Below are 144,179 nucleotides of genomic sequence, written 5' to 3'. Positions count from 1 at the left end.
CGCGTTTTCTTCAAGCACTATGCAAAACAAGTGCACGAAGTTAAGCATTTCTTGGTAGCCGCAGATAGTGTTATGAAACCTGCTGTTTAACTTTGCATAGAAGTGAGTTACTTGGGACTTTAACTCTACGGGTGCCTGTGTTGACCCTTTTTGTGATACATAGTGATTTCATAGACACTTAGTGTTTCTAATAGACTGTTCTTACCAAGGTGAAATGTCATAGACTTTACATGAGTGCCACATGCCCTAGGGCATGATGTGTTTTCCTTGCAGAAGACTGACGTTCCTCTGGAACTTGTGTTTCTAAAAAGTAAATCCCTGAAAGTAAATTTTCTTTTCAGATTCAAGATTGAAGTCTTTATTTTCTATGTACATTATTCTTTTATTGTAGATAAAATCTATATTCATCATTGTAATTACTACCATAATGATCTGCAATCTTTGAAATAAAATGTCTATTTTATTCCATGTGCGTCTCTCTCCGCTCCTATTCTTTATCAAGAAATATACAATTGTTATAGTTTCATTTACCCCCTTTTGTCTCTAAATAATGAGAAGAATAATATATATAATTATGTTATATACTCACTCATGCCTTGATAATATTCCTATTCGAATATTAACCTTTGTCCTGCCTCCGAGACCAGATTGATCTCTCCTCCTGGGAGAGTAGTAAATGTTATGTACTTACCTATGCTTGATAATATTCCTACCCGAATATTAACCTTAGTCTTGTCTACGAGTCCAGCACGAACTCTCCGCAGGGTGAGTAGCTCTTCAATGATCGCTTCGAGATGTTCCTATTGTCCACCAGGACTTCTCTGCCAGGGGGGCAGGAAGCTAGTTCTTCATAGAATCTCTGGTAAGGAGATGTTCTATACCTCTATTCGAAGCCCTTGGCACTTGCATTAAAAAGGGGAAAAATTCCACGATACATTAATTCTCTGGTACACTTCCATCAGGACGTCATGGCTTGAGCCCAAAAAACGGATTTTGAGCGAAGCGAAAAATCTATTTTTGGGTGAGATAGCAATGACATCCTGATGGACCCTCCCGTCTATTCTTGCTCAGCCTTTCAGGCCCCGCCCTGACCTGCTGTATCATGGAGATTAGCAGAAGCTGGGCTCAGGATGAGGACGGACGTAACGTCATTTAGCAATGGCACCCGTTTGTTTACGTCTCAAGTACCAAAAGCAGCCACGGATGAGTGTAACTGTGGAACGGCTCCTCAGTTACTCAACCACCTTTCCATATCGAAGTGTTAACTCTATATGGGGTGCAGATAGCTATGTGGCGTGTTAATACATGCGTCCCCTGTTGATATACGATATCCTAGAGGGAAACCTTTAGGGTACTCGCACCAGAAGTTAGAATTCTGTGATAACCTTTAGTTTAATTCTCTGGGAATATCCACTGTAGTTAAATATACCCAAGGAAGCTACTGAAGAAACCTTCCATCAGGACGTCATGGCCATCTCACCCAAAAATAGATTTTTCGCTTCGCTCAAAATCCGTTATTTACGGTGGGAGTAAAATGGATTTTTTTTTGTAATACTTTGTAACTAATTTAATAGTGGCCATTGACAATAGAATGAGGTTCGAAATAATGTCTTTATAGAAGTTCATTCGATATGAGTTCCAATGATCTAAATAATATACTACAGTATACTTTAAATATATTACAGGATACCCTACTAATGTCTGGCAATTTCTTCTAAGACACTTGGTATAATAACCCAACTTAATTCTTTAGTTTCTTTCCAAATAGGCCTCAATAATCCACATCTTTTCAAACCTCTTTTATATTTAAAAGGTTACGGAGACTCTTTAATAAATTGAGATCATAAGGTTGTTGAAAAAATGAGGGAATGCGGTAAACCTGCAAAATAGTTGTGCATTTGTTCCTACATGTGATACAAACCTTTGATATTTAATAGGAGTATGATTTCAACATAGCTGGAACTGGCCTTTAAGCCTTTAATGGGTGTAAACACAGCTGGCTGCTGGGTGGCAGGAAATTCCACCTACTCTCCAGGTAGCATAACCTTCTCTTTGACTTTGCCCGCCTATGAGTACTGACATTCCATTTTGCGTCTGCACCTGGTTGTTTTAATCCCTTGTTTTTTCTTTCAGTTTGAATATCGCTCTTGCAGTGTGTCCAAGGGATATTGGCATCTTTGGTCTACACAACTTCAAATCTTATTCTCTTTTGGGAGTGATAGGGAAGCAGTGTGTGCTGATGATATCAGTACGCTCTGCTACTGCTGTCGGACTTGACGTTGTTGTGGTTCCATAACATTGAATTTTTAGATGTGACGCTGTTGCAGAGTTCCAAGACAAAAATTAAATCTCTGGAGGTAGCGCCTACAGAGGAATGAATTACCGAAGCACAGGACGACCTATCAGTCTAAAATCTTTGTAGCTTGTGTAGTACCTTGCATTGTACCAAAACCTTCCTAAGGGGAGTGTCAAGATTCAAGGCACAAAGGTTCTAACCCTTGCCTCAAGGGCAAATCTTTCATGAGACCTGTCACAAGCGCTACAGGTCAGGACAACGAGCTACACTCTAGTTCCTCTTCTGGCAGGGACACTACTCGAATGATTAGGTGACCACCTCTTCATGCACATGAACTCCCCGACGACCACAAGCTACCCTGACCCGGATGACCATGAGGTGCTCTCACGAATTCTCCGGTGATGATTGTCTCCTTAGACCAGCATGACCACAATCTTCTCTATGCACATGAGAGTGGGCACGAACACGATTGTTTCCATCCGTAAGAGAGCCTGCACAAACATAATCCTCTCCATGCGCACGGTAGCCTAGTCCACACGAACACCATTACCCTCTCCTTGCGCACAGAAGCATTTATTAATACAAACATCTCCGACATGAAATTCCATATGTACGAACTTGAATGCACAAGTGTTTCACGTGCAGAAACTTGAATGCACAACACTTTCACGTGCACAAACCTAAAGGCACAAGACTTTCATGTTCATGAACTTCAATGCAAAAGAATTTCATGTGCATGATGATCTAAGTAACAATTGGCTACACCCATGATTGTCCCTCACTCTTTTCCAGGCTTGTGTGTGAAAAAAATTGTACCTACCAGGAACGTATTTGTTGGGTCCAGCTGAGTTATGAAAGCACCCTTGACTGAACGGTCTGCACATAGCCTACATTTGGAGTGACTGTAGGTAGGTACTCGGAACGTTATTCTTGGAAGAACGCCCATGTGTTCAGACTCGAATACTGTGCAAACCTTTGTTCATTAAAGGAGGGCTTAGGTTTGTATAGTTCCGGAATTACAAATTACTAAAGTTTTGTGATCCTTTTTTGTATTGTTGCCTTGCACGGGGCAAGAGGTTATGTATTGGCAATATTCTCTTGCCTGAAAATATGTTTAGGTATCCGGTTCTCGTTTCCTCTTGAGACTTTTGGGTCACAGAACGGTTTTCCCCTCCATTCTACCTTTTTTAGTACATAATACAAGTGAAATGAAACTGATGATTGATTTTGTAGTTTGTGGAAGTAAACACCTGCTTGCATGCAAGCTATGAAGGATGAATTTCCCTCTTGTTTTCCCATTGTGCTTAACAGGAACGTTGACCTTCGATGTCAGGATGCCAGAAAACTTCAAATCTATCAATCACAGGAATGTTACGACGATATCGTCTCCCTACAAGACATGTCTCATCGTGGGTTTTTCTTCAGATAAAGGATTTGATTGCGTCATCACATGACACACTTCACTACACTACCGGTCAATCTGTTAAGAGGATGTATCCCTCCACATTTGTTCCGCATACCCTTATAGTGCTTAGTGCTTGTGCCATGTGTTTTTTCCTTACTGTATTCATTGTCACTTGTGATAATACAGTGGTACCTCTTCATACGAATTTATTCCATTCCACAACCGACTTCGGATGTAGAAACGAATTTTCCCATAAGAATACATTGAAATAGGATTAATCCGTGGTTGAGCCCAAAAACCTATGATAACTCCTTAATAAACTACTACACATAATTTCCCATGAGAATAATGCACACTAAATTAGATAATAGACATGTACGTAAGAAGAATTATCAAAAAATGATAAATAAGAAACGGGTTTTTAGCGTCACTTTACCTTAAAAACTCCAGCACAGGTGTTGTTGGTCTTGCTACGCAGAGAGGAGACGGACGGGTGGCGAGGAGGTAGAAAGGTTAACTACGATAAACGTACACTACCGTAACTTATTCTAACTTACACTAAGTGAACTTTAACATAACTTAGCTTATTTTTTTTTTTTTTTTTTTATATTTTATATTTTTTTTACATTTTCTTTTTTTCTTTTTGATGATTAATTTTAATCACTTTCACACTTTACACTTAAAATTGATTGAATTTTTTCTCTTCACTCTTTGCTGTTTTCTTTGAACCACTTCCTTCCTCTTCATCACGAGTTTGCTTCGTAGTTTTTTATAGAAGCTATCGATAGAAAGTTGCTTGGTACAGCTTTTCAGAATGTTTCGAAAATAAGTTAGGAAAACATCATCAAACTGCGCAACTACATGACAAACCTGCAATTTCTTTGGATGGTATTTGTCGATGAAGTCGACCACGTCTTGATATTTTCCTAACACCTCTTTTATTTGCGCCGAACCTATTGCAAGTTCACTCATACGGACGTGGCGTCCGTATGAGTGAACTTGCAATAGGTTCGGCGCAAATGCTTTTCAATAATTCCTTGCTTTACTTCTAAAGAAAGCATTCCCTTATTCCTTTTCTCACCACTACCACTATCACTTGCGAAACTAAGCCTTTTAGGACTCATGATTTACGTAAAATACCGTAAAAGGATGAACGTAAAAAAATCACGATTAAAACACAGTTAATAGCAGAACGCACAGGGCACAACCACACAAGCCAACGAGAACAGAGGAATGTCCCAAGCCATGCTAATTGAGGGTCCCTCCGAGGTCGAAGTGCTGCCTTCTATCGGCGGAAATAAAAAACACATCAGGCGCTATGAGCACCGACTACGCATACGAGTATTGTTTACTTCGGGTGTCGAAAAAAAAATTCGGGTGTAGAGTAGGAACGTGTTCGAATTATACTTCGCGTGTCAAAAAATTCGGATACAACCGGTACGACGAAAATTGCCTACTTCGTGTGTCGAAATAAAATTCAGGTGTAGAGTAAAAAATTTGCTAGAATTTTACTTCGGATGTTGGAAAATTGGGATGTAGATACGTTCGTATGTAGAGGTTCCACTGTATCATTATCTGTGAGTTACGAGTCTGAATGCGCCACTGTTCCTATGCATGATGACGTTACCCCATGCACCGCCATTCCTACATGGGATGAAATTCATCCATGGGTTGATCAAGCCAACAAATCCACACGAGTTGTTATGGCCCCTTGTAATGACGTCACTCCATGCGGCGCCATTTTGACGCGTGAGGAAATGCCTCCGCTAAACAGCCAGGCTAACGTATGCCATGAGCGTGCTACCATTTTTCAAGCTCGTTTACAAAAGGCACACACTACGGGACGTCATCTCATTATTTTGAAGTTCCCCTGGAATTTTACAAACAACAGGCCAGGTCTAATAATCCTAAAGCCACAAGCTATTCAAGTAACAAACCGTTGCTTTACCTGGACAACCTCACACTAGTTCTTTGCCTAATGTTAATAATGCTTAACACGTTACGCTTTCTTCAGAACAGCAAGAATATTATCTTTCAGATGAATCTTCCTTTCAGGTACAAGGAGTGGAAAGGGCTCTGGAATCTTTTCTCCCTTTCTCACGATTTACATCCCCATCTGATGCTGATGACGTCACTTTTGTTAAGCGTTGTAGTTGCGACCTGTGTCTTAGACGTGATAAATGGCAGGCTGCATAAAAATTCATCTTCTCTTATAGATCAAGCTAGAGGTGAACATCCTTATAACTGAGATAACTGGACTCCTCCCATTCTTTCTCTGTCCCCTCTTCGTGCCACACTATGAATGCGGCAAGGGAAAGGAAGGACATTCAAGGAAGAGTTAGAATCAACCTATAACTGCCAAAGTTTACCAACCAGTTATCCTGATAGCGGAACCACTTACCCATGATATCACTATTAATGACTCTCCAGAGAACCTCGCTGTGCATGTGGGCACTAACTCGGCTGACGTAGCCCCCTTCGAGGTCCTGATGTCTAGTTCAGAAGCATCGCAATTTATTAAAATCGGGAAGCTCATCCTTTGTTTGGATATCTTAGATGAGCCTCCTCACGTGTAAACTGTTAACAAATGGAGTGCTATTGATTCTATTTTTTGTCAATCAACGAGTCCTAGACATAGGTTTGATGTGGCATTGTCTAGTCAAACTAAAGACATGCTAGATTTGTTTACCACCCAATTGGTCCGATACTCTATACAAACCATTTAGCTCTTTATAAGGAATATACTTTCAGCGAAGCTGGAAACTTGCTAAGACTTTTAGTGAGCTATAACTACCCACTACTAGTTAGTGGGGGCCTGTTAAGGGGTAGTAATGGCTACCCCACTCACACCCACACACGCCTGTGCTATATCGCCGCTTTTGCTTTTGGTTGTGAGGAGTGTGGACATTCTGTTCTCTCTTTCTCGTTAACAACTGGCTTTGACTTTTCTCGTTCAGTAATTCTTGGGTTATGGGCTCCCTCTTGCGGCTTGCTCTGCCTTGAAGGTCACCAATGCGGCATCTTTTGGCTTTTGAGACAGTCCTCCATTCCCTTTGTCCTGCATGCAGTCTATCTAGCTTGCAGGCCTCTCCTTGTATCAAGTGTTGGGAGTGACCATCCTCCCAGTGGATGAGATTTGTAGGCGGCAGAAGAGAAGTCTAAGACTGATTCTTTTCCTTTTAAGGGCACAGTTTGAGTGCAATTCTGCCTCCCCAAGGATTAACCACAGTTATCCTTTCCAAGAATCTGGAGGTAATGCATCAACAGTTTTCTCATGCTTTTGGGTGCAGCTCTCTTTGCATTACTACCTTCATTCTTTGTGCTCATGCATACAAACCAGAGTTGTTGTAATTGGTACTCCTTGGAGTTACCAGTCAGGGTTTTCTCCTTTGTTTCTCCTAATGCAGGAGTACAAGGGTAACCCAGAAGCTGCTTGAACAAAAGCAGTTTTTAAATATTTAACTTAGCCGGTGAATATATAATAGCTGCTGCTCAGCGGCTCGACAGAAAACACACACAAAAACTCGCGAGCGATCGCTATGAAGGTTGCGGGTGTGCCCACCAGCGCCAACTATCGGCCAGATACCACACATGCATGTAAACAAGCCTTCAATTCTTCTCTGTCGACCTTGACGACAAGACGTATCAATACTCGCTGTATAACCTGGAGTTTTCTCAACATATTTGGTGAAGTACTTCATTTTGGTTTGAGCTTTCGCAGTGCAGGTGTTTTTCCTCAACTTAAACTCTTGAACTCTTTATTGGACAGATTTAATTGTTGATGACTTGGATTGTTTTTTTGGACTTTCTTTGACTAATTCAAAATGGCTGACGCTTCACAAGCCCCTAGATTTCGTAAGTGTAATGCTAGGGACTGTAATAGGCGTCTTTCAAAGGCCTCTCTCGACCCACATACTGTGTGTTCTAATTGTCGGGGTAAAACCTGTCAATTAGGAGATCGGTGTGAGGAATGCGTGGGCCTTTCGGAATTCGATTGGCTCGAATACGATAAGTGTGCTCGTAGGCTAGAGAGAGATAGGGTAAGGAGGAGTTCCTCTAGGTCAGTAGATTTTTCCTCTCCACATGCCCCTGACTCTAATCCTTCCCCTGTAGTGGTTGTACCTAACCCCCCTTCTGGCACTCAGGAACCATCTATGCAAGACATGTTACGTGCTATTCATGCCTTGGGTGAAAGAGTTGAAGCGTTAGCAACTGATCGTAATCAACTCATGGCTGACGTTAAAGAGCTTAAGTGTCAGAGTGCCACAGCGGAAAATAGTGGGAAAGTGATTAGTGCGCAAAGTGTTGTGAACAGTGTTGCGACCGAGGGTTCGTCTGTTCGTGCCTGTCGTTCACCTAGTCCGAGACCTCTTGCAAGCTCCCAAGCCCAGGGGAGAAGTAATGTCGTACGACTTATGGGTTCGAGAGGCCTTGATCAGCGAACAGACGTTCCCTCTATGGTATCAGGCGTATCTCACCAAGATCGCCCCTACCATAAGACGAGAGAGCCCATTTTCTCCTCGTCATCCGAAGGCTTTTCGCATAAGAAACCGTGGAGCAAGATTTCTAGGCCCCTTAAGCGAAAGTCGGTCCCTTCAGGACAGGTCCAGCGTCCTGGATGTAGTCATTGGGACAGTTCTGACCCGTTGCAGTCATCGGATGACTGCTCGCCGCCTAAGCAACAACGTTACACAGGCTCAGAGAGTCTTGGTGTAGGCAAGGTTGTGCCGTCTCAGACGTTAACCCCGTCGTTTACCGCACCCATTCCCGTGGACCCTAAATGGGTTATACTGCAGGACATGCAGACTAAGCTCGCCTCCCTTATGGAAGACTATTCTGCCGATAAGGTTCACGTTGATCCTAGCCGTTTATCTCATCGAGATCCTGGCCTTCAGCCGCCCAAACGAACCTTTGTGCGTCCTGTTGACGTTGGCGTAGCTAAGTCACGTCAGTCACGATATGTAGAGCCTCACTCGATGCGGTCACGTGTTGACTTTCAGCCGCATTTGGACGTTAGGCCACTTCCTAATGCTCCTGTTGACGTTCAGGACGTTCGCCAACCAGCGGAGTTGACTTGTTTTGACGCTGAGCGTCAACCACCGCAGTCTAGAGTTGTTTTGACTGCTCAGACTAGGCAGTCAAAACAGTCTCGAGTGGACGCCGAGCGTCCTCCCGCACCTGTTGTTGTTGACAGTTCACAGACTGTTAAGCAGTTACATGACGTTGCGTCCTGGTCCGCTACTAATGCACCAGTGCGTGTGGACGCTGCGTGTCAAGCATTGCCAACCCCTTTGCTTGTTACTCAGCAGTTGTCAGATGAGGATCCTTCAGATGAGGACGTTGCTGACCCTCAGCATGATGATCATCCTTCGGATGTAGACGAACCCAGAACAGTTCCTCCATCAATGGACTTTAAGAAAGTCCTGTTAATTTTTAAGGAGTTGTTTCCCGATCACTTCGTCGCTGTTGCTCCTCGTTCGCCACCGTCTGAGTTTGCTCTAGGCTTACCTGCTAACATGCCAGCCTTTACAAAACTTGTGCTCTCTCGCTCTTCCAAGAGAGCTTTACGGCTTTTAGGCGACTGGTTGGAAACCAAGAGGAGTTTGGGGAAGACGGCCTTTGCCTTCCCTCCGTCTAAACTCTCGTCTAGATCGAGCGTCTGGTATGCCACGGGAGAAGTTCTCGGCTTGGGAGTCCCTGCCTCTGCCCAGGGTGACTTCTCAAGCCTTGTAGACTCTCCCCGCCGCCTAGCCATGAGACGCTCGAAGATTAGTTGGTCCTCCTCGGACCTTGACCATCTGCTGAAAGGCATTTACAGAGCCTTTGAAGTTTTCAACTTCCTTGACTGGTGTTTGGGAGCCTTAAGTAGGAAAATCTCATCGGCTGATAGAGATGTCTCCTTACTGATTATGTCCTGTATGGATAAAGCCATCCGCGATGGTTCCAATGAGCTCTCCTCCTCTTTTACGTCGGGAGTCTTAAAGAAGCGGGAGTCCCTTTGCTCTTTTCTTTCGGCAGGAGTTACTCCCTGTCAGAGATCTGAACTGCTCTTTGCTCCCTTATCAAAGTTTTTGTTCCCGCAACAATTGGTTAAGGACATAGCTTCTTCACTCGTGCAGAAGGACACCCATGACTTGGTGGCGTCCTCTGCTCGCAAAGGGACTCCTTCTACATCCTTTTCAGCTAGACCTAGGATAGACACTCCGGCATCCAGATTTATTCCGCCCTTTCGTGGCAGAGCTCCCAGCAGGGGAAGTACTCGTGCCGAGGGAAAGAGAGGAAAGAAGAGAGGAGCCAAGTCCTCACGTGGCAGAGTCTGACTGCCCACAGCCTCAGACAGCAGTAGGAGCCAGATTGAAGAACTTCTGGCAGGCCTGGGAGAAGAGGGGCGCAGACCAACAATCTGTGAGGTTGCTCAGAGAGGGGTACAAAATTCCATTTGTACGCAAACCTCCTCTAGCGACTTCCCCCATCGACCTCTCTCCCAGGTACCGAGAGAAGTCAAAGAGACAAGCCCTGAACCTAGAAGTGTCTCTATTGCTAGAGAAGGGAGCGGTGGTGAAAGTCTCGGACCTTCAATCACCGGGGTTTTACAACCGTCTCTTCCTAGTACCGAAGAAGACAGGAGGTTGGAGACCGGTGCTAGACGTCAGTGCACTCAACGTCTTTGTTACGAAGACAAAGTTCACCATGGAGACCACGAAATCAGTCTTAGCAGCGGTCAGAAAGGGAGACTGGATGGTCTCTCTCGACCTAAGAGACGCGTACTTCCACATCCCCATACACCCAGATTCCCAACCGTTTCTGAGGTTTGTTTTCAACAATGTGGTATACCAGTTTCGGGCCCTGTGCTTTGGCCTAAGTCCTGCTCCTCTCGTGTTTACGAGGCTTATGAGGAATGTTGCAAAATTCCTCCATTTATCGGGAATCGAGCCTCCCTTTACTTGGACGACTGGCTTCTCAGAGCCTCGTCCAGTCATCGCTGTCTGCAGGATCTTCATTGGACATTGGATCTGACCAAGGAATTGGGACTTTTAGTCAACCTCGAAAAGTCCCAGCTGATTCCATCCCAAACTATACTGTATTTAGGGATGGAGATTCGCAGTCCAGTTTTTCGGGCTTTTCCGTCTGCCACCCGAATAGAGCAAGCCCTGCTCAAAGTCCAACTGATGTTGAAGAGAGAACGGTGCTCAGTCAGGAATTGGATGAGTCTAGTAGGAACTCTATCATCCCTGGAGCAGTTTGTCTCGCTAGGAAGGCTACACCTTCGACCTCTCCAGTTCCATCTAGCCTTTCACTGGAAAAAGGACAAGACATTAGAGACGGTCTCAATCCCGGTCTCCGAACCAGTAAAGGCATGCCTGAATTGGTGGAACGACAATATCAGTCTGAGAGAGGGACTTTCCCTAGCAGTTCAGAACCCAAACCACGTACTATTCTCAGACGCGTCGGATATGGGTTGGGGTGCGACCCTGGACGGTCGGGAATGCTCAGGTCTGTGGACCTCAAGTCAGAGGAGCATGCACATCAACGGCAAGGAGCTTTTGGCAGTCCACCTGGCCTTGATGAAATTCGAGAGTCTCCTTCTAAACAAAGTGGTAGAGATCAACTCCGACAATACCACAGCCTTGGCATACATTTCCAAGCAAGGAGGCACCCACTCCCTGACGCTGTACGAGATCGCAAGGGACTTGCTCATTTGGTCAAGAGATGGAGGCATCTCCCTGTTAATGAGGTTTATCCAGGGCGACTTGAACGTCTTAGCAGACTGCCTCAGTCGGAGGGGTCAGGTAATTCCTACGGAATGGACCCTCCACAAGGACGTGTGCAAGAGTCTTTGGGCGACTTGGGGTCAACCCACCATAGACCTCTTTGCAACCTCGATGACCAAGAGACTTCCAATCTATTGCTCTCCAGTCCCAGACCCAGCAGCAATGCACATAGACGCATTTCTTCTAGATTATGTCTCATCTGGACCTATATGCATTCCCACCATTCAAGATTGCCAACAAGGTACTGCAGAAGTTCGTCTCTCACGAAGGGACAAGGTTGACGTTGGTTGCTCCCCTCTGCCCCGCGAGAGAATGGTTCACCGAGGTACTTCGATGGCTGGTAGACTTTCCAAGGAGTCTTCCTCTAAGGGTAGATCTGTTACGTCAGCCCCACGTAAAGAATGTACACCAAAGCCTCCCCGCTCTTCGTCTGACTGCCTTCAGACTATCGAAAGACTCTCTAGAGCTCGAGGCTTTTCGAAGGAGGCAGCCAGTGCGATTGCAAGAGCGAGGAGAGCTTCTACCATTAGAGTATACCAGTCGAAGTGGGAAGTCTTTCGAGACTGGTGCAAGTCAGCATCTGTGTCCTCGTCCAGTACCTCTGTAGCCCAAATCGCTGATTTTCTCCTACACCTGAGAAAAGTTCGCTCCCTTTCAGCTACCACGATCAAGGGCTACAGGAGCATGTTGGCTTCGGTCTTTCGGCATAGAGGCTTAGATCTTTCCAACAATAAAGACCTACAAGATCTCCTTAAGTCTTTTGAAACCTCTAAGGAACGTCGTTTGGCAACTCCTGGATGGAACTTGGACGTGGTCCTAAGGTTCCTCATGTCAGACAGGTTTGAGCCATTACATTCAGCCTCCCTGAAGGATCTCACTCTCAAGACACTTTTCCTAGTGTGCTTGGCATCGGCTAAAAGAGTCAGTGAACTGCATGCCTTCAGTAAGAACATCGGCTTTTCTACAGAAAAAGCCACTTGTTCTCTTCAACTTGGTTTCCTGGCCAAAAATGAACTGCCTTCTCGTCCTTGGCCTAAATCTTTTGATATTCCTTGCTTATCAGAGATCGTAGGCAACGAACTGGAAAGAGTGTTATGTCCTGTTAGAGCTCTTAAGTTCTATTTAGCTCTTACTAAGTCATTACGAGGTAAATCTGAGGCATTATGGTGCTCAGTCAAGAAACCATCATTGCCTATGTCAAAGAATGCTTTGTCATATTTTATCAGATTTTTAATACGAGAAGCTCATTCCCACTTGAATGAGAAAGACCGATGTTTGCTTAAGGTTAAGATGCACGAAGTTAGAGCTATAGCAACCTCCGTGGCCTTCAAGCAAAATAGATCTCTGCAAAGTATCATGGACGCGACTTTTTGGAGAAGCAAGTCAGTGTTCGCGTCATTTTACTTAAAAGATGTCCAGACTCTTTACGAGGACTGCTACACACTGGGTCCATTCGTTGCAGCGAGTGCAGTAGTGGATGAGGGTTCTACCACTACAATTCCCTAATTCCAATATCCTTTTTTAATCTGTCTCTTGAAATGTTTTTTAATATTGTTTTTTTTTGGGTTGTACGGAAGGCTAAGAAGCCTTTCGCATCCTGGTTGATTTGGCGGGTGGTCAAAGTCATTTCTTGAGAGCGCCCAGATTAGGGGTTTGATGAGGTCCTGTTGGTATGGGTTGCAACCCTTCATACTTCAGCTCCTGGGAGTCCTTCAGCATCCTAAGAGGATCGCTGGGCTTCGTGAGGAAGACAGACTTACAAGGCAGAGTAATCGTCTAAGTCAACTTCCTTACCAGGTACCTATATATTTGGGTTTTGTTATATTGATAACTGTCAAAAACTCTAAGCATATACGCTGTAAACTTAATTAACTCTGGTCTCTACCCACCGCCTTGGGTGTGAATCAGCTATTATATATTCACCGGCTAAGTTAAATATTTAAAAATGATATTTTAATTATAAAATAAATTTTTGAATATACTTACCCGGTGAATATATAAATTAAAGGCCCTCCCTTCCTCCCCAATAGAGACGCAGCGGGACGAGAAGAATTGAAGGCTTGTTTACATGCATGTGTGGTATCTGGCCGATAGTTGGCGCTGGTGGGCACACCCGCAACCTTCATAGCGATAGCTCGCGAGTTTTTGTGTGTGTTTTCTGTCGAGCCGCTGAGCAGCAGCTATTATATATTCACCGGGTAAGTATATTCAAAAATTTATTTTATAATTAAAATATCATTTTAATGGTGCCCCTCATATTTACCAGTTTGGATTTTCTCCCTCGTTCCTCCTAATGTTAGAGTACAAGGGTAACCCAGAAACTGGCTTCGATTATGTTTCACAGGCAGCTCTCAATGCCGACCTTCAAGTTGAGCTCAGTTTGTTGATGGGAAGCAGAAAGTGCTGCCTGGAGGTCCACCTCCACATGTTGAACAACTTCTTTCAAACCAGAGTTAACCTCCACCAGGTGTTGGGAAACTTTCCCTTCCGAGGGAGAGTTACCATCCACCAGCCACTGGTCAGCAATCTTCCCACTTGTGGGGAGAATTGTCGACAGTTGGGGTTGGTCGTCTTTCCCGCCCATGGGGCTAGACTAACTTCACCCAAGTGGTTTTCCCCTTGGCGGTTTCCTTGAGCGGAAATGGGCTTCCATGCCCCCATTCTTGTTCTTCGGAGCTTGGCAACATGCGAGTTAGGTGACTGCTTGCAGTTCCTGCTCATCACCACTGTACCCTCAGGGTACAAAACGAGTCTTGTGAGCTTTTTCCCTTTGAGATTCTTTGCTCCTGATGGTGATGCTTGCCGACTGCTGCCTCTCCCAACGACGAGTCTCACAGGCTTTAGCTACTAGAGGTTATTGCCGACATCATACCTTTGGATACACCAAAGCTCTTGGAGCTTTGTGAGGCCAGTCCCTTTGGGGCCTGTGCCTCATGGTTTCTACATCTTATGGGGAGAAACTACTCATAGGCTATAACTCTTTGGGCTTGTATTGGCTTTTTACCTAAATAATACCTCTTACAAAAAAGCATATGGAGCTTTGTGAGGCCAAGCCCTTTGGAACCTGCACCTCATGGCTTCAACCATTTATGAGGTAGAAACTGTTGCTCTTCAAGTCCAGCAGAGCCTTTTTCGTTCCCTTCTGAGGGGATGACATAAGGCTACTCACCAATCCAATGTGGGGGTAAGATAGACCCAATCTTGCGGAGTTATTGCTGCTGATATGAAAGCTTTCCAACCGCTTGTGGCCACCACTCCCGTCTGATGTGCGGAGAACTCCAAGCCTTGTTAGACAATGAGTCTCACGAGACATAATATCTGACTACTCCTCCCTACGGGATAGAGAACTCTTCAGAACACTTTTATGGTGCCGGCCTCCGATCCCTTGCGATCTCTGCCTCCTCCCGCCATGCCCTCGGGGCACAACGGTCTTGTGAGACATAACCCTTCGAGGTTATTCCGTGAACCATCCACAATACTCCTGATGGGAATGAATCGGCCTATGCTTATTTGTTCCGTAACCGAAATACAAACCACGCTATTTACATTGGGTTCAATTTCAGCGTAGCTGAAATGATGAGCCAATAGTTTTTAACGAGGGTTAACTACCCCCGCGCTAGTTAGCGGGGGTAGGGGAAGGGGTAGCTTGCTACCCCTCCCCCCCCCCACACACACACCGGTGATTTGCTTCACTTCACTTTTGGCCCCGGCGATGAACAGACGTGTCTGTCCATCGTCCTCGTTTGACAGCCTTAATCTTTTTTGCTTTTCCTCAGCTTGTGTGCGTTTGAAGTTGGCCTCACCCTTGGATATCCATCATGCGCAAGTGCCCTGGTATTGCCGGTCGCCCTTGCGGTACTTTCATGTCTGCGGTGGATACGGATCCTCACACCCTTTGCGTCAGGATGCCTGAAAACTCTAAATCAATCAATCAATCAATCACACCCTTTGCCCACAGTGTCGAGGCCGACGGTGTGACAGAGAAAATAATTGTAGTGAGTGCAGGGAGTGGTCTGCCTCCCAGTGGGAGAAGTTTGGCCGCTGGCGTAAGAAGTCCAAGAGAGACCGTTTTCCTTCTGGGGTTGCCTTGAAGGAGGAAGGCTCTCGGGACTCTTCTTTCGCCGCCCAAACCTCCTCCGAAGCTCCTCCTCGTCCGGCCCCTAAGGAGAGACCGCCGAGTGGGAGCGCAGGCCCTAGTTCTGTTTCCCGACCTTGGGTTGGGGGAGAGGGCGTCGCCTCCCATAGCAGGGCGGCTCCCCCTCCTCGGGGGGAGGTTATTGATAATGATTCGTTGTCTCATGATGATCTCTTTCAGCTTTGGGCTTCCTTGGGGCTGAAGGGTCTGCCCTCCAAGGAAGCCCTGTTTGACCTTGTCCAGTTGGGGGCCGCTGTTAAGCAGTCGCCGGTGATAGCAGAGGTAGATCCTCTGTCTATCGTCGACGTTGTGGTGACAGAGGCTTCCGACGGGTCGGGGCAAACCTCTGCGGTTCCTGATGAGGTTGACGTTGCTAAAGTCTCTCTTCCCCCTTCTGTACATCCTTCGAAAGGGGAGGGGAGTCCCACGGGCTCTTCTGCTGCCAAGCCTCCCTCTCGGGGGAGCGCATTGACTGAGACTCCCCTTTGGAGGACGGATGATCCTGACGACCCTCCTCCTGGCCGCCTTCGCCGTAAGGCTCACCGTCCGCTACGTCGTAAGGGCCTCCCGTCTCCCTATAAGGGTGCTAAGAGGCACCTTTTTGAATCTTCTCCTCCTTCCTCCGATGGGGACTCTCCTCGCCGTAAGCAGCCTGCAGCTCCTGCCTCCTTGGACCTCTCCGGGGATCGATCTCCAACGCCTTCCAGACCTTCTGCCCCTGGTGCAGATGGACAGCAGTCCTCGTCATCCGACGGGCAACGGTCCCTTCGGGGCAAAGGGTTGCCTCCCACGGTGTGGGTGCTTCCCTTGCGCGTCAGGGTTCCCCTGCGCGCCCTTCTGCAGTGTTAGCGCACAGGCGCTCTCCTGCTCGTCAGCGCTCTCCTGTTCGTCAGGGCTCTCCTGATGATCGTCGCCCCACTGCTCGCCAGCGCTCTCCTGAGTACTCCGAACATCCTGCTGTTCCTGTTGTTCGCCCTGCGCGCCATCGGTCTCCTGAGCGCCCTTCTGCAGTGTTAGCGCACAGGCGCTCTCCTGCTCGTCAGCGTTCTCCTGATCGCCAGCGCTCTCCTGAGTACTCCGAACATCCTGCTGTTCCTCTTGTGCGCCCTGCGCGCCATCTGTCTCCTGAGCGTTCTAGATCTCCTGCCCGTCAGAGTGCACCTGTGCTCCCAGTTCCTGACATGCGCCCTGTGCTCCCACGTTCGCCCGCGCGACCTGGAACTTAGGTTCAGGTCTTGGACAAGGACTCTTCTTCTCCTTGCCCTCGCGATCCTGCTCGTCAGCCTGTTCCAGCACAGCAACTCTCGCGGTTGCCTGCGCGTAGTTCTAAGGCTACTGTACGCCCTCGCGCCCACGCTCCTCCTGTTCCTGAGGCCGTTCGTGAACATTCGCCTTTGCGCAACGCGCCAGCAGCTCCCACACAGGATTCCACGCGTCGCCCTTCTGCTCGCCAGCGACCACAGACGCGACAACGTTCGCCTGCTTGTCAGCGATCTCCTGCGCGTCAACGATCCCCAGCGCGTCAACGATCCCCTGAACATCGGCGATCTCTTGACCACCCGCGTGATCTTTCGCCTGCGTGCAAGCGCTCTCCTACGCATCGGCGCCCAGAGGGTCTGGAGAGACATGGGTCTCCTTCCAGCTCGACCGTGCGCGGTCGCTCGCCTGCCCGTTCTACGCGCCATCGCTTGCCAACACGCCATCGCTCGCCAACACGCCATTGCTCGCCTACGCGCCATCGATCGCCTGCTCGCCATCGATCTCCCACGCGTTGCAGGTCCCCTGGACACCATCAACAGCGGTCGTTGGAGCAATCTCGTTCGCCCGCGCGCCAGCGCGTTCCCTCGCCGACACGCCAACGCGCTCACTCGCCAGCGCGTTCCCTCGCCGACACGCCAACGCGCTCACTCGCCAGCTCCCCCTCGCGCTCGCTCGCCAGCTCGCCCTCGTGCTTGCTCGCCCACGCGCACACGTGCTTACTCGCCCACACGCTCACGCGATCGTTCGCCCGCGCGCGGTCGCTCCCGCGCTCGATTGTCTCCGCGCGTTTGCGCACCCGCGCTTCAACAGCCTCTCGCGCGCGAATCCTTAGTGTCGCCTACGCACGAGCGTCAGCGCGACCCACATTCGCGTCGGGTTCCGCAGCTCGTGACAGCAGCAGAGACGCGTGTCGCCAGACCGCAATCAGGATCGCCCCCGCCTAAGCGCAGGTCTCTGTGTCAGGATAGGGAAGACCCATCAGATAGGTCAGAACAACTTTCTTCCCCTTTTTCTTCACAGGCAGGTCCAGTGGCGTCCACTCCGAAGGATCGCCCGATCCCCTTCCCTCCAGCGGGAATTTCGGACTCTGTGTCCGTGACTCGGCAGTCCTGGTTTGGTCCTCTGATGCGGGCGTTAGTGAAGGCTATGAAGCCGGCACTCGCCGATCAAGGACACAAGCCAACGACGGCCTCGCCCCCGCTGAAGAGAAGGAGAGGAGTGGACTTCGTGGTGACTTCTCCCAGGGAGAAGCTGGTTCCTAAGAGGTCCGTTAGGAAGGCTCCATCCCCTTCGCAGGCGCTTTCTCCTTCTCCTGAAGACGAGTCTTTTCCGTCGCAAGGAGAATCCAGTGAGGTAACAGTCTCCCCCTCGGCACCAAGGCGGGAGTCGTCTTGCATGGAAGGCACCTTCCAGACCTCTTTGTTGGGGTCGTGTATCCCGCCCAGGAGGGAACCTAAAGACTCCAAGACAATTCCGAAGTCTTCTTCGCGAATTCGTCAGGATCCAGCTGCACCCCGGGAAAACGTCCACGCATCTCCTCAGGAAGAGATTCCGGGGACGGGAGACTTAGCTGCCAGTCCGCAGGGAGGAGACCAGCAAGAGTCGGAGCACGCCTTCTGGCAAGTCCTGAGCCTGATGAGGCAACTCAACGGGTTCATGGATCTCGTGATCGCCCCCCGGGAAGGCAAGGACACGGTCCTGGATCAGGTGTACGGTACTCAGAAGCCCCCCAAGGCCAGCGCGGCTTTGCCGTGGTCCCAGGACCTGAAGAGTGCCAGAGCCAGGGCCAATGCTCAACTCGCGGTTCTCGCCTCCTCCAGTCGTTCCTCTGCCGGGAACAAACTCCTCCCACCTCCTCGTCTCCAGCAGAGGAGGTATTTTGAGATCATGGGGGAGTCTAGCCTCGCTCTTCCCCTCCGTCATTTGGTAGAGGAGCTCGCTAGGGGAGTTCCCCTTGAGAAGCTCTTCGCCCGGCAGGTGACGTTCTCGGCGTCGGAGATCCTGAGCCATGAGAAGGTCGCGAAGTGCGTCATGCAGGCCACTTCGTGGCTGGATATCTGGGTAGGTTCTCTGGGCATCCTATTGCGCTCCGAGGATATGTCTAAGGAGACCAATAGGAAGGCCCTGGAGACCTTCCTCCTCTCGGGCACTCACTCCATTGAGTTCCTGGCACATCAGGTTACCAACCTTTGGGCCAACTCGGTGTTGAAGCGTCGTGATGCGGTGTCCGAGAAGATTCACCCGAAGGTCCCCGCCGTGGATGTCTGCAGGCTCAGGCACGCTTCCCTCCTTGGGGGAATCTGTTCGAGCCGCGGGACATGGAACGCACAGCTGAGAGGTGGAGGCAGTCGAGCCAGGACTCCCTCCTCCAAAGGGCCCTTGCATCTCGGCCCTATAAGCCTCCAGCTCCGCAACAACCGCAGCAACAGCCTCGTAAGACACCAAAGCAGGCACCGGCACGGCAGCTAAGAAAGTCGTGTCTAAGCCCCAGCCCTTTCCAGCCAAGGTCAAGAGGGGCGCTTAGCACTCCAGGGGAGGCAAGACTCCTAGAGGGAGCGGCCGCGGCCGCAAACGCTAGGAGTGGCAGTCCCCCCGCGTGTCCGCCTGTGGGGGGATGCCTTCAAAGTTGCGTGCACAGGTGGCAGCAACAAGGGGCCGATGCTTGGACGGTCTCTGTGATCAGCCAAGGCTATCACGTCCCATTCGCGACATCTCTACCTCCCCTGACAGCGAATCCAGTGTCGTTGAGCTCCTATGCCATGGGATCGGTAAAGGGGCTAGCCCTTCAGGCAGAAGTCGAGACCATGCTCAAGAAGGATGCTCTCTAGGAGGTCGTCGATGGGTCCCCAGGCTTCTTCAGTCGACTCTTTCTTGTAAAGAAGGCGTCTGGAGGCTGGAGACCTGTCATCGACCTCTCAGCTCTGAACAAGTTAGTCAAGCAAACTCCGTTCAGCATGGAGACAGCGGACACGGTCAGACTTGCAGTGAGACCACAAGACTTCATGTGCACACTGGATTTAAAGGACGCGTACTTCCAGATCCCAATCCATCCGTCTCCCAGGAAGTACTTGAGATTCAGCCTAGACAGCAAGACCTACCAGTTCAAGGTGCTGTGCTTCGGTCTCTCCACAGCACCTCCGGTGTTCACCAGAGTGTTCACCCTGATTTCATCTTGGGCGCACAGGAACGGCATCCGTCTCCTTCGTTATCTGGACGACTGGCTGATCCTAGCAGATTCGGAGTCGACCCTTCTTTGACACCGAGACAGGCCTCTGGGACTTTGCCAGGATCTGGGGATCGTGGTAAATCTCGAGAAGTCCTCTCTGCAGCCGTCCCAACGACTGGTTTATCTAGGCATGTTGTTAGATATCAATCTCCACAAAGCCTTTCCATCAGACGACAGGATAGCAAGGCTGAGGAGGGTGGCGGAACCCTTCCTCAGGCGAGAAGAGCTTCCCGCCCAATCGTGGTTGCGTCTCTTAGGTCACCTGTCCTCCCTGGCTCGTCTGGTTCCAAACGGCCGTCTCAGGATAAGATCCCTGCAGTGGCGGCTCAAGTCCCGGTGGAATCAAGGATCCGATTCCCCGGACATGCAGGTCCCGATAGGACCTTCGGAACAGGCGGACCTGCGGTGGTGGCTGGTCGACGAGAACCTGCGAAAGGGAGTAGATCTTCTCGTTCTCCCCCCGGAGTTGACACAGTTTTCGGATGCGTCAAAAGAAGGGTGGGGGCGCACATTCTGAACCAGAGGACCTCAGGCCTTTGGTCAGAATCAGAAAAGTACCTGCACATCAACCTGCTAGAGATGAAGGCCGTCTTTCTGGATCTTCAACAGTTCCAACGGACCCTGGCGGGTCACTCCGTGGTGGTGATGAGCGACAACACCACGGTAGTGGCTTATATCAACAAGCAGGGAGGTACTTTTTCGCAGCAGCTATCCCATCTTGCAGTAGAGATTCTGAGGTGGACCGAAGTCCACTCGATAACACTATCAGCTCGCTTCATTCCTGGCAAGAGGAATGTGCTCGCCGACAGTCTGAGCAGGGCTTCGCAGATAGTGAGTACCGAGTGGTCTTTGGATCCTCAGATAGCCAACAAAGTCCTGACTTTGTGGGGTTCCCCGACCGTGAATCTGTTCGCGACAGCCTTGAATTTCAAGCTGCCCCTGTACTGCTCCCCAGTCCCGGACCCCAAGGCACTCTGGCAAGATGCTTTCCAACAAAAGTGGGACAACATCGACGTGTACGCCTTCCCACCGTTCTGTCTGACGAGAAGTGTGCTCAACAGGACCAGACTATCGGTCAACTGTTCGATGACTCTGATAGCTCCGCTATGGCATCACGCGGAATGGTTCCTGGACCTTCTGCAGCTCCTGACGGAGCTCCCGAGAGAACTTCCCCCACGACACGAGCTACTCAGACAACCACACTGCAACATCTTCCACAAGGCCGTAGCCTCGCTTCGGCTTCACGCCTGGAGACTGTCCAGCATCTCCTCACGGAGAAGGGCTTTTCGCAACAGGTTGCGGAGAGAATGTCTCGGCACCTGCGAAAGTCCTCTGAGGAAGTCTACCAGGCGAAGTGGAGAGTATTCTGTGGTTGGTGTCATGGGAGGGGCATCTCTCCACTCGATGCCACTATTCCAGCAATAGCAGAGTTTCTCGTTTATTTGCGGGAGGAAATGCGCCTTTCGGTCTCAGCGGTGAAAGGCTATCACTCAGCCTTGAGCTTGGCTTTTAGGCTGAAAGGAGTGGACATTTCTTCCTCGCTGGAACTCTCTCTACTCATACGTAGCTATAAGCTTACCTGCCCTCAGTCGGAAGTGAGACCTCCTCCATGGAACGTGGTTCGGGTTCTCAGGGCTCTTAAGAGACCTCCCTTCGAACCATTACGCCAGGCCTCTGATCGCCATCTGTCTTGGAAGACGGCTTTCCTGCTCGCGTTGGCTTCTGCCAAACGAGTTAGTGAACTTCATGGTCTCTCGTACGACTTCGCCCATTTAAGGGGATGGGGGAAGGTAACGTTCAGGTTCGTCCCTGAGTTTGGTGCCAAGACTCAGAACCCTGGAGTGCCGGACCCATGGTTCAACTCTTTCAGGGTCACGAGTCTTCGTTCTGTAACAAGCGACCCAGACCAGCTGCTATTATGCCCAGTGAGGAGTCTGAGGCGTTACTTGAAAAGAATAGCTGCAGTTCGTCCTCAGGTGCAAGTATTGTTTGTTAGCACAGGCAGGACGAAGAGGAGGGTCACCAAGAATACCATCTCGGCTTGGATTCGAAGGGTCATCCATCACGCCTTGAATCCGGACCCTCCTCCGTCATGTCGGCCGAGGGCGCACGACGTCAGCGGCATTGCTACGTCCCTGGCCTTCAAGAGAAACTTCTCTGTGACGCAGGTGCTTCAAGCTGGGGTCTGGAAGCGTCAGACGACCTTCACAGCCCACTACCTGCAGGACGTGACCCACAGGAGCCTCGATACTTTTCCTATCGGCACTGTGGTGGCTGCACTACGGCTGGTCTAACCTCAGGCTCCTTAATGGACAGGTAGCAGTAGGTTGAGGGCGTTGTTACCCGGTTTTAGTCTGTGTGAATGAAAGAGTATGTCTGGACCTTACTTCTTTCTTCATTCTCCCATCTCTTGGGGAAGCAGCATCCTGGTCTCCGCATAGCTGACCTCAACCTCTGCAGGTAAACCATGCTTCCTTGTGTCCCTATTATTAAGCTTAATACTGTTGCGTCCCCCATACCCTGACGAGGTGGTATTGGGAACGTCCTATCCTGGATTCCTATCTAAAGGACTCAAGGTCAACTTCTTAGGACGAGTCACGCTCTTTCCTCCATACACAACTTAAGTAGGCCACACGTTCTTTGCGGAGCAAGGAACTTGTGAGGTGCAGGAACTCCTTTTTTCGAGTGCTACTCACTTGGAATCGGAGTCCCCGGGTAAAGCCAAAGCCAGTAAGGCTGGGGACTTTCCACCCTTCCTAAGGGTTAAGTCACCCAATGTAAATAGCGTGGTTTGTATTTCGGTAACGGAACAAATGACAAATTCGGAGATAATTTGTATTTTTCCTAACCATACAAACCTTAGCTATTTACACATATTTGCCCGCCAGCCCTGTCCCCCAAGTCAAGTCCTACCTCTAAGTGAAGTGAAGCAAATCACCGGTGTGTGGGGGGGGAGGGGTAGCAAGCTACCCCTTCCCCTTCCCCCGCTAACTAGCGCGGGGTAGTTAACCCTCGTTAAAATCTATTGGCTCGTCAATTTCAGCTACGCCGAAAGTAAACCCAATGTAAATAGCTAAGGTTTGTATGGTTAGGAAAAATACAAATTATCTCCGAATTTGTCATTTCAGGTTTGTGCAATTACCTACAATCAGTAGGGAACTAGTTGGTTATTGTTGTTAAACTGACTGCAATAATTTTTCATGCTTTGAACATAATGAGGAACCAGAACCAGGATCCACAAGTGAAGCCTATTAAAGATGACACAAGTCATTAAACCGAATTCAGTACTGCTTACTGGCACGCCTCGAGTAATTTTACTGTGGTGTGCATCTTAGTATGCATGCAATTGACTGAAATACCTCCTGATTAGTGTCATGACATCAGAAAGGACATTTTTGTGTACATGTTTGTAGAAAAGTGCTGAACTGCAAACAAGTGCCTTATGAAAATACCATTGATTTTATGAAATCAGTGTACTGTAGGAACTTGACTGGATAATTTTATCCGTGGTCCTGTGATAACTACTCAACAAATCGTGTTGTAATCCTAGCTCCACATGGGACAAGAAGCATCTCGTCTAAGTTAGCAGTTGCAACACAAGTTTTGAAGGATAACTGAGATAATCTGGATGTTCTCTTCCTTATTCCCCTTTATTAAGGTGAAACAGTCCTTTTGTTATATGTAATATCAGATGCTAGATGGAGTCAAGCCTCATGACAGAGAAACATTTCTTTATAGGTAGTAGGATGGCCAGGGCACCAGCCACCCTTTTGATATACTACCACTAGTGTGTTATGGGTCCTTTGACTGGCCAGACAGTACTACACTGGATTCTTCTCTCTGGTGACGGCTCATTTTCCCTTTGCCTACACATACATCAAATAGTCTGGCATGTTCTTAACATATTCTCCTCTGTCCTCATACACATGACAACACTGAGATTACCAAACAATTCTTCTTTGCTCAAGGGGTTAACTATTGTACTCTAATTGTTTAGTGGCTACTTTCCTCTTAGTAAGGGTAGAAGAGATTCTTTAGCTATGGTGAGCAGCTCTTCTAAGTGGACATTCCAAAATCAAACCATTGTTCTCTAGTCTTGGGTAGTGCCATAGCCTCTGTACCATGGTCTTCCACTGTTTTGGGATAAAGATCTCTTGCTTGAGGGTACACTCTGGCACACTATTCTAGTTTATTCCTCTTCCTCTTGGTTTTTTCAGTTTTTATAGCTTATATTTGAAAAATCAAAAATTTTAAGTTATTTGTATTTTTCCCAAGAGTACTTCCCTCGAACTACTTTCTTAGGGGTATCTGGGATCTCCTCCCTACCGACCAGAATTTTGTGTAGTTTACCCTACTCCCGTTTTCTATGCGGGGTAACCTCTGACGCGCCCAGAGACGACCCGGGGTCAGAGAGCATGCTTGCTCAGGTCTCAATCTCCAGTAAGTTTTTGACAGATAGGTTTCTACTAACTCCTGTAAGACACTCAGGGTAGGATGGGCGGGCCATAACCCGAAAGTAGTTCGAGGTAAGTACTGTTAGGAAAAATACAAATTACTTAAAATTTGTGATTTGTTCCAACACGCAGTACTTACCTCGAACTACTTTCTTAGGAGATTTATACCTTAGGAGGTGGGAGTGTCCCACAAGTCCCAGAGACTGTGATGAGAGAAAAGGGGAACCTAGATAGGAGGCTAGGTTCTGCTGACCCCCCAAGAGAAAACACGAGAAATAGGGGAAACTACCCAAAAAACTATCTTAGTGTCTAAATAACTCACCTCTGTAAAAATCCTTGGAGACGTATTCATTCACTGACGATTTATCCCATGGCAGTTAAAGGATTTTAGGGTCATTTCAGGGAAGGTAATAGGGGAAAAGAGGAGGTAAGGAAGGAACCTGTGTCTCTTGGACTTACTGACCTTGGTTTTCCCTGGGGCTACACTTTTAAATCTTTTGAAGCGCGGAAATGACGGGACCGAGAGAGAATCCGTCCAGGAATCTTCTCGAACACTCCTTCAAGTAGTGAGCTGTGGAGGTTGACTGACTAGCCCATGTACCTGCCCTCAGGATTTGGCCGACTGCCATGTTCTTCTCAAAGGCCAACGAAGTACTAAGCCCTCTGATGTCGTGGTGTCTAGGCTTCCCCGGAAGAGGAACCCCTGCATTACTGTAGGCTCTCATGATCACCTGCCGTAGCCAGAAGGAGATCGTATCTTGGAGATTGGCTTCTTTACTAATCCTGAGGAGACGAACAGACTCTTGATTTCAGGTCAAAGTCTGGCTGTCCTCTCTTAGTACTTCCGTACCGCTTTGACAGGGCACAGGAGCAAGTCCCTCGGGTTGTTCGAACGAGGGATTGCCAGCACCGAAAATCCTTCAAACTTGGGGTCCCAGACTGCTGGATTCTGGGTCTTGGCCACGAAGGATGGTACGAACCTGAAGGTAGCTTCACGCTAACCCTTCGAGTTTGACACCTCGTACGACAGTCCATGAATCTCCCCTACCCGTTTTGCTGATGCCATTGCTAACAGAAAAACTGTCTTGAGGGTGAGCTCTCTGTCCAAGATGTCCTTCAGGGGTTCGATGGGAGGTTCTGACAGCATCTTCAGGACTCTAGCCACGTCCCACTGGGGCACCCTAACGGCCCGAGGGTTTCACGATTGCTCGAAGCTCTTGATGAGCATCGAGATGTGTCTGGAGGTACCCAGGTCGATGCCCTTCAGGAGGAAGACTTGTCCCAGGGCAGCCCGGACTCCTTTAATGGCAGGGATAGACATGTTCACCTCGTCCCTGAGATGGACTAGGAAGTCAGTTATCTCCAGGATGGAGACCTGCAACGGCTTGATGTTCTTCGAGACGCACCACTTTGTGAAGGTAGCCCATTTTGCCTGGTATACTGCGGCTGACGAACGTCTCAGGTACCCTGACATCCTTGTTGCCGTCTTCGCCGAATACTCTTCCTTCCTCAGGAGACGCTCGATAACCTCCACTCGTGAAGGCAGAGGGACCGAGGGTTTTCGTGGAACCTTTGAAAGTGCGGTTGCCAGAGAAGGTCTGGTCTGTCCGGAAGGGGCCAAGGTGGAAGGCGCGCCAGTTCCTTTAGATCCGCGAACCACTCTCTCTCCGGCCACCAGAGCGCTACCAAAGTCATCCACAGGTTGTCCGCTCGCCTCACCCTGTTGAGGACTTGCCTGAGCATTCCGAAGGGAGGGAAGGCGTAAACGTCGAGGTTGTCGCAAGGGTGTTGGAAGGCGTCCTCGAACGCCGCCCCCGGATTTGGCACAGATCAAAACACAGGGAACTGTGTGTTAAGTCTCGTGGCAAAGAGGTCTATCACTGGCGAACCCCACTTCTGAATGAGAGTCTTGGCCACTTCCGGGTGCAAGGACCACTCGGACCCTACCACTTGACCCATTCTGCTGAGGCCGTCGGCCAGGACGTTTCTATTCCCTGAAATGAATCTGGCCGCGATCTTGATCTGCTCCATTTCGGCCCATTCCAGAAACTCCGTGAGGTCGCACAGCTCCTTTGACTTCAGTCCTCCTTGCTTCTTTACCTAGGCCACCACCCTGGCGTTGTCGCACATCAGTGCCACGGTGTTTCCCCGAAGCCGATGAACGAACTCTAGGCACGCTCTTCGCACTGCCATCATTTCTAGTACGTTTATGTGCAGGTTCTTCTCTTCGGCTAACCATCTTCCTCTCGCTGTGCTGTCGAGGAGATGAGCACCCCAACCTTCCTTGGATGCATCCGTGAACAGGAGCATCTCCGGAGGGTCGGCTGCGAAGGGCATCCCCTTGAGGGTGTTCGATCTGTCGTGCCACCACTCTAGTTCCTTCGTCTCAGGGGACATCGGGACCACCTTGTGCGGGAAGTCTCTCTGGTTCCAGGTCTCCTTCAGGTTCCATTGTACTCCCCTGAGTTTGAGTCTCCCCTGTGGGACTAGCTTCTCTAACGACACGAGGTGGCCTATCAGTCTCTGCCTGTCCTTTGCTCTCCTGGGCTGGTCTGACAAGAAGGGCCGGAGGATCTGGTCGAAGTTGTCCAGTCTCTCCGCGAAAGGGAAGGCTCTCGCCAACCGGGAGTCCAGGACCATCCCGAGGTAGGTCATCCTGGTGGAGGGTATCAGTTGGGACTTCTCCAGGTTGATGATGATACCCAGGACGTTGCAGAACTGCAGGAGCTTCGCGCCTTGCTCCCTCAGTATTTCCCCTGAGGCTGAAAGCAACAACCAGTCGTCCGGGTACCAAATCAGGCGGATACCCTGTTCGTGTGCCCAGGCCGAGACTGTTGCAAAGACCCTCGTGGAGACCTTAGGGGCTGTGGACAGACCGAAGCAGAGGGTCTTGAACTGCAACGTTTGGGTACCCCATTTTACCTTTAGGTACTTCCTGCTGGAGAGGTGGAGAGGGATCTAGAAGTATGCGTCTTTGAGTTCTATGGACATCATGAAGTCTCCTTCCCTCAAGGCCGCTAGGACTGACTTCGGAGTGTCCATCTTGAAGTCGGTCTTGCACACGAACCTGTTGAGGGCTGAGAGGTCTATGACTGGTCTCCAGCCCCGTGTCGCTTTCTCCACCAGGAAGAGTCTGCTGTAGAACCCTAGACCCGGGTTCTTGACTGGTTCTATTGCCCCTTTCGCCAGCATTGCAGAGACCTCTTCTTATAGGGCCGTCCTTCTCAAGGGGTCTTTTGGTGCCAACCATTCCGCCTGCAGATCTGGTATCAGAGGTGGGGGGTTCGCCAGGAAAGGCAACCTGTACCCTTCTTTCAGAACTGTTACGGTCCACGGATCCGATCCGTGGTCTCGCCATGCTTGCCAAGAATGTTTGAGGCATCCCCCCACCCGAGGCATCGGCAGGAGTCCCTACTCCCCATCTCCTTCGAGAGGCGAGGCCTGAACAACCTCTTCCGGCGGCCGAATAGGAAGGCCTGAAGACTGACTGCGCAGCCGGCGTTCCTCTACGGGAGGGCTGCGAAGGTTGCTGCCAGGACGTAGTAGGGGCGTCTCTCCTAGGCTGGCTAGGTGAGGAGCAAGGAGGGAGAGAGACGTCAGAGGGTGTCCTTCTATGGGCAGGTCTTCTCGCTGGAGGGGGTCTGAGTTCTCCCGCGTCCTTTAACTTCCTGACCCTCTCTACCGTCTCTTCCACCGCCTTCAGGGGGAACACCGAGTCGTCCCACAGTGGCAGGCTCCTCAGGGACCTCGCTTCTCTGTCAGGGAGCCTCGTGACGAGCTTGTTGAGCTCAGTGTCCCTCTTCCACAGTATCCAATTGGCAGCCTGCGCGATGGATTGGTAGGAGAGGAACTTCAGGGCCTTACCTCCCAAGCTAATCAGCTCCTTCAGCAAGGCCTGATTTTCCGGGATTGCGAGGTCGTGCGAGGATTGGAACCCCATCAGCATGGAGGCCCACCAATCCAGCCACGATAACACGTGCACCAGGTCCTTGGCTAGCTCCTCCATCATGGCCGTTTCCGCAGGGGAGAACAAACAGGGGCAGTGGTAGCCCTCTCCTCTGCCGCTCCTTGTCCCAGGATGGCGACTGCTGGCTCCACCGTACAGGGACCCGCGCGGTGTCCTTCAGGAAGGTAGAACCGGTTCTGTGTCTAAAGGCCCTGGAGAAGTTTGCAGGCGCTCTGGCTCTTGGAGCTTCCGCGTGGTTCGCCACAATCTTGTCAACGTGCGCCATACCCAGCCTAACATCCCTAGCCAAAGGGAGTGCTAGCGAGGGCCTCTGTTGCACAGGTGCATCCACCAGCCTGCTGAGGCTTGAATGCCAGACTTCGTCAGTAGAGGGCTCCGGTTCGTCCAGCCTGTGGTGACGCCTAAAGAGGCCTATCACCCTCCTGTAGGCCGAAACTTCCGCTGCCGAACCTTCCACACCGTCCTCTACATTCTCCGTCGGGCGCTCCAGTGCTCGTGATGGAGGGCCTCCGACGGGGGGAGCCGCACGGGGAGGAGGCATCTTCCTGGAGTGGTCCAGTCTCTGCAGTTCAGGGTGTAGGACGGGCATCGCTGCAGGGACGGAGGCCTCCGTCCTGGATTTTTCTCTTCCAGCGGACCAGGGGTCTGCGGGCTTGCCGGTCGAGGGAAGGAGTCCCTCTCGTTCCAGACGATTCGTCGTAGATTTTGAGGCCGGGACGCGGCTGCCAGACCGAAGGGGCGACTCTCTACGCTGGGCAGATGGAGTCGGAACCTTCGCGGACTTATGCCTGTCCCTTGGGGCCTGAAGAGACGACTCCCTCCGTCGATCATACCTGCTGCTGGAGACAAATCCTACTGGAGAGCGGGACTTAGGGACCCATCCCGAAGTGCTCGGGACTGTTGAAGCCCCCAGGAGTTGGCTATGGGGGATGGCGACCCGCACCCATTCTTCCTCCAGCGAGTCGCTTATCCTTTACTTCCACCTGGGGATCTAGAGCGCCTACCCATGTGGCAGAATCTGGAACGGGAACGTGAGCGAGACCGTCTCCTGCGGGACCTATCTCGCCGTCTCCTATGGTCCCTCGGGGCTCCGTCTTCCGATGAGTAGGAGTAGGCCTCGACCGAGGAGCCCGAAGACCTGTAGGACCTCACTGAAGGGCCTGAGTCGCGCCTTGTTGGTGGTGGGTCCACATGGTGTCCGGTCGCCGACGAAGGCTCTAGGAAGATGGATAGGAACGTAGTGGAAGGCGCTGCAGGGGAGCGGGGGAGCTCCTCGCTGGGGAACCAGGTCTCAAACTCCTCTTCCATCCTCAGGGGAGATCTAAAGGGCGTCTTCGGAGGTGCCCACGCGAGGGGGTCTGACGGCGACGAGTCTTCCTTCTCGGCAGCTGACGCACCTGAGAAACCTGCCCAAGAGGCGGGAGAAGAGGCTGCAGCAGTTTTATCCCACATAGGATCGTCCGACGAGACGGGCCCCGCTTTCACCAGGGCTCCGTCCCCTGAACACACGCCCGTCCCTCCCTCAGGCCCCCCACTTGCCTGGATCGAAGACACAATCCCACTGTCAGGTAAATCAGACTCCTGGGGAAGGGCCACAGGCCTCTTCCCCGCAACAGACTTACCTCGACCCCTACACTGGGTAGGGGAAGGCAGCAAAGAGACTGTCCGAAGAAACGGCAGGCGAAGCGAGAGGCGAAGAGACGCTCGGTTTCCTAGGTGAATGTTTAGAAGTCTTCTTCTTGGTGCCGTAGCGCACCCACTGCACCTCGTTCCAGGACTCGCACTCCGGACACGTGGCTGTAGGGGAACACACACTGCCCCTGCACGAAGAACACGAGTGCGGGTCAACTTCAGGCTCATAGAGGAAGGCGCCACACGATTTACCAGCCATAGGCCCAGGGCAACGACGGGGATGCTCCATAACGCACTAGCAAGACACCGCGAGACACAGGAACGCAGAGGGAAAAGGATAAAGAAGAGCACAAAGAGACCACGTGGGAACCGCATGAGACACAAAGGGGGTCAGGGACACAAAGGGTCACACTGGGTAAGAGAGAGCGTCAGGATGTTATCCGCGACGCGACCAGAAACTTACTATAGATCGAGACCTGAGCAAGCATGCTCTCAGACCCCGGGTCGTCTTTGGGCGCGTATCACTCTGCCAGAGGTTACCCCGCATAGAAAACGGGAGTAGGGTAAACTACACAAAATTCTGGTCGGTTCGGAGGAGATCCCAGATACTCCTAAGAAAGTAGTTTGAGGTAAGTACTCCGTGTTGGAACAAATTTATTTTAATGTTGTTACTGTTCTTAAATTATTTTATTTTAATTGTGAATTACTTCTTTTTAGTTAATTTATTTCATTTCCTTTCCTCACTGGGCTGTTTTCCCTGTTAGAGCCTTGGACTTACAGCATGCTGCTTATGCAATTAGAATTGTAGATTAGCAAGTAATAATTATAACACAGACAAGTTTTATATTGAAGTATCTCCCCCAACTCCTACACAAAAGGGGAGGATAAATTTCCATGCATGCACCTTATGGATATAGGTTCCTCCACAACCATCTACCAGAGTCCTGGTAGTGACCTGGCTCAACACCTGCGACATCTTTATGCTCAGGTAGTTAGGAGGTTGACAGGAGTAATAACTTTTGCTCCTCCACATTACCAAAGTCCAATTGCATTTCCTGGGTTAGCATCGGCGTCAATGACCTTAGATGTCAGGATGCCTGAAAACTTTAATTCAATCAATTAATCCTGGGTTAGTAAACCTGCCAGGTTTGTCAGAGGGACTTTCTCTCCTTATGATGATTTTCCTATTAGAGGACGATGATTTATGTTTGTGTAGGAACAAAACTTGATTGCTTCAAGTTACAATGACTACTTCAACCACTTGGGAAGTCAAAAAGAAGGTTACTCTACCTGTCAAATTGGTGGGGCCTACCCTACACCTGCCAGCTACAACCAACAAACTCGTTAAAAGCTTAAATGGCTGTTCCAGCTTCGCTCGAGTCATACTCCTCTTAAAGGACTCTGGTTTGTATAGTTAAGAAAAATACAAATTATTTTTCAATATTAAACTTACCCGATGATCATGTAGCTGTCAACTCTGTTGCCCGACAGAAATCTACGGTCGGGATACGCCAGCGATCGCTATACAGGTGGGGGTGTACACAACAGCGCCATCTGTGAGTAGGTACTCAAGCACTTCTTGTCAACAAGAACTCAATTTTTCCTCTGTCGTGCCACCAGCAAGACTTACTAATACGCCGTCCCTAACTGGATTTGTTTTCACAACTTTTTGGTGAAGTACACTATTCCAGTTTTGAGCTTTCGCTATGCAGGGGTTTTATCTTCATTTCAAAACTTGAACTCGTTTTGGATAGATTTAATTATGGTGACGAAGAGAGTATGGACTCTCTTTCACTTTTAAATGGCCGACCCTTCCCTTAGACGGAAGTGTTGGTGTCGAAGAGAGTATAGACTCTCTTTCACTTTTTATGACCGACCCTTCCCTTAGACGGAAGTGTGTTTAGGTTTTTGGTAATTTTGCTTAACAAAGTTATAGATTTAGTTTATATCTCTCCGCCATTTATAGGCCTCTTCGATTAACTTTCCATTTATTATAAACTTATAAAACTTAAATTTTATGTTTGTTTATATGCGACCTTTCCTAATAGTAGGCGGTCCTTACTTGGAACCGAAGTTAATTAACATTGAGCCCGTCATATCGTATTTCCTGTTAAGAATTTATGCTATTTTATTTTTAATGTTTTTGAAAGAATTTCTTTGATAGTCTCGTACTGTTTTCAAAGATGAACTAACGTTTAGTTTAGTCTCCGCAGTTGTTGACGTTCAGAAAGTTCAACATGCGCTCTATCGTTACGATAGAGAGAGAGTTTTTCACGGTTTCACGTTGCAGTAAGAGTAAACCGATTCTAGCGTTTCGTTCATTCTTTCTTAGCTTAAATGGTTTTAATTCTAATAAAGGAACTTTTTATTTGGGAAACCTTTCAGTTTTTTTCCTTTAACAAATAATATGTTTTAACGATATATAATTGGGCTCATCTCTCAGGTTCTAAGTCAAGAGAGAGAGAGAGAGAGATAGAGACGGAGGGAGAGAGAGGAGAATAAACGTTTCGTTCAAGCGGGTAACGTTGTTCTCGTTTTTTACTCTTCTCCCTAGTCGCTATAGGGGAAGAAGGTAAAACGTTTCTAGAGTTTTATTCTTGTTCCCAGGCTTTATGCGGTGAGAGGTTTTAAACGTAGTTTATTTGATCTAGTGTTTAGTCTCTTTTCCAGCCACTGAATTCTTTATCTTTCATTATGTTTTTCTGTTACATTGTAAACTGTTTTCGCAATTACTACCTTTTAATGAAGGATAGGATTGCGTGTTTCAGGTACAAATCACTTAAAGTTTCGAGTTCAGTGAAATAAGTGCAAACAGAAAATCAAAAGTGTTAAAGTGATATGCGCAAAGTGTTACAGTGTTGCGTTCGAGGGTTCGTTTGTTCGTGCCAGTTGTTCATCTTGTCCGATACCTCTTACAAGCTCCCAAGCCCAGGGGAGAAGTAATGTCGAAGGACTTATGGGTTCCACAGGTCTTGATCGACGAACAGACGTTTCCCTCCGTGGTTTCGGGTGTATCTACACACGTTGCCGACGTGATCACCCCACCCACACAAAGACGAGAGAGCCCATTTATTCCTCGTCTGCGGAAGAGGTTTCTCGCTGAAACCATGGACCAAATCTTGCAGCTTTTAAGTGCAAGTCGGTCCCTTCCGCGCAAGTCCAACGGCCTAGGTGTAGCCACTGGGTCAGTTCGGACTCACTGCAGTACGACAACTGCACACCTCCCAAGAGAGGCAAGGTGGTACCGCAACAGGCAGTAACTCCGTCTGTTGCCGCACCAGCTGTTTTAGACCCTCAGTCACAACGGACAGTAGCTCCGTTTGTTGTTGTCTTTCATAGACCCTAGTGGTCCATGCTGCAGACTATACAGTCTCAGCTTGCTCCTTCATGCAGGAGTATCGTGCTGGAAGGTTGACAATGCACCTGTTAACCTACAACCCGCCGAGGTTGTGCGCTCAGCAGATACTGCGGCTGCCTGCTCCCACACTCCACCTGTGAGAGCTCCACCACCGATGCGCAGTCCACCCTGCCAGACGCATGTTCTTGCTGCACCTTCTATTAACATGCGTGAGCTACCGCATCAGCAGTGGGAAGGTTCTGTAGAGCTGCCGGGTTCCAGCACTATGCGGCATTCTCCGCAACCCATGCAGCATGCGCCGCATACCTTACAGCATGCTCTGCAGACCATGCAGCATGCGCCGCATACCTTACAGCATGCTCCGCATACCATACAGCATGCTCCACAACCCACCGCAGCCCCTCCCACACACCAGCCCTCTGCTTTTGTTGTTGCCAGCTCCCACACTCCGACTGCGGAGAAGGTTGACGATGCACCCGTGGGCCTACACCTCCCACGGTTGTGCGCCCGGCATGGCTTCCTGCTCTCACACTCTTGTTGTGAGAGCTCCTCCACCCATGCACAGTCAACCCTGCCAGATGTATGATGACTCCCACACACAGAGCACTCCGTTGCCGTGCGTGAGCTACCACAAGCTGCCGTGTTTTGACACGGTGTGTCAGCCTCCGCAACACACTGTGGTTACCGCCACTCGCCCGCAGCTAACTAGTCAGTCAGGAGTTGAGGCTTCCCCACACAACTTTCGTTGTTGCCAACTCACAGACTGTCAAACAGTTACATGACGTTGCCTTCTGGTCTGCTACTTATACACCAGTGCTGTATGTCCTCACGCTCCTGTTGTGGTTGACAGTTCAGTTTTTGACAGTTCACAGACTGTCAAGCAGTTTCATAACGTTGCCTTCTGGTCTGCTGCTTTTGCACCAGTGAAACCCTCACTGAGAGAATCTAGCTTTTCTCGGATATGGTTCCTGTAGATGAGAAAGTGCTGTTCTCCCTCCTTCTGATATTCCCTTGAGGACTCTGTCATTTGGAGAGGAGCCTTAAGCTGCTTAGCCTCCTATGGACTTTAATTTAAGCATAACATGCTTCCAGGGAGGGTAAATGGTTCCGCTTCAGTCGCTAACCCCGTCTGTTGCCACACCTGCTCCCATAGACCTTGGGCTTTGTTGCAAGACATGCAGTCCAAGCTTAGTCCTTGATAGAGGATTTTTTACGGAGAAGAACCTTCTTGCCAACGACCTTCCTACCGGTTGGTTGTACGCCCTGTTGACGCTGAGGTATCCTACTCACGTCCGCCAGTTGAGATGGTTCCTCCACCGGTGCGACCCAGTGTGGGTTGCCAGTCGCACGTTGACGTTAAGCTACTCGCGGAGGTGGTTGTGGACGTTCAGTGTGTCACTGGGAAGACGTTCAACAACCAGCAGAGGTGACTTGTTGTGACGCAGTGCGGCAACCTCAGCAACCCGATAAGGGGTTGTCTGTACTACCCAGACAGTCTAGACAGTGTCTTGTTGTCGCTGTACTTCCTCGCATCCCCATGGTTGGCAGTTCACAGACTGTGCAGCAGTACCATGATCTTGTGTCCGGCTCAGTCACGCATCCACCAGTGCGACCGGATTCAGCGAGTCAGACGTTGCCCACTCCGTTGCCGTTTCCTCATCAGTTTCGGATGAGGAACCCTCTGATGAGAGCATGGCTGAACAAGAAGATCAATCCCCAGCCCTGCTATCCATCCAGAAGATGCTGAAGAAGGAATACGGCCCTGTCAGGCTGTGGATAAGTCTGGTTAGGACACTGTCATCCGTGGTTCAATTGGTGTCACTTGGAAGACTACACCTCCGTCCTCTTCGGTTTCATCTAGCTCTTCACTGGAAAAGGACAAGACGCTAGAAGCGGTCTCGATCCCGGTTTCCGGAAGATAAGTCTGGTCTAACCTGAGGAAAGGACTTTATCAACCTTTTATAGGGTCTTCCCCTGACTGTTCAGACTCCCAACCACGTTCTCTTCTCAGACGCATCGGACGTAGGCTGGGGTGCGACCTTAGGCGGTAGGGAATGCTCGGGATTATGGAACTCGAGTCAAAGGACAATGCATTTTAACTGCAAGAAGCTTCTGGCAGTACGTCTGACCTGGAAAAGCTTCAGGTCTCTCCTTCAAGACAAAGTAATGGAGGTCAACACGGACAACTCCCTGCTTTGATGTTCATCTCCTAGCAAGGAGGGACCTACTCTCTGACATGGTGCGAGTTCGCTAGTGACCTCCTCTCCTGTTCAACAGGTCTAGACTTTTCACTAGTAACAATTTCTTCCAAGGCAACTTGAATGTCTTAGCAGTTTGTCTCAGTAGGAAGGGACAATAATTCCAACATATTGGACCCTCCACAGATGTATGCAAGAGACTTTGGGTCACCTGGGGCCAGCCAACCATAGATCTCTTCGCAACCTCAATGTCCAAGAGGCTCTCAATACTTTGCTCACCTATCCCGGACCCAGCAGTGGTTCTTTTAGATGCCTTTCTACTAGATTAGTCTCATCTAGATCTATATGCATTCCCTCCGTTCTAGATTGTCAACAAGGTACTGCAGAAGTTCGCCTCTCACGATGGGACAAAGTTAACACTAGTTGCTTCCCTCTGGCCCGCGAGAGAATAACTTACCGAGGTACTTCGATGGCTAGTAGACGTTCCCAGAACTCTTCCCCTAAGGGTGGACCTGCTACGTCTGCCACGCGTAAGAAGGTACTCCAAGGCCTCCACGCTCTTCGTCTCACTGCCTTCAGAGTATCGAAAGACTCTCGAGAACTAGAGGTTTTTTCGAAGGAGGCAACCAGAGCGATTGTTAGAGCAAGGAGAACATCCACCCTTAGAGTCTACCAATCGAAGTGGGAAATCTTCCTAAACTGGTGCAAGTCAGTATCCGTATCCTCGACCAGTACCTCTGTAACTCATATAGCTGACTTCCTCTTATATCTGAGGAAAGAGCGATCTCTTTCAGCTCCCCTTTCAAGGGTTACAAAAGCATGTTGGCATCAGTCTTCCGTCACAGAGGCTTAGATCTTTCCAACAATAAAGATCTACAGGACCTCCTTAAGTCTTTTGAGACCACGAAGGAGCGTCGTTTGGTTACACCTGGTTGGAATTTAGACGTGGTTCTAAGATTCCTTATGTTAGACAGGTTCGAACCACTTCAATCAGCCTCCCTGAAAGATCTCACCTTTAAGACTCTTTTCCTGATATGCTTAACCACAGCTAAAAGAGTCAGTGAGATTCATGCCTTCAGCAAGAACATCGGATTTTCATCCGAAACGGCTACATGTTCTGCATCTTGGTTTTCTAGCCAAACACGAGCTGCCTTCTCGGCCTTGACCAATATCGTTCGTTATTCCAAACTTATCGTATGGTTGGAAATGAACTAGAAAGAGTATCATGTCCTGTAAGAGCTCTTAAGTTCTATTTTAAAAACCTTTACGAGGCCCGTCTGAAGCTTTATGGTGTTCAGTTAAGAATTCATCTTTGCCTATGTCAGAGAATTCTTTATCCTATTATTTTCAGACTGTTAATACGAGAAGCTCATTCCCTTCTGAATGAGGAAGACCAAGCTTGGCTGAAGGTAAGGACACACGAAGTTAGAGCTATCACAACTTCCGTGACCTTTTAATAAAATAGATCTCTGCAAAATATTTTCGACGCAACCTTTTGGAAAAGCTAATCAGTGTTCGCGTCTTTTATCTTAAGAATGTCCAGTCTCTTTACGAGAACTGCTACACTCTGGGACCATTCGTAGCAACAAGTGCAGTAGTGGTGGGGGCTCCACCACTACAATTCCCTAATTCCAGAACCTTTTTAATCTTTCTCTTGAAATATTTCTGGGTTGTCCGGAAGGCTAAGAAGCCTTCCGCATCCTGGTTGATTTGGCGGGTGGTCAAATTCTTTCTTGAGAAGCGCCTAGATTAGAGGTTGTGATGAGGTCCTTTAGTATGGGTTGCAGCCCTTCATACTTCAGCACCTAGGAGTCGCTCAGCATCCTAAGAGGATCGCTAGGCTCAGTAAGGAAGACGTACTTAAAAAGGCAGAGTAATGGTTCAAGTCGACTTCCTTACCAGGTACTTATTTATTTTATGTTTGTTATTTTGAATAACGGCTAAAATAAGATTCGGGATACTTAGCTTCTTTGTTAACATGTATGCTGGTCTCCACCTACCACCCTGGGTGTGAATCAGCTACATGATCATCGGGTAAGTTTAATATTGAAAAATGTTATTTTCATTAGTAAAATAAATTTTTGAATATACTTACCCGATGATCATGAATTTAAGGACCCGCCCTTCCTCCCCATAGAGAACCAGTGGACCGAGGAGAAAATTGAGTTCTTGTTGACAAGAAGTGCTTGAGTACCTACTCACAGATGGCGCTGTTGTGTACACCCCCACCTGTATAGCGATCGCTGGCGTATCCCGACCGTAGATTTCTGTCGGGCAACAGAGTTGACAGCTACATGATCATCGGGTAAGTATATTCAAAAATTTATTTTACTAATGAAAATAACATTTTTAGAAATTGCGATTTTGTATGTTCTTCTCTCATACTTTACACATAGTATTCTGGCTTTGTTCAGCTCCACTCATACTTTCACTTTATTCTGGCTCTTCTTAGCTGCTCCACTCATACTTTCAGTTTATTCTGGTTTTCTTTAGCTGCTTCACTCATACTTTCACTTTATTCTGGCTTTGTTCAGCTCCACTCATACTTTCACTTTATTCTGGCCTTTTTAGCTGCTCCATTCATACTTTAACTTTATTCTGACTTTGTTCAGCTACTCTCATACTTTCACTTTATTCTGGCTTTTCTTAGCTGCTCCACTCATACTTTCAGTTTATTCTGGTTTTCTTAAGCTGCTTCACTCATACTTTCACTTTATTCTGGCTTTGTTCAGCTCCACTCATACTTTCACTTTATTCTGGCCTTTTTAGCTGCTCCATTCTTAGTTTCACTTTATTCTGACTTTGTTCAGCTACTCTCATACTTTCACTTTATTCTGGCTTTTCTTAGCTGCTCCACTCATACTTTCAGTTTATTCTGGTTTTCTTTAGCTGCTTCACTCATACTTTCACTTTATTCTGGCTTTGTTCAGCTCCACTCATACTTTCACTTTATTCTGGCCTTTTTAGCTGCTCCATTCATACTTTCATTTTATTCTGACTTTGTTCAGCTCCACTCATACTTTCACTTTATTCTGACTTTGTTCAGCTCCACTCATACTTTCACTTTATTCTGACTTTGTTCAGCTCCACTCATACTTTCACTTTATTCTGACTGTTCAGCTACACTCATACTTTTACTTTATTCTGACTTTGTTCAGATTCACTTATACTTTAACTATATTCTGACGGTGGCAATCTTTACACAATATTTTGGTCAGGTAATTGTTTGTACATCCTCAAACTATATTCTGACTTGAGACAATCTTTAAACAATAATTTTTTGGTTATGTAATGATTTGTAATAATTTTATTTCTAAACTTTACATCCTCATAACACACTTTATTCCAGTAATCATGTACTTTATTTGCCAATTACATACTTCAGATGAATCTTGAATCTCACAATTACAGAAATATTTTTGTTAAAAAATAGGGAGGTCTGCTGTAACTAATGAAAAACTCTTCATAAATTTATACTTTTTTTTTTTATTTGTTTAAAAAATTTTACATATACATTTCAAGTATGCATACACCAATTCATCTTTTTCTTTATTTCTTCATCTTCTTTTTCTTTCTTTCTTTGTCTTTAGTTTCTCTTTTTTTCTTTGTTTCTTTACCTTGAGAAACTTTGACTGCCTCCTCTTCCTTTTCTACTTTCTTTGCACCATCTTTTGGGTTCTCTTTTTGCTTCTCATCTTTATCTTCCTTATTTTCTTTTTCTAAGGAAGGAACAGAAAAACCAGGAATGACTGGTTCTACGAGCCTGCACACAACACGCTGATGTTGGACATCGGAAGCATCCACACTTGCTTGAACTTTGAGCTCATCAAATGGGCGAAAGATGAGTTCTCCACATTGTACATAAAGCTCCTGCAAAAACAAAATTATTTGAAATAAAAATAGATTTAATAGTCCGTCTACAAGCTTCATACCATAAGTTGCTTAAAATTTAGCATATTTCTTCTTATAAAGCATACCCTGAATTAAACCAAACATTATATGTAAATTTAAGAAAATGGTGAAATATCACAAATTTTAAGTAATTTGTATTTTTCCTAACAGTACTTACCTCGAAGTACTTTCTTAGGAGTATCTGGGATCTCCTCCCAACCGACCAGAATTTTTTGTAGTTTACCCTACTCCCATTTTCTATGCAGGGTAACCTCTGGCGGAGTGATACGTGCCCAGAGACGACCCGGGGTCAGAGAGCATGCTTGCTCAGGTCTCGATCTCCAGTAAGTTTTTTGACAAATAGGTTTCTACTAAGTCCTGTAAGGCACTCGGGGTAGGATGGGCAGGCCATAACCCAAAAGTAGTTCGAGGTAAGTACTGTTAGGAGTAATACAAATTACTTAAAATTTTTTATTTGTTCCAACACGGAGTACTTACCTCGAACTACTCCCACCTTAGGAGGTGGGAGTGTCCCACAGGACCCAGAGACCGTGATGAGGAGAGAAAAGGGGAACCTAGATAGGAGGCTAGGTTCTGCTGACCCCCCCGGAGAAACCATGAGAAATAGGGAAAACTACCCAAAAAAAACTATCTTAGTGTCTAAGTAACTCACCTCTGTAAAAATCCTTGGAGACGTATTCATTCACTGGCGATGTATCCCCTGGCAGTTTAAGGATTATAGGGTCATTTCAGGGAAGGTAATAGGGAAAAAGAGGGGGTAAGGAAGGAACCTGTGTCTCTTGGACTTACTGCCCGTAGTTTTCCCTGGGGCTACACCTTTAAATCTTTTGAAGCGCGGAAATGACGGGACCGAGAGAGAATCCGTCCAGGGATCTCCTCGAACACTCCTTCAAGTAGTGAGCTGTGAAGGTTGACTGACTAGCCCATGTACCTGCCCTCAGGATTTGGCCGACTGCCATGTTCTTCTCAAAGGCCAACGGAGTACTAAGCCCTCTGATGTCGTGGGGTCTAGGCTTACCCGGAAGAGGAACCCCTGCACTACTGTAGGCCCTCATGATCACATGCCGTAGCCAGAAGGAGATCGCATTCTTGGAGATTGGCTTCTTTACTAATCCTGAGGAGACGAACAGACTTAATTTCGGGTCGAAGTCTGGCTGTCCTCTCTAAGTACTTCCGTACCGCTCTGACAGGGCACAGAAGCAAGTCCCTCGGGTTGTCTGAACGAGGGATTGCCAGCCCGAGAATCCTTCAAAATTGGGGTCCCAGACTGCTGGATTCTGGGTCTTGGCCACGAAGGATGGTATGAACCTAAAGGTAGCTTCACGCCAATCCTTCGAGTGTGACACCTCGTACGACAGTCCATGAATCTCCCCTACCCGTTTTGCTGATGCCATTGCTAACAGAAAAACTGTCTTGAGGGTGAGCTCTCTGTCCAAGATGTCCTTTAGGGGTTCGAAGGGAGGTTCTGACAGCATCTTCAGGACTCTAGCCACGTCCCACTGGGGCACCCTAACGGCCCGAGGGTTTCACGATTGCTCGAAGCTCTTGATGAGCATCGAGATGTGTCTGGAGGTACCCAGGTCGATGCCCTTCAGGAGGAAGACTTGTCCCAGGGCAGCCCGGACTCCTTTAATGGCAGGGATAGACATGTTCACCTCGTCCCTGAGATGGACTAGGAAGTCAGTTATCTCCAGGATGGAGACCTGCAACGGCTTGATGTTCTTCGAGACGCACCACTTTGTGAAGGTAGCCCATTTTGCCTGGTATACTGCGGCTGACGAACGTCTCAGGTACCCTGACATCCTTGTTGTTGTCTTCGCCGAATACCCTTCCTTCCTCAGGAGACGCTCGATAACCTCCACGTGTGAAGGCAGAGGGACTGAGGGTTTTCGAGGAACCTTTGAAAGTGTGGTTGCCGGAGGAGGTCTGGTCTGTCCAGAAGGGGCCAAGGTGGAAGGCGAGCCAGTTCCTTTAGATCCGCGAACCACTCCCTCTCTCCGGCCACCAGGGCGCTACCAAAGTCATCCACAGGTTGTCCGCTCGCCTCACCCTGTTGAGGACTTGCCTGAGCATTCCGAAGGGAGGGAAGGCGTAAATGTCGAGGTTGTCCCAAGGGTGTTGGAAGTCGTCCTCGAACGCCGCCCCCGGATCTGGCACAGGAGAACAAAACACGAGGAGCTGTGCGTTCAGTCTCATGGTGAAGAGGTCTATCACTGGCGAGCCCCACTTATGAATGAGAGTCTTGGCCACTTCCGGGTGCAAGGACCACTCGGACCCTACCACTTGACCCATTCTGCTGAGGCCATCGGCCAGGACGTTTCTCTTCCCTGGGATGAATCTGGCCGCGATCTTGATCTGCTCCATTTCGGCCCATTCCAGAAACTCCGTGAGGTCGCACAGCTCCTTTGATTTCAGTCCTCCTTGCTTCTTTATGTAGGCCACCACCGTGGCGTTGTCGCACATCAGTGTCACGGTGTTTCCCCGGAGCCAATGAACAAACTCTAGGCACGCTCTTCGCACTGCCATCATTTCTAGCACGTTTATGTGCAGGTTCTTCTCTTCGGCTAACCATCTTATTCTTGCTGTGCTGTCGAGGAGATGAGCACCCCAACCCTCCTTGGATGCGTCCGTGAACAGGAGTATCTCCGGAGGGTCGGCTGCGAAGGGCATCCCCTTGAGGGTGTTCGATATGTCGTGCCACCACTCTAGGACTTCCTTCGTCTCCGGGGACATCGGGACCACCTTGTGAGGGAGTCTCTCTGGTTCCAGGTCTCCTTCAGGTTCCATTGTACTCCCCTGAGTTTGAGTCTCCCCTGTGGGACTAGCTTCTCTAACGACACGAGGTGGCCTATCAGTCTCTGCCAGTCCTTGGCTCTCCTGGGCTGGTCCGACAGGAGGGGCTGTAGGATCTGGTCCAAGTTGTCCAGTCTCTCCGCGGAAGGGGGGAGTCCAGGACCATCCCGAGGTAGGTCATCCTGGTGGAGGGTATCAGTTGGGACTTCTCCAGGTTGATGATGATACCCAGGCCGTTGCAGAACGGCAGGAGCTTCGCGCCTTGCTCCCTCAGTACTTCCCCTGAGGCTGAAAGCAACAACCAGTCGTCCAGGTACCGAATCAGGCGGATACCCTGTTCGTGTGCCCAGGCCGAGACTGTTGCGAAGACCCTCGTGAAGACCTGAGGGGCTGTGGACAGACCGAAGCAGAGGGTCTTGAACTGCAACATTTGGGTACCCCATTTTACCCTTAGGTACTTCCTGCTGGAGAGGTGAACAGGGATCTGGAAGTATGCGTCCTTGAGGTCTATGGACATCATGAAGTCTCCTTCCCTCAAGGCCGCTAGGATCAACTTCGGAGTGTCCATCTTGAAGTCGGTCTTGCACACGAACCTGTTGAGGACTGAGAGGTCTATGACTGGTCTCCAGTCCCCTGTTGCTTTCTCCACCAGGAAGAGTCTGCTGTAGAACCCTGGACCCGGGTTCTTGACTGGTTCTATTGCCCCTTTCACCAGCATCGCAGAGACCTCTTCTTGTAGGGCCGTCCTTCTCAAGGGGTCTTTCGGTGCCAACCATTCCGCCTGCAGATCTGGTATCAGAGGTGGGGGGTCTGCCAGGAAGGGCAACCTGTACCCTTCTTTCAGAATTGTTACGGTCCACGGATGCGATCCGTGGTCTCGCCATGCTTGCCAAGAATGTTTGAAGCATTGAGGCATCCCCCCACCTGAGGCTTCGGCAGGAGTAGGGGGCCTCTCTCCCTATCTCCTTCGAGAGGCACGGCTTGAACGACCTCTTCTGGCGGCCGAATAGGAAGGCCTGAAGACTGACTGCGCAGCCGGCGTTCCTCTACGGGAGGGCTGGGAAGGCTGCTGCCAGGACGTAGTAGGGGCATCTCTCCTGGGCTGGCTAGGTGAGGCGCGAGGAGGGAGAGAGACGTCGGAGGGTGTCCTTCTATGGGCAGGTCTTCTCGCTGGAGGGGGTCTGGGTTCTCCCGCGTCCTTTAACTTCCTGACCCTCTCTACCGTCTCTTCCACCGCCTTCAGGGGGAACACTGAGTCGTCCCACAGTGGCAGGCTCCTCAGGGACCTCGCTTCTCTGTCAGGGAGCCTCGTGACGAGCTTGTTGAGCACAGTGTCCCTCTTCCGCAGTATCCAATTGGCAACCTGCGCGATGGATTGGTAGGAGAGGAACTTCAGGGCCTTACCTCCCGAGCTTATAAGCTCCTTCAGCAAGGCCTGATTCTCCGGGATTGCGAGGTCGTGCGAGGATTGGAACCCCACCAGCGTGGAGGCCCAACAATCCAGCCACGATGACACGTGCACCAGGTCCTTGGCCAGCTCCTCCATCATGGCCGTTTCCGCAGGGGAGAAACAAACCGGGACAGTGGTAGCCCTCTCCTCTGCCGCTCCTTGTCCCAGGATGGCGACTGCTGGCTCCACCGAACAGGGACCCGAGCGGTGTCCTTCGGGAAGGTAGAACCGGCTCTGTGTCTTCAGGCCCTGGAGAAGTTTGCGGGCGCTCTGGCTCTTGGGAGCTTCCGCGTGGTTGGCCACGATCTTGTTAACGTGCGCCATACCCAGCCTAACATCCCTAGCCAAAGGGAGGGCTAGCGAGGGCCTCTGTTGCACAGGCGCATCCACCAGCCTGCTGAGGCTCGAGAGCCAGACTACGTCAGTAGAAGGCTCCGGTTCGTCCAGCCTGTGGTGACGCCTAATGAGGCCTATCACCCTCCTGTAGGCCGAAACTTCCGCTGCCGAACCTTCTACACTTTCCTCTACATTCTCCGTTGGGCGGTCCAGTGCTAGTGACGGAGGACCTCCAACGGGGGGAGCCGCACGGGGAGGAGGAATCTTCCTAGGGTGGTCCAGTCTCTGTTTTTCAGGGAGTAGGAAGGGGCATCGCTGCAGGGACGGAGGCCTCCGTCCTGGATTTTTCTCCTTCCGGCGGACCAGGGGTCTGCGGGCTTGCCCGTCGAGGGAAGGAGTCTCTCTCGTTCCGAACGATTCGTCGTAGATTTTGAGGCCGGGACGCGGCTGCCAGACCGAAGGGGCGACTCTCTCCGCTGGGCGGATGGAGTCGGAACCTTCGCGGACTTATGCCTGTCCCTTGGGGCCTGAAGAGACGACTCCCTCCGTCGATCATACCTGCTGCTGGAGACAAATCCTACTGGAGAGCGGGACCTAGGGAGCCATCCCGAGGTGCTCGGGACTGCTGAAGCCCCCAGGAGTTGGCTACGGGGGATGGCGACCCGCACCCATTCTTCCTCCGGCGAGTCGCTTCTCCTATACTTCCTCCAGGGGGATCTAGAGCGCCTACCCACGTGGCGGGATCTGGAACGGGAATGTGAGCGAGACCGTCTCCTGCGGGACCTATCTCGCCGTCTCCTATGGTCCCTCAGGGCTCCGTCTTCCGATGAGTAGGAGTAGGCCTCGACCGAGGAGCCCGAAGACCTGTAGGACCTCGCTGAAGGACCTGAGTCGCGCCTCGTTGGTGGTGGGTCCACGTGTCCGGTCGTCGACGAAGGCTCCAGGAAGGCAGACGGGAACGTAGCTGAAGGCGCTGGAGGGGAGCGGGAGAGCTCCTCGCTGGGGAACCAGGTCTCAAACTCCTCTTCCATCCTCAGGGGAGATCTGAAGGGCGTCTTCGGAGGCGCCCATGCGAGGGGGTCTGACGGCGGCGAGTCTTCCTTCTCGGCAGCACCCTCGGCTGCTGACGCACCTGAAAAACCTGCTCAAGAGGCGGGAGAAGAGGCTGCAGCAGTTTTACCCCACATAGGATCGTCCGACGAGACGGGCCCTGCTTTCACCAGGGGTCCGTCCCCCGAACACACTCCTGTCCCTCCCTCAGGCCCCCCACTTGCCTGGATCGAAGACACAATCCCACTGTCAGGTAAATCAGACTCCTGGGGAAGGGCCACAGGCCTCTTCCACACAACAGACTTACCTTGACCCCTACACTGGGTAGGGGAAGGCGGCAGAGAGACACTGTCCGAAGAAACGCCGGGCAAAGCGAGAGGCGAAGAGACGCTCGGTTTCCTAGGTGAACATCTAGAGGCCTTCTTCTTCTTGGTGCCGTAGTGCACCCACTGCACCTCGTTCCAGGACTCGCACTCCGGACACGTGGCTGTAGGGGAACACACACTGCCCCTACACGAAGAACACAAGGAGTGCGGGTCAACTTCAGGCTTAGAGAGGAAGGCGCCACACGATTTACCGGCCATAGGCCCAGGGCAACGATGGGGATGCTCCATAACGCACTAGTAAGACACCGCGAGACACAGGAACACAGAGGGAAAAGGATAAGGAAGAGCACAAAGGGACCATGTGAGACACAAAGGCGGTCGGGGACACAAAGGGTCGCACTGGGTAGGAGAGAGTGTCGGGATGTTATCCGTGACGCGACCAGAAACTTACTGGAGATGGAGACCTGAGCAAGCATGCTCTCTGACCCCGGGTCGTCTCTGGGCGCGTATCACTCCGCCAGAGATTACCCCACTTAGAAAACGGGAGTAGGGTAAACTACACAAAATTCTGGTCGGTTGGGAGGAGATCCCAGATACTCCTAAGAAAGTAGTTCAAGGTAAGTACTCTGTGTTGGAACAAATAATAGTTCAACATACAACCTTTAACCTAGAAAGCCTGGACTATGGACAAGTTAACTGCTTAGTCCATATATTCAATGGTCAGTTGCCTAATAACTAACTACAGTGATCCACACAAAGGGAATGTAGGGTAAAACACATTAAACATTTTCCAACTAGGGTTTTAGCTTAGCTAGTAGTAATAATAATAATAATAATAATAATAATAATAATAATAATAACAACAACAACAACAATAAAGCTAGGGGAGCTTCTTAATACATTGGGAACATGGTAGAAAATGCAAAATGTATTTCAGTATTTTAAATTCCCTATAGTTGGAGGTTATCATTGACAGTATCTCTTCTTGGCATACTGTCTGAGTACTAAACAACTCTGCAACATCCAAAGCCCCAATGACACTGATTTTTCTCTATTACTTTTCTTTTACACTGTCTTTGGCCTCTCCCTACCCATTTGACCTTATAAATAACCTAATTATTTAGGAGATTTATAGGAATTGGATTGTACAATATGCCTCTTAATTGAAAGTTACCTAGTCTTCAAATATATTTTAAAAGTAATTCGTATTTTTCCCAGCCATACACAAACCTAACTCCTTTAATAAGCGAGATTACTTTGGCACAAACTGGAATTAGTCCCTGAAATGCATTACAAGCAGTTATCCGACCAGTGAGGAAGCAGGGCAAAGCCTCCCCCCCTCACAACCAGTTCCCTATTAATTTTTGCTAATTTGACCCAGAACTTAGAGGTGGTTTAAGGAGAGAATTCATTTTAAAGGACTCGGGTTTGTATGGATTGGAGGTCACCCTAGAATCAAACTGGAGGATTATTCACCTTCTCTCAATGTGTTCAACACTTGGTCTAAGAAGAGAGAAGCAAAGACACCATCACCCCCTATCTGTTTATCATGGGGATGATACAATTGATAGGACCTGGGGTGTAAATAATGTACCGTACCAAAATCAAAGACACCCCTTACCCCCTGGGAAAATGTTGACCTCATCATCCCCCAACTTGCATGGGAGGGGGGGGGGATACAATATACTTATTGGGTTTCAAAAAATGGATTTCTGGGGGGGGATACAATATACTTATTGGGTTTCAAAAAATGGATTTCTAAGTGTATCTAATCTGACAAGCTTATAACGTTTCAACCGCTAATCCCAAAAGAGGGGCACAAGAATGAAAAAGTGCCAGTTATACATTCATTCCTGACTCAAAAACATTACCATAGATCAGATGCAATCTGTCCTCGTATAGAGCTGGCCTGGCTACACAATGGATAGAGCAGCTACCACCGGTTCAAGAAGAGTAGGTACAATCTCTGGGCTAGAAGGCCATGAAGGTGGACAGCTTCTTCCAGACCCTTGCCTTCAACACATGGCCCAACAACGGGTTTCTTTTAAAATGAAGAGATGGGGCAATACCCCTGACTTCATGAGCTCTAATTCTGGCTGGCACCTCGACTAACTCACCAGCTGAGGTGTAAGCTCTTCGGATTGTCTGACATAGCCAGAAAGAGATTGTGCTCCATAACACCTCTTTCTTGAACCTGCCAGGGTTAATTTAGTCTCCTAAACTCAGGAACATCTTGTCTTCATCATCACCTGACGCCTCCCAGAAGGATGGTATGGAGACGGACTTAAACCTGGGGTAGTGCGCTGCCATAATCTGAATCTTGGCCGCAAACTCAGGCACAAAACTAAAGGTAACCTCTTTCCATCTACGAGGGTGGATGACTGAGTAAGAGAAACCGTGGAACTTGAGAGTCTGATCCCCGTCTGATGACCTGTTCAAGGACTCGTATGGGGTACGCGGACGAACCTTGAGGGGTAAGGTCATATTCCATTCCAGGGGCCTGAGGTCCAAGGGTTGGCAAGACGTCTGAAAGCTTCCCATGCGCATAGACAACTCCTAGGAGGCTAAGGGGTCTATACCCTTCAGTCAAATGACCATACTCAAGGCTAAGCGGTAACCTTTGGCAGCCGTAACCTGAAGACACTTCTCCCGGCAAAGGAAGATGAGGGAATCCGCAATCTGTTCTAGAAACTCTCCTAATGCATAAATATCCCTTCTACTACACCAATCGCAGAAGATTGCCAGTTAGCCTGGTAGATATCTGTCGAGGATCTCCGGAAGTATCCAGACATCTGTGCAGTGCCTCAGGAAAAGCTTTTTGCATGGAGGAAACAACAACCCCACATACAGGTGGTACCTCTGCAGATGCGGCTGACAGAGAAGAGATGGCCAAGGGGTTAGTTCTCTCAGAAGAGCAAGCAGATCGGGATACCACTTGGCGTGTGGCCATTTGGAGCCATTAAGGTCATCTTGGTTCCAGGGGTTTATCCGCCATGACATTCCATAACCCCGGAATGAACCTTGCTGTAAGGCCTAACACACTATTGCCACTTGTGCCTTTGTTGCCAGTTCGCACAGTGGGCGAGACACCATCCCATCTGTCTGTAGACATACACTACAATTGTGGCCTTGAAGCTTATACTGTGAGGGCCTATGAGGCTCGAAAGAACGCCATCAACTCCAGCTTGTAAATTTGCAACATTTGCTCCTTTGGCGCCCATACCTCGTGTACGGTGTCGTTCCTCAGATCCCCACCACCCCACCCATCCATGGATGCGTCTGAACGGAAGCATCTCCTATGGGGAGCATTCTAGGGTGGTGCCCTTATTATAGTTTTCTTCTGATGACCACCGTACCAGAGTCGCCCTGCTCTCCAGGTTGATCGATACCCTTATTTAGAGTTCCTTACTTGTAACCTTTGGGTCTTCAAGCACCACTACACAATCCTTTGATGTTGTCTTTCGTGGGGAACCAATTTCTCTAGCAACGAGAGGTGTCGCAGAAGTTGATACTGCATTAGATTTTACAGTTTTGTTGTGGGTCTTAGCATTATGCTGACTTAGAATACTGTATTGCTATAAAAATGTGTAATTCTACATACTGGAAGGAAGCCTTGGAACTTTGGCCTGTGAGGGTGATAGATTGGTGAAGTTGAGTTTTAAAAAGGGACAAAATAATAACCTAATATATTTATGGCCAATAATTTTCTGCTAATTGTGGTTAAGAATGTTTTTTATATTGCTCCCCTCCTATTATTTAATATATTCCTACAGCACAAGTTTGTTTGCTGCACAGCATACATAATCTCCTCAATTCTAATATGAAAATTGTCACATGAGAACTCTGACTAAAACAAGGGAAAAAAATTCAAATTATATCAATAGATTAATGAAATCTTATAAAAATAGAAAACAAAAAGTAAAATCTTTGCAATAATAGAAAGTCAGATATATTGAAGATAAATAATCTGCTTACCTTTTCATTAAATTCAAATTCTGGCACTTCATCAACATCCATGGCTTCTTGTTTTATTGCCTGCTTCTCTTTCTTCTTATGTCGGTTATCTAAGTACAATGTTAACTGCTGACCGATTGTTGGAACTAAAACTTGGATGGCATTCTTATGTAGGAATAAGATATATGCCATGAATTCAGACACTTTTCCTTTCAGGGAAGCCTGAAATGATAAAATTGAACATTAAATTTCAAACATTTATGACAATTTAAAATCGAGTTGAAAGTAAGTTATTATGCAAGAATATGATCTTTCACAAATAGCCTATCTGGAATTTAAAAAAATATACTGAAATAAAATGAGACTCCTTACAATGGCTGTGATTTCTGATGAGCCTCTACCAGCATACTGAGCCATTTTATGTCTGTAATTGATGTGCTGACTTAAATCGGACAACTTCTTGGGATCAAGAAGTTCTGGGTATGTACGTTCAGCCTCTATGATGACAGCCAAGAGTCTGTGTACAATTATGTCAGCATATCTGGAAATTAAACAGTATATATGAAAAATGTTATTTTGATAATAAAATAAATTTTTGAATATACTTACCCGGTGATTATAATAGCTGCAACTCTGTTGCTCGACAGAAAACTCTAAGGTAAAACTCGCCAGCGATCGCTACACAGGTTGCGGGTGTGCCCAACAGCGCCATCTGTCGTCCAGATACCCAGTACTCAATGTAAACAAAGACTCAATTTTCTCCTCGTTCCACTGCGTCTCTATTGGGGAGGAAGGGAGGGTCCTTTAATTTATAATCACCGGGTAAGTATATTCAAAAATTTATTTTATTATCAAAATAACATTTTTCAATATTTAACTTAGCCGGTGATTATAATAGCTGATTCACACCCAGGGGGGTGGGTAGAGACCAGCAATATATGTTTACATTATTATGAGCTAAGAGTTTTTATTTCATTTTAGAAGTTATCAAAAATAACAAAAACAAAATAAATAGGTACCTGGTAAGGAAGTCGACTTGAACAATTACTCTGCCTTTTTAAGTACGTCTTCCTTACGGAGCCTCGCGATCCTCTTAGGATGCTGATCGACCCCTAGGATCTGAAGTATCAAGGGTTGCAACCCATACAACAGGACCTCATCAAAACCCCTAATCTAGGCGCTTCTCAAGAAATGACTTTGACCACCCGCCAAATCAACCAGGATGCGAAAGGCTTCTTAGCCTTCCAGACAACCCAAAAACAACAATAAAAACATTTCAAGAGAAAGATTAAAAAGGTTATGGAATTAGGGAATTGTAGTGGTTGAGCCCTCACCCACTACTGCACTCGCTGTTACGAATGGTCCCAGAGTGTAGCAGTCCTCGTAAAGAGACTGGACATCCTTAAGATAAAAAGACGCGAACACTGACTTGCTTCTCCAATAGGTTGCGTCCATTATACTTCGCAGAGATCTATTTTGTTTAAAGGCCACGGAAGTTGCGACAGCTCTAACTTCGTGTGTCCTTACCTTCAGCAAAGCTTGGTCTTCCTCACTCAGATGGGAATGAGCTTCTCGTATTAACAGTCTGATAAAATAGGATAAAGCATTCTTTGACATAGGCAAAGATGGTTTCTTAACTGAACACCATAAAGCTTCAGACGGGCCTCGTAAAGGTTTAGTTCGTTTTAAATAGAACTTGAGAGCTCTCACAGGGCATAAGACTCTTTCTAGTTCATTTCCAACCATATTCGATAAGCTTGGAATATCGAACGATTTTGGCCAAGGTCGAGAAGGCAGCTCGTTTTTGGCTAGAAACCCAAGTTGTAGAGAACATGTAGCCGTTTCAGATGAGAAACCGATGTTCTTGCTGAAGGCATGAATCTTACTGACTCTTTTAGCTGTGGCTAAGCAAACCAGGAAAAGAGTCTTTAAGGTGAGATCTTTCAGGGAGGCTGATTGTAGCGGCTCGAACCTGTCTGATATGAGGAATCTTAGTACCACGTCTAAATTCCAACCAGGTGTAACCAAACGACGCTCCTTCGTGGTCTCAAAAGACTTAAGGAGGTCCTGTAGATCTTTATTGTTGGAAAGATCTAAGCCTCTGTGACGGAAGACTGATGCCAACATGCTTCTGTAACCCTTGATAGTGGGAGCTGAAAGAGATCGTTCTTTCCTCAGGTATAAGAGGAAGTCAGCTATTTGAGTTACAGAGGTACTGGTCGAGGATACAGATACTGACTTGCACCAGTTTCGGAAGACTTCCCATTTTGATTGGTAGACTCTAAGGGTGGATGTTCTCCTTGCTCTAGCAATCGCTCTGGCTGCCTCCTTCGAAAAGCCTCTAGCTCTCGAGAGTCTTTCGATAGTCTGAAGGCAGTCAGACGAAGAGCGTGGAGGCCTTGGTGTACCTTCTTTACGTGTGGCTGACGTAGAAGGTCCACCCTTAGAGGAAGAGTTCTGGGAACGTCTACTAGCCATCGAAGTACCTCGGTGAACCATTCTCTCGCGGGCCAGAGGGGAGCAACTAGCGTCAACCTTGTCCCTTCGTGAGAGGCGAACTTCTGCAGTACCTTGTTGACAATCTTGAACGGAGGGAATGCATATAGATCTAGATGTGACCAATCTAGGAGAAAGGCATCTATATGAACTGCTGCTGGGTCCGGGATTGGTGAGCAATATATTGGGAGCCTCTTGGTCATCGAGGTTGCGAAGAGATCTATGGTTGGCTGGCCCCAGGTGGCCCAAAGTCTCTTGCATACATCCTTGTGGAGGGTCCATTCTGTTGGAATTATTTGTCCCTTCCGACTGAGACAATCTGCCATGACATTCAAGTTGCCTTGGATGAACCTCGTTACTAGTGATATGTTTAGACCTTTTGACCAGGTGAGGAGGTCCCTTGCGATCTCGTACAACGTCAGTGAGTGGGTCCCTCCTTGCTTGGAGATGTACGCCAAAGCAGTGGTGTTGTCCGAGTTCACCTCCACCACTTTGCCTTGAAGGAGAGATCTGAAGCTTTTCAAGGCCAGATGTACTGCCAGTAGCTCCTTGCAGTTGATATGCATTGTCCTTTGACTCGAGTTCCATATTCCCGAGCATTCCCGACCGTCTAATGTCGCACCCCAGCCTACGTCCGATGCGTCCGAGAAGAGAATGTGGTTGGGAGTCTGAACAGCCAGGGGCAGACCCTCTCTGAGGCTGATACTGTCCTTCCACCATGTCAGGCAAGACTTCATCTTCTCGGTAATGGGGATCGAGACCGCTTCTAGCGTCTTGTCCTTTTTCCAGTGAAATGCTAGGTGATATTGAAGAGGACGGAGATGTAGTCTTCCTAATGACACGAACTGTTCCAGGGATGATAGCATCCCTATCAGACTCATCCACTTCCTGACTGAACATCGTTCCTTCTTCAGCATGTTCTGGATGCATAACTGGGCTTGGCTTGTTCTGGGGGCCGACGGAAAAGCCCGAAAAGCTAGACTGTGAATCTCCATCCCTAAATACACAATAGTTTGGGATGGGACCACTTGTGACTTTTCCATATTGACAAGGAGACCCAATTCCTTGGTCAGATCTAGAGTCCACTTTAGATCCTTCAGACAGCGACGACTGGAAGAAGCTCTGAGAAGCCAGTCGTCCAAATAGAGGGAGGCTCGGATGTCCGCTAAATGAAGGAATTTGGCTACATTCCTCATCAGCCTCGTAAACACAAGAGGAGCTGTGCTTAGGCCAAAGCACAGGGCTTGAAACTGGTAGACAACCTTTTCGAAAACGAATCTCAGAAAAGGTTGGGAGTCCGGGTGGATGGGGACGTGGAAGTAGGCGTCCCTTAGGTCTAACGAGACCATCCAGTCTTCCCTTCTGACCGCTGCTAGAACCGACTTTGTGGTCTCCATGGAGAACGTCTGCTTTGTGACAAAGACATTCAGCGCACTGACGTCTAGCACCGGCCTCCACCCTCCTGTCTTCTTTGACACCAAGAAGAGACGGTTGTAGAATCCCGGGGTTTGATGGTCCAGGACTTTGACTACCGCTCCCTTCTCTAGTAAGAGAGACACTTCCTGTTTCAATGCTCGTCTCTTGTCTTCCTCTCTGTACCTGGGAGAGAGATCGATGGGAGACGTTGCTAGAGGGGGTTTTCGTACAAACGGGATCTTGTACCCCTCTCTGAGCAACTTCACAGATTGTGCATCTGCGCCTCTCTTTTCCCAGGTCTGCCAGAAGTTCTTGAGTCTGGCTCCCACTGCTGTCTGAAGAAGCTGGCAGTCAGACTCTGCCCTTAAAGGACTTGGTTCCTTTCTTCTTTCCACGTCTCCCTTCGGCACGAGCACCTCCTCTGCTGGAGGCTCTGCCACGAAAGGGCGGAATAAAACGGGACGCTGGAGCGTCCATCCTTGGTCTAGCTGACAAGGTAGGCAAAGGGGTGGCTTTGCGAGCAGAGGACGCAACAAGATCGTGAGTATCCTTCTGTATCAAAGAAGCGGCAATTTCCTTAATCAGGTCCTCTGGAAAAAGGCACTTGGAAAGAGGAGCAAACAGAAGTTCGGATCTCTGGCATGGTGTAACTCCAGCTGAAAGGAATGAGCATAGATTTTCACGCTTCTTAAGGACTCCGGACACAAAAGATGCAGCAAGATCATTAGACCCATCACGTACGGCCTTGTCCATGCAGGACATAATGAGCAAGGAAGTCTCCTTCTCCATCGGAGAGATCTTTCTGCTTAGAGCTCCTAGACACCAGTCTAGGAAGTTAAAAACCTCGAAGGCTCTAAAGATACCTTTCAAAAGGTGGTCCAGGTCCGAAGAGGACCAACATATTTTTGAGCGTCTCATGGCTAGGCGGCGGGGAGAGTCTACAAGACTTGAGAAGTCGCCCTGGGCAGAAGCAGGAACTCCCAAGCCGAGAACTTCTCCCGTGGCATACCAGACGCTCGATCTGGAAGAGAGTCTAGCAGGGGGAAACGTAAAAGCTGTCTTCCCTAAACTTTTTTTGGACTGCAGCCATTCTCCTATCACCCGCATAGCTCTCTTGGACGAGTCTAGTAAAGGCAGGAGTGGTTGACGGCATGCCTAACACAAACTCTGACGGAGGAGAACGCGGAGCCACAGACACAAACTGGTCCGGAAACATCTCTTTGAACAGGGCCAAAACTTTCCTAAAGTCCAAAGAGGGTTGCGTAGACTTAGGCTCGTCCAGTTCTGAATGCGGTTCATCTACGTGTGCAGCACCATCATCATCAGAAAGTCCCTCATCCGAGAACTGATGAGGGAGCGGCAACGGAGTGGGTAACGGCTGGTTAGCTGAGTCCGGTCGCACGGGTGCATGCGTGACTGAGCCGGACGCAACGTCATGGAACTGCTGCCCAGTCTGTGAGCTGGCAACAACCATAGCAGCGCGGGGACGCACAGCGTCTACTCCAGACTGTCTAGACTGATGTGGGTGAGCAGTGGCAACCACACTGGGTTGCGGAGGTTGACGCACCGCGTCAAAACAAAACAACTCTGACGGTTGTTGAACCTCACGAACGTCAACGGATACCTCCGTGCGTCGCTGAACGTCAACATGCGGCTGGCAGATCACACTGGAACGCATGGGTGGCGGAACTCTCTCAACTGGAGTGCGTGAGAAGGTTACCTCAGCGTCCCCAGGACGCACAACCGATCGTGTGGGTGGTTGTAGGCAAGGAGTTGCACTAGCTGGTGCGGCAGCAACCTTCTCCGCACGAAAGTCCTACATAAGCGACGTTAGTTGAGACTGCATGTCTTGCAGTAAAGACCACTTAGGGTCTACAGGAGCAGGTGCGGCGACAGACGGTGTAACTGTCTGAAGCGGTACCGCTTTGCCTCTCTTAGGAGGTGAGCAGTCATCGGATGACTGCAGCGAGTCCGAACTGACCCAGTGGCTACAGCTGGGCCGTTGGACTTGTGCGGAAGGGACCGATTTGCGCTTTAACGGTCGTGAGACCTTGGTCCATGGTTTCTTGCGAGAAACACCTTCCGAAGACGAGGTATAAATGGGCTCTCTCGTCTTTGTTAGGCAGGGCCGATCTTGGGTAGATACGCCCGATACCACGGAGGGAACGTCTGTTCGCTGATTAAAGCCTCTCGAACCCATTTGTCGTACGACATTGCTTCTCCCCTGGACTTGGGAGCTTGCAAGAGGTCCCGGACTAGGAGGACGACAGGCACGAACAGACGAACCCTCAGGCGCAACACTATCCACAACACTATCACTCACTTTAACACTTCCCACTGCACTTTTACACTTCAGCTCCTTCACATCCGCCATGAGCTGATTACGGTCACTAGCCAGGGACTCAACTCTCTCACCCAGAGCTTGGATGGCACGCATCATATCAGCCATCGAAGGTTCCTGAGTGCCAGAAGGGGGATTAGGAGCAACCACTACAGGGGAAGGAATAGGTTGTGGGGCATGAGGAGAGGAAATGTCAATAGAACGAGAGGAACTTCTCCTAACTCTATCTCTCTCTAGCCTACGTGTATACTTTTGGAATTCGATAAAATCGAATTCCGAAAGCCCAACGCACTCCTCACATCGATCTTCCAATTGACAGGTTTTATCCCGACAATTGGAACAAACAGTGTGAGGGTCGATAGAGGCCTTCGGAAGACGCCTTGAACAGTCCCTAGCATTGCACTTCCTAAATTTTGGGACTTGTGAAGGGTCAGCCATTTTGAATTGGTCAAAGGGGAATTCAAAAACTATCAAAAAGTCATCAACAAAGAATCCGTAATCAAAAAGAGTTCAAGGATTTGTGAAGAGAAAGCCTGCACAGCGAAAGCTCAAAACTAGAATAGTGTACTTCACCAATTAGTTGTGAAAACAAATCCAGTTTAGCAACAGCGAGTAAGTACGTCTTGTCGGTAGCACGACAGAGAGAAAATTGAGTCTTTGTTTACATTGAGTACTGGGTATCTGGACGACAGATGGCGCTGTTGGGCACACCCGCAACCTGTGTAGCGATCGCTGGCGAGTTTTACCTTCGTTTTCTGTCGAGCAACAGAGTTGCAGCTATTATAATCACCGGCTAAGTTAAATATTGAAAAATGTTATTTTTATTAATAAAATAAATTTTTGAATATACTTACCCGGTGATTATATAGGCTGCAACTCTGTTGCTCGACAGAAAACTCTACGTTCAAAATACGCCAGCGATCGCTATGCAGGTAGGGGGTGTACATCAACAGCGCCATCTGTCTAGCAGGTACTCAGTACTCAATGTAAACACAGAACCAATTTTCTCCTCGGTCCACTGGGTCTCTATTGGGGAGGAAGGGAGGGTCCTTTAATATATAATCACCGGGTAAGTATATTCAAAAATTTATTTTATTAATAAAAATAACATTTTTCAATATTAAATTTAGCCGGTGATTATATAGGCTGATTCACACCCAGGGGGGTGGGTAGAGACCAGCATTACTTGTTTACATTATTATGAGCTAAGTATTTTGTATTTCATTTTAGCAGTTATTCAAAATAAAAAACATAAAATAAATAAGTACCTGGTAAGGAAGTCGACTTGAACAATTACTCTGCCTTTTTAAGTACGTCTTCCTTACGGAGCCTCGCGATCCTCTTAGGATGCTGAGCGACCCCTAGGATCTGAAGTATCAAGGGTTGCAACCCATACAACAGGACCTCATCAAAACCTCTAATCCAGGCGCTTCTCAAGAAATGACTTTGACCACCCGCCAAATCAAGTAGGATGCGAAAGGCTTCTTAGCCTTCCGGACAACCCAAAAACAATAATAAAACATTTCAAGAGAAAGATTAAAAAGGTTATGGAATTAGGGAATTGTAGTGGTTGAGCCCTCACCCACTACTGCACTCGTTGCTACGAATGGTCCCAGAGTGTAGCAGTTCTCGTAAAGAGACTGGACATTCTTAAGATAAAAAGACGCGAACACTGACTTGCTTTTCCAATAGGTTGCGTCGATTATACTTTGCAGAGATCTATTTTGTTTAAAGGCCACGGAAGTTGCGACAGCTCTAACTTCGTGTGTCCTTACCTTCAGCAAAGCTTGGTCTTCCTCATTCAGATGGGAATGAGCTTCTCGTATTAACAGTCTGATAAAAAAGGATAAAGCATTCTTTGACATAGGCAAAGATGGTTTCTTAACTGAACACCATAAAGCTTCAGACGGGCCTCGTAAAGGTTTTTAAATAGAACTTAAGAGCTCTTACAGGACATAAGACTCTTTCTAGTTCATTACCAACCATACGATAAGTTTGGAATATCGAACGATATTGGCCAAGGCCGAGAAGGCAGCTCGTGTTTGGCTAGAAAACCAAGTTGTAGAACATGTAGCCGTTTCGGATGAGAATCCGATGTTCTTGTTGAAGGCATGAATCTCACTGACTCTTTTAGCTGTGGCTAAGCATACCAGGAAAAGTGTCTTTAAGGTGAGATCTTTCAGGGAGGCTGATTGTAGCGGTTCGAACCTGTCTGACATAAGGAATCTTAGTACCACGTCTAAATTCCAACCAGGTGTAACCAAACGACGCTCCTTCATGGTCTCAAAAGACTTAAGGAGGTCCTGTAGATCTTTATTGTTGGAAAGATCTAAGCCTCTGTGATGGAAGACTGATGCCAACATGCTTCTGTAACCCTTGATAGTGGGAGCTGAAGGAGATCGTTCTTTCCTCAGATATAAGAGGAAGTCAGCTATTTGAGTTACAGAGGTACTGGTCGAGGATACGGATACTGACTTGCACCAGTTTCGGAAGATTTCCCACTTCGATTGGTAGACTCTAAGGGTGGATGTTCTTCTTGCTCTAGCAATCGCTCTGGTTGCCTCCTTCGAAAAGCCTCTAGCTCTCGAGAGTCTTTCGATAGTCTGAAGGCAGTCAGACGAAGAGCGTGGAGGCCTTGGTGTACCTTCTTTACGCGTGGCTGACGTAGAAGGTCCACCCTTAGGGGAGTGTTCTGGGAACGTCTACTAGCCATCGAAGTACCTCGGTGAACCATTCTCTCGCGGGCCAGAGGGAAGCAACTAGCGTCAACCTTGTCCCTTCGTGAGAGGCGAACTTCTGCAGTACCTTGTTGACAATCTTGAACGGAGGGAATGCATATAGATCTAGATGTGACCAATCTAGTAGAAAGGCATCTATATGAACTGCTGCTGGGTCCGGGATTGGTGAGCAAAATATTGGGAGCCTCTTGGTCATCGAGGTTGCGAAGAGATCTATGGTTGGCTGGCCCCAGGTGGCCCAAAGTCTCTAGCATACATCCTTTTGGAGGGTCCATTCTGTTGGAATTATTTGTCCCTTCCAACTGAGACAATCTGCCATGACATTCAAGTTGCCTTGGATGAACCTCGTTACTAGTGATATGTCTAGACCTTTTGACCAGGTGAGGAGGTCCCTTGCGATCTCGTACAATGTCAGAGAGTAGGTCCCTCCTTGCTTGGAGATGTACGCCAAAGCCGTGGTGTTGTCCGAGTTCACCTCCACCACTTTGCCTTGAAGGAGAGACCTGAAGCTTTTCCAGGTCAGACTTACTGCCAGTAGCTCCTTGCAGTTGAAATGCATTGTCCTTTGACTCGAGTTCCATAATCCCGAGCATTCCCGACCGTCTAATGTCGCACCCCAGCCTACGTCTGATGCGTCCGAGAAGAGAACGTGGTTGGGAGTCTGAACAGTCAGGGGAAGACCCTCTCTAAGGTTGATATAGTCCTTTCACCAAGTCAGACAAGACTTTATCTTTCCGGAAACCGGGATCGAGACCGCTTCTAGCGTCTTGTCCTTTTTCCAGTGAAAAGCTAGATGGTATAGAAGAGGACGGAGGTGTAGTCTTCCTAGTGACACAAATTGATCCACGGATGACAGAGTCCCTACCAGACTCATCCACAGCCTGACTGGGCAGCGTTCCTTCTTCAGCATCTTCTGGATGGATAGCAGGGCTGGGGGCTGATCGTCTTGTTCAGCAACGTCCTCATCAGAGGGTTCCTCATCCGAAACTGATGAGGAAACGGCAACGGAGTGGGCAACGTCTGACTCGCTGAATCCGGTCGCACTGGTGGATGCGTGACGGAGCCGGACGCAATATCATGGAACTGCTGCACAGTCTGTGAACTGTCAACAACCATGAGTGCGCGAGGAAGTACAGCGTCAACCCGAAACTGTCTAGACTGTCTGGGTTGTGCAGTCAACACCCTACCGGGTTGCTGAGGTTGACGCACTGTGTCACAACAAGTCACCTCTGCTGGTTGTTGAACGTCCTGAACGTCAACAACCACCTCCGAGCGTCGCTTAACGTCAACGTGCGACTGGCAACCCACACTGGGTCGCATCGGTGGAGGAACCACCTCAACTGGCAGACGCGAGTAGGTTACCTCAGCGTCAACAGGGCGCACAACCGACCGGTTGGAAGGTTGTTGGCCAGAAGGAGGAACCACCTCAACTGGCAGACGCGAGTAGGTTACCTCAGCGTCAACAGGGCGCACAACCAACCGGTTGGAAGGTTGTTGGCCAGAAGGTTCTTCTCCGCATTTAAGTCCTCTATCAAGGACGTAAGCTTGGACTGCATGTCTTGCAGCAAAGCCCTTTAGGGTCTACGGGAGCAGGTGTGGCAACAGACGGGGTTAGCGACTGAGGCGGAACCATTTACCATCCCTGAAAGCCTTGTTATGTGTGACATAATAGTACAGCAAAACTTCAAAGGCTCGACAAAAGTTGAGAAGTTGACCTGTAAACAACTTGGAGCGTCTCCTGGCTAGGCGCCAGGGAGAGTCTACCAGAATTGAGAAGTCTATCTGGGCAGAGGCATGAACTCCCAAGCCGAGAACTTCTCTCGTGTCCTATCAGACTCTCGCTCTATAAGCCAGTTTAAAAGAAGGGAAATCAAAGGCTGTATCCCTAAAACTCCTCCTGGTGCAAAAACCAGTCGCCTAGCCAACGTAACGCTCTCTAGGAGAGCGAGAGAGCACTAGCTTAAAAACAACGAATTCGAAGTAGCTAGGCCTAGTGTAAGTTCTGACGTTTAGGCGAACGAGGAGCAGCAGTTACAAGATCCGGACGAAGATCCTTAAAAAAATCATCATGATTTAATTAAAGTCCATAGGAGGCTAAGCAGCTTAAGGCTCCTCTCCAAATGACAGAGTCCTCAAGGGAATATCAGTAGGAGGGAGAACAGCACTTTCTCAGCTACAGGAACCTTGTCCGATAAAAGCTAGGTTACCTCAGTGAGTCTCTCACTGGTGCATTAGTAGCAGACCAGAAGGCAACGTCATGTAACTGCTTGACAGTCTGTGAACTGTCAACAACTGAACTGTCAACCACAACAGGTGCATGAGGACATACAGTGTTCACTCGAGACTGCTTTGACTGTCTATACTGAGCAGTCAAAACAACTCTAGAATGCGGAGGTTGACGCACCGCGTCAAAACAAAACAACTTAGACTGTTGTTGTACCTCGCGAACGTCAACGGAAGGTTCCGTGCGTTACTGAACGTCAACATGCGGCTGGCAGGGTACACTGGAACGCATGGGTGGCGGGACTCTCTCAGCTGGAGTGCGGCAGAAGGTCGCCTCAGCGTCCAGAGGACGCACAACCGTGGTTGGTTGTAGGCTAGAGGTTGGTGCAGTGTCAACCTTCTCCGCACGAAAGTCCCGCATCAATGACGTTAACTGAGACTGCATGGTCTGCAGCAAAGACCACTTAGGGTCTACAGGAGCAGGTGCGGCAACAGACGGTGTGACTGCCTGATGCGGTACCGCTTTGCCTCTCTTAGGAGGTGAGCAGTCGTCGGAAGACTGCAGCGAGTCCGAACTGACCCAGTGGCTACAACTGGGCCGTTGGACTTGCGCGGAAGGGACCGACTTGCGCTTAATAAGCTGCGAGACCTTGGTCCATGGTTTCATACGAGAAACCTCTTCCGCAGACGAGAAATAAATGGGCTCTCTCGTCTTTGTGTGGGTGGGGCGATCTTGGGTAGATACGCCCGAAACCACGGAGGGAAACGTCTGTTCGTTGATCAAGGCCTGACGAACCCATAAGTCGTTCGACATTACTTCTCCCCTGGGCTTGGGAGCTTGCAAGAGGTCCCGGACTAGGTGAACGACAGGCACGAACAGACGAACCCTCGGACGCAACACTGTAACACTTTGCGCATATCACTTTATCACTTTGATTTTCTGTTTTGCACTTATTTCACTGAAATCGAAACTTTTACTGATTTCTACCTGAAACACGCAATTCTACCCTAATTTAAAAGGTAGTAATTGCGAAATCAGTCGTATAATGCAGCTCATTAATACTAGCAAAAAACAGAAAACATATATAAAGATAAAAATTTCAGTGGCTGGGAAAGAGACTAAACACTAGTTCAAATAAACTACGTTTACAATCTCTCACCGCACATAGCCTGGGGACAAGAATAAAACCCTAGAAACGTTTTACCTTCTTCCCCGTACAGCGACTAGGGACGAGAGTAACGCGAGAACAACGTTACCCACTTGAACGGAACGTTTTCTCTCCTCTCTCTCCCTCCGTCTCTATCTCTCTCTCTCTTTCTCTCTTGATTTCGCACCTAAGAGAAGAGCCCAATTATATATCGTCAAAAAAAACATGTTATTTGACTAAAGGAAAAAAACTGAAAGGTTTTCCAATAAAAAGTTCCTTTAATTTAGAATTTAAAACATTAAAGCTAAGAAAGAATGAACAAAACGTCAGAATCGATTTACTCTTACTGCAAAGTGAAACCGTGATACACTCTCTCTCTATCGTAACGATAGAGCGCATGTTGAACGTCCAGAACGTCAACAACTGCGTAGTCTAAAAAACTAAACGTTAGTTCATCTTTGAAAACAGTGCGAAGACTATCAAAGAAATTCTTTCATAAAACATTAAATTTAAAAAGTTTTAAATTCTTTAAAGGCTAAATACGATATAACGGGCTCAACGTTGATTAACTTCGGTTCCAAGTTAGGACCGCCTACTATCAGGAAAGGTCGCATATAAACAAAACATAAAAATTATCTTTATATGTTTATAATAAATGGAAAGTTAATCGAAGAGGCCTAATAAAGGCGGAGAGATATAAAATATATAGATCTATAACGTGTTAAGCAAAATTACTAAAAACCTAAACACACTTCCGTCTAAGGGAAGGGTCGGCCATTTAAAAGTGAAAGAGAGTCCATACTCTCTTTGTCACCCTAATTAAATCTATCCAAAACGAGTTCAAGTTTTGAGATGAAGATAAAACACCTGCATAGCGAAAGCTCAAAACTAGAATAGTGTACTTCACCAAATAGTTGTGAAAACAAATCCAGTTAGTAACAGCGTATTAGAAGGTCTTGCCGGTAGCCCGACAGAGAGAAAATTGGTTCTGTGTTTACATTGAGTACTGAGTACCTGCTAGACAGATGGCGCTGTTGATGTACACCCCCTACCTGCATAGCGATCGCTGGCGTATTTTGAACGTAGAGTTTTCTGTCGAGCAACAGAGTTGCAGCCTATATAATCACCGGCTAAGTTTAATATTGAAAAATCAAAAATTTGCATTATGAATCTAGACCACAGCATATCTCATTTGAAAAATTTTCTAACAGCACATTTCACAAAATGCAAACCGTTTCATGAATATCAATGAAACTTCCAGTAGGACAACCTAAAATGAAAATAACTACCAAATGAAATCTTATTAAAAAGCTGTTCAGTGCTTCAGTGCATGCTTCTCACAATAATGAATCTGATACATTTGTCAGAAAAGTAGTAGCCAACATGTTACCTTTAAACCTTTTTTCATAACTTTTGATGGTGCACTAACCTCTAAACCAAATCTTTACTAAAAGTATAGTTTGAATATCAGAAGGAAAACATGTTTCAGGCTATAGAAAAACTGCAGATTAATCTATTAGGGAATATTCATAGGTTTAAATTCTAATAAATTCTCAAAAACCTTTTACCGGTACCTTCTGATTGGTGATGTAAAGTGAGTATAAGTAGGTGTAGCTAGACCATAATGCATATACTCCTCAGGTTCTAAGGTTCCAGAGCAGAAATACACAGCCTGCATCATGCACCTTGTTGTCATGATTCGCAGCATACTGTTGAAGAAGGGGTTGTCCTCTCTTGTTGCCTTATTCAAGCTGCTGGCTAAAGTTTTGTTGCTACTGACATCCAGTGTGATGTTCTAGAAAGATAAAAGGTTATCAAAAAAGCTTGAAGTAATACCAAACCTATTTAAACAATTAAATTTAATTCAAAGTTACACCATTCAAATACTGTAACTGGCTATGACTGCTGGTGTAATTATAGGAGAATTTAACATAACCAATCAAAATATATCTGCATTTGAAACTTTTCAAAACAAGAATGGGAAGTATATGACATAAAGACACTGAATCTAGGAAATATAAGTAATCAATAAAGATGCACATGAGAAAAAAATAAATTACTATACATATACTAGTGAAGCCCTTGGCATCAATAGGCGTAGGAGGAGATGATGATGATGATGATGATACTAGTGTATCAAAGACCCAATTAACTTGGAATATAAGAGATGCAAATTGAATAGAAGTCTAGGGTAGACAAAGCATTGATAAAAATTATGTTCTTTATCCATTATCAAAATAAGTAGCGCATTAAACTTAAAAGTAAATAATTCGAGATGCAATGTAAATAAAAATGTATTGTAAAACATTCATTTAACAAACATTAAGCTTCCTTAGGGTAGTGTTCTTGGCCCATTACTTTTCATACTATATACACATGACATGTGGTTTGGATTTGAAAACAAGCTTGTTGCATATTCCATCTCTTGAATATAGATCCGGAGTTGCTGAATCCCTTGATGGAGATCTAGCTAAAATTAATGCATGATGCAAATTATGGTTCATGAAGTTGAATCCTGACAAAATTCAAAATATGATTGTAAGTAGGTTGAGGACAGTGGCTCCTCAACATCGGGATCTCAGCATTGATAATGTTTCTTTAACTCTGTATGACTTTTAACATTTTAGGTATGATTCTTGACAGAAATTTTACTTTTGAGGAATACATTGGGTTTTTCTCTTCTTGAATTGCACAAAAAATTGCCTATGAGAAAGTCTTTCAAGATTTTCGGTGATCAATCTATTCTGAAATTTGTTCTCCTGTCTAGTCTTCAGCTGCTGAATCTTATATTAATTTGTGGGGCTGGAAATTACAGTCTATTAAATTTCTTATTCCTGATCTAGATATTAATCTCTGGCACCATCATTTAATTAGTTCAATATGTATGTTGCATAAGATTTTTCATAATTCTGACCATCCTTTGCATTCAGATATTCCCAGACAGTACCATCCTGTTCGTAAAAATAGATATGCAATTAATTCTAATAGTCCTGTCTCCATAATGAGGCTCAAAACGACATAGTATTCTTGAAGTTTTATTGCAGCTGTGGTTTATCTTCCTAATTAGCAAGTTGAACTGGTGGAACTTCAAAAGTTTAAACTTGCAGCAAATATTTCTATGTTGAACAGGCTGACTTAAGTCTCTTTTTATAGTCTATATATGAAAGATATGTTTTAATATTATTGCTGCTCTTGAAATATTTTTTTAATCATTCATTACTTCTCTTATAGTTTCTATATTTCCTTATTTCCTTTCCTACTGGGCTATTTTTTCTTATTGGATCCCTTGGGCTTACAGCATCCTGCTTTTCTAACTAGGGTTGTAGCTTAGCAAATAATACGATTAATAATAATAATAATGCAGATACAGAAGACAGGAGCAAGGTGGATGGATTCATTCAGTTAGTTTTTATTTATGTTGCTTTAGCTTTTTCATAATTTTGATCATCCATTGCATCTAGATCTTCCCAGACTATGCCATACTGTTTGTAATAGTAGGAATGCAGTTAATTCTAAATCTTGCCTTCATATGACTCAACACTACACAATATTCCAGAAGTTTTATTCTATGAGTGACCAGATGTTTGAAATGAATGAATGATTTGAAGTTTTCTGGCATCAGATGCATGGAATGATCTTTTTAACATTGTAGTTGAATTGGTGGAATTTCAGAAGTTCAAACTTAATGCAAATGATTTTCTGTTGAATATGTCAGCATCAATCTCATTTTATGGTTTAAAAATGAATTATCTATTTAATGTTCTTACTCATCTTAATATATTATATAATTTGTTTTATGTCTAATTTATAGTTTATTTGTTACTTCTCTATTTCCTTCCTGCACTGGAGTTTTCCTTGTTGGAGCCATGAAGCTTGTAGTTATAGCATTCTGCTTTTCTAGTAATAATATGAGGACTTTGGATCTGTTACCATTAATGGCTTGAAGCCTTTAATGAGCTCTCATCACCACATAACTTCTTTAAACAGATAATCATCATTATCATCATACAATCAGAAGTGGGAAAAATGAAAGTAAGAGTACATATAAAAGTAAAGAAATTGTTTGATTAACTTGCTCATTGCATGTTTTATGACAGTGACATAAAAGACCAAAGCCCTAATGTCATCACACTTAAAATCTCAACTTTGCTACACAATTTTTCTTATAAATAAAATTTTCAATATTTTGATAGCGTTTCATTTAGAATAAATTAGTTGATACAGAAATACTAGATGTAAATAGAACATAAGAGTATTAACATAAAAAAGCCGTAAAACTTCTGCTACATCCTTACCTTTTGTGTGCTTTTCTATGGTGTATAATGAAAAGACAATAACTTGATATAAAGTATATATGTAAATAATTTAAAACTTACCTGACTTTTTGCTGCAGCTAACAATGGTTCAAAGTTGGATGCGGGTGGTGCTGGATGTCGACGCAACAGAGCACAGTCCGGAAAATGCTGTAATAAAAAGTTGTTTCTGAATACATATTTAATTCTAAAACTAATACAGTAATCTTTAAGGCTGGTATTTTATTACAGCTAAGTTACTGATATGATACTAATATAAAAAAATATAAAAATCATATGAATAAAACATACTCTGATCTATACACTATCAATAATGAACTTTAAAACAACCTATCTGGAAAATAAGTTTTACTACAATATTTAAATTTAATGTTTAATACTGTAAAAGTGCATGCTCTCTAATTTAATAAATTAAAAGGAAAACAGGAAAAAATACAATAAATTGTATATCTCGTCAATATGTTATTTTTATAATAAAATAAATTTTTGAATATACTTACCCGGTGATTATATAAGCTGCAACTCTGTTGCTCGACAGAAAACTCTACGTTAAAAATCCGCCAGCGATCGCTATGCAGGTAGGGGGTGTACAGTACTTCAACAGCGCCATCTGTCGTGCAGGTACTCAGTACTCAATGTAAACAAAGAACTCAATTTTCTCCTCGGTCCACTGCGTCTCTATTGGGGAGGAAGGGAGGGTCCTTTAATATATAATCACCGGGTAAGTATATTCAAAAATTTATTTTATTATAAAAATAACATTTTTCAATATTTAACTTAGCCGGTGATTATATAAGCTGATTCACACCCAGGGGGGTGGGTAGAGACCAGCAATAAATGTTTACATTATTATGAGCTAAGGATTTTTTATTTTATTTTAGCAGTTATCAAAATAACAAACTTAAAATAAATAAGTACCTGGTAAGGAAGTCGACTTGAACAATTACTCTGCCTTTTTAAGTACGTCTTCCTTACGGAGCCTCGCGATCCTCTTAGGATGCTGAGCGACCCCTAGGAGCTGAAGTATCAAGGGTTGCAACCCATACAACAGGACCTCATCAAAACCTCTAATCTAGGCGCTTCTCAAGAAATGACTTTGACCACCCGCCAAATCAAGTAGGATGCGAAAGGCTTCTTAGCCTTCCGGACAACCCAAAAACAATAATAAAACATTTCAAGAGAAAGATTAAAAAGGTTATGGAATTAGGGAATTGTAGTGGTTGAGCCCTCACCCACTACTGCACTCGTTGCTACGAATGGTCCCAGAGTGTAGCAGTTCTCGTAAAGAGACTGGACATTCTTAAGATAAAAAGACGCGAACACTGACTTGCTTTTCCAATAGGTTGCGTCGATTATACTTTGCAGAGATCTATTTTGTTTAAAGGCCACGGAAGTTGCGACAGCTCTAACTTCGTGTGTCCTTACCTTCAGCAAAGCTTGGTCTTCCTCATTCAGATGGGAATGAGCTTCTCGTATTAACAGTCTGATAAAAATAGGATAAAGCATTCTTTGACACAGGCAAAGATGGTTTCTTAACTGAACACCATAAAGCTTCAGACGGGCCTCGTAAAGGTTTAGTTCGTTTTAAATAGAACTTAAGAGCTCTTACAGGGCATAAGACTCTTTCTAGTTCATTTCCAACCATACGATAAGTTTGGAATATCGAACGATATTGGCCAAGGCCGAGAAGGCAGCTCGTTTTTGGCTAGAAAACCAAGTTGTAAAACATGTAGCCATTTCGGATGAGAATCCGATGTTCTTGCTGAAGGCATGAATCTCACTGACTCTTTTAGCTGTGGCTAAGCATACCAGGAAAAGAGTCTTTAAGGTGAGATCTTTCAGGGAGGCTGATTGTAGCGGTTCGAACCTGTCTGACATAAGGAATCTTAGTACCACGTCTAAATTCCAACCAGGTGTAACCAAACGACGCTCCTTCGTGGTCTCAAAAGACTTAAGGAGGTCCTGTAGATCTTTATTGTTGGAAAGATCTAAGCCTCTGTAACGGAAGACTGATGCCAACATGCTTCTGTAACCCTTGATAGTGGGAGCTGAAAGAGATCGTTCTTTCCTCAGATATAAGAGGAAGTCAGCTATTTAAGTTACAGAGGTACTGGTCGAGGATACGGATACTGACTTGCACCAGTTTCGGAAGATTTCCCACTTCGATTGGTAGACTCTAAGGGTGGATGTTCTCCTTGCTCTAGCAATCGCTCTGGCTGCCTCCTTCGAAAAGCCTCTAGCTCTCGAGAGTCTTTCAATAGTCTGAAGGCAGTCAGACGAAGAGCGTGGAGGCCTTGGTGTACCTTCTTTACGTGTGGCTGACGTAGAAGGTCCACCCTTAGGGGAAGTGTTCTGGGAACGTCTACTAGCCATCGAAGTACCTCGGTGAACCATTCTCTCGCGGGCCAGAGGGAAGTAACTAGCGTCAACCTTGTCCCTTCGTGAGAGGCGAACTTCTGCAGTACCTTGTTGACAATCTTGAACGGAGGGAATGCATATAGATCTAGATGTGACCAATCTAGGAGAAAGGCATCTATAAGAACTGCTGCTGGGTCCGGGATTGGTGAGCAAAATATTGGGAGCCTCTTGGTCATCGAGGTTGCGAAGAGATCTATGGTTGGCTGGCCCCAGGTGGCCCAAAGTCTCTTGCATACATCCTTGTGGAGGGTCCATTATGTTGGAATTATTTGTCCCTTCCGACTGAGACAATCTGCCATGACATTCAAGTTGCCTTGGATGAACCTCGTTACTAGTGATATGTCTAGACCTATTGACCAGGTGAGGAGGTCCCTTGCGATCTCGTACAACGTCAGAGAGTAGGTCCCTCCTTGCTTGGAGATGTACGCCAAAGCCGTGGTGTTGTTCGAGTTCACCTCCACCACTTTGCCTTGAAGGAGAGACCTGAAGCTTTTCCAGGCCAGACGTACTGCCAGTAGCTCCTTGCAGTTGAAATGCATTGTCCTTTGACTCGAGTTCCATATTCCCGAGCATTCCCGACCGTCTAATGTCGCACCCCAGCCTACGTCCGATGCGTCCGAGAAGAGAACGTAGTTGGGAGTCTGAACAGTCAGGGGAAGACCCTCTCTTAGGTTGATAAAGTCCTTTCACCAAGTCAGACAAGACTTTATCTTTTCGGAAACCGGGATCGAGACCGCTTCTAGCGTCTTGTCCTTTTTCCAGTGAAAAGCTAGATGGTATAGAAGAGGACGGAGGTGTAGTCTTCCTAGTGACACAAATTGATCCACGGATGACAGCGTCCCTACCAGACTCATCCACAGCCTGACTGAGCAGCGTTCCTTCTTCAGCATCTTCTGGATGGATAGCAGGGCTGGGGGCTGATCGTCTTGTTCAGCAACGTCCTCATCAGAGGGTTCCTCATCCAAAAATGATGAGGAAACGGCAACGGAGTGGGCAACGTCTGACTCGCTGAATCCGGTCGCACTGGTGGATGCGTGACGGAGCCGGACGCAATATCATGGAACTGCTGCACAGTCTGTGAACTGTCAACAACCATGGGTGCGCGAGGAAGCACAGCGTCAACCCGAAACTGTCTAGACCGTCTGGGTTGTGCAGTCAACACCCTACCGGGTTGCTGAGGTTGACGCACTGCATCACAACAAGTCACCTCTGCTGGTTGTTGAACGGCCTGAACGTCAACAACCACCTCCGAGCGTCGCTTAACGTCAACGTGCGGCTGGAAACCCACACTGGGTCGCATCGGTGGAGGAACCACCTCAACTGGCAGACGCGAGTAGGTTACCTCAGCGTCAACAGGGCGCACAACCGACCGGTTGGAAGGTTGTTGGCCAGAAGGTTCTTCTCCGCATTTAAGTCCTCTATCAAGGACGCAAGCTTGGACTGCATGTCTTGCAGCAAAGCCCATTTAGGGTCTACGGGAGCAGGTGTGGCAACAGACGGGGTTAGCGACTGAGGCGGAACCGTTTACCATCCCTGAAAGCCTTGTTATGCGTGACATAATAGTACAGCAAAACTTCAAAGGCTCGACAACAGCTGAGAAGTTGACCTGTAAACAACTTGGAGCGTCTCCTGGCTAGGCGCCAGGGAGAGTCTACCAGAATTGAGAAGTCTATCTGGGCAGAGGCATGAACTCCCAAGCCGAGAACTTCTCTCGTGTCATATCAGACTCTCGCTCTATAAACCAGTTTAAAAGAAGGGAAAGCAAAGGCTGTATCCCCCAAACTCCTCCTGGTGAAAAACCAGTCGCCTAGCCAACGTAACGCTCTCTAGGAGAGCGAGAGAGCACTAGCTTAAAAACAACGGCTTCGAAGTAGCTAGGCCTAGTGTAAGTTCTGACGTTTAGGCGAACGAGGAGCAGCAGTTACAAGATCCGGACGAAGATCCTTAAAAAAATCATCATGATTTAATTAAAGTCCATAGGAGGCTAAGCAGCTTAAGGCTCCTCTCCATCTGACAGAGTCCTCAAGGGAATATCAGTAGGAGGGAGAACAGCAACTTCCTCATCTACAGGAACCTTGTCCGATAAAAGCTGAGTCTCTCACTGGTGCATTAGTAGCGGACCAGAACGCAACGTCATGTAACTGCTTGACAGTCTGTGAACTGTCAACAACTGAACTGTCAACCACAACAGGTGCGTGAGGACGTTCAGCGTCCACTCGAGACTGCTTTGACTGCCTAGACTGAGCAGTCAAAACAACTCTAGAATGCGGAGGTTGACGCACAGCGTCAAAACAAGTCAACTCCGATTGTTAGTGAACGTCTAGAACGTCAACAGGAGCATCAGCCAGTGGCCTAACGTCCAAATGCGGCTGAAAAACCACACGAGACCGCATCGAGTGTGGTTCTAAACAACCTGACTGACGTGACTAAGCTACGCCAACGTCAACAGTAAGCACAAAGGAACGTTAGGTTGGCTGAAAGCCAGGATATCGATGAGATAAACGGCTAGACTCAACGGACTAATCGGCAGAATAGTCTTCCATAAGGGAGGCAAGCATATACTGCATGTTTTGCCATACAACCCCTTAAGGATCAACGGAAATGGTTGTGGTAATAGACGAGGGTAACGTCTGTGACCGCAACACTTTGCCTACAAAAAAAGACTTTCGGAGTCTGTGTTACGCTTTTGTTAGGCGGCGAGCAGTTATCCGATGACTGCATAGGGTCAGAGCTGTCCTAATGGCTGTAACCAGGACGCTGGACCTGTCCTGAAAGGACTGACTTTCGCTTAAGGGCTCCGAAACCTTGTGACAGGTTTCTTATGCGAAAAGCCTTCGGATGACGAGGAGAAAAAACGTCTCTCTCGTCTTATGGTAGGGGAGATCTTGGTAAGATACACCCGATACCATAGAGGGAAACGTCTGTTCGTTGATCAAGGCCTCTCGAACCCATAAGTCGTTCGACATTACTTCTCCCCTGGGCTTGGGAGCTTGCAAGAGGTCCCGGACTAGGTGAACGACAGGCACGAACAGACGAACCCTCGGACGCAACACTGTAACACTTTGCGCATATCACTTTATCACTTTGATTTTCTGTTTTGCACTTATTTCACTGAAATCGAAACTTTTACTGATTTCTACCTGAAACACGCAATTCTACCCTTCATTAAAAGGTAGTAATTGCGAAATCAGTCGTATAATGCAGCTCATTAATACCAGCAAAAAACAGAAAACATATTTTAAGATAAAAAATTCAGTGGCTGGGAAAGAGACTAAACACTAGTTCATATAAACTACGTTTTCAATCTCTCACCGCACATAGCCTGGGGACGAGAATAAAAACCTAAAAACGTTTTATCCTTCCTCCCCGTACAGAGACTAGGGACGAGAGTAACACGAGAACAACGTTACCCGCTTGAACGGAACGTTTTCTCTCCTCTCTCTCCCTCCGTCTCTATTTCTCTCTCTCTTTCTCTCTTGATTTCGCACCTAAGAGAAGAGCCCAATTATATATCGTCAAAAAAACATGTTATTTGACTAAAGGAAAAAACTGAAAGGTTTTTCAAATAAAAAGTTCCTTTAAATTAGAATTTAAAACATTTAAGCTAAGAAAGAATGAACAAAACGTCAGAATCGATTTACTCTTACTGCAAAGTGAAACCGTGATACACTCTCTCTATCGTAACGATAGAGCGCATGTTGAACGTCCTGAACGTCAACAACTGCGTAGCCTAAAAAACTAAACGTTAGTTCATCTTTGAAAACAGTACGAAGACTATCAAAGAAATTCTTTCATAAAACATTACATTTAAAAAGTTTTAAATTCTTTAAAAGCTAAATACGATATAACGGGCTCAACGTTGATTAACTTCGGTTCCAAGTTAGGACCGCCTACTATCAGGAAAGGTCGCATATAAACAAAACATTAAAATTTATTTTTATATGTTTATAATAAATGGAAAGTTAATCGAAGAGGCCTAATAAAGGCGGAGAGATATAAAATATATAGATCTATAACGTGATAAGAAAAATACTAAAAGCCTAAACACACTTCCGTCTAAGGGAAGGGTCGGCCATTTAAAAGTGAAAGAAAGTCCATACTCTCTTTGTCACCATAATTAAATCTATCCAAAACGAGTTCAAGTTTTGAGATGAAGATAAAACACCTGCATAGCGAAAGCTCAAAACTAGAATAGTGTACAGTACTTCACCAAATAGTTGTGAAAACAAATCCAGTTAGCAACAGCGAATTAGTAGGTCTTGCCGGTAGCCCGACAGAGAGAAAATTGAGTTCTTTGTTTACATTGAGTACTGAGTACCTGCACGACAGATGGCGCTGTTGAAGTACACCCCCTACCTGCATAGCGATCGCTGGCGGATTTTTAACGTAGAGTTTTCTGTCGAGCAACAGAGTTGCAGCTTATATAATCACCGGCTAAGTTAAATATTGAAAATATTAGTTTCTTATTCAAGCAATGTTCTGAGATAAGTTTACTCAATAACTAGACAATGCATTGAGACTGAACAGGCTAAAGCTAAGGAAGGGAGCAACCTAACCTGTATCTCTGGATAAGGATAATACTGTAGTACCTTGACCTGATTTAGAGACATATCAAAAGCAAGGCCTTCCTGGAACTACAGATTTTTTTTTTATGTTTCAAGTTTATTTCTGCTACGAAAATGCTCTTATAATAAAACCCAATTAAAGAAATCAAATATTTACTAAAAGAATTTCCTATTATAATTAATGAATAATCTCTTTCAAGCATCAATACTCTATAGTGTCCCAGTGCATAGGCTAAGTCCATATTTACTGAGTGTAAGAGATTTTTAAATTTCTTACATCTATCCACCGTGCAGAAATTATACTGTATTCGGTAAACTTGGGTCTATGCTTTGGAATGGCAAAAAATAAAAATACTAATTTCATTATAAAAGTAGAAAATAAAATAATAAATACTACTATGTCAATAAGCTTTCTTGAATCCTCACGAATGAAAAAAAAAAAATTTTTTTAAAGTAATTTTTGTTTTTCATAACCATACAAACCCGATACCTTTAAAAGGAGTATGATATCAGTAAAGCTAGAATGGCAATTAATAGTAAACACAAATACAGTTGGTTGTCAAGAAGTGGGTAAGCCTTATTAACTGACTGGTAGAACAATCTTCACTTTGACCTTTGACCTAGGTGCATGCAGAGTGATTGAGAAATATGGTGTAACTCAAAAGGTCTCAGGTTTGTATAATTAGGAAAAATACAAATTTATTTTAAATTTGTGATTTGTTCCTACATGTAATGTAAACCATTGGCCTTTAATAAGAAAGCTTATCTTTTAGAGAGGAGGAATTCCCTATAACAAAAACTGGCTTGGTTATCTGACCCAGGAAATGTCAATGAACTTTTGTCCTAAGAGGAGCAACTCCTGAGCATGGGTTGGCCATTATCATAAATGGTAAGTCAATAAAGAATCTATATACTATAGGATATGTTGTCCAGTGTATCATCATTATATAATCAATGAATGTGTATGCAACAGGCATTGTCTACCTTTCCAGGAGGAAGGGGAAATACAGTACTTAAATATAATTCATAATAGTAAAGTCACTCTGGTGAATAGCTTACAGTATCTGCATCTAACATCTGGTACAGTAACATACTGTAACTGTGTGACTGCTGAACCCTAAGAGAGAGGAAGAGGACAGGAAAAATTGCCAGTCATGTTTACCTTTCACTCTGCAGGACTGATCAGCCTAGATAATCCTCAGCATGAGAAGCAAGTGCCAAAGTGTGACTTGTTTCATTCACTGATTTAGTCTGAGGATGTTCGAGAGGAATGTTCGTCCTCACCCAAGGGCAATCTTATACATTCTGGGATAGTACATATCAGAAAAATTTTTTCCCTAGGAGGAGGATAACGCTTAGACCTACGGTATTGTCTTTGCGCTTGGGCTGGGAGTCAGAGGCAGCATTGTACGAACCTGTCGAGACACTGTGAGGAGTGGATCAATCCTTCCGGGTAGATTTCTTTGGTTGAGGAGTTTTGGAATCAAAAGCCTGAGAAGCTGAAATTTCCTTAGTATGCTTGGATTAATGAGGAGGTCTTCTCTTTCGAAGCCTTAGACAATTTTACCCATAGGGTCCAAAGGTAAGTATTGTACTGTAGTCTGTTCCAAAAAAGCAAGGTCTCCACGGGACCACGACATTTTGAAAGGAGACGAGTGTTGTCAGGAAGGCTGGCCATGTATGGTCTTAATAGATGGAGATGAAGAGGTAGAATCTATAGTTTCCTTTCTGCATAACATTGAACGTGAGAAGTAGGAGTGAGATGATCTCTTGCCTGATCGTGGTGAATGTGAATGAGTTCTGGGATAACGCATATGCGAGGAGTCAATTACAGGATTTATGAGTCGCTCCAAACAAGGCCTAGAAGGGTAAGGACTCTTGTTTTCTGGGGGAGCAATATTGAGCAACACGAGACTTCCTCTCGAGGCGAGCAAGAATGGGAAGCAAGAGACTTTCTATCCCTATAAGAGGGCGAAGCACAAGATCTTGCTCGTGGAAAACAAGATATAAATGATTGGGGCAATTGTGCTCGTGGAGATCCAGACCAGGGAGTGATAGGTCATGCAGTGATTGTACTTGGTTTGTTCGTGGCTCACATGGAGACCAAACCAAAGAGTGTGAAGAGCCTGGCTTCTTCTTCTCCTTACAGCGAACAGGCAATTCCAGATGATAGGAAGAGTCGGAAGTGTTATTGGTAACCTCGTTCTTCCTCGCAACTCTCTTGGATGAGTGCTTGGTCACCAAACCATCTTAGAAGCATCCTGAGGCATGAGAGGAAATGAAGTCCTGACAAATAACACTAGGGATCGGTTTCTTACCATTCCGATCCCTGGAACCTTAAGCGTGAGCACTGGAACTTTGTACCAAACTCCCTTTGCAAGGGTTAGGGTTCGTTGCAACATTACTCCCTCACACAAAACCAGGTAAGGGAATTGTTCAAAATTTCACTTCTTTTGTCTTCCTAGGGGCAGCAGACGACAACTTCAAAGCAGGAGAATAGACTGGAGGAGAGAGGGGTTATTCATCTTTCTTCTTGCCCTACTTCAAAGCAATTGAGGGTTTCACATCAGTTGATGATCTTTCACCTCTGCAGGAGAAATTAGAGAGGAGGGAGCAACAGAATACTTATGGGCTCTGGCAGATATTAGCAGATGGGTAGCTTCAATCCCCAGTGAAGGCCACAGCTTACTCACACCCAATTCCTCACTAGAGTTGTTAACAAAAGATACAGTAAGGGGCTATGGTTGAGAGATAGAGAGGGGTGTATTGCCCCCGAATAGGGAGAGCCATAAATCTGTGCTTTTCAGAAACACTCTTGGAGGATCCGGAGCAGTCTCCCTTACCTCCACAGGCTTCCCCAGAGGACCCAACCTCGGAAGAAATCGGAGGGAAAGCAGCCAGCTTTGTTTCTAAAGGGGAGAAAAAAACAAAAAGATCTATAAGAGTTTCTCGTGCGTCAGTTTTGGGGTGCCCTCTCTTGTTAATGAATCCCTCTTAGGCTTCTTACTCTTCTTAACAAAATCGACCCACTTCAAAGAGGGCCACTACCTACACTCATCGCAAGTGGATGACTGCAAACAGTCATGTCCCCTACAAAAACTACAAAGTCGATGGGGGTCGACCATTGGTTTGGTCATGTAATGGCCTTCCTTACTTTGGCATAGCCTCATGTATGGCTTAGGGGTGTACATCAAAGCAACTATCATTCAATATAGAAAGAGAAAAATGTAAGATTAAATGGCCAAGGCATAGATGCAGCAGAGTATACATGTGCACAGCTTAGGCCAAAGTCAAAGTGAAGGTTACTCTACCTGTTAGGTGGGTGCCTGTTACCTGGTGTCCAACTATGTTTACCTTGTAAGAAAGTCTAATGGACGTTTCATCTTCACTCACACCATACTCCTATTAAAGATTGATGACTTGTATTATGCGTAGGAATAACTCCATTCTAAATATCATTGGTATGCATGAAATTATTTTGGTACGGTGGTTAATGGGGGATATAATTTGAAAGGTATTTGATAGACTTTCTTTAACATAACTACTACTCACGTGTTTGGGAGAAGTTTGGCTCACAGTAAACAGATCCATGACTGTATGCCCGTTACTCTTTTTCAATTGACATGTGATTATTGACCCTTCCTCCTCCCCAATTAAAAATAATGAATTTTTTTGTGATTGAACCTTGTGTACTTTCCAAGAATAAATCTATCATTATTCTTAGGTTTACTTCTCCCCCTATCTTAAGTTTGTGAATGAAGGTGATAAACAGGAGACGGACCAATAACCTGATTGGAAAGAGGTCATAGGAACGTTGAATGTTGAGCAACATAAATCGTTTATGAAAATACCTTATTGTGTGTTCTAGGATTTACTTGATCAGGTAATTTAGACAACATATCTTGATTAAACGAGGATCCCACAAAGGGAACTGATATTAACTTGTGCCTTTGAGCTTCAGATACATACAGTAATTGACAAACAAAGAACAAAACTAATCTCTTTTTCAAGAGCACAATTGCAATAAGCTTGACCTAGTTCTGTATAAGAATCAGCTACCACCAGACCTAAATATTCAAAATAATCTAAAAAAATAAACTTGTCTTAATCATTTTGTATTTTCTCCAACTCTATAAGCTACTAAGATTTTGGATATAAAATTTACCGGTTTATTTAAACCTTTTGTTATACCCTTGAAATCCATTTGGGTAAAAAGAAATTTTTCACATTCTTCCAGTTACTGTTTTCCAGTTTTGATTCATAAATGTAGGTATGATTCCATATCTGAATCTACTTTTCAATTTACTTTTACTATCTTTAGCTAAAGAATCAATTACTTTTAAATAAGAAAGTTTCATTTGTTTTGATAAAAAGCAACACTCGTGACAGCATACTACTAAAGAGCATATGAAGCCTCGGCCATCAATGCATATCGAATGCAGGTCTAATTTCACCAAAATTAGCTTCTTTGCAATCATCACAAACTCTTAAAGAAACCATAATTCTTAACTAATTGTAATAAATTAGTTCTAAAAGAACCAATATAGCAGCAGCAGCTGAGGGAACCCATTAATTACAATAATAAATCATCACTTACTGCATCTTTTGGGCAAGAACAAGGGTAGAACAGTACATTCAACCATAGATCTTTACAAAGTTTTATTATTATTATTTTTTTTTTTATTGAAATAATTCAATAAGCTGCAGGGGCAAGAAAAGGTTGCATACAATTACTAAAGTCAGCTAACATAAGGACATTGGCATGCTATAGTGGTTTTAGTTTTAACACATTTGCTGATTAGGATTACAGTCCAGAAGTTTGTTTTCCAAAATCCAACAATTCTATGACATACTTCTCAACTTACGGTATGTAAAAGACAAAATATCACCCCAGAATTAGTCATACATTACAACATTTTCAAGATATCTGTTCAAGTACTAGCCTATACATACCTTTAGTGTAGTCTCAGCCGCTGTGACATTCGCAAGCAACATGAATTCTTCAACCATACTCATTGTCTCCAAATGCTGTTTTGCCACAATATCTACTACAGTATCAGTGTCAGGGTCTATGTGGAATTTGACTTCCATACTTGCAAGTACTAAAGCTCTGGGAAGTAAAGATTATTTAATTATTTCTTTCATGTACGGAGATCAAACAAAACTTTTAATCATATTATTGAGGAATTTTTGTCACAATCAAATGATAACTACTAGACTGAATGCACAGTTGCAACTTGCTACAGCCTGTACAGCTGAAATGTATTTCTTTAATGACAATATCTGCCAACACAAAGATTTTACAGTACAGTACACACTAACTTTTCAAGTACAGTAGCTCTCTCCAAGAGTATACCAACAAACATCAGAACAGTAACTTTATTTCATTTGGAACAAATTAGGTTTGATCTCCATAGTTCAACTGCAGTTCAAATCATATTAGACATTGCATTAAGTTAATCTACCAAAGAAGGATAAATAGGAATGGGTGAATGGCACGAAAACCAAAATTAATTAAGTTTAGATACCAAGTACATAAGGTCCTGATATGAAATGTTATTTTCCTTAGTAAAATAAATTTTTGAATATACTTACCCGATGATCATATAGCTGCATCCCTGCTGCCCGACAGAAAAAACCTACGGGCGGAATACGCCAGCGATCGCTATACAGGTGGGGGTGTACATCAACAGCGCCATCTGTCAAGTAGGTACTCAAGTACTCGATGTCAACAAAGAACCAATTTTCTCCTCTGTCCCACTGGTTCTCTATTGGGGAGGAAGGGTGGGTCCTTTAATTTATGATCATCGGGTAAGTATATTCAAAAATTTATTTTACTAAGGAAAATAAAATTTTTCAATATCAAACTTACCCGATGATCATATAGCTGATTCACACCCAGGGGGGTGGGTAGAGACCAGCATTACAAGTTGACATTATAAGCTAAGTATTCCGTATTTCATTTCAGCAGTTATTCAAAATAACAAGCATAAAATAAATAAGTACCTGGTAAGGAAGACGACTTGAACAATTACTCTGCCTTTTTAAGTACGTCTTCCTTACTGAGCCTCGCGATCCTCATAGGATGCTGAGCGACTCCTAGGAGCTGAAGTATGAAGGGTTGCAACCCATACTAAAGGGCCTCATCAAAACCTCTAATCTAGGCGCTTCTCAAGAAATGATTTTGACCACCCGCCAAATCAAGTAGGATGCGAAAGGCTTCTTAGCCTTCCGGACAACCCAAAAATATTTCAAGAGAAAGATTAAAAAGGTTCTGGAATTAGGGAATTGTAGTGGTGGAGCCCCCACCACTACTGCACTCGTTGCTACGAATGGTTCCAGAGTGTAGCAGTTCTCGTAAAGAGACTGGACATTCTTAAGATAAAAGACGCGAACACTGATTTGCTTTTCCAATAGGTTGCGTCGAATATATTTTGCAGAGATCTATTTTGTTTAAAGGCCACGGAAGTTGTGACAGCTCTAACTTCGTGTGTCCTTACCTTCGGCCAAGCTTGGTCTTCCTCATTCAGAAGGGAATGAGCTTCTCGTATTAACAGTCTGATAAAATAGGATAAAGAATTCTCTGACATAGGCAAAGATGGATTCTTAACTGAACACCATAAAGCTTCAGACGGGTCTCGTAAAGGTTTTTAAAATAGAACTTAAGAGCTCTTACAGGACATAATACTCTTTCTATTTCATTTCCAACCATACGATAAGTTTGGAATATCGAACGATATTGGTCAAGGCCGAGAAGGCAGCTCGTGTTTGGCTAGAAAACCAAGATGTAGAACATGTAGCCGTTTCGGATGAGAATCCGATGTTCTTGCTGAAGGCATGAATCTCACTGACTCTTTTAGCTGTGGTTAAGCATATCAGGAAAAGAGTCTTAAAGGTGAGATCTTTCAAGGAGGCTGATTGAAGTGGTTCGAACCTGTCTGACATAAGGAATCTTAGAACCACGTCTAAATTCCAACCAGGTGTAACCAAACGACGCTCCTTCGTGGTCTCAAAAGACTTAAGGAGGTCCTGTAGATCTTTATTGTTGGAAAGATCTAAGCCTCTGTGACGGAAGACTGATGCCAACATGCTTCTGTAACCCTTGATAGTGGGAGCTGAAAGAGATCGCTCTTTCCTCAGATATAAGAGGAAGTCAGCTATTTGAGTTACAGAGGTACTGGTCGAGGATACGGATACTGACTTGCACCAGTTTCGGAAGATTTCCCACTTCGATTGGTAGACTCTAAGGGTGGATGTTCTCCTTGCTCTAGCAATCGCTCTGGTTGCCTCCTTCGAAAAACCTCTAGTTCTCGAGAGTCTTTCGATATTCTGAAGGCAGTCAGACGAAGAGCGTGGAGGCCTTGGAGTACCTTCTTTACGCGTGACAGACGTAGCAGGTCCACCCTTAGGGGAAGTGTTCTGGGAACGTCTACTAGCCATCGAAGTACCTCGGTAAGTTATTCTCTCGCGGGCCAGAGGGAAGCAACTAGCGTCAACTTTGTCCCTTCGTGAGAGGCGAACTTCTGCAGTACCTTGTTGACAATCTAGAGCGGAGGGAATGCATATAGATCTAGATGAGACCAATCTAGTAGAAAGGCATCTATAAGAACTACTGCTGGGTCCGGGATAGGTGAGCAAAGTATTGGGAGCCTCTTGGACATCGAGGTTGCGAAGAGATCTATGGTTGGCTGGCCCCAGGTGACTCAAAGTCTCTTGCATACATCCTTGTGGAGGGTCCAATATGTTGGAATTATTGTCCCTTCCTACTGAGACAAACTGCTATGACATTCAAGTTGCCTTGGATGAAACTCGTTACTAGTGAAAAGTCTAGACCTGTTGAACAGGAGAGGAGGTCACTTGCAAACTCGTACCATGTCAGAGAGTAGGTCCCTCCTTGCTAGGAGATGTACATCAAAGCAGGGAGTTGACCGTGTTCACCTCCACCACTTTGCCTTGAAGGAGAGACCTGAAGCTTTTCCAGGTCAGACGTACTGCCAGAAGCTTCTTGCAGTTGAAATGCATTGTCCTTTGACTCGAGTTCCATAATCCCGAGCATTCCCTACCACCTACGGTCGCACCCCAGCCTACGTCCGATGCGTCTGAGAAGAGAACGTGGTTGGGAGTCTGAACAGTCAGGGGAAGACCCTTTCAAAGGTTGATAAAGTCCTTTCATCAAGTCAGACCAGACTTATCTTCCCGGAAACCGGGATCGAGACCGCTTCTAGCGTCTTGTCCTTTCCAGTGAAGAGCTAGATGATACCGAAGAGGACGGAGGTGTAGTCTTCCAAGTGACACCAATTGAACCACGGATGACAGTGTCCTAACCAGACTCATCCACAGCCTGACAGGGCCGTGTTCCTTCTTCAGCATCTTCTGGATGGATAGCAGGGCTGGGGGTTGATCGTCTTGTTCAGCCATGTCCTCATCAGAGGGTTCCTCATCCGAAACTGATGAGGAAACGGCAACGGAGTGGGCAACGTCTGACTCGCTGAATCCGGTCGCACTGGTGGATGCGTGACGGAGCCGGACACAAGATCATGGTACTGCTGCACAGTCTGTGAACTGTCAACCATGGGGACGCGAGGAAGTACAGCGACAACCCGAAACTGTCTAGATTGTCTGGTTTGGGTTGTGCAGACAACCCCCTACCGGGTTGCTGAGGTTGCCGCACTGCGTCACAACAAGTCACCTCTGCTGGTTGTTGAACGTCTTCCTAGTGACACACTGAACGTCCACAACCACCTCCGAGAGTCGCTTAACATCAACGTGCGACTGGCAACCCACACTGGGTCGCACCGGTGGAGGAACCATCTCAACTGGCGGACGTGAGTAGGATACCTCAGCGTCAACAGGGCGTACAACCAACCGGTAGGAAGGTTGTTGGCTAGAAGGTTCTTCTCCGTAAAAAATCCTCTATCAAGGACTAAGCTTGGACTGCATGCCTTGCAACAAAGCCCATTAGGGTCTATGGGAGCAGGTGTGGCAACAAACGGGGTTAGCGACTGAAGCGGAACCATTTACCATCCCTGGAAGCATGTGCTTTAATTAAAGTCCATAGGAGGCTAAGCAGCTTAAGGCTCCTCTCCAAATGACAGAGTCCTCAAGGGAATATCAGAAGGAGGGAGAACAGCACTTTCTCATCTACAGGAACCATGTCCGAGAAAAGCTAGGTTATCTCAGTGAGGGTTTCACTGGTGCATAAGCAGCAGACCAGAAGGCAACGTTATGTAACTGCTTGACAGTCTGTGAACTGTCAAAAACTGAACTGTCAACCACAACAGGTGCGTGAGGACATACAGCACTGGTGCATTAGCAGCAGACCAGAAGGCAACGTTATGTAACTGCCTGACAGTCTGTGAACTGTCAAAAAACTGAACTGTCAACCACAACAGGTGCGTGAGGACATACAGCCCTGGTGCATTAGTAGCAGACCAGAAGGCAAATTCATGTAACTGCTTGACAGTCTGTGAGCTGGCAACAACCAAAGCTGTGTGGGGAAGCCTCAACTCCTGACTGACTAGTCTGCTGCGGGCGAGAGGCGGTAACCACAGTGGGTTGCGGAGGCTGACACACCGTGTCAAAACACGGCAGCTTGTGGTAGCTCACGCACGGCAACGGAGTGCTCCGTGTGTATGTGGGAGTCAGCATGCGTCTGGCAGGGTCGACTGCGCATGGGTGGAGGAGCTCTCACAACAAGAGTGTGGGAGCAGGCAGCCATGCTGGGCGCACAACCGTGGCAGGCTGTAGGCCAACGGGTGCATCGTCAACCTTCTCCGCAGTCGGAGTGTGGGAGCAGGCAACAACCAAAGCGGAGTGGTGGTGCGTGGTGGGGACTGCCGTGGGTTGCGGAAACTAACGCATCGCGTCAAAACACGGCAGCTTGACTCCACCTTCCCACTGCTGATGCGGTAGCTCACGCATGTTAACGGAGGGAGCCGCACGTCGGCTAACGTTAACATGCGTCTGGCAGGGTCGATCGCGCATCGGAGGTGGAGCTCTCCGCAGCCGGAGTGTGGGAGCAGGCAGCCTCAGCGTGAGCTGGGCGCACAACCGTGGCAGGTTGTAGGCTAACGAGAGCAGTGAAAACCTTCTCCGCACGAAACTCCTGCATAACCACAGCAAACTGAGTCTGCATAGACTGCAGTAAAGACCACTAGGGTCTACAAAAAACGGCAACAAACGGAGCTACTGTCCGTTGTGACTGAGGGTCTAAAACAGCTGGTGCGGCAACAGACGGAGTTACTGCCTGTTGCGGAACCACCTTGCCTCTCTTGGGAGGTGTGCAGTCGTCGGATGACTGCAGCGAGTCCGAACTGACCCAGTGGCTACACCTAGGCCGTTGGACTTGCGCGGAAGGGACCGACTTGCACTTAAAAAGCTGCAAGATTTGGTCCATGGTTTCTACGAGAAACCTCTTCCGCAGACGAGGAATAAATGGGCTCTCTCGTCTTTGTGTGGGTGGGGCGATCACGTCGGCAACGTGTGTAGATACACCCGAAACCACGGAGGGAAACGTCTGTTCGTCGATCAAGGCCTGTGGAACCCATAAGTCGTTCGACATTACTTCTCCCCTGGGCTTGGGAGCTTGTAAGAGGTCCCGGACTAGGTGAACAACTGGCACGAACAGACGAACCCTCGAACGCAACACTGTAACACTTTGCGCATATCACTTTATCACTTTTGATTTTCTGTTTGCACTTATTTCACTGAAATCGAAACTTTAACTGATTTCTACCTGAAACACACAATCCTATCCTTCATTAAAAGGTAGTAATTGCGAAAACAGTTTTACAATGCAACAGAAAAACATAATTAAAGATAAAGAATTCAGTGGCTGGAAAAGAGACTAAACACTAGATCAAATAAACTACGTTTAAAATCTCTCACCGCATAAAGCCTGGGAACAAGAATAAAACTCTAGAAACGTTTTACCTTCTTCCCCTACAGCGACTAGGGAGAAGAGTAAAAAACGAGAACAACGTTACCCGCTTGAACGAAACGTTTATTCTCCTCTCTCTCCCTCCGTCTCTATCTCTCTCTCTCTTCTCTCTTGACTTAGAACCTGAGAGAAGAGCCCAATTATATATCGTTAAAACATATTATTTGTTAAAAGAAAAAACTGAAAGGTTTCCCAAATAAAAAGTTCCTTTATTTAGAATTTAAACCATTTAAGCTAAGAAAGAATGAACGAAACGCTAGAATCGGTTTACTCTTACTGCAACGTGAAACCGTGAAATACTCTCTCTCTATCGTAACGATAGAGCGCATGTTGAACGTTCTGAACGTCAACAACTGCGGAGACTAAACTAAACGTTAGTTCATCTTTGAAAACAGTACGAGACTATCAAAGAAATTCTTTCATAAAACATTAAAATTAAAAAAGGTAAATACGATATGACGGGCTCAATGTTAATTAACTTCGGTTCCAAGTAAGGACCGCCTACTATTAGGAAAGGTCGCATATAAACAAACATAAAAATTAATTTTTATAAGTTTATAATAAATGGAAAGTTAATCGAAGAGGCCTAAAAAGGCGGAGAGATATAAAATAAATAGATCTATAACTTGTTAAGCAAAATTACCAAAAACCTAAACACACTTCCGTCTAAGGGAAGGGTCGGCCATTAAAAAGTGAAAGAGAGTCCATACTCTCTTCGTCACCAACACTTCCGTCTAAGGGAAGGGTCGGCCATTTAAAAGTGAAAGAGAGTCCATACTCTCTTCGTCACCATAATTAAATCTATCCAAAACGAGTTCAAGTTTTGAAATGAAGATAAAACCCCTGCATAGCGAAAGCTCAAAACTGGAATAGTGTACTTCACCAAATCGTTGTGAAAACAAATCCAGTTAGGGACGGCATATTTAGTAGGTCTTGCCAGTGGCACGACAGAGGGAAAATTGGTTCTTTGTTGACATCGAGTACTTGAGTACCTACTTGACAGATGGCGCTGTTGATGTACACCCCCACCTGTATAGCGATCGCTGGCGTATTCCGCCCGTAGGTTTTTTCTGTCGGGCAGCAGGGATGCAGCTATATGATCATCGGGTAAGTTTGATATTGAAAAAATCAAATTTATATATGGTGGTTTTCTGATGCCCCTGACTGAATAAGTGTTAGGAGAAAAGGAGATAATATTTTCAATACAGTCATGCATGTATAAAGAGGGAAATTTGAAAAGTACTGGTATTTGCCTTACCCTTTTTCGATTCTCATGGCTTTTATTTGCTTGGCTAACATGTTAAGATTTCGTAGAGATGCTGTCAAATCATCGTCCATAGCTGGGTCATCAATTCTTTGCTGAGCTTGTTCATAACTCAATTCTCCCCGAGACTTGATGATTGACTTAGTAAACCTGGAAATAGAAACAGTTTTCAATTATCATTTTAAAGACTGACTTTCATGATCTAAAGTCTAAACAATATGAAAAGCAGAACTGTAGGAAGAAAACTCTAAGCAAATATCTAATTAAACTTACTACTGTATATTATATTCTATCTATCTATTTACCAAGACACTTCCCCCAAATTTGGGGGGTAGCCGACATCAAACAAAGGAACAAAAGGGGACCTTTCCTCTCTCCACTACAGGTACTTCCAGCCTGATGAGGGATTCATCCTAGTTTGGCTGGTACTGATAAGGTGCCACAGCACAAACTCCCCCGTTGTTCACCACAAATAAAGCTTCTTACGCTGAATCCCCTACTGCTGCTACCTCCGTGGTCACCAAGGCGACTGGAGGAATATGACTAGTAGGCAACCAGTTTGATTACTGAATTATAAAAAAAATTATAAAATGTTCTGCACAATAAAATCAAACAAGCAACCCAACAAAAAATGAAACCTTAAGGCATACCAGCCATCAGCAAAGATTTATTAACATGCTTCTGCAATGGTAGTCTCAGGATGATTAATACAAAATATATCAAATAAAATTTGCTAAACAAACATTTCAAAAATGCTACAGCTTGCTCTAATGTTTAAACATAACAAACAAATTAGGAGAAAGAAGAAACTCTCAACATACTGACACTTTTTAACTGTTCCTTTTATTGAAAAACAAAATTCCCTATACTTTATCTATGGACATACATGCCATGAATCTACATAAATAATGAACAGTTGGTGTGGTAATGAGTCAACCCATCTAAAATCCCTTAAGAGTATCAAGGAAGTGATTATTTTATGCGGGTACAATACTTTTATTAAGTGATGGCAATGCTCCTAATCAGAATACATAGGGTCTTGCTTTCAACTTCTATTTTTGTCCACAAGGTCTGCTCAAGTACAACTATTACAACTAAAATAAAACATGAAACCCATCAGGTATTTTTATTGTTAAGAGAGAAATATGCAGATAACAGATACATAACTTCCTTATATACAAAAGAGATCATTGAAGATACACCTTTACACTGTTTGGACATATTTAGACCGTCTTTCCCTTCAAATGAAGTAGCAGTATTCGGTAGTGATGTCTGTTCCCGAAGGGATGGCTTGGTACACATTGTTTCCTTAAAAACAAAAGGAATAATGCTGGAAAGGGAGAGAAGGGAAAGGCCCTTACTACTACCAGTTATGCGTGTGCTTGCTCTTTTGAGAAAGAGAACAGATGATTGGTTTGCAAGCATTCTGTATCTCATACAGATACAAATCTTCAAGGAAGAAATGTTCCCAGAAAGTATTCTTCCGCATCGCACAACGTGCTGGCAAATTTAGAACTACTGTATCAAGTTTCTTTTCTTACTAGAAAACAAATGTGAGCCTTAAGAGGAGGGAGAGCGAGCATGGACATGTGAGGACTTGCAAAAGCAGATGAGGGCTTGCATAGTTGCCAGCTAAGGGGCAAGTGTGAACATATTTATGTAATGGGTAAGCGCACAACAAGAGGAAGAACGCCGACAAGTGAGGATGTACTGTTGTAGAAGCAGGCGCACAGACGGTAGCAAGCTAATGGACACATAGAAGTGAGGTGGTACTGCTGCAGGAACATATGCACAAAGACATGAAAGTGTGCACAAACGAGAGGTGGCGCCACTGTACAGGCGTGCTATCTTGTCTCTAGGTGTCGTCTTATTCTTAGTCTTCAGTGATCCAGCGACTGGGAATCATGGGCAACATTGCGTCTCCCATGGGGAAAAAAACGATAGGAATCACGTGTACACAACACCTATCAATCTGTCTTATAGAAGTATTTCATCCATACACCCTTTTCTTCTGACAAGCAGTGTGAAGAGATGAAAGTGCAGCAGAGGTGAAGGAGTAACGTGAAATTCTCCTAATCTCGACTTTGTATAAAGATGTCCCACTGCCTTAGTTAGATGACGATGACATTGCTGTCAGCAGTTCACAGCAAAAGTAATGCTGTTAAACAGGAATGAGAAGTTTATATTGACAACTTACACAATATTTCCAATGTTGTCCAGAAATCCCTTGATCATTGTCAGGAAGTTTGTATGATTGGCCTTGATTTTAGTACTGCCTTTGACCATTTTAATCATGAGGCCCTTGCTTTAAAACTCAACCAATTTGGTGTAGGTGGGTCTTTTCTTAGCGTAATTATTGAAGTTTTAAGTAATATATTGCAAGTAGTTGTTGTTGATGGGCACCATAGTGATTATAATAATGTAATATCTGGTGTTCCTCTGAGTAGTTTTCTTTGCCCATTACTTTTCGTACTACTCTATATACACATATGTGGTTTGGCCTAAAAAAAAAAATATGATCATTGCATGTGCTAATGATGCTGCTCTTTGCACCAATTCCATCTCCTGAATGTAGATCTGAGGTTGCCGAGTGCTTTAACAGAGATCTAGCTAAAATTAGTGCATGGTGCATATGGGGCATTAAGCTTATTGAGAAAGTCTTAAATATTTTGGTGATCATTTTAGCCTTAAGAAATGTTTTAATTCTTCATTCATGGACAAAACTTCGTTATCTATTAGATTTCTTATTCCTGATCCTAATATTAATCTCTTGCACCATTGTTCAGTTAGTTCTTTATGCATGTTACATAAGATTTTTGCTAATTCTGACAATCCTTTGCATTTAGATCTTCCCAGAGGGTATCATCTTTTATGCCGTATTAAATATGCAGTTAATTCTAACTGTCTTGCCTTCATTATAAAGCTCACCACTTCGAACAATTCTGGAAGTTTCATTACAGCTGTGACCAAATTATGGAATAATCTTCCTTGATAATCAGGCAGATGAATCACTGGAACTTCAGAAGTTAAAACTTGCTTCAAATATTTTTATGTTGAACAGGTTGACATAAGTCTCTCTTCATAGTTTATTTGTCACAGATCTAAGTTTTTTAGTATTCATTACTTCTCATCTACAGTTTATTTCCTTATTCACTTTTCTCAATAGACTATTTTCCCTGTGAGCTCTGGGGCTTGTAGCATCCTACTTTTTTCAACTAGGGTTGTAGCTTACCTATTAATGATAATACTGTTATAGGAAAAAATGCAAAACCTCCCCTCTTCCTTAATTTCCTTCACACCGTAAACAATTGTCGAGGAAAAAATCAAAACAACCACAAGGCAGCGTCAGGTATACTTGTACATATCTATGTACCTGTAGCTGAAAAAAAGAGGGTGGCTACTCATTCTACTGGCTGGGGAAAGGGCTTCTCCGCCAGTAACTACTGACATTTCATTATAAATTCTAACTGCCGAGTTCAAGCCAAGATGAAAACACTCCTATTCAAAATGAGGGTTTATATTAGTGCAGTAACAAATAATTGTATTCAAGACAGCCAACAAAATCTATAAATACCTTCTAAACAACAGCCATTTATTTGTAGCATTTCTATATAGAAGCAAACAATGAATTTCAAAGGTCTAGCCAAACTAGTAATTGATAAATGATTCAAGACGGCATTAAATTTTTCAATCAAAGTAAAATATGAAAAGAGCCAAGACGGCATTATATCCTAAATTATACCAGGAAAAAAAAAGAATAAAAAATGAAAACATACCTTGAAGACAAAACCTCCGCTTCAGGTGACATTTCCCATATAACTGAAAAAGCAAACCTGTCTACATTGCCACGCAAAGAGCACAAGTTACTGCTGAGAAGATCTGGAAATTATAAATCAATATTAATTATGTAGCAAGTAATTTATTCTCCTTGAGTTACATAAGCTACAAAACCTTAAGATTTAAAAAGCCTTAATATTTCATTCATTTAGAAAGGAAGTTTGTAAGGTGCAAAAAAAAAATCTCACCTGGTACCATGTCAATTCGCCGGTTGGTCAAATACACAGTTGTACTGCGATTTTGAGCTTCCTTGTCTAATGCTGTTGCTGGTCTAATAAAGTGAGAAACATCAGCAATGTGTACGCCCACCTAAAATGTGATAAATATATCTTAGCGTTACTAAAAACAGTGATATAATTACTATAACTGGTAAACATAAAAACACCACCAATCCAAAAGTTTTCATTATACAGTACAATGTTTCTTTATTATTTAATATCTGCACCATAAAGCTTGCATGGAATAAGATAATAAGAAGTCTCTATATCCCTACACTACCTTAATGTTTTTGTTGTAATATGATTGAACTACAGTCATATTTCTAAGGCTTTCCATAATCATTTGCTCTTGAGTGAGGTAAAGAACAAGAGAAAATTAAAACCTAAAATATATTAAACAACTGGGTGGGAGGCCAAAAGGAAATGATAAAATGCAAAGGAAAAGCAACTGAATAAAATCTAACGCTACAAATTACCTTTATTGTCAGATACAATATGCAATACAAGGCACACCAAAGGTGATAACCCCTGAATGAGTGTCTGAGTATTTGCCCATTTTTCTATTAAAGTCCTTCGGCACCACTAAGACGTAGTTAGTGGTAGTAGTTAGTTTTAACTACTACCCAGAATGGGAAAGGCCAACCAACCCTACTTACAATTGGGTTAATCTTCACACTGTATAATGAATTATTTCTATGAACCTCCCTTGATGTTCATTGCTTCTTTGACAAAAGCTCATTTTATTGATGTTTACCCCCAAAAATAATGTTTTGAAGGGTTTTCAATGACTTTTTCAAGTTAAGAGGTGAAGATACATTAGTTTTCTTGATCAGGAAGTCTAAAACACTGGCAACCAGAAAAGCACTCGGAGAATGCTGACCTCCGCTATAGCAGCTTATTTCTTGAAACCAGCTTGCCTTTCCAGAATCAATTTAGACTATAGGCGTATTTGAAGTCTGTGTGACAACCATGTGCAAAGTTGGGGTTAAGGTTAGGGTTAATTTGGTCCACATCTCAACATAAAAATTAATTCCTGAGTTTCACTACTCTATGAGTAAAATTGTGCTGGGAAGTTGTTCATAAACAAACAAACAAGGGAGAAAACATAACCTCCTCCCAACTTTGTTAGCAGAGGTAAAGAAAGATTTTGAAGTGCGCAAACCTAATACTTTAAAGGAAGACATGGAAATATGTACTTCTTATGATCTAAAACAAAGTATGAATTATAAAACCAGATATCTTCTAATATCACTCACTTCAAAGTTACCATTAGGAAGAGGACGGCAGTGAAGTGCGTCATCAATATCAGTGCAACCAATTGGATCCACAGAGCAAACATCAATGTGTCGAAGATCCTCACGTTCCTCTTCGTCCTTGATAATAATAGAATATAAATATATTTCATTTTCATAATAAGCTCTTTAGGCATACAGTATTGAAGCAAAATTTTAATGCAATGGAATAAAAACAGAGTTGGCTACACAGTGATTGTAACCAGACAGTCTCATGCAGCATGTTACATTTTGAATGTAAGTTTAGGAGTCAGTATAAATTCCTGTCTTTGTGCAAACATAATTATGGTAGTTAGCTTGGAGTGGACCAAGCACCAATACTTCATTATGCAGATCTTATTATATTTACCATGAAAACTAAGCGTATTTTTTAATTTTTTGCACATATACATATTTATATAAAATAAAAATAAAAATGTCCCAAATTATAATTACTTTTTCAGTTATGACCCAAGGCAATTTGGGAAGGCAGTTAAGCACAGACTCTGAAAACTTGGTGTGAGGGCAATCATGTTCCAGAAGAATAACTTCATTTTCTGCATCTTTATCTCCAATTGCTCCAATCACCCTCACGAAATGGCCCTGCAAAATGTAAAAAAAAAAAATAATATAATCACATATATACTTTATGTACGTATGTATGTATATACATACATACATATACCAAGGCACTTTCCCCAATTTTGGGGGGTCGCCGACATCAAACAAATGAAACAGAAAAGGGGACCTCTCCTCTCTACGTTCCTCCCAGCCTGACAAGGGACTCAACCGAGTTCAGCTGGTACTGCTAGGGGTGCCACAGCCCACCCTCCCCCGTTATCCACCACAGATGAAGCTTCATAATGCTGAATCCCCTACTGCTGCTGCATCCGCGGTCTTCCAAGGCACCAGAGGAAGCAGCAGAGCCTACCGGAACTGTGTCACAATTGCTCGCCATTCATTCCTATTTCTAGCACGCTCTCTTACCTCTCTCACATCTATCCTATCACCCAGAGCTTCCTTCACTCCATCCATCCACCCAAACCTTGGCCTTCCTCTTGTACTTCTCCCATCAACTCTTACATTCATCACCTTCTTTAGCAGACAGCCATTTTCCATTCTCTCAACATGGCCAAACCACCTCAACACATTCATATCCACTCTAGCTGCTAACTCATTTCTTACACCCGTTCTCACCCTCACTACTTCGTTCCTAACCTTATCGACTCGAGATACACCAGCCATACTCCTTAGACGCTTCATCTCTAACACATTCAATTTCTGTCTCTCCGTCACTTTCATTCCCCACAACTCCGATCCATACGTCACAGTTGGTACAATCACTTTCTCATACAGAACTCTCTTTACATTCATGCCCAACCCTCTATTTTTTACTACTCCCTTAACCTGTTAAGCGTACCCCTGGACCAGGTTGCCACTAACGTACCGTCACGCTTTTTTTGCCCTGAGCGGTCATTTCACTAATGATAATTTTTCAAAGTTAATACATTTCTTTATGCTTATAATTCGTATTTATAGTTAAAAGTAGGAATATTAATTAAATGGTGGAATAAAAAACAATTAATACTATTATTTCATTTCAAATGGCTACATAATACTGAATATTCTAATGGGTTCTCTTTATCTTGAACTGTAAATTTTACGCCAGGATCAGCAACAAAAGCAAATGGACAAGAGTCTCTCTCTCTCTGTCTTGTTTCCTGTACAGTTTTCAAATATGTTTGTCATACATTTGTACGTTATTTATCCACTTTATTCTCTCTCTCTCTCTCTCTCTCTCTCTCTCTCTCTCTCTCTCTCTCTCTCTCTCTCTCGGCATTTCCTTTCCTATATAGTTTTGTGAAATCTCGTTGTCCTGCCAGTCGGCTATGAGAAGTCATCTTCGCTCTCGGCATTGGAAGAAAAGTGTGTTTCTTCAATATTCTCATCACTGGAGGATTCAGAACTAGTGCTCTCAACATCAAACAGGTTATCATTATCAGATTCCTCAACAAGAATATAATTTATTTCATCTAAAGAAATAACCTTCCTCTTTAGACCGCTCATTGTAAAAGGAACAACAAACAACCTTTTTTGCATCAACGCCCAAAGTGCACTGAGACAAATCCAGTTTTCTAACATCAAGCTACGTTCAGAAAAAAAGTTGCCAGACATCATATAAATTTCTATTTACAGCTTACATGTGCTGAGAGTGTTGCCAATTGGTGATCCTATACTTACTATATGAGTAAACGTATTATCACAAGACTGACGACTTGAAATAAGCAGTTAAAGTCATGAACGGAATATACCGTTGAAGGCAGTACCGAGTAGATTGTGGTGAACGGTTTATCACGTGGGTGACGCTTAACAGGTTAACTGCCCCCAACACTTTGCATCTTTCATTCACTCTCTGACGTACATCTGCTTCCACTCCACCATTTGCTGCAACAACAGACCCCAAGTACTTAAACTGATCCACCTCCTCAAGTAACTCTCCATTCTATATGACATTCAACCTCGCACCACCCTCCCTTCTCGTACATCTCATAGCCTTACTCTTACCCACATTAACTATATACTGTATATATATATATATATATATATATATATATATATATATATATATATATATATATATGTATATATATATAATATATATATATATATATATATATATATATATATATATATATATATATATATATATATATATATATATATATATTACCAAGGTTGAATTTGATCTTAAATATCATCTGTGGTTGATATTTACATCTATTAAGTGTTAGTGACAGTTATTCAAAATAGCCACTTGTTGCAAACTCATAAAAGAGCTATCATGGTGGTGATGGGTTAATGTCAAGCCTAAGAACAGATTCTTTGAATTCAATAGGAATATGTACAGTGGACTTGAAATGAAATTACACCTTTATTTGTTCATTGTATGCCTTATAATTATAAATTACAGTAAACTTCCAGTGTCAAAGGAAAAAAATTGACATTTCCTTTGCATTTTTGTACAACGTATATCTTTCGTTGGCTATTTATTGTGGAATTATTACACAATCACAAAATCACTTCACAATGAATCTAATACTGTTTAAAATATAAAAACCACTGTGCTCTACTTTATTATTTAGTGTAAAATATATAAAAAATAATTCTGAAAATCATTCTATAATCACTTTACAATGAACAAAAAGAATTTTTGGTTGTTTAGAGTAAAATAGACAAAAAAGCAAACTTTTGAAAAATTTACTCAGTAATCAGAAGTAAAAGAAGTAAACATGGAAATGTAGGTTATCATAGAATAAGTGTGCATGTGTATCTGATGGTGACAAATCTCTTATGAGGCTATTGAGGGGGGAGGGTCCACTGCCTCGTAGTGAAGGGGTTAAATAGAATAGTACTCAAATCCCTAGGCTAGTCAAGACTGAAAACTGCTTAATATTTGACTTTTAACCTAATTGCTTTTACTTGGTGTGACTATTGTCAAGAAATGTATCGAAAGAAGATAGAATGAAATTATAACATAGACATAAGTTATAAAACATGTTTAATACTTAACAGCTTTGCACTTATATCTTACAACTATGAAAATGTTGCATCCTAGGCTATAAATTATCTGAAAATTTCAAATACGGTCTTCCCAGCAACTTACACTATACACCATAATGAATATTACAATGTTATAACACTTAATGAAATATTTATATTTGAAGGCCATCATTTCTATATCTTTTCAATATAATAGTTTGTAGATATGTATATGCATTGTGGTAAAAATAATATATATAATATATATATATATATATATATATATATATATATATATATATATATATATATATATATATATATATATATATATATATATATATATATGAACATAAATATATCAAGGAAAATCTTACCTTCGGGTTACGGGAATTTCTTGGCCAAGAATCTATAGCAACAATTAGTCTTTTATTATACAGTAACTCGGACTGTCTCGTCTCTATTCGTATGAACGGTATCTTTTTGTCTGCTGGAATGAAGAGATGACGTGTCGACTGGAAGAAGAGAATTAATTTAACCACATTTCCTATCACATAATTATATGCATACTGTATTTACTCCACATCACATTCTATTTCACATGAATATGGGCATGAACCTATTAATTGTACTGTAGGAAGACAATAAGGCTAGGTCACACGATAACCCATGCACTATTATCAAGTACTGTATGACAAATTCATTGATAATTTGTATTTTTCCCTATCTAAATTAATACAAACCTGGATTATTTTTATAGGCTTTTGTCCTTTCACTCATTTGATGAAAATCTTTTAGCATCTGATTTTAAAACCTGCTGTATATCTGCTTCTCTTTTAGGTTTAATTCAAATTTGGAATCTAAAAAGTTAATTGTAGGTAAAATATACTTTAACATTTTGAAATATTGAACTTACGTTATTAGAAATAATTTTGTTGAATTCAATAATAAAATATATAATGACAATTAATAAGCAACCCCATTGTTGCTAATTATAATCCCAACAATGATAACAGGGATAGTTTTCCTTTATATTTTTATATAAATACAGTATCTTTCTTCCCAATATCTTTATTTTTGCATAGCCTTTAGTATATCTCCTGAAACTCTAGACACTCCATAACTTGGAAGAATGATTTTTCTATTTTCTATAAGTTAGCATATACATTTAATCTAATAGGTCACCTTTTTCTGCTTTCTGATTAAATGCGTGTTTCATGTATCTATATGACTTTGTAAGAATTTTTATCCAGCTCTGAACAAATCATGGAATTATCTTATTTGTGAAGGTGAATCATTAGAACTTTAGAAGTTCAAAGTAAGACTAAACATTACAAATCTTCATGTAATTTTACTTTCTTCTAACTATACAAACCTGAGTCCTTTGAACAGGAGCATGTCTTCAGCAAGAGCTGGATTGGCCATTGAATCTTTAATAAGGTAGATGTAGTAGTTAGTGGGAGATAAGTGAGGGACACACCAGTCTGGCTGACTATATCATGTTGCTTTTAACCTTTACCCCAAGGATTGAGTGAGGTGCTCAAGGCAGGAATTGTAACTTTACAGTCTCTAGATGTGTATAATTAGGTAAAATGATATTTTCCTTATAAAATAAATTTTTGAATATACTTACCCGGTGAATATATAATAGCTGACGTCTCCGACGGCCCGACAGATCCAAAAACTCGCGAGCGATCGCCGGGAAGGTTGCGGGTGTGCCCACCAGCGCCGACTATCGGCCAGATACCGCATATACTTGTCAACCACTCCAGTTCTTCTCAGTCCGCTGGGTTTCTATCGGGGAGGAAGGGAGGGCCTTTAATTTATATATTCACCGGGTAAGTATATTCAAAAATGTATTTTATAAGGAAAATATCATTTTTAAATATTAAACTTAGCCGGTGAATATATAATAGCTGATTCACACCCATGGTGGTGGGTAGAGACCAGTATTAATACAATAAAGGCGTATATGCTCAAGAGTTTTTTGACAAATATTTCATAAAAAACCAACTTAAGTATAGGTACCTGGTAAGGAAGCTGACTCTAATGATTACTCTGCCTCATTAGTCCGCTTTCCTCACGAAGCCCAGCCATCCTTCCAGGATGCTGAAAGACTTCCAGGAGCTGTTATATCCAGGGCGAACACCCCTATAACAGGACCTCATCAATACCCTTAATCTGGGCGCTCTCAAGAAACATTTGACCACCCGCCAAATCAAAAAGGATGCGAAAGACTTCCTAGTCTTCCGTACAACCCAAGACAAGATTAAAAAACATTTCAAGAGAAGATTAAAAGGATATTGGGATTAAGGGAATGTAGTGGTAGAACCCTCACCCACTACTGCACTCGCTGCAACGAATGGACCCAGGGTGTAGCAGTCCTCATAAAGAGTCTGGACGTCTTTTAAGTAAAATGAAGCGAACACTGACTTGCTCCTCCAAAAGGTCGCATCCATAATACTTCAAAGAGATCTGTTTTGCTTAAAAGCCACCGAAGTCGCTATTGCTCTCACTTTGTGAGTCTTGACCTTAAGCAAACAACGATCTTTCTCATTTAAATGAGAATGTGCTTCCCGGATTAAAAATCTAATAAAGTACGATAACGCATTTTTAGACATGGGCAATTAGGGCTTCTTAACGGAGCACCATAAGGCCTCAGAACCACCTCGTATAGGTTTAGTTCTAGCTAAGTAAAACTTAAGAGCTCTCACGGGGCATAGCACTCTTTCAACTTCATTACCTACGATTTCTGACAGACTAGGTATTTCAAAAGATTTAGGCCAAGGATGAGAAGGCAGTTCGTTCTTGGCCATAAAAACCAAGTTGAAGAGAACATATAGCTTTATTCGTAGAGAAGCCGATGTTCTTACTAAAGGCATGGATCTCACTGACCCTTTTAGCCGAAGCCAAGCTCACTAAAAAAAGTGTCTTGAGGGTGAGATCCTTCAGGGAGGCTGAATGTAATGGCTCAAACCTGTCTGACATCAGGAACTGCAGGACCACGTCCAAGTTCCAAGCAGGAGTCGACATACGATGCTCCTTAGAGGTCTCGAAAGACTTAAGGAGGTCTTGGAGATCTTTGTTATTTGACAGATCCAAGCTTCTATGTCTGAAAACAGAAGCCAACATGCTCCTGTAGCCTTTAATGGTGAGAGCAGAGAGGGAGCGAACATTTCTCAGATGCAGGAGAAAGTCCGCAATTTGCGCTACAGAGGTACTGGAAGAGGAAATAGAGGAGGACTTGCACCACTCTCTAAATACCTCCCACTTCGACTGGTAGACCTTGATAGTAGATGATCTCCTAGCCCTCGCGATCGCTCTGGCTGCCTCCTTCGAAAAGCCTCGAGCTCTTGAGAGTCTTTCGATAGTCTGAAGGCAGTCAGACGAAGCGCGGGGAGGCTTTGATGAAGTCTCCTTACGTGCGGTTGCCGTAAGAGATCCATCCGTAAGGGCAGACTCCTTGGGACGTCTACCAGCCATTGAAGTACCTCTGTGAACCACTCTCTCGCGGGCCAGAGGGGAGCAACCAACGTCAACCTTGTCCCTTCGTGAGAGGCGAACTTCTGCAACACCTTGTTGATGATCTTGAACGGCGGAAATGCGTAAGCGTCCAGGTGAGACCAGTCCAACAGAAAGGCATCTATGTGGGCCGCCTCTGGATCTGGGACTGGAGAGCAATAGGTTGGGAGCCTTTTGGTCAGTGAGGTTACAAAGAGGTCTATGGTGGGCTGACCCCAAGTCATCCAAAGACTCTTGCACACATCCTTGTGGAGGGTCCATTCTGTAGGGATCACCTGACCCTTCCGACTGAGACAGTCCGCCAAGACGTTCAATTTCCCTTGGACGAACCTCGTCAACAGTGAGATGCCTCGATCTTTTGACCAGATGAGGAGGTCCCTTGCGATGATGAACAGAGCGTGGGAGTGAGTGCCTCCTTGCTTGGAGATAAACGCCAAGGCCGTGGTGTTGTCCGCATTCACTTCTACCACCTTGTTTCGAAGAAGACTCTCGAAACTTGTCAGAGCTAAGTGAACAGCCAACAGCTCCTTGCAGTTGATGTGAAGGCTTCTCTGCTCTGTCGTCCAAAGACCCGAACATTCCAGACTGTCCAGAGTCGCTCCCCAACCCAAATCCGACGCGTCTGAAAATAACACGTGGTTTGGGTTCTTGACTGCCAGGGACAGACCTTCTCGAAGACGTATATTGCTGTCCCACCAGCTCGGGCAAGTCTTGACTGGTTCGGAGATTGGGATCGAGACCGCCTCCAAAGTTTCGTTCTTGTTCCAATGGGAGTCTAAATGGAACTGGAGAGGGCGAAGGTGAAGTCTCCCTATAGAGATAAACTGTTCCAGGGATGATAGCGTCCCTAGGAGGCTCATCCAACTTCTCACAGAGCAATGGTCTTTCTCTAGCATGAGACGGACTTTGAGCAAGGCTTGCTCTATCCTGGTGGCAGACGGAAAAGCCCGAAAAGCTAGACTCTGTATCTCCATCCCCAAATAGAGAATCGTTTGGGAGGGAGTCAGCTGAGACTTCTCTATGTTCACCAACAGGCCCAACTCCTTTGCAAGATCCAACGTCCATTGAAGGTCCTGCAGACAGCGATGACGGGACGACGCTCTGAGCAGCCAGTCGTCCAGGTACAGGGAGGCTCGAATCCCCGACAAATGTAGAAATTTTGCTACATTTCTCATGAGCCTCGTAAAAACAAGAGGAGCAGGGCTGAGGCCGAAGCACAGTGCTCGGAATTGGTACACCACATTCCTGTATACAAACCTCAGATACGGTTGAGAATCCGGGTGTATAGGAATGTGGAAGTACGCATCCTGCAGGTCGAGAGAGACTATCCAGTCTCCCTCTCTGACTGCTGCTAGGACGGACTTGGTGGTCTCCATCGTAAATTTTGTTTTGACAACAAAAACGTTGAGAGCACTGACATCCAACACCGGCCTCCAACCTCCTGTATGCTTTGGAACTAGGAAGAGACGGTTGTAAAACCCCAGTGATTGAAGGTCCGAGACTTTCACCATCGCTCCCTTCTCTAGCAACTGAGACACCTGCAGCTGTAGTGCCTGTCTCTTTGACTCCTCTCGATACCTGGGAGAGAGGTCTATAGGGACTTTTACCAGAGGAGGGCCTCCGTACAAAAGGTATTTTGTACCCCTCCTTTAGCAAAAAAACAGACTCCCGGTCTGCACCCCTCTTCTCCCAGGCCTGCCAGAAGTTGGTTAATCTGGCCCCTACCGCTGTCTGAGGATGTGGGCAGTCAGACTCTGGCACGGGAGGACTTAGATCCTCTCCTCTTACCTCTCTTACTATCGGCACGAGCGCCTCCCTTACTGGGAGCTCTGCCACGAAAGGGCGGGATAAACCTCGTCGCTGGAGTATCGAACTTAGGTCTAACGACATAAGAGGATGAAGAAGGAGCAGCCTTATGAGCTGACGTAGCCATCAAGTCATGGGTATCCTTTTGTACTAGCAACGCTGCGATATCCTTAATCAACTGCTGTGGGAATAAGGCAGATGATAACGGCGCAAAGAGTAGCTCCGACCTTTGACAGGGAGTTACTCCTGCAGACAGGAACGAGCAAAGAGTCTCCCTCTTCTTAAGGACTCCTGCCGTAAACGTAGCAGCGAGTTCATTAGAGCCATCACGGATAGCTTTGTCCATGCAGGACATAATTTGTACAGATACATCACGGTCGGCTGAAGAGATCTTCCTGCTCAAGGCTCCCAGCGACCAATCCAAAAAGTTAAAAACTTCAAAGGCCCTAAAGACCCCTTTGAGGAGATGATCAAGGTCCGAAAAGGACCAGCTAACTTTTGAGCGTCTCATGGCCAGACGACGGGGAGAGTCTACGAGGCTTGAGAAGTCTCCCTGGGCAGAGGCAGGAACTCCCAAACCGAGAACTTCTCCCGTGTCATACCAGACGCTCGCTCTAGAAGCCAGTTTAAAAGGGAGAAAAGCAAAGGCTGTCTTCCCCAAACTCCTCCTGGTCATCAACCAGTCGCCTAGTAAACGCAAAGCTCTCTTAGAAGAGCGAGAGAGCACTAGCTTAGTAAATGACAGCGTCGAAGCAGCTAGGCCTAGCGTGAACTCTGACGTAGGCGAACGAGGAGCAGCAGTCACAAAATGGTCAGGAAAAAGTTCCTTAAAAATCAGCATGATCTTTTTAAAATCAAGAGAGGGCTGAGCAACTTTAGGCTCCTCTCCATCTGAAAAAGTCCCCAAAGGCATATCAGTTGGAAGGGGATCAGCGACTTCCTCATCCGACGGAACTTCGTCCGACAACTGCCGAGTCTCGTGATACGGAGAGACATGTCTAGGAGGCAACGCTTGACAGGCAATGTCAACAAGCAACGGAGCAGCAGCAACAGCTGAGGAAACAACGTCACGCCGCGGCTGAAAAGACTGAAAGTCTTGTGACTGACAAGCAACAACAGTTTGAGTTGAATGTCGCTCGACATCACGTCGAGACTGCATTGACTGCAGGGTCTGAGCAGGCAAAACAACTTCCGACTGCGGTGACAGACGCTCAACGTCACGGCGAGGCAACGGAGTCGGTCGGCGAACGTCAGTGCGGGGCTGCGGTGGCAGCTGCTGAACGTCAGTCCGAGACTGTAGCAAGGGGGGTTCCACATCACGTGACTGACGTGAAAGACGAGGAACACGACTAGCATCGCGTTTCAAAGCACTAGAAACGTTAGTACTAACATCAAACGGACGAGAAAACACTCGTTTAGGCGGCTGAAGGCCAGAGTCACGTTCATCGCACTGGCGAACCGCAAGCAAAGGATCATCGTGAACCTGTCCATGCTCATAATCTTCCATAAGAGAAGAAAGCTTAGACTGCATGTCCCGCAGGACAACCCACTTCGGGTCAACGGGAGTCGGAACGGGCCGTGACGTCGGTAACGTCTGCGCTGGAAAAACATTGCCTCTACCGAGACCCTCGGACTCCGTGTTACGCATTCGCTTAACAGGCGAACAGCCATCCGATGACTGCAAGTGGTCAGAGCTGTCCCAATGGCTACAGCCAGGACGCTGGACCTTTCCTGAAGGGACTGACTTTCGCTTTAAGGGCCTAGATACCTTGCGCCAAGGTTTCTTATGCGATAAGTCGTCAGAGAACGAGAAGAACTTAGTCTCACCAGTCTTATGGTAAGGACGTTCTTGACGAGAAACGTCTGATACCAAAGAGGGAACGTCTGTACGCTGGTTTACACCTCTCGCCCCCTTAAGTCCTACGACATTACTTCTCCCTGGTGCATGGGAGCCTGAAAGAGGTCTCGGACTAGGGGAGCGACAAGCACGAACAGACGAACCCTCGGTCGCAACACTAAACACATTTTGCGCACTTATAACTTTATCACTTAGATTTTCTGCTTTACCACTTTTCAACAACTTTACATCGGACATTAACTGGTTACGGTCCGAGGCTAAGGACTCAACCTTCTCGCCTAAAGCTTGAATCGCTAAAAACATATCCCGCATAGACGGTTCATGAGTGCTAGCAGGGGATTCAGGAACAACCACTACAGGGGAAGGATTAGGTTCAGGGGCATGGGAGGAGGAAAATTCCAAAGATCTAGAGGAGCTTCTCCTCACCCTATCTCTTTCAAGCTTACGAGTATATTTTTCATACTCAAGCCATTCGAATTCCGACAAGACCATGCACTCCTCACACCGATCTCCTAATTGGCAGGATTTACCCCGGCAATTAGAACAAACAGTATGAGGGTCGATAGAGGCCTTGGGAAGACGTTTGTTACATTCTCTCGCACACTTGCGATAAACAGGAGAAGGGTCAGCCATTTTGAACAACCAAAGAAAATCCAAGTCAAAGCCAAATTCATCAACAAGAAACACAAGCCAAAAAAAGGGTTTCAAGAGTTTTATTGAAGAAACACACCAACACAGCGAACGCCAATAAAACAACCAAAACAAAGTACTTCACCAATTCGGTAGAAAAACTCGAGGTCAACAGCGAGCAGAACCAACTTTTCGGCAAGACCGACAGAGAAGAACTGGAGTGGTTGACAAGTATATGCGGTATCTGGCCGATAGTTGGCGCTGGTGGGCACACCCGCAACCTTCACGGCGATCGCTTGCGAGTTTTTGGATCTGTCGGGCCGTCGGAGACGTCAGCTATTATATATTCACCGGCTAAGTTTAATATTTAAAAATGATATTTTAATTATAAAATAAATTTTTGAATATACTTACCCGGTGAATATATAATAGCTGCAACTCTGTTGCTCGACAGACAAAAAACAGTAAAAACTCGCCAGCGATCGCTATACAGGTTGCGGGTGTGCCCACCAGCGCCAACTGTCGGCCAGATACCACTCTCTCGATGTAAACAAAGACTCAATTTCTTCTCATCCCACTGCGTCTCTATTGGGGAGGAAGGGAGGGTCGTTTAATTTATATATTCACCGGGTAAGTATATTCAAAAATTTATTTTATAATTAAAATATCATTTTTAAATATTTAACTTAGCCGGTGAATATATAATAGCTGATTCACACCCAGGGTGGTGGGTAGAGACCAGTTAAATATGTTTACATCGTATAAGCTAAGAGTTTTTTTTATTTCATTTTGACAGTTATCAATATAACAAAACCAAAATAAATAGGTACCTGGTAAGGAAGTCAACTTAGACGATTACTCTGCCTTGTAAGTACGTCTTCCTTACGGAGCCCCGCGATCCTCTTAGGATGCTGACAGACCCCCAGGAGCTGAAGTATCAAGGGCTGCAACCCATACAACAGGACCTCATCAAACCCCTAATCTGGGCGCTCTCAAGAAATGACTTTGACCACCCGCCAAATCAACCAGGATGCGAAAGGCTTCTTAGCCTTCCGGACAACCCATAAAAACATTAAAACATTTCAAGAGACAGATTAAAAGGATATGGAATTAGGGAATTGTAGTGGTTGAGCCCTCACCCACTACTGCACTCGCTGCTACGAATGGTCCCAGTGTGTAGCAGTTCTCGTAAAGAGACTGGACATCTTTTAAGTAACATGACGCGAACACTGACTTGCTTCTCCAATAGGTTGCGTCCATGATACTTTGCAGAGATCTATTTTGCTTAAAGGCCACGGAAGTTGCTACAGCTCTAACCTCGTGCGTCTTAACCTTAAGCAAAGATCGGTCTTCCTCACACAAGTGTGAATGAGCTTCTCGTATTAACAATCTGATAAAACATGACAAAGCATTCTTTGACATAGGCAAGGATGGTTTCTTAACCGAACACCATAACGCTTCAGATTGGCCTCGTAAAGGTTTAGTACGAGCTAAGTAGAACTTAAGAGCTCTAACAGGGCATAAGACTCTTTCTAGTTCATTGCCTACGATCTCCGATAAGCTGGGAATATCGAAAGATTTAGGCCAAGGACGAGAAGGTAGCTCATATTTGGCTAGAAAACCAAGTTGCAGAGAACAAGTGGCTTTTTCTGACGAAAATCCGATGTTCTTGCTGAAGGCATGAATCTCACTGACTCTTTTAGCTGAGGCTAAGCATACCAGGAAAAGAGTCTTAAGAGTGAGATCTTTCAGGGAGGCTGACTGTAAAGGCTCAAACCTGTCTGACATGAGGAATCTTAGGACCACGTCTAAATTCCACCCAGGAGTAGCCAAACGACGCTCCTTAGTGGTCTCGAAAGACTTAAGGAGGTCTTGCAGATCTTTATTGTTGGAAAGATCTAAGCCTCTATGCCGGAAGACCGATGCCAACATGCTTCTGTAGCCCTTGATAGTGGGAGCTGAAAGGGATCGTCCTTTTCTCAGGTATAAGAGAAAATCAGCTATTTGGGCTACAGAGGTACTGGTCGAGGATACAGAAACTGACTTGCACCAGTCTCGGAAGACTTCCCACTTTGATTGGTAGACTCTAATGGTAGAAGCTCTCCTTGCTCTAGCAATCGCACTGGTTGCCTCCTTCGAAAAGCCTCTAGCTCTCGAGAGTCTTTCGATAGTCTGAAGGCAGTCAGACGAAGAGCGTGGAGGCTTTGGTGTACCTTCTTTACGTGTGGCTGACGTACAAGGTCTACTCTTAGAGGAAGACTTCTGGGAACGTCTACTAACCATCGAAGTACCTCGGTGAACCATTCTCTCACGGGCCAGAGGGGAGCAACTAACGTCAACCTTGTCCCTTCGTGAGAGGCGAACTTCTGCAGTACCTTGTTGACAATCTTGAATGGTGGAATGCGTAAAGATCCAGATGTGACCAATCTAGGAGGAAGGCATCTATATGTACAGTATTGCTGCTGGGTCCGGGACTGGAGAGCATTAGATTGGAAGCCTCTTGGTCAGCGAGGTTGCAAAGAGATCTATGGTGGGTTGACCCCAAGTCGCCCAAAGTCTCTTGCACACATCCTTGTGGAGGGTCCATTCGATTGGAATTACTTGACCTTTCCGACTGAGACAATCTGCTAGGACGTTCAAGTCGCCCTGGATGAACCTCGTTACTAGGGAGATGCCTCGATCTTTTGACCAGATGAGCAGGTCCCTTGCGACCTCGTACAAAGTCAGTGAGTGGGTACCTTCCTGTTTGTAAATGTACGCCAAGGCCGTGGTGTTGTCCGAGTTTACCTCCACCACCTTGCCTCGAAGGAGATTCTCGAAGCTTATCAAGGCCAGATGAACCGCCAAAAGCTCCTTGCTGTTGATATGCATGCTCCTCTGACTCGAGTTCCACAGACCTGAGCATTCCCGACCGTCCAGCGTCGCGCCCCAGCCCAAGTCCGATGCGTCCGAGAAGAGAACGTGGTTGGGTATCTGAACTGCCAGGGGAAGACCCTCTCGTAGGCTGATATTGTCCTTCCACCAAGTCAGACAAGACTTTATCTTTTCGGAAATCGGGATCGAGACCGCCTCTAGCGTCTTGTCCTTTTTCCAGTGAAAAGCCAGATGGAATTGAAGAGGACGGAGGTTTAGCCTTCCTAGCGAGACAAATTGCTCCAGGGATGACAGCGTCCCTACCAGACTCATCCAAAGCCTGACTGAGCAGCGTTCTTTCTTCAGCATCTTCTGGATGGAGAGCAGGGCTTGATCTATTCTGGGGGCCGACGGAAAAGCCCGAAAAACTTGACTGTGAATCTCCATCCCTAAATACAGAATAGTTTGGGATGGGACCAGCTGTGACATTTCCAAATTGACTAGGAGTCCCAATTCCTTGGCCAGATCTAGAGTCCAAATGAGATCCTTCAGACAGCGATGACTGGAAGAGGCTCTGAGAAGCCAGTCGTCCAAGTACAGGGAGGCTCTGATCTCCGATAGCTCAAAACTGGTACCCCACATTCCTGTAAACAAACCTCAGAAACGGTTGGGAATCTGGGTGTATAGGAATGTGGAAGTATGCCTCCTGAAGGTCGAGAGAGACCATCCAGTCGCCTTCCATAAATGCTGTCAAGACAGCCTGGTAGACTTCATCGTGAAGTTTGTCTTGACAATGAACACATTGAGCGCACTTGCCTCTTACGTACTCCTGCAGTGAACATGGCTGCCAAATCATGGAGCCATCCCTGAGGGACTTGTCCCTGCAGAGAACGTGGCTGTCAGATCATTGGAGCCATCCCTGAAAGCCTTGTTTATGCATGACATAATTGTACAGCAAAACTTCAAAGGCTCGAAAACAGCTGTGAAGTTGACCTGTAAAATCTTGGAGCGTCTCCTGGCCAGGCGCCAGGGAGAGTCTACGAGATTTGAGAAGTCTATCTGGGCAGAGGCAGGAACTCCCAAGCCGAGAACTTCTCTCGTGTCATATCAGACTCTGGCTCTATAAGCCAGTTTAAAAGAAGGGAAAGCAAAGGCTGTATCCCCCAAACTCCTCCTGGTGATAAACCAGTCGCCTAGCAAACGTAAAGCTCTCTAGGAGAGCGAGAGAGCACTAGCTTATAAAACAACGGCTTCGAAGTAGCTAGGCCTAGTGTATGCTCTGACGTTTAGGCGAACGAGGAGCAGCAGTTACAAAAAGATCCGGACAAAGATCCTTAAAAATCAGCATGATTTATTTAAAGTCCATAGAGGGCTAAACAGCTTTAGGCTCCTCTCCGTCTGACAGAGTCCTCAAGGGAATATCAGTAGGAGGGGGAACAGCAACTTCCTCATCTAAAGGAACCTTGTCCGATAATAGCTGAGTCTCAAGCAAGGGAGAGACCTACCGTGGTGGCAATGCTTTACAAGCAGAGTCCACACGCACTGGTGTATTAGTAGCGGACCAGGACGCAACGTCATGTAACTGCTTGACAGTCTGTGAACTGTCAACAACAACAGGTGCGAGAGACCAGGACGCAACGTCATGTAACTGCTTGACAGTCTGTGAACTGTCAACAACAACAGGTGCGTGAGGACGCACAGCGTCCACTCGAGACTGCTTTGACCGCCTAGACTGAGCAGTCAAAACAACTCTAGAATGCGGAGGTTGACGCACAGCGTCAAAACAAGTCAACTCCGATTGTTAGCGAACGTCCTGAACGTCAACAGGAGCATCAGCAAGTGGCCTAACGTCCAAATGTGGCTGAAAATCCACACGAGACCGCATCGAGTGTGGTTCTAAACAACCTGACTGACGTGACTTAGCTACGCCAACGTCAACAGGACGCACAAAGGAACGTTAGGTTGGCTGAAAGCCAGGATCTCGATGAGATAAACGGCTAGGCTCAACGGACTAATCGGCAGAATAGTCTTCCATAAGGGAGGCAAGCTTATTCTGCATGTCTTGCCGTAAAACCCATTTAGGATCAACGGAAATGGTTGCGGAAAGAGACGAGGGTAACGTCTGTGACCGCAACACTTTGCCAACAAAAAGACTCTCGGAGTCTGTGTTACGCTTTTGTTAGGCGGCGAGCAGTTATCCGATGACTGCATAGGGTCAGAGCTGTCCTAATGGCTGCAACCAGGACGCTGGACCTGTCCTGAAAGGACTAACTTTCGCTTAAGGGCCTCGAAACCTTGTTTCAGGTTTCTTATGCGAAAAGCCTTCGGATGACGAGGAGAAAATTGTCTCTCTCGCCTTATGGTAGGGGAGATCTTGGTAAGATACACCCGATACCATAGAGGGAAACGTCTGTTCGCTGATCAAGGCCTCTCGAACCCATAAGTCGTACGACATTACTTCTCCCCTGGGCTTGGGAGCTTGCAAGAGGTCCCGGACTAGGTGAACGACAGGCACGAACAGACGAACCCTCGGACGCAACACTGTAACACTTTGCGCAATATCACTTTATCACTACGATTTTCTGTTTTGCACTTATTTCACTGAAATCGAAACTTTTACTGATTTCTACCTGAAGCACGCAATTCTACCCTCATCAAAAGGTAGTAAATGCGAAATCAGTCGTATAATGCAAGCACATTAATACCAGCAAAAAAACAGTAAACATCTTTTAAGATAAAAAAATCAGTGGTTGGGGAAGAGAATAAACACTAGTTCATTCAAAACTACGTTTTCAATCTCTCACCGTACATTGCCTGGGGACGAGAATAAAACTAAAAACGTTTTATCCTTTCTCCCCGCACAGAGACTAGGGACGAGAGTAACTCGAGAACAACGTTACCCGCTTGAACGGAACGTTTTCTCTCCTCTCTCTCCCTCCGTCTCTATCTCTCTCTCTCTATCTCTCTTGATTTCGCACCTAAGAGAAGAGCCCAATTACGTTTTGTCAAAAAAACATGTTATTTGACCAAAGGAAAAAACTGAAAGGTTTTTCAATTAAAAAGTTCCTTTAAAATAGAATTTAAAACATTTAAGCTTTGAAAGAAGAATGAACAAAACGTCAGAATCGATTTACTCTTTCTGCAAAGTGAAACCGTGATACTCTCTCTCTCTATCGTAACGATAGAGCGCAAACTGCGTAGCATAAATAAACTAAACGTTAGTTCATCTTTGAAAACAGTACGAAGACTATTCAAAGAAAATCTTTCATAAAATATTTATTAAAAATATTCATTTAAAAAGTTTTAAATCATTAGCTCTTTAAAAGCTATTTACGATTGAAAGGGCTCAACGTTGTTTAACTTCGGTTTCCAAGTTAGGACCGCCTACTCTCAGGAAAGGTCGCATATAAACAAAACATTAAAATTTATTTTTTATGTTTATTATAAATGGAAAGTTAATCGAAGAGGCCTAATAAAGGCGGTGAGAAATAAAATATATAGAGGAAAATCTATAATTAATTTATAACGTGATAAGATAATTACTAAAAGCCTAAACACACTTCCGTCTAAGGGAAGGGTCGGCCATTTAAAAGTCAAAGAAAGTCCATACTATCTTTGTCACCAAAAATTAAATCTATCCAAAACGAGTTCAAGATTTAAGATGAAGATAAAACACCTGCACTGCGAAAGCTCAAACCAAAATGAAGTACTTCACCAAATATGTTGAGAAAACTCCAGGTTCTACAGCGAGTAAAAGTACGACTTGTCGACACGTCGACAGAGAAGAAATTGAGACTTTGTTTACATCGAGAGAGTGGTATCTGGCCGACAGTTGGCGCTGGTGGGCACACCCGCAACCTGTATAGCGATCGCTGGCGAGTTTTTACTGTTTTTTGTCTGTCGAGCAACAGAGTTGCAGCTATTATATATTCACCGGCTAAGTTAAATATTTAAAAATAAAAATTACTTTAAAAATTTGTGATCTATTTTTACATGTATACAAACCATTTTCAATGGAATAGTAGGCTACTTAAGTGGGAGACACTCCACTAGAACCAGAATGAAAGGTTCTTTTCTTCCCTGGACATACCACCCTTCCTGGTCCAAAACAAGAGCAACGAACAACCTCCTACCAGCCACACAGGGATGTAGAAGCTATCAGTGCCTTGGCCCACACTGACTGAAGGGAAAGTCAGAGTTAGTGTTCTACAGAGAGGACCGTAGAAGTATAGGAAAAATTCCACTCCTCCTCGACAATGCAGGAACTTAATCCCATGAGAGCATTACCATTATGTCAGAAGATCTACCATACCGACCTCATAGATTGGGTTCAAGGTGATGGGTGTTTCAGGGACTGTCACCTGAAACCGGTGCCACAGTGGTAGCTGTCACAACAGGCTAACGTGTTACCCTATTTGGTGGACCCTTAAGAAATCTCTCAAACAGTAATCTCCATCACTCCTTTCTGCAAAGAAGAGCAGTTCTCAAAGGGTACAAAGGACCATACTTCTTTCCCACCATTATCAATACATTATGGGGTGGGGTCAGTTGCCTGCTGCACCATCTCCAATACATTCTATCAAATGCATCTTCATCTCCATACAATTTCTCACCTTATCTCACCATCTAATTCTCTGCTTCCCTCTCGATCTTCCCCCCTAACAGGTTCCTCTCCATCATCCAACCTCAATACATACCCACACCATCTAAGTCATGACACTTATCACTTCAGTAATCTTTACTACACCTGCCATTCTACTTATTTCATCATTATCTAATCTTTCAAGCAATGATATTCCCATAAAGCTGGAATCACACTAGGATTTTTTTCACCAGCAGCTGCCCAAAATGGAAAGCACAAGAAGTTGTTGCTTGAGATATTGGCTTCCCGACTAGACGGGACGCAGCACGTATAAACTGCGAGCATGACGTCAGATGTAAACTCACAAGATGCCGGCTACAAATAGGACAGTTTCGTTTAACTGTTTCCCCTTTGCTCCTCGAACTGCAATATTCTAGTGTGACGCTACAACATTTTCGCTTGCTATCATCAACTGAAAGTTGGTGAAAACCTCGGAGAATAAATGGCTAGTGTGATTCCAACATAATCCACCTCAGCATTCCCATTTTGGTTCTCTCAAGCTAAAGGAACATACAGGGTACCTCTATTATTAGTAGAAAACAATCAGTGTCACTTCCTCCCCTCTCCTTCCTTTTAATCCCATTCTTGGGCTGAACATAGGAGGTATAGAAGAAAGAAATGCAATGCCTCCAGAGCCTAGAAGGAGGTAAGGAAGCAGGAAATTGTGCAGGGGTCATTCCTGGGAATTGAAGAAAGCTAAGACCTTTTCTAACCAGACCAGAGTCAAAATTAATCTGAGCTTGTATCGAAGGGGAAAGGCAAAGGCAAAGGCTCCTACATCAGCTAGACTAAATCAATTATTCCTGATCAGAACATTCATAGAATGGTAGCATACCAAAAGCCCAATCGCTAGTGTCAAAAGCACCTAGGTTGCCTAACCCACTCCGACTTTGAGGATTATACCTTCTACCCTAATTATAGAACCACAAATCCAGGAACAGATTTAGGAACATCAAAATACAAGATCTACATCTAATTTCTGACACATTCCAAAAGGCTAAGGAAGGGAAAACACTGTGTATCCCTCCCTGGCAATCAGCCATGCTTAGTATTCAAAAGGTCAAAATGTAGTCTGGCATTTGAAGGAATTCACTTTACCTTAGAATACAGTTCCCTGGGCTGAGAATGTACCAACATCAGTCAGAACTAGTCTGTCACTCATGTCCTTCCAAAGAGAAAATGCATACTCATGAGGAGAACTGTATAAGGTGGCATGTTGTTGCATCCCTTAAATATTGGTCCCTAGGTGATGATGAACCTTGTTCCTTGGAGCTAGTATGAGTGACAAAAGCAGTTCAAGGTGGTCCGGTGAGCTTGTTCCCAATTACTTGTGCAAGAGGAAAACCCACATAAAACGAACAGTTGACATAATTTATAGTCATCTTCCCTACCTACCACGCAAATGTTTCCCCTGACGCACAAGTCATGAAGAGAATGATCACGAGGAGACCAAGAATCGTATTCCTGGTTGTGAGCATTATGAGGGAAATTCTCATTCCTCATACAAATGTGGAGACCAAACACTGCTTCCTGATCGCATGTAATTGTGAGAACATCTCCTCAAGCCCAAAAAGCCACAAGGACACAAGTGATCCTGTTCCCACTAGTGTGAACATGTGGAAACCATCCCCACGGGACCAACAACCATGAGGAGACTGATAACAAGATTACTGATCCCAAGGCACCTGATCACAAAGAGATCAAAAGATTGTAATCCTGATCATGATCACAGGAGGAAATGTCTCATCACTTGTACGGGAGAAGAGACATATCGGTGGTTTCTCTCATCCAACATTCTCTATTTTAAGAATGCATTGGAACCTCCTCACAAGCTATCTTCCTTCCTTTCTATACCAAATAATCTCTAGGGAGACAGACAAAGGTGTTCCTTGAGCATACAGGAAAAGGGAAAGGGAAGGGCACTTCCCTTCATCCTGACAGACTCGGTCAATCCTCGGTAGCTCACTGTCTCTCTCTCGCATATAAGTAAAGACATCCCTCAGAGCCACCCGAGACTCTTCGTGGTCAATGTTTCCGAATTTCTTCTAAGTAACAGTTCTGGAAGAACTGGATGAAGGGTGGGAGGAGGAAGACGAGATGAAAAAGGATGAGTGTGCATGCTTCTTCCCCTTACCAATTCTCTTTGGAGATGAATCTTGTCGCTCAAGAACAACATTCCCATGAAGGAGGAAGCCAAAGGGGCTTCATTAACATGAATTGGATCCCTCAAACATTAGTGATTAACCCCCTTCACCTGGTGCCAATATGACAAGTCATACTGAGCACCTCTCCTGATGAAGGGGAAGGATTGGATCATTACCGTCAATCTCTTAACAAATTCATGTCCGGTGCAGGAAAGCCATTTACCCAAGACTGTCACACCGATCATTGAGAAAAAACATCCAAGTGAATAGAGAAGAAATGATTCCAATACATCCACAAAAATCACTATAGAGTACATAGGAAAGGGAGACGCTTAGGTCGAAATGGGAATTCTCTCCTGAAGATGGTAAATTCCCAGGTCAACCAACTAACATTTCAAGAGAAATTTATTATTTCCCTGATCAACAGTGTCATCTCTTCAGCAGGTCAATCTATTCATGAAGGGAACTACTAACAGTCTCTCCCTTCATGAGGGGAACTGTGAACAGTCTCTCCCTTCAGTAGAGGTACTGCGTACATACAGATCTGCCCTTCCAAAGGATTACAGCCTTACTCTTTGCGGCCAAAGACTAGAGTGAGGGGAAACAGTACACCAGGCATGTGTCTTCTACCCCCACCTACCTCCTGCACTCACCTTATTAATGATTCAATGGAAGTTTCAGCTCTCACTGAAGACATACAGTACACTGTAATCCTATTTAAAGGACAATGTTTTGTATAAACGTAGGCACAAGAATTTTCACTGAGCAAGCTTACAAGTTTCCTTTGATAATTCTATCTCATTTTTTTTTATTTATAATTTGTATTAAAGAAATTATCATTTACTTTTCTATTTTCTTCTCATACTAGGTTAATTTCCATATTACAGAACTTTTGTTTGTAACTTCCTTATTTCAAACTATGATTGCAGTATAAATGACTGTCTAATAATAAATATAAATATAACAACAATCAAAAGCAGAATATTAATATCTTCACTTGACCTAGACTTAGAGGAGAAAAAAAGTCATAGCTACCACTTACATCAGAAACTTCATTCTTTCTGATGATCCCACAAAATTGACGCCACTTTCGACGGATAATTCCAACTACACATCCAGTTGGTTGGCATTCTCCATCTCCTTTACCAGCAGCTAATAGTTCCTGCTCCTTTTTCAGGGCTTCTTCATCAGCCTTTTCATCATCATTACCCCCTAAAAAATAACTTTATTACTAGCAACAAAACTTGTTCCTATACAGGAAATATAAGGAAAAATATTGAAGATGATAAAATCTAGCGATATACAGTTAGCTCTTATCCATGAGTATTGCGATTGGGACCTTTCAGCATGTAAGGTATTCTAGAAAATTTTCGAATTTACATCATTATCTCCATAAAAATCCACCCTTCAAGGTTTATTATATATTCTAACTAAAGCCTGAATCGTTTCAATTATTTTTCAATGTTGGCCTGTTGTCAGAGAGTACTACAGGTCTTATAAACTTGACTGGAATTATTGTCTATTAACTGATGGGCTCCCCATATTTACTAGTACAGTACTGTATTCCAGTATCGTACAAAATAAAAGTCATGTACTGTACTGTACTTTAAAATTAGGAGTGCTAAAACGAACCTGTTTCTGCTTCCTGCTTTTCTTGATCTATAACAACTGCAGATGGGGCTGACCACTGTTCTTTTGGAAATATCTGAATAGCAACAACATCGTCATGAAGAGCACGATTGATATTCAGACGACTTTGGATGAGAACAGGCTTATCAAAGCCTTCTATCATAACATTACCTTCCAGAAAATTATTGCGAGAAGTTTTGAATACTCCCTGGTACAATTTGCCAGACTAGAAAACAAAAAAAGAAATTCATTTATTAAAATCAGAAATATGCTGCAAATTTAATACTACTAAGAATATCATTAAATTTACAGATTTGAAAACTTTTAAATTTCTTGAATAAAAGTAAGAAATTAAGTTGTTAAAAATAACCACAAATGCAAATCCTTCCATAAATAAATCAAAGTTACTAAATTCTTAAAAGTTGTGATCATAGATAAACGAGACTTTTACATTAATCAATATGACATACAGTATATCATTCATTACTGCACTAATGATAAACTAGGTATTACATATCCCATTTGTTGCAATTGCTTCTTCATGTAGAATAAATACACCCCTATGTACTTATATATATTTATACATTGCAATATAATTCTTATGCATACAATATTTGTGTATTTCATTATGAAGTGTGGCAATACCTGATGACATGGCAACATTGTACTTTACTGCCTCTAGCCATCCCAGATATCTTACATTCTTTGCAACCTAGATTACTAATAGAACCTACATCACTATAAGATGTAGTGTCCTTCCTAATCTTGCAAGAAATTTCCCAACAATAATTATGATAATGATTAATATTAGCAAAACAAACAAATACTGTACATTAAAATGTTATTTTTATTAATAAAATAAATTTTTGAATATACTTACCCGGTGATCATATAAGCTGTCAGCTCTGCTGCCCGACAGAAAAACCTAAGGACAAAATACGCCAGCGATCGCTATACAGGTGGGGGTGTACATCAACAGCGCCATCTGTCGAGCAGGTACTCAAGTACTCCATGTAAACACAGAACCAATTTTCTCCTCGGTCCACTGGGTCTCTATTGGGGAGGAAGGGAGGGTCCTTTAATATATGATCACCGGGTAAGTATATTCAAAAATTTATTTTATTAATATAAATAACATTTTTCAATATTAAACTTAGCCGGTGATCATATAAGCTGATTCACACCCAAGGGGGTGGGTAGAGACCAGCATTACATGTTTACATTATTATGAGCTAAGTATTTTGTATTTCATTTTAGCAGTTATTCAAAATAACAAACATAAAATAAATAAGTACCTGGTAAGGAAGTCGACTTGAACAATTACTCTGCCTTTTTAAGTACGTCTTCCTTACTGAGCCTCGCGATCCTCATAGGATGATGAGCGACTCCTAGGAGCTGAAGTATCAAGGGTTGCAACCCATACTAAAGGACCTCATCAAAACCTCTAATCTAGGCGCTTCTCAAGAAAAGAATTTGACCACCCGCCAAATCAACCAGGATGCAAAAGGCTTCTTAGCCTTCCGGACAACCCAAAAACAATAAAAAAAACATTTCAAGAGAAAGATTAAAAAAGGTTATGGAATTAGGGGAATGTAGTGGTTGAGCCCTCACCCACTACTGCACTCGCTGCTACGAATGGTCCCAGGGTGTAGCAGTTCTCGTAAAGAGACTGGACATCTTTAAGATAAAAAGACGCGAACACTGACTTGCTTCTCCAATAGGTTGCATCCATTATACTCTGCAGAGATCTGTTTTGTTTGAAGGCCACTGAAGTTGCGACAGCTCTAACTTCATGTGTCCTTACCTTCAGCAAAGCATGGTCTTCCTCATTCAGATGGGAATGAGCTTCTCTTATCAACAGTCTGATATAATAGGAAACTGCATTCTTTGACATAGGTAAAGAAGGTTTCTTAATAGCACACCATAAAGCTTCTGACTGTCCTCGTAAAGGTTTAGTTCGTCTTAAATAGAACTTAAGAGCTCTAACAGGGCATAACTCTTTCTAGTTCATTTCCAACCAAATTAGACAGGCTTGGAATATCGAACGATTTCGGCCAAGGACGAGAAGGTAGTTCGTTTTTGGCTAGAAAACCAAGCTGTAAAGAACATGTAGCCGTTTCAGATGAAAATCCGATGTTCCTGCTGAAGGCGTGTATCTCACTGACTCTTTTAGCTGTTGCTAAGCAGACGAGGAAAAGAGTCTTTAAAGTGAGATCTTTAAAGGAGGCTGATTGTAGTGGCTCGAACCTTTCTGACATAAGGAATCTTAGTACCACGTCTAAATTCCAACCTGGTGTGGCCAAACGACGCTCCTTCGAGGTCTCAAAAGACTTAAGGAGGTCCTGTAGATCTTTGTTGTTGGAAAGATCTAAGCCTCTGTGACGGAAGACTGTTGCCAACATGCTTCTGTAACCCTTGATCGTGGGAGCTGAAAGAGATCTTACCTTCCTCAGGTATAAAAGGAAGTCAGCTATTTGAGTTACAGAGGTACTGGTTGAGGATACTGATACCGACTTGCACCAGCTTCGGAAGACTTCCCACTTCGACTGGTAGACTCTAAGAGTGGATGTCCTCCTTGCTCTAGCAATCGCCCTGGCTGCCTCCTTCGAAAAGCCTCTAGCTCTCGAGAGTCTTTCGATAGTCTGAAGGCAGTCAGACGAAGAGCGTGGAGGCTTGGGTGTACCTTCTTTACGTGTGGCTGACGTAGAAGGTCCACTCTTAGAGGAAGAGTTCTGGGAACGTCCACCAGCCATTGCAGTACCTCGGTGAACCATTCTCTCGCGGGCCAGAGGGGAGCAACCAACGTCAACCTTGTTCCTTCGTGAGAGGCGAACTTCTGCAGTACCTTGTTGACAATCTTGAACGGGGGGAATGCATAAAGGTCTAGATGGGACCAATCCAGTAGAAAAGCATCTATATGAACTGCTGCTGGGTCCGGGATTGGCGAGCAATAATTTGGGAGCCTCTTGGTCATCGAGGTTGCAAAGAGATCTATGGTAGGTTGGCCCCATGTGGCCCATAGTCTCTTGCACACATTCTTGTGAAGGGTCCATTCTGTTGGGATGATTTGACCCTTCCGACTGAGGCGGTCCGCCATGACATTCATGTTGCCTTGAATGAACCTCGTTACTAGAGACAGGTTTAGATCTCTTGACCAGGTGAGGAGGTCCCTTGCGATCTCGTACAACGTCATAGAATGGGTCCCTCCTTGCTTGGAGATGTACGCCAAGGCCGTGGTGTTGTCGGAGTTCACCTCCACCACCTTGCCTAGAAGGAGGGACTTGAAGCTTTTCAAGGCCAGATGAACTGCCAGTAGCTCCTTGCAGTTGATATGTAACGTTCTTTGCTCCGAGTTCCAAGTGCCCGAGCATTCCCGACCGTCCAATGTCGCACCCCAGCCCGTGTCCGATGCGTCCGAGAAGAGAACGTGGTTGGGGGTCTGAACAGCCAGGGGCAGACCCTCTCTGAGGTTGATGTTGTCCTTCCACCAAGTCAGTGATGACTTCATCTTCTCGGAAATGGGGATCGAGACCGCTTCTAGCGTCTTGTCCTTTCTCCAGTGAACAGCTAGGTGAAATTGAAGGGGACGGAGGTGCAGTCTCCCTAACGCAATGAACTGGTCCAGTGATGAAAGCGTCCCTATCAGACTCATCCACTGTCTGACTGAACATCGGTCCTTCTTTAGCATGTTCTGGATGCATCCATGGGCTTGACTTATTCTGGGGGCCGACGGAAAAGCCCGAAAAGCTTGACTGTGAATCTCCATCCCTAGGTACACTATAGTTTGGGATGGGACCAGTTGGGACTTTTCCATATTGACCAGGAGACCCAATTCCTTGGTCAGATCTAGAGTCCACTTTAGATTCTCCAGACAGCGACGACTGGACGAAGCTCTTAGAAGCCAGTCGTCCAAATAGAGGGAGGCTCTGATGTCTGCTAAATGCAGGAATTTGGCAATATTCCTCATCAGTTTCGTAAAGACAAGAGGCGCCGTGCTTAGGCCAAAGCACAGGGCTTGAAATTGGTAGACAACCTTCCCGTAAACGAACCTTAGAAAAGGTTGGGAATCTGGGTGGATGGGGACGTGAAAGTAAGCGTCCTTGAGGTCTAAAGAGACCATCCAGTCTTCCTTCCTGACCGCTGCTAGAACAGACTTTGTCGTCTCCATGGCGAACGTCTGCTTTGTGACAAAGACATTCAGAGCACTGACGTCTAGCACCGGTCTCCACCCTCCTGTCTTCTTTACCACTAAGAAGAGACGGTTGTAGAAGCCCGGGGATTGACTCCTGTCTTCTTTACCACTAAGAAGAGACGGTTGTAGAAGCCCGGGGATTGATGGTCCCGGACTTTGACTACCGCTCCCTTTTCTAGTAAGAGAGACACCTCTTGCTTCAAAGCTAGTCTCTTGTCCTCCTCTCTGTACCTGGGAGAGAGGTCGATGGGAGTCGTTGCTAGAGGGGGCTTGCGCAAGAATGGGATCTTGTACCCTTCTCTGAGCAACTTCACAGATTGTGCATCTGCGCCCCTGTTCTCCCAGGACTGCCAGTAGTTCTTGAGTCTGGCTCCCACTGCTGTCTGAAGAAGGTGGCAGTCAGACTCTGCCTCTAAAGGACTTGGTACCTTTCTTCTTACTCCCACGTTTCCCTTCGGCACGAGTACCTCCTCTGCTGGAGGCTCTGCCACGAAAGGGCGGAATAAATCTTGACGCTGGAGTATCCATCCTGGGTCTAGACACGGTAGGCAAAGGGGTGGCTTTGCGGGCAGACGACGCAACCAGGTCATGCGTGTCTTTTTGAATCAAGGAGGCAGCAATCTCCTTGATCAACTCCTCTGGGAAAAGGCACTTCGAGAGAGGAGCAAACATAAGCTCTGATTTCTGACATTGTGTTACTCCAGCTGACAAGAAGGAGCAAAGGTTTTCCCGTTTCTTGAGGACCCCGGAAACGAACGAAGCCGCAAGCTCACTGGAACCGTCCCGTATGGCCTTGTCCATGCAGGACATAATGAGCATGGAAGTTTCCTTGTCAGAAGGGGAGGTCTTCCTGCTCAACGCTCCCAAACACCAATCCAAAAAGTTAAACACTTCGAAGGCTCTGAACACTCCTTTCATCAGATGGTCTAAATCTGAAGGAGTCCAACAAATCTTGGAGCGTCTCATGGCCAGCCTGCGGGGAGAGTCTACTAGACTTGAGAAGTCGCCCTGGGCAGAGGCAGGAACTCCCAAGCCGAGAACTTCTCCCGTGGCATACCAGACGCTCGATCTGGAAGCGAGTTTCGCAGGGGGAAACAAGAATGCTGTCTTCCCAAGGTGCTTTTTGGACTGCATCCAATCTCCCAACACTCTTAAAGCTCTCTTGGACGAGCGGGCGAGGACGAGCTTCGTAAAGGCAGGCGCGGATGACTGCGTGCCTAAAGCGAACTCAGAAGGAGGAGAGCGTGGGGCTGCAGAAACAAACTGATCAGGATACATATCCTTGAACAGTGCAAGAACTTTCCTAAAGTCCAAGGAGGGAGGCGTGGTCTTGGGTTCGTCGATGTCCGTGTGCGGGTCGTCAAGGTGCGCAGCGTCGTCATCATCAGAGAGTCCATCGTCTGAATGCTGAGGAGGAAGCGGCAAAGGAGTAGGAATTGGCTGGTCAGCTGAGTCCGGCAGCACGGGTGCATGCGTGACTGCACTGGACGCAACGTCATGGAACTGTTGGCCAGTCTGTGAGCTGGCAACAACCATAGCTGCGCGGGGGCGCAAAGCGTCTACTCCTCTAGTCTGCTGTGGGCGAGTAGTGGTAACCACAGTGGGTTGCGGAGGTTGACGCACCGCGTCAAAACAAAACAACTTAGGTTGTTGTTGTAACTCGCGAAAGTCAACGGAGGGTTCCGTGCGTCGCTGAACGTCAACATGCGGCTGGCAGGGTACACTGCGCATGGGTGGCGGGACTCTCACAGCTGGAGTGCGGGAGAAGGTAGCCTCAGCGTCAACTGGACGCACAACCGTGGTTGGTTGTAGGCTAACGGGTGCAGCGTCAACCTTCTCCGCACGAAAGTCCTGCATTAAAGATGTTAACTGTGTCTGCATGGTCTGCAGCAAAGCCCACTTAGGGTCTACAGTAGCAGGTGCGGCAACAGACGGTGTTACTGCCTGTTGCGGTACCGCTTTGCCTCTCTTAGGAGGTGTGCAGTCATCGGAAGACTGCAGCGAGTCCGAACTGACCCAGTGGCTACAACTGGGCCGTTGGACTTGCGCGGAAGGGACCTTGCGTTTGAGAGGTCGTGAGACCTTGGTCCATTGTTTCTTCCGAGAAACATCTTCCGCAGACGAGGAATAAATGGGCTCTCTCGTCTTCTTGTGGGTGGGGCGATCTTGGCAAGATACGTCCGAAACCACGGAGGGAACGTCTGTCCGCTGATTAAAGCCTGTCGAACCCTTTGGTCGTACGACATTGCTTCTCCCCTGGGCTTGGGAGCTTGCAAGAGGTCCCGGACTGGGAGGACGACAGGCACGAACAGACGCACCCTCAAGCGCAACACTAACACTTTCCACAACACTACCACTCACTTTGTCACTACCCACTGCACTCTTACCCTTCAACTCCTTGACGTCTGCATTGAGTTGGTTACGGTCACTCGCCAATGACTCGACTCTCTCACCCAGAGCCTGGATGGCACGCATCATATCTGCCATCGAAGGTTGTTGAGTGCTAGAAGGGGGATCAGGAGCAACCACTACAGGGGAAGGAATAGGTTGTGGGGCATGGGGAGAGGAAAAATCAACGGAGCGAGATGAACTTCTCCTGACTCTATCTCTCTCTAGCCTACGTGAATATTTCAGGAATTCGAGAAAATCGAATTCCGAAAGCCCAACGCATTCCTCACATCGATCTTCCAATTGACAGGTTTTACCCCGACAATTGGAACAAATGGTGTGCGGATCGATAGAGGCCTTCGGAAGACGCCTTGAACAGTCCCTAGCACTACACTTTCTGTATTTAGGGACTTGAGAAGGGTCAGCCATCTTGAATTAGTCAAAGGGGAATTCAAAATCTATCCAAGTCGTCAACAAATAATCCAAAATTCAATCAAAGAATGCAAGGAAGTATTGAAGATAACCTCTGCAAAGCGAAAGCTAATAACTAGAAATGTGTACTTCACCAAAATCTGTGAAAACCAATCCAGTACGCAACAGCGTATTTAGTAGGTCTTGCCGGTGGCACGACAGAGAGAAAATTGGTTCTGTGTTTACATGGAGTACTTGAGTACCTGCTCGACAGATGGCGCTGTTGATGTACACCCCCACCTGTATAGCGATCGCTGGCGTATTTTGTCCTTAGGTTTTTCTGTCGGGCAGCAGAGCTGACAGCTTATATGATCACCGGCTAAGTTTAATATTGAAAAATACTAATTTCTGTTGTTAATACTATGCATAGATATTAGAACCCAAAAAATGAATTTGTTTTCAAAGGAATAAAATCAAGGAATTGGAGCATTTAATGCAAATGAAAAATTTACCTGTAATACAAAAACTTGCTCCATTTGTATCCATTTGCTCTCCACCTTCCTCCTACTTCCTCATTTTCCCACTCTTTCTTCGATTAGTAGAAACAGATAATACAAGCTGGATTTTTGTGTACATGACTCTTAACAATTTAAGATTTATCCAAGTAATTTTGCCATCAACGACTTGAGCCTTTTTAAGCTTTCCTAAATTTAGTTCCTGTACTTGCTAGTGACCTTCCTAGTTTTTAAAGATAAAGAAATGAATTTCAATAGACATCCTCATTTAGGTGTCATCTATCTGAAGCTCTTGTGCCAGGTCATTCATAACAACAAATCCTCTTGTCAATAAACACTAGTTAAATATATTAGTTTTGTGATTAATGTTTTCAGATTTAGCATCTATGATAAGGTTGGCATCAATGTTCCACTACTGTTACAACTATAATTCTCAATCATATATTTCACTTTATTTTTTACAATGTTTAATCTGAAATAAGTCTACAATCCTTCAAAGAATATATTTACATTATCAAGTTGTTTCCCATACTAATAAGAAGCCCTTTTGAAATTGTAACTACAAGCAGTTCCAATTTGGAAATGGCAACTGCGCACTGTTTATATTTCACCAACTGGTAACTTAATTAGACTGCCTACAACTAACTCCACAAAAAGTCATGGCAAAGAAATTCAGCTTGTCTCTTTCTTCTACCGCACATTCTGCTTTGATCCACTCCCCCTTTCTAGTAAATTATTGTTAATAAATCAAAATTCAACTGTCAAGTAAGTTTATATTTCAGCACCTTTTGACTGAACTTAATCTTGGTTTTACAGTTGTGTAAAATTAGAATATACAGTAACTAATTTCCATCTGCATTCCCAAGCCATCTTTTTAAGTTGACTATCTTGACATTGTCCTATTGCCAGTGCCTTTGTGAGTGAGGAAAATTTTCCAATAAAAGTCCAACACTGATAGCATCAATTTTGGTTTAAATAGTGATCCTCTCTTTTCTATCCAACTATTCAGCACTCCCTTTGCCAATCCAACACAATACTGAAACATCATCATCACATCATGCTGATAATGTAAGTAAAAGTAATGTCTGAACATATATAATTATTGTATCCAAAATTTGTTTGTTTGATAATGGTATAAACTCAAGTTACCTTAAGTGAGAGTCTAATTTTCTCCATGGACCAGTGAGATGGAAAGATGTATCCTTGATAAGTTACATCCTCTTCTTTTTCTTCTTCAACTTGGGCTACAATATCCAAGAGATCAGGGCTCTTATGCAAGCTTGAAACATATTCCTGCACTGAAATAAAAATATAAATATGACAAATTCGAAGATAATTTGTATTTTTCCTAACCATACAAACCTTAGCTATTTACAAAGGGTATTACTTTTAGCGTAGCTGAAATGGCGAGCCATTAGAATTTAACGAGGGTGTATTACCCCCGCGCTAGTTAGCGGGGGGGGTAGGGGAGTGGTAGCTAGCTACCCCTCCTCCCCCTCACACACAGGTGAATACTCACTTTCACTTAGAGGTAGGACTTGTCTTGGGGGACAGGGCTGGCGGGCAAATATGTGTAAATAGCTAAGGTTTGTATGGTTAGGAAAAATACAAATTATCTTCGAATTTGTCATTTGTTCCGTAACCGAAATACAAACCACGCTATTTACAAAGGGTGACTTATCCCTTAGGAAGGGTGGAAAGTCCCCAGCCATACTGGCTTTGGCTTTACCCGGGGACTCAGAATCCGAGTGAGTCGCACTCGAGAAAAGGAGTCCCTGCACCTCACAAGTTCCTTGCACCGCAAGGAACCATGTGGCCTACGTAAGCTTGTGTGTGAAGGAAGAAGTGTGACCCGTCTTAGGCAGTTGACCTGGAGTTCCAGAAGGAACTCTGGGTTAAGACGTTCCCAATACCACCTCGTCAGGGTATGGGGGACGCGACAGTATTGACTCAATACTCGGAACACAAGGAAGCATGGTTTACCTGCAGAGGTTCGAGGTCAGCTATGCAGAGACCAGGATGCTGCTTCCCCGTAGAGGGGATGATGAAGAAAGAAGTAAGGGCCAGACATACTTCTTTCGTTCATGCAGACTAAAACCTGATAACAATGCCCTCAACCTTCTGCTACCTGTCCAAAAAGGAGCCTGAGGTTAGACCAGCTGTTGTGTAGCCACCACAGAGCGATAGAAAACGTATCGAGACTCCTGTGGGTCACGCCCTGCAGGAAGCGGGCTGCGAAGGTCATCAGACGCTTCCAGACTCCAGCTTGTAGCACCTGCGTCACAGAGTAGTATTACTCGAAGGCGAGGGACGTTGCGATGTATCCAACATCGTGCTGTAGGGCGACGTGACGGGGGAGGGTCTGAAGACAGGTCGAGATGAATGTCCTTGAGTCCGGGCTGAAGAGGTATACTGGTGACTCTCCCCCCATGTCCTCCTTGTGTTCCCAAATCGGCTGCAACTGAGGCCAAACTGCAGCTGTTCCCAGCGCTAACCTCTCGATTCCTGTACTGGCAAGAAAGAGAAGGTCTTGGGACATCAGACACAGAATGGAGACTCAAAATCTTGAATGAATCGGACCGAAGGGTCGGGACCCTCAGATTCTGAGTCTAGCCAACAACTCAGGAGCGAGCCTGAATGTTGCCTTCCCCTCTTCCTTAGAAAGGGGGGGAGTAGTAAGAGACCAAGAAGATTGCTCACACACTGGCCGTGGCCAGAGTGAGCAGAAGACCCAGGGCGGAATACAATCCGAGGCCTGTCGTAAAAGGGTCTTGAGAAGATCTCTTAAAGGACTAAAAGTCCGAGCCATGCTCCAAGTTGGAGGTCTTCCTCCGACTAGGGCAGGGACGATCGTAGCTTCGCATGAGCGAGGATAGATCCAGCGGGCAGGAAAAAGTTATTCCTTTAAGCCTGAAGGTCAGGGAAAGGCTGAGCGACAGGCTTCATTGCCAAGAGCGGAAAGGAGTTTCCTCCCGCCGAAAGGCAATAAGACCGTTATTGCTGGAGAAGAGGCCTCACGGGAAGAAGTATATCTCCCACGGCACCAACCACCTTAGACTCTTCACTTTGCCTGGGAGACCCCTGTGGATGACTATCGCAGATGACGCGACCTCCGTACCGCGACTGTAGCGGGTTGTCTCTTCTAGAGGAGGAAGCGTAGTGTCTCCAGGCATGAAGCCGAAGCGACGCCCCGGTTCGGGAGAGATGTCGCAGTGTGGTTGCTTGAGTAGTCTGCGCCGTGGGAGAAGCTCTCCCGGGAGTTCCGTCAGGGGAAGCAGAGGGTCCAGAAACCGTTCTGCACATAGTCCCAGTGGAGCTCTCCCGTTGAAAGGTTGACAGACAAACTGGTTTTGTTGAGACCCATTGTCCGCAGACAAAAAGGAGGGAAGACGCAGGCGTCGAAGTTGTCCCACCATCACCGGAATGCATCTTGCCAGAGTCTCGGGGTCTGAGACTGGGGGGAAAATTAGCGGAAGCTTGAGGTTCCAAGCTGTCGCGATCAGGTCCCCCAGACCAGCACTTGCTGGTTACCCAAGGTCAAAGACCCCTAGGTACACTCTCTCTATGAGGCTCTGCTCGGATAGTCTGAGAGAAACATTCCCCTGCCTGGAATGAGAGAGCCGATGGTGGAATTGAGAGAATCTCAATCATCCCGATATCTCTACTGCAAGATGTGAAGGTGTGAAAATGCGTCCCCTGCTGGTTAGCATGAAGTCGACACGCAACGGGGCGACTTGGCAGGAGCGGTAGGATCTGAAGAGGGGCCAGACTAAGGCCCTTAAGCCTGCCTGAATGATGGAGAGGTATCCTTCAGGTCTTGACCATAGGCCTGGACCGGAACATGCCCCCCCCCCCTTTCCTTTGACGAGTCCGAGAACCGCATCAAGAATGTGGGGAAAGGACGAGAATATCCACTACCATCAAGAGGCTCCATAGGTCAACACCCATTGCAGGTTTAATAGTTCCGCTGGTCCCATAGGGCCAGGGAGTCCGGTTAAACATTGCCTGAAGCCACCGGAACTTGGATCGCCCCACATGGAACTTATCCTGAGGCGACCGTTCGGACTATAAACGGGTCAATGAGGAAAGAAGAACTAGGAAACGTTCCAAGGTAGGGCTGAAAACTCTGCTTGACTGAGAACAGGTACTGCGACTCTCCTCAGTCTTGCCACGGTGAACCGAAAGGAAGGCTCGGAGGATGTGGTAACAGAATCTGGCGTCCCCAGGTGGTCACCCATCCAAGTACCGACGTTGCTTAACCTCGCTGGACGGACGAGAAGCGGGGTTTCCAACGTGGTAAGGCGGTTGACTCAATATCATGGCCAGATACTCCAGATGTTGAGGCAGAGGAAGAGAAGGCTCCAAGCAAAATACCATGAGCCCACACTCATGGTCAGCATTCGGAAGCTTTTCCCGGCGCTGAATCAGGTCGAAACCCGAGCCTACCGGAGTTGACCAGCCCTCCAAACAGCAGAGGAGGCGGAAGTCTGCACCTGAGCGGCCAAGAGGAAGGCAGGGAGAGTTCTCTGGGGAAACAAACCTGCTATGCCACGGCGGGATAGCCACACTGCATCATAAGCAGGAATACTTGCAGTTTAGGCTGAATTCGACGAGCACCCTGGAAGATGGATGGAATGGAAACTGAAAGTACCCGTCCTTCCGATCCAGGGTTAAAGGAGTCCTGTCGCCTCGTTACCAGTCTGATCGATTCTGCTGGTCTACGCTGGCCGAAGTTTGTTCGACAAACTTGATCAGGGCTGAGAGGTCGACTATGGACGTCCCCTCTCAGATCCTTCCTTACAAGAAAGGATCGACTGAGGGGGCCGGGGGTGAAGCCGTCGATGATCCTAAGGAAGACCTTCGCCTAAGGTATGGATCATTCTGCCCAACCGGGCAACTCTGCTGATGCTATGGCATAAAGGTTCAGAGACACTGAATTCGCTGACAGAGACGGCAGGCGCGATATCCTTGGCTACTCACAGAGATTGTGCGGGAATGGGCATCGGGAAGCTGTCATTCGGATGAGTAACCTTAAGCATCCTCCCAGCGAAAAAAAACCTGCAATCCTAGAGTTCGTGAACTCCTTTTAGGACTATGCCCCCCCGGGGGAGTCTTCCGTGCCATCTGTTCCTGACAGGAGGAAACTGCAATTGGACACCTTGTCCCAGTTGTCGTAGCCGATAACTTAGGCCGACGTGGTTGAAAGAAAAGGGAGCTGGAGCCCTGCAGAGTCTGGAAGAAAGCGCCTTGGAGGAGTGAAACCGGAAGTCGATTTACTCCGCACAGCAGATGTTTAAGTCTCTGTCCTTGGGCAAAGACAAAACTCTTCTCAAGGATGGAAGGGTGTCTGAGGTCGTTGACCTCCACAGATGAGACACCCGAAGGAAGCCTTCAGTCAGTGCGTCCAGATGGTACAACATCGAGCTTGTCCGCAAGTAGATACTTAACGACGAAAGGCCAAGGTGCCTGAGCTCGAGAGGAGGAAAGTACCCTTGATCTTCCTGTAGCTTCCTTGAACCAAACCTCGGGCCGTAACCGAGGAGGGAAAGAACCTGGTAAGCTCCCAGAGGAAGAGGTAAGCAGTCACCCCTTGTCCGATGGAGAAATCTTCAACGGAAAGCCCCCCCCGCCCAAAAATCCTTCCAGGGCGGGAGAAGGAGAGAGTACTCGTGCAGGAGAGGGGACCCTCGAGACCGACCTCTTGGGAACCAACTTCGCCCTGGGGGAAGTCACCACGAAGTCCACTCCTCTCTTTCTCTTCAGCGTAGGAGAGACAGCCGCTGGTTTGTTACCCTGGCCGGTGAGTGCTGGTTTCATAAACCTCATTAACGCCCGTGCCAGCGGATCAAACCATGTCTGCTGCTCCAAGGACACAGAGTCCGAAATCCTCGCTAAGGTGAAAGGGATCGGGCGATCCTTTGGAGAGGACACGACGGTTCCTGCCTGAAAAGAAGGTGGGAAGAATGCTGTACTGACCTGTCTTCGTCCTGCACTACCAACCTGTGCTTGGATGGAGGTGATCCCGAGTGCCGCCTAGGAGCACGCGTCCCTGCTGCTACCACCGGCTGTGGAATTCGCCGCGAACTATGGTCGCGCGAGGGCGAACGGTCGCGCAAAGGCGAATGGTCGCGCGGGCGCACAGGCGAGTGGTCGCGCGGGCACACAGGCGAGTGGTCGCGCGGGCGCGCAGGCGAGCGGTCGTGAGGGCGCGCAGGCGAGCGGTCGCGAGGGCGCGCAGGCGAGCGATCGCGCGGGCGCGCAGGCGAGCGATCGATCGCGCGGGCGCGCAGGCGAGCGATCGCGCGGGCGCGCAGGCGAATGGGCGTGACGGTGAGGGATCGTGCTGCCGCGTAGGTGAAGAAGATCGCTGGCGGTAAGCGATGGCGAGCAGCATGTGTAGGTGAATGATCGCGTGATAGAGTGCGATGGTGATCAGCATCCGCAAGAGGGCGATCGTTCAGGGTTGTGCGATGAGGAGCAGCATGCGAAGCGGGCAATCGTTCAGGGTTGTGCGATGGCGAGCAGCATGCGCAGGTGAATGATCGCGTGAAAGGGTGCGATGGTGATCAGCATCCGCAAGAGGGCGATCGTTCAGGGTTGTGCGATGAGGAGCAGCATGCGAAGCGGGCAATCGTTCAGGGTTGTGCGATGGCGAGCAGCATGCGCAGGTGAATGATCGCGTGAAAGGGTGCGATGGTGATCAGCATCCGCAAGAGGGCGATCGTTCAGGGTTGTGCGATGAGGAGCAGCATGCGAAGCGGGCAATCGTTCAGGGTTGTGCGATGGCGAGCAGTATGCGCAGGTGAATGATCGCGTGAAAGGGTGCGATGGTGATCAGCATCCGCAAGAGGGCGATCGTTCAGGGTTGTGCGATGAGGAGCAGCATGCGAAGCGGGCAATCGTTCAGGGTTGTGCGATGGCGATCAGCATCCGCAGTTGAGGGTCGCGCGATGGCGATCAGCATCCGCAGTTGAGGGTCGCGCGATGGCGATCAGCATCCGCAGTTGAGGGTCGCGCGATGGCGATCAGCATCCGCAGTTGAGGGTCGCGCGATGGCGATCAGCATTCGCAGTTGAGGGTCGCGCGATGGCGATCAGCATCCGCAGTTGAGGGTCGCGCGATGGCGATCAGCATCTGCAGTTGAGGGTCGCGCGATGGCGATCAGCATCCGCAGTTGAGCTAGTAGCTGGCGAACCATGTTCCTTCAGAAGTGTTGGAGAACGTTGGCGTGCCAGCTGTAACACACGTGGGCGATCCGGAGATCGCTGGCGAGCTGATGATCGCTGACGAGCTGACGATCGCTGGCGAGCTGATGATCGCTGACGAGCTGACGATCGCTGGCGAGCTGATGATCGCTGACGAGCTGATGATCGCTGACGAGCTGATGATCGCTGACGAGCTGATGATCGCTGACGAGCAGAAGGCTACGCGTGGAAGCCCGCGCAAAGAAGAAGAGTCCTTGACCCCGACCTGAACCTAAGTTCTAGATCGCGAGGGCGAACGTGGGCGCACAGGGCACGTAACAGGAACTGCAGGGAAGATCATCTTGAAAGCGCTGACGAACAGGAGAGCGCTGACGAACAGAAGGGCGCGCAGGGAAACCCTGACACGCAAGGGAAGAACCCCCGTGGGGGCAACCCTTTGCCCCGAAGGGATCGTTGTCCGCCGGGAGACTGATGTCCGTCGGAAGACCGCTGTCCGTCGGGAAGACCGTTGTCCGTCGGGAAGACCGTTGCCCGTCGGAAGACGAGATTAGACTGCTGTCCATCTGCACCAAGACGGAAGATCGAGAAAAAGAAGTTGTAGGCTGCAAACGGAGATTCCAAAAGGCGCCTCAAGCACCCTTATAGGGAGATGAGAGGCCCTTACGACGAGGCGGACGGAGGGCCTTACGGCGAGGGAGGCCAACAGCAACAGCAACAGAAGAAACCTCCGAAGAGGAGTCTCTATGAGTGTACTCTCTCGCGAACGAAAGAGAAACACTTCGTGGAAGAGACTGGTCAGCCAGTGACCTAAAAGGGGCAATCCTCCGAAGAGGAGATCCTGCAGTTGCCCAGCCCCTTGAGCGAAACTGCAGGTGCGACCGCTCAGCACCAAGAGCATAGTCGCACGAAAAAAAAAAAAAAAAAAAAAAGGCAAGAGAAGAACCCCCCAAAAGAGGAAAAGCTCAAGCCTGGACAGGAAAAAACTTCCCTCGGAAGGAAAGTTATCCGCCCAAGGAGGCAAGCCTCCTGACTGTTCTAAAATGAACTGGAGAGCTGTCCGTCGACACGGGAGTACTACCAGTAGGAGACACGCCCCTGACGACAATACAAGGGGGAGGCAGCAACAGCCGAATCCCCAGGACTCAACCAGACAGCTCACACCGTTGCTATATTACAGAAACGAACTAGATCGGTAACTGTAAAAAATAAAACAAATAATATTAGTACACATTCATTCCCCCGGGAAGGCTCCGAAGAGGAATCCCGAGGAAAATGAACAAGAATTACACAATAGGCACGTGCCCTCACAACCACTTACACTCGCGGAAGGAGAGCTGTAACCAAAACAGAATTATAACAATTATAATTATGTAACTATGTAATTATGTAATTTAAAAATGAATGAACACTAAAGAAAAAAACGAAAACCCCGAAAGGAATCGTTCTACAAGCTGAAAAATTAACAACTACAATTAGATTCATAAACTAATTGAGACAAAATGTACGGCGTAGCAACCCCACCCACACGGGAAGGAAGCTACAAGGGCGTAGTAAAACATAGTAAAAGGGTGAACGACCTCAAGAGAGAGAGAGAGAGAAAGACCGAAGTCAAACTCGATCGCAACCCATAAAAATAGGCCGTGGTGGCCTAACTGCCGAGGCCTCCACGTAGATATCGTACACTACACACACACATCTGAAAAGGAAACTTACTTATTTCTATACTCAAATATATATACAAACATGAAAACATGTTTACATATATATTGAGTAAAAGAAAAGTAAGCGATTAAGTAAAGACAAAACAGACAATGGCTGCCAAGCGAGGACCAAGACAGAAACGTCTGTCACAGTCCGAGCCAAAAGTGAAAGTGAGTATTCACCTGTGTGTGAGGGGGAGGAGGGGTAGCTAGCTACCACTCCCCTACCCCCCCCGCTAACTAGCGCGGGGGTAATACACCCTCGTTAAATTCTAATGGCTCGCCATTTCAGCTACGCTAAAAGTAATACCCTTTGTAAATAGCGTGGTTTGTATTTCGGTTACGGAACAAATGAATATTTAATGTATATATATAGAGGTATATACTGTATATTACTACTGTTTTTTACTGCATCACTTCTGCAATGCCCTTTTATTTTATCCAACTATTCAACAGTACCCTACCGAGTGTCTTTAGTGCCCAAAACTGATAAACCTTCAAAAACAGCAAAAATTTATCTTAACCCTTCTACCCCCAATGGACGTACTGGTACGTTTAAAAAAACTCATCCCTTAACCCCCATGGACATACCTGTAAGTCCTTGCAAAAAACTGCTATTTGCATTTTATTCATATTTTTGATAACTTTATGAGAAACTTCAGGCATTTTCCAAAATAATGAGACCAACCTGACCTCTCTATGACGAAAATTAAGGCTGTCAGCGCAATCTAAAAAAAAATATTGCAAAATGTGCTTGAAAAAGAAAAACGCCTGGGGGTTGAGGGTTGGAAAGTTCCAAATAGCTTGGGGGTAAAAGGGTTAATAGTTATGTAAGATAGAAAGGAAATGAACGATATCTGCTGGTTTAATCCGATGAATTTCTTTTACCTTCAACTCAAAATCATTATCATTATTACTAGCTAAGCTACAATGCTAGTTGGAAAAGTAGAATGCTTTAAGCTCAAGGGCTGCAACATGAAAAATAGCCAAGTGAGGGAATGAAATAAGGAAACAGATTGAATAGTGTGCTGCCTGAGTGTACCCTCAAGCAAGACAACTATAACCCAAGGCAGCAGAAGACCATTGTACAGAGGCTATGGCATCACCCAAGACTACAGAATGATAATTTGATTTTGGAGTGTCCTTCTCCTAGAAGAGCTTGCTACCATAGCTAAAGACTCTTCTACGCATAACAAGTGGAATGTAGCTAGTACTGTAGTTAACCCCTTGAGTGAAGAAGAATTTTTCAGTTATCTTAGTGTTTTCAGGTGTATATGGAAAAATGTGAATGTGTAAAGAATGTGTATGTGTAGGCAAAGAAAAAATGAGCCATAACTTGCATCAAACGAGAAGATTAAAAATTCAACAATTAGGATGAGATACAGTATTACTGATACATACCCCAACTACAATTGAATAATAACTGCACAAGTAAGGTTTGCAAAGATATGAAATCTTTATTCCTTATAGACAGCTAATTCTTGTTTAATTAAAACAATCTAATAGAGAAAACTACTTCTTTTAGGAATACCGGAGAAGTTGGTAAGTTTAGTGAAGTTGATGTATAATAGGGCAAGAAGCTCCATAGAGACAATATACTGTATGGGGAGACTGAAGCATTCCCTGTGGATGTTGGCCTCCATCTGCTAGAAGTCCATTCCAGTTCCTCATTGTTATCAACACTTTCTCTTCAGAATTAAAGAAAAACAAAAGATTGAAGGAACTGATGTTTGTTGATGATTTAGTCAATATAGCAGACACACAAGAACTGCAAGGAAGGATTTTATCATGGAAAGGAGCCCTAAAAAAGGAAAGGATTGAAGATAAACATTGGAAAGTCAATGCTAATGATTAGTGGTACAGAGAAAGACCTCCTTAAGCAGGAGATCCTTGTCTGTTGCTTGTTGTAAAGGTTTGTATCGGGCCGTTTTGAGGAACTAGAGACGTTCCATGCGGGTGGCCTGAGTTCTCGCAGAGGGCACAACTGCTCAAAGCTCCTCAAAAGCATTAACAATTTTGGAAGAGAGGTTTAAGCCCTTAAGTTTAAAGACCTGGCTCAATGCTGAGTGATAGCCTTTCACCACTGAGACTGAAAGGAGTTTCTCTTGGCAAGTAGACATGAAATTTTGCAATCATTTATAGGGAGGCTCTGACTGGAAAAATACCCTTTCTACAACACCAATCGCAGAAGATGGCCCACTTTGCTTGATGTTCAGATACATCCTGCGTACTTCCTCGCAAAAAGCCTTTCACTAGGAAATACTTGATAGTCTTCATCTATGAAGTGACATGAACGTCATCACATTATGGTACTTCTGCATTTGGGATTGGCAAAACAGGTTGGGCTACCAGGGTAGTTCCAGGAACATCAACAGGTCTGGGTACCATTTGATACATGGGTATTTTGGAGCTAAAAGGGTTACCTTTAGATTCATGTTACTTCGTACCCTGTTTATTACCCTTTGAATCAGGCAAAACAACTGAAAAGCATAGTAGTCTAAGTTGTCCAAGGTATGTTGAAAGCTATCCTCTACTGTTGTTAATGGGTTTAGAACTGGTGAACAGATAACCTGGAGCCTGTTGTTGACCCTTGTGGCAAACAAGTTGATGAATGAGGAACCACACAGAGTCAAATGTCTCATTGCTATTAGGGTATAAAGGGACCCCTCTACTCCTACAACTTGACCTTGGCGACTGAGCTTGTTGGCAATCACATCGCTTTTGCCCAGAATAAATGAACAGTTCCACTGCGTTGCATTTTGCCAAAGAGTGCTCCTGATTCATCAGCTCACAGAAATACTGTTTAGAAACAGTACTGTATTTTCTTTCTTATTAAAATACACCACTACAGTAGTGTTGTCACTCATCAACACTACCCAGTGGACTATTAAACACTATTGGTATGCTTGCAAGACCAAAAGTGCTGCCTCCATCTCCAACTGGTTGATGTGCAAGTGACTTTCCTACTCTGACTAGCAACCAAGGGAGAAGTGGTTACTCAAGTGTGCACTCCATCCCTCATTCGATAACTTTGTGAACATTAATATTTCCAGAGGACACTCCAACAAAGCACCCATGATGCAATTCTCATCTCTTAGCCACCAAGCCAGACTGTCCCATATTTCTTCTGGAATAAGATGTTGAGGGAATTCACTGGCTGCTGACCAATGTTTCATCAGACACTGCTGAAGAGATTGCTTAAGGAGACGCCTGTGTGGAAACCATTCCTCCAGAGACGAGAGGTGTCTGGATAGCTTTTGCCATTCTCAAGCCATAAGTTGTTGATGGGTAAGAAAATGTCGCACTATTTTCCTGAGTCTGCTAAGATGATCGTCTGACAGAAAAACTCTTGCTACTGTCGTATCTATCAGTATCCCCCGGTACCCGTTCTTGTGCTTAAGCATGACACAGGACTTCTCTCAGTTTACTACTATCTCTAGATCGGGGCAAAAGGAGAGAAGTTTGTCTTGCTAATGAAGTTGCCTCTGTAAGGAGGACAGTTTCAGCCAGTCATCCAATTATCCTAAGAGATGAATAGTGTTAGCATGAACCCAAAACAAGACTAGTGTGAACACGCACATAATGTTCAGGTTATGTTCATGTGATGTTTACCCCATTTTCATGCTATTGTATTATAAAGTAAAGGCAAAAGTAGCCGTATTTAGATAGGTTTCTTGTCAAAATTGAATGTGTGTAATAACAAGACAACTAAGAGATCATAAAGCATAAATTAAGTGATTAAGTTAGTGAAGGTTTTCAAGAAAGAGAACTCTCGATATTTTGCCAGAACCGCTCAAGGAGGGAGATTCTCCTTCCAAGCAGTAACACCCTCATCCTCCTCCTCTTTCACCTCCCTCATACAAGCCCCAACTCTCCTCAAGGGTAAAGAAAGTTAATTTTTCAATTACTTCTATTTTATATTGTGAATGATCAATTTTTATTCATTTCTGATTTTAGAGGTTATAAATTGTTCAATAATTATCTTTAAAAAAAAACTTTCAAAAGGAGTGTACAGGTATATGTGTATTTATGGATTTGTGAAATGCACCAAGTAAATTTCCTTCACTTTTTATGGGAAATTTGTTTTAGACTACAAGCATTAAAATACAAGTATTTTTGGTTGTGAGACTGCTCCCAAATTGAAATAAACTTGTAAATCGATGTACATTACTACTGCACGTCGAAAATCGACTTATGTCAGATCTCTTGGAACTAATTAACGACACAGAGGGCAGTATTACCGTATACACGTATGATTTACACCTAGATTATTGTCATGAGATTTACATGATTGGCCTTGAATTCAATTACGTTTTTGACAAAGTTAATTATGAAGCCCTTACTTGTTAACACACCTTGACAGATGGGAGTTATAGGACCACTACTCAGTTTTATTATTGAATTGATAACTAAATAAATGTCATGTTTAGTTACTGGTGAGCACTACAGTACAGTGACAATAGAAATTCCATAATTGGTGTTCCTGAGTAGCACTCTTAAGCCTTACATACGCAAAATACTGTACAGTTTATGATTTGGTATTGAAAAGTTTTTGCTTTTTTCTTTGCATTGATCCTATCTCTAGAATACAAACCTTCAGTTACTCATCTAAGATAGAACATAGTGCAGATTATGAGGGATGAAATTATACTCCACGAAAACCCAGACTATAACTGTTAGGTATAGGACAGTGAATTCCCCCACCCGATCTATCCCTTGCCTCTACCATACATGAGCAACCTTTAAACAGTGTTTAATTAACATCAGTAAACAATACATGTAAATTGATTAAGTTCAAAAGGTCAACCTTGAGCAAAATTCAATTGTAAATAGACATGTCTGGTCTATCTATTCTTCCTCCACTAAATAAATATTTAGTATACTAAAAGCACCTTTCAACATTTTGGGGCCCTGCTTAGCTTGCAGGAAAAATCAAAATGATAGTAAAAATAATATACTACTCTTGAAATCAATATACATTTTCTAAGGATTACTTGTATGGCAGCTTTGATCAACCTGCTTCTGCCCCCATCAGCTGACATCTTTTCTGTGATGAGACCAGTTTCTCACCATGTAGTCTCATTCAAGTACAGTACTGTACAATAATTCATAAATGACATCTCTTCAATTTACCTTACATGAGTTCCCTCAGGGAAAAAATTCTCGAGAAAAATATTAACATAAAAAGTCACTTACTGGTGTATGCTTCCACTTCCATCTGACGTGCTTTATCCCGATTGTCAATGTCATTGGTGATCAGAACTACATTCTGATTACACATTCTAAAATGTTGTTTGTACCACCAAGAACCTACGCGTATGGCTCGGTCATTTCTATCATTGACTGATTCCTTCTCCTCTCTTTCTACATAGCAGTCACTGCAATACAGTATGATAAAAAACAAATTTGTAGTAGTATTTGTATTCCTGGTTAATTAACAAAGAATACACATACAGTGTCCTCTTCTCTTACAGTAGAAAAACAATGACTCTTAAAATTTGAAGTATGATATAATGAAGCTTTATTTCAAAAAGGGAAGTGAAAATTTTTAATATATTTTACTACACAACTGCCCTAAGTTCTAGTTGTTCCAACAAAAATTCAAACCTTCGTCCTTTACATAGGAGAAATAAGAGCAAAGCTGCAATACAGGGCAGTTTAAACTTTAGAACAAGGTGAAAACGAGTGGCCGGAAGTCACCAGCCAGGAGCGGGGAAGCCCTACCCCTTTCTTGCTCACTTAGTTATTTTGATAGCAGTCATCAGTGAGAACAGACATTCCCACTGGCTGGAAATTTAGCAGACATACTAACTCTAATTTTTATTTCTTTTACCAGTGTGTTAGTGATCATAAGTGTCTTCAGTGGGGATACCTACGGGAGTACGGACGTGCCAGGGATGTTGGATCGTTGATGCGGGAACTTAAAGAGGGATGTTTGTGCCCTGCCTACAGACGACACTCCTGCAGTCAAGCTTCTCCTTGTGATGAGTGCCGGGAGTGGTCACTCTCCCAGTTGGTGGTGTATGGCAGGAGGAGGAACATGGGAAAAGGCAAGAAGTTTGTCTATACCCTGGAGAAACTGTCTCCTCAATGATGACAGGATAAACCAATCATTGAGAAATAGAAGCAAGCAAATCCCATCCATGTGGTCCCCAGGTTCAGACCAGGGTGAACACTTGGGTTGCAGTTGAAAGTTTGATCACAGGACTTTGAACTAGTACTTGACTCCCTCAAGGATTAAGTGGGAGGTACTTTCTGTCGGATTGGTGGAACAGTATTTGAAAACATGCGTCCTTGAGTTCGGAAGAGCATGAATTCCTCCTTCCTGGTGGCTGCATGAACTCTAATTGCTGTCTCCATCTTGAATTTGTAGAGCAAACTTGTTTAGAAGAGATAAATGATGGCTCTTCATAAACCCGTCGAATTCCCCATTAGATATAGTCAGCTAGTCAGCTGTATTAGCCAGGAGACCCATCTCAGACGACATCTAGCGTATTCTTCTCCATCATCACCTTTATTTTGTTTGTGAGGATGAGGGCTTTTAGCAATTCCAGAGGGTATGTCAAGAATGTCAACAGACAGTGACTGAGGAGATGACAATAGCTGATGGAAGTAAGGCGCTAACCGTTCCGAAGAACTTTCACCAGTTTTCAAAAACATTGCACCATAGTTTGCCAGGCAATCCCCCACTTGTGGCAGCTGGAGAAGGGGTTCGTTAATCTCAGTGACCCCTGCCTCCTCTCTTTATCCTCTTCTTATCAAACACCCTGCCAATGCAAATCAGTTTCATGCCTAGAGGAGTTGCCTCTACATCCAGAGGTATCAATACTGTAGAGACCAACAGGTCTAGTAATGAAGACATGTCTTGCGACTGAGACCAGTTTTGGGCCACAGGATAACTATTTCAGTGTCAGGTGTAGGCTATGCCTTTCGGCGATCAGAATAAACAGGTGACACACCTACGGACAAATCACGCTCCCTGGATGAAGACAGATTGGAAGTCTTTCCACTCTGCTTGGTCTTCCAGTCAGGCTAGTCTTTGGGAGTACTAACGAGACACGGTTCATCCCACAAGAAGACTTCTCTACTAAAATACAGCTAAGAGAGGAATTGCCTGATCTGCACTGCTTCTGTCTATCCTGAGAGTATCAAAAACATGAGGACTGAGTGTGGAGAGCCTTCACTTTTGGGAGATCATGATTTTGAAGATTTGCTGTCCCTTAATTCACGAGTTGGAGATCATAGATATTTAGGTTTTTGCCTTAATAAGTGAATGCGTACAAGTCATAGCTTGTGCAGGAAAATGAGATTGAAGTGATGATCGTGTTCCTGTATGCCAAGTCAAAGAGGCTTGATACTAGAACATAGCTCGTAAGCCTGATCAGTAGTGCTTGTACTAGCATTTGAAGCAAGGGCAGGTGCCCTAGAACCTCATACCTGAACGAATATTCTGAGGGAGAATCTCAGTACAATGCTGCTACTCCCATGAAATCCTGCAGAGGAACTGGGAGGAGACTCAAAACCCCTCCAATTGGTCATCCTGTCCCTTAGAGAACTTTTCTTCTTTCTACCAGCAGCCAGTTTTTCAGCAGGGGAAGAAGGCACAGAGAAAAAGGAGCAGATGAAGGGGGACCGATTACAATTATCTTTCCATAAAGTCGAGGGTTCTCTACCTTAATACAGACTCTTAGCAACAGACAATGGGGGTTCGTCTTCGGCAACAAGCACGGACAGGTAGAGGGGCATCACACCACAGCTCTCCTCGGCAGGGAAGGGGGGAACGGCAACAGGGCAAGAAGACTTCTGGGCCCTATTGACTACTAAGACCTCGGGGACCTTCTACACTGATATGCACCATTATTTCAGGGCAGGCCACAGCATACCCAGGTCCAGGAACCCTGCCCAAAATAGGAAACCGAGAAGTATGTACTGTACTGTATGTACAAACAGTCAGCCAAAATCAAAGTAAGAGTAGCACCACCAGTCGCATGGAAAGAGTTTGAACCACCACCCAATAGCCAGCTGTGTTTACACTGTTAAAAGCTTAACAGCATTTCCAGTTTTACTAAAGTCATACGCCTATTTAAAGTCAAAGGTTTGTATTATGTAAAAGAATTAATAGTGATATACAGAGCTGTTCCTTACTGAAAAACAATAAAATTGTGAAAAGATATTTATGAAACAACAATAACCCAGATATACAGGTATAAAAATGTTATTTTTATTAATAAAATAAATTTTTGAATATACTTACCCGATAATCATGTAGCTGTCAACTCCGTTGCCCGACAGAATTCTATGGAGGGATACGCCAGCTATCACAATACTAGAAGGGGGTGTATTTACCAGCGCCACCTGTGGCCAGGTACTCAAGTACTTCTTGTTGACACCTCCTCAATTATTCCTCGGTCCACTGGTTCTCTATGGGGAGGAAGGGAGGGTCGATTAAATCATGATTATCGGGTAAGTATATTCAAAAATTTATTTTATTAATAAAAATAACATTTTTCAATATTAAACTTACCCGATAATCATGTAGCTGATTCACACCCAGGGGGGTGGGTGAAAACCAGTGTACAAGATTAAAGGATAGCTAAGTATCCCATATTTCATATAATCAGTTATCCACAATAACAATGAAATAATAAGTACCTGGTAAGGAAGTCGACTTGAACCGTTACTCTGCCTTTAATAAGATCGTCTTCCTTACTGAGCGCAGCGTTCCTCTTGGGAGGCTGAATCAACTCAAAGGTGCTAAAGTATACAGGGCTGCAACCCATACTAAAGGACCTCATCACAACCTTTAACCTTGGCGCTTCTCAAGAAAGAATTGACCACCCGCCAAATCAACAAGGATGTGGAAGGCTTCTTAGCCGACCGTACAACCCATAAAAAGTATTCAAGAGAAAGGTTAAAAAGTTATGGGATTATGGGAATGTAGTGGCTGAGCCCTCGCCTACTACTGCATTCGTTGCTACGAATGGACCCAGGGTGTAGCAGTACTCGTAAAGAGACTGGACATCTTTGAGATAGAATGATGCGAACACTGACTTGTTTCTCCAATAGGTTGCATCCATAACACTCTGCAGAGAACGGTTCTGTTTGAAGGCCACTGAAGTAGCCACAGCTCTCACTTCATGTGTCCTTACCTTCAGCAAAGCAAGGTCTTCTTCCTTCAGATGAGAATTTGCTTCTCTAATCAGAAGCCTGATGTAGTAAGAAACTGAGTTCTTAGACATTGGTAGAGAAGGCTTCTTGATAGCACACCATAAGGCTTCTGATTGTCCTCGTAATGGTTTTGACCTTCTTAGATAGTACTTAAGAGCTCTAACTGGGCAAAGTACTCTCTCCAGTTCGTTCCCCACCATGTTGGACAGGCTTGGGATCTCGAACGACTTAGGCCAAGGACGGGAAGGAAGCTCGTTTTTAGCCAAAAAACCGAGCTGCAAGGAACATGTAGCCGTTTCAGATGTGAAACCTATGTTCCTGCTGAAGGCGTGGATCTCACTTACTCTTTTACCTGTTGCTAAGCACACGAGGAAAAGAGTTTTTAATGTGAGGTCCTTAAAAGAGGCTGATTGGAGCGGTTCAAATCCTGATGACATTAGGAACCTTAGGACCACGTCTAGATTCCAGCCTGGAGTGGACAACCGACGTTCCTTTGAGGTCTCAAAAGACCTAAGGAGGTCCTGTAGATCTTTGTTGGAGGAAAGATCCAAGCCTCTGTGGCGGAAAACCGCTGCCAACAAACTTCTGTAACCCTTGATCGTAGGAGCTGATAGGGATCTTACGTTCCTTAGATGTAACAGGAAGTCAGCAATCTGGGTTACATTGGTACTGGTTGAGGAAAACTGCATTGGCCTTGCACCAGCTTCGGAAGACTTCCCATTAAGACTGATAGACTCTGAGAGTGAATGTCGTCCTTGCTCTGGCAATCGCTCTGGCTGCCTCCTTCGAAAAGCCTCTAGCTCTTGAGAGTCTTTCGATAGTCTGAAGGCAGTCAGACGAAGAGCGTGGAGGTTGGGTGTACCTTCTTTACGTGAGGTTGACGCAGAAGGTCCACTCTAGGAGGAAGAGTCCTGGGAACGTCGACCAGCCATTGCAGTACCTCAGTGAACCATTCTCTCGCGGGCCAGAGGGGAGCAACCAACGTCAGCCGTGTCCCTTTGTGAGAGGCGAACTTCTGAAGTACCCTGTTGACAATCTTGAACGGCGGGAATGCATACAGGTTGAGATGGGACCAATCCAGCAGAAAGGCATCCACGCGAACTGCTGCTGGGTCTGGAATCGGAGAACAATACAAGAGGAGCCTCTTGGTCATCGAGGTAGCGAATAGATCTATGGTTGGCTGACCCCACAGGGCCCAAAGTCTGCTGCAAACATTCTTGTGAAGGGTCCACTCTGTGGGGAAGACCTGACCCTTCCGGCTGAGGCGATCTGCCATGACATTCATATCGCCCTGAATGAGCCTCGTTACCAGCGTGAGCTATCGATCTTTTGACCAAATGAGGAGGTCCCTTGCGATCTCGAACAACTTCCTCGAATGAGTCCCTCCCTGCTTGGAGATGTAAGCCAAGGCTGTGGTGTAGTCGGAGTTCACCTCCACCACCTTGTTAAGCTGGAGGGACTTGAAGTTTATCAAGGCCAAATGAACTGCCAACAACTCCTTGCAATAGATGTGAAGTGTCCTTTGCTCCTGATTCCATGTTCCCGAGCAATCCTGTCCGTCCAGTGTCGCACCCCAGCCCGTGTCCGATGCGTCCGAGAAGAGACGGTGGTCGGAGGTCTGAACAGCCAATGGTAGACCTTCCTTGAGAAGAATGCTGTTCTTCCACCACGTTAGAGTAGACCTCATCTCTTCGGAAACAGGAACTGAGCCCGTCTCTAGCGTCATGTCCTTTATCCAGTGAGCAGCTAGATGATACTGAAGGGGGCGGAGGTGGAGTCTCCCTAACTCGATGAACAGGGCCAGCGATGAAAGTGTCCCTGTTAGACTCATCCACTGCCTGACTAAGCATCGGTTCCTTCTCAGCATGCTCTGGATGCATTCTAGGGCTTGGAAGATCCTTGGGGCCGACGGACAAGTCCGAAAAGCTCGACTCTGAAGATCCATACCCAAGGAGACAATGGTCTGGGATGGAACGAGCTGAGACTCCTCAAAATTGACCAGGAGGCCCAGTTCCTTGGTCAGATCCATAGTCCATTTGAAAATCTCCAGACAGCGACGACTTGAGGGAGCTCTTAAAAGCCAGTCGTCTGACGGAGCCGGACACAAGATCATGATACTGCTGCACAGTCTGTAAACTGTCAATCATGGGCAAGCGAGGAAGTACAGTGACAACCCGAATCTGTCTAGACTGTCTGGGTCGTACAGACAACTCCTTAACGGGTTGCTGAGGTTGCCGCACTGCGTCACAACAAGTCCCTTCTGTTGGTTGTTGAACGTCTTCCCCGTGACACATTGACTCCGTAAACAAAAAAATCCTCTAACAAGGACTAAGCTTGGACTGCATGTCATGCAACACAGCTCAAGGTCTATGGGAGCAGGTGTGGTAACAGACGGGATTAGCGGCTGAAGTGTAACCATTACCTTCCCTGTAAGCATGTTATGCTTAAATAAAAGTCCATAAGAGGTTATGCAGCTAAAGGCTCCCTCCAAATGACAGAGTCCTCAAGGGAATATCAGAAGGAGGGAGAAAAGAACTTTCTCATCTACAGGGACCTTATCCTAGAAAAGCTAAGTTCTCTGAGTGAGGGTTCACTGGTGCAAAGCAGCAGACTAGAAGGCAACGTTATGAAACTGCTTGACAGTCTAGTGAGTTGGCAACAACCCAAGATGTGTTGAGAAGCATGCGGTAAGGTATGCAGAGCATGATGTATGCAGAGTATGCTGTATGCAGAGCATGCTGTATGTAGAGCATGTTGTATGCAGAGCATGCTGAATGCAGAGCATGCTGTATGCAGAGCATGTTGTATGCAGAGCATGCTGAATGCAGAGCATGCTGAATGTTGAGCATGTAGTAAGCAGAGCCTGCTGTAAGCAGAGCCTGCTGAAAGGAAAGCAGAGCGTGTGCATGGCGTTTAACATTTCTCAGAAATTCCATGACCAGTGCTAGAGTGCTTTATGCATGCTTGCATGGGGTTTAAACCATGGTATGCTGAACAGCAGAGTCAGAACGAGCTGGAACAACAATAGTGTGGTTTCCTCTTCAAGACTCCGATGAGGGAACACCTGAGGCTCAGTCTGCAAAGGCTGAATAAAAGACAAGCAGAAGGAAGGCGCATGGGTGGAGGAGGCTGACTCCTAGCATGAGTGGTTGAACCCAAGGGTTGCGCTTGCTGAGCGGTTGGCGGAAGCGGAGTAGCAAGTTCCAGTTCCTGTGGTGTGAGCGGAGCGCGATGAGGAAGAGGCTGCGCAGAACAAGGTAAATGTCTCGCAAGCTGAGGCTCCTGAGGCGCAAGGCTAAGGTGTTGTGGTGCTTGCCTTATGGAGGGTTGAGCTCGCTGCAGCAAGAGCTGAGGAGACTGACTCATGGACGGGAGAGGTTGTTGTACCTCAACCGAGTGTTGCATCACTGGTGGAGCAGCAAGTGGAGGCGGAGGAAGAGAGGTATAATCCTCCTGATCCCAATGTAAAGGTTGCCTTAAGAAAGGCGGAGGCTGAACACCACAGGGAACAGCAAACTCAGCACGTGTCTCAACATCGTACGCCTGGCAGGTGGAACTGCTGGCAGGTGGTACTGCGATCAGGCGGAGCGAGTGTAGGTGGAGGGAGTGTAGGCGGAGGCGGAGGAGCAACACTCTCAGCCCGACACTCACGCATCAAGTCCGAAAGCTGTGCTTGCATGGACTGTAGTAGAGTCCACAACATCGTACGCCTGGCAGAAGGTACTGTGATCAGGCGGAGCGAGTGTAGGAGGAGGGAGTGTAGGCGGAGGCGGAGGAGCAACACTCTCAGCCCGACACTCACTCATCAAGTCCGAAAGCTGTGCTTGCATGGACTGTAGTAGAGTCCACAACATCGTACGCCTGGCAGATGGTACTGTGATCAGGCGGAGCGAGTGTAGGAGGAGGGAGTGTAGGCGGAGGCGGAGGAGCAACACTCTCAGCCCGACACTCACTCATCAAGTCCGAAAGCTGTGCTTGCATGGACTGTAGTAGAGTTCACAACATCGTACGCCTGGCAGGAGGTACTGTGATCAGGCGGAGCGATCATAGGCGGGGGGGAGTGTAGGCGGAGGCGGAGGCGCAACACTCTCAGCCCGACACTCACGCATCAAGACCGAAAGTTGTGACTGTATGGACTGCAGTAGAGTTAACTTGGGGTCGGCAGACACTAAGTTCTGCTGAGGTAAAGCCTTAACAGCAGAGATCTGTTGTGGCAGAACCTTACTCCTCTTAGGCGGAGTGTAATCAACTGATGACTGAGGAGAGTCAGAGCTAACCCAATGACTGCATTCGGGTTGTGAACTTTAACTTCGTACGTCTGGCATAGGTCTGGACTTAACGTTTAAGAAGTCTTGAGACCTGAGACCAGCGTTACTCTGCCTTTAATTTCTCCCCTAATCTCTTCTGCAGACGAGCAAAATAAGGGCTCAATCGTCTGCGGGTGGGAGTGACGGTCTCGGTAAGACACGCCCACAACCACCGAGAATACTTCTGTGCGCCGATCAAGGCCTGCTGAACCCTTATGCCCTTCGACATTGCTTCTCCCCTGGGCTTGGGAGCTTGCAAGAGGTCCCGGACTGGGAGGACGACTGGCGCGCACAAAAGTACCCTCACGCACTAATCACTTATCACTTTGATTTCTGTTTGCACTTATTTCACTGAACTCGAAACTTTAAGTGGTTTGTACCTGAAATACGCAATTCTATCCTTTCTCAAAGTTAGTAATTGCGAAAACAGAATTACAATGTAACAGAAAAATCTAATGAAAGATAATTCAGTGGTTGGAAAGAGACTAAACACTAGATCACTCTAGAAACGTTTAGTTTCTTCCCCTAAAGAGACTAGGGAGAAGAGCAAAAAACGATAACGACGTTACTCGTACGCCTGGCAGGCTTGAATGAAACGTTTATCCTCTTTCTCCCTCCGTCTCTATCTCTCTCTCTCTCTCTCTCTCTCTGAGAGAAGAGCCCAATCATATATATCGTTAAAACATATTATTGTTAAAGGAAAAAAACTGAAAAGTTCCTTTATTAGGATCAAAACCATTAAGTTAAGAAAGAATGAACAAAACGCTAGACACGGTTACTCTTACTGCAACGTGAAACCGTGAACATTCTTTCTCTATCGTAACGATAGAGTGCAAGTTGAACGTTCTGAACGTCAACAACTGCAGAGACAAAACAAAACGTTAGTTCAACTTTGAAAACAGTACGAGACTGTCAAAGAAAATCTTTCAAACTCTGTGGCGGAAATAGCATAATATGT

General features: G+C 45.5%; 1 protein-coding gene across 1 annotated transcript; it reads right to left on the bottom strand.

Annotated features, from left to right (window-relative positions):
- Window positions 1-39,165: 39,165 nt before the first annotated feature.
- LOC137638727 (exosome complex exonuclease RRP44-like) lies at window positions 39,166-135,121 on the bottom strand. The gene is made up of 16 exons (XM_068371054.1): window positions 134,943-135,121; window positions 121,991-122,139; window positions 113,339-113,561; window positions 112,749-112,918; window positions 94,629-94,766; window positions 91,168-91,314; window positions 90,697-90,813; window positions 89,411-89,531; window positions 89,162-89,264; window positions 85,380-85,535; window positions 78,136-78,292; window positions 66,263-66,349; window positions 63,461-63,681; window positions 49,897-50,065; window positions 49,546-49,746; window positions 39,166-39,573 (listed from the first exon to the last, which is right to left on the bottom strand). Exons 1-16 carry the CDS (start codon window positions 135,025-135,027, stop codon window positions 39,253-39,255), a joined length of 2,565 nt encoding a protein of 854 aa, XP_068227155.1. The 5' UTR covers window positions 135,028-135,121; the 3' UTR covers window positions 39,166-39,252.
- Window positions 135,122-144,179: the final 9,058 nt, after the last annotated feature.

Source organism: Palaemon carinicauda, chromosome 3 (genome assembly GCF_036898095.1).
Source record: "Palaemon carinicauda isolate YSFRI2023 chromosome 3, ASM3689809v2, whole genome shotgun sequence".
NCBI lineage: Eukaryota > Metazoa > Arthropoda > Malacostraca > Decapoda > Palaemonidae > Palaemon > Palaemon carinicauda.
The sequence above is the reverse complement of the archived record's forward strand: the minus strand, read 5'-3'. Positions and strand labels throughout refer to the sequence as shown.

What these genes read in the sequence shown, in the direction of transcription:
- LOC137638727 (XM_068371054.1), bottom strand. Translation starts at nt 135,027, where the DNA reads ATGTGTAATCAGAATGTAGTTCTGATCACCAATGACATTGACAATCGG. An exon ending in AAATTAGACTCTCACTTAAG is followed by an intron (nt 113,562 to 121,990) that starts GTAACTTGAGTT and finishes TTTGTTTTCTAG; the next exon opens with TCTGGCAAATTGTACCAGGG. An exon ending in TAGCTGCAGCAAAAAGTCAG is followed by an intron (nt 63,682 to 66,262) that starts GTAAGTTTTAAA and finishes TTATCTTTCTAG; the next exon opens with AACATCACACTGGATGTCAG.